Source organism: Dysidea avara, chromosome 4 (assembly GCF_963678975.1).
Source record: "Dysidea avara chromosome 4, odDysAvar1.4, whole genome shotgun sequence".
Taxonomy (NCBI): domain Eukaryota; kingdom Metazoa; phylum Porifera; class Demospongiae; order Dictyoceratida; family Dysideidae; genus Dysidea; species Dysidea avara.
Genome location: NC_089275.1, coordinates 17,492,536 through 17,600,976, shown reverse-complemented (window position 1 = coordinate 17,600,976; position 108,441 = coordinate 17,492,536). Strand labels below are relative to the sequence as shown.

The 108,441-nt window shown below is 38.3% G+C and overlaps 5 protein-coding genes across 17 annotated transcripts; 3 read left to right on the top strand and 2 right to left on the bottom strand.

The window, feature by feature from the left end:
• Window positions 1-1,937: 1,937 nt before the first annotated feature.
• Window positions 1,938-50,554, bottom strand: LOC136253414 (uncharacterized). The gene is made up of 4 exons (XM_066046088.1): window positions 50,413-50,554; window positions 49,575-49,704; window positions 48,251-48,514; window positions 1,938-2,097 (listed from the first exon to the last, which is right to left on the bottom strand). The coding sequence occupies exons 2-4, from the start codon at window positions 49,615-49,617 to the stop codon at window positions 1,961-1,963; spliced, it is 444 nt and encodes a 147-aa protein (XP_065902160.1). The 5' UTR covers window positions 49,618-49,704; window positions 50,413-50,554; the 3' UTR covers window positions 1,938-1,960.
• Window positions 50,555-54,104: 3,550 nt separating this feature from the next.
• Window positions 54,105-70,259, bottom strand: LOC136253412 (ankyrin repeat domain-containing protein 29-like). 12 transcript variants are annotated; one of them, XM_066046078.1, is made up of 15 exons: window positions 60,910-61,084; window positions 60,294-60,392; window positions 60,146-60,244; window positions 59,929-60,027; window positions 59,768-59,866; window positions 59,439-59,718; window positions 59,302-59,386; window positions 59,022-59,120; window positions 57,943-58,041; window positions 56,865-57,893; window positions 56,700-56,821; window positions 56,538-56,619; window positions 56,186-56,257; window positions 55,034-55,118; window positions 54,105-54,341 (listed from the first exon to the last, which is right to left on the bottom strand). In XM_066046078.1, the coding sequence occupies exons 1-6, from the start codon at window positions 60,937-60,939 to the stop codon at window positions 59,533-59,535; spliced, it is 612 nt and encodes a 203-aa protein (XP_065902150.1). In that variant the 5' UTR covers window positions 60,940-61,084; the 3' UTR covers window positions 54,105-54,341; window positions 55,034-55,118; window positions 56,186-56,257; window positions 56,538-56,619; window positions 56,700-56,821; window positions 56,865-57,893; window positions 57,943-58,041; window positions 59,022-59,120; window positions 59,302-59,386; window positions 59,439-59,532. The 12 variants fall into 12 exon arrangements, with proteins under 12 accessions (XP_065902150.1, XP_065902151.1, XP_065902158.1 ...); XM_066046079.1 differs by lacking the exon at window positions 55,034-55,118 and having other exon boundaries at window positions 56,865-56,954; window positions 57,808-57,893; XM_066046086.1 differs by lacking the exon at window positions 55,034-55,118 and having other exon boundaries at window positions 59,439-59,537; window positions 59,620-59,718.
• A 151-nt stretch (window positions 70,260-70,410) lies between these two features.
• On the top strand, window positions 70,411-87,531 carry LOC136253403 (aldehyde dehydrogenase, dimeric NADP-preferring-like). Of its 2 annotated transcripts, XM_066046064.1 has the most exons (13): window positions 70,411-70,548; window positions 72,249-72,392; window positions 74,927-75,158; window positions 79,532-79,617; window positions 79,801-79,964; window positions 80,105-80,282; window positions 82,249-82,301; window positions 83,735-83,864; window positions 84,341-84,411; window positions 85,318-85,433; window positions 86,640-86,772; window positions 86,822-86,963; window positions 87,314-87,531. In XM_066046064.1, exons 1-13 carry the CDS (start codon window positions 70,495-70,497, stop codon window positions 87,320-87,322), a joined length of 1,512 nt encoding a protein of 503 aa, XP_065902136.1. In that variant the 5' UTR covers window positions 70,411-70,494; the 3' UTR covers window positions 87,323-87,531. The 2 variants fall into 2 exon arrangements, with proteins under 2 accessions (XP_065902136.1, XP_065902137.1); XM_066046065.1 differs by lacking the exons at window positions 86,640-86,772; window positions 86,822-86,963; window positions 87,314-87,531 and adding an exon at window positions 86,417-86,619.
• A 2,208-nt stretch (window positions 87,532-89,739) lies between these two features.
• Window positions 89,740-102,058, top strand: LOC136253401 (aldehyde dehydrogenase, dimeric NADP-preferring-like). The gene is made up of 13 exons (XM_066046062.1): window positions 89,740-89,829; window positions 90,134-90,277; window positions 90,435-90,666; window positions 91,217-91,302; window positions 96,305-96,468; window positions 96,823-97,000; window positions 97,053-97,105; window positions 98,116-98,251; window positions 98,409-98,479; window positions 98,716-98,831; window positions 100,576-100,708; window positions 101,355-101,496; window positions 101,902-102,058. The coding sequence occupies exons 1-13, from the start codon at window positions 89,773-89,775 to the stop codon at window positions 101,908-101,910; spliced, it is 1,521 nt and encodes a 506-aa protein (XP_065902134.1). The 5' UTR covers window positions 89,740-89,772; the 3' UTR covers window positions 101,911-102,058.
• Window positions 102,059-102,102: 44 nt separating this feature from the next.
• LOC136253402 (3-oxoacyl-[acyl-carrier-protein] reductase FabG-like) lies at window positions 102,103-106,104 on the top strand. The gene is made up of 3 exons (XM_066046063.1): window positions 102,103-102,259; window positions 102,312-102,546; window positions 105,301-106,104. Exons 2-3 carry the CDS (start codon window positions 102,367-102,369, stop codon window positions 105,979-105,981), a joined length of 861 nt encoding a protein of 286 aa, XP_065902135.1. The 5' UTR covers window positions 102,103-102,259; window positions 102,312-102,366; the 3' UTR covers window positions 105,982-106,104.
• The last annotated feature ends 2,337 nt before the right edge of the window (window positions 106,105-108,441 follow it).

The window sequence follows — 108,441 nt, the reverse complement described above, 5'->3', positions numbered from 1 at the left end:
GAATGATCCATTCCAATACTATGGAGTTAAATGGTGATACTTTCCATAGAGTCAGAAGGTAGGGATATACTCCACACTGCTTTGAAACAAACTGAGTCAACTCATCGTACTCTTCTTTTGTGATAGTTGAGAATATTTTACCTTTTATTATAGCTACCATTTTATGGAATCCTTCAGGAAGGGTTGTATTTTCTTTTTCACAATGCTTAAAAATATCTTCAAGTTTCATTTTAGCATCTATTTTTTTCTCATACTGATCTATCAACCTCATACATACATCTGAATCTAAAGACTGCATAATCATTTTTAATGAGTCGATGTTATTCCATTTCCAGCAATAGCGTAAATTGTCTGTAAACAATTTCTTGATTTTTGTACATGCTTCTATTGCTTCACGTTGATTGTCATCAAACAGTAATATGTCTGAATCCTTGCTAATTGTAAAATAAACACAAATGCATTTTATGGTCTCCAAGTTGTCATCTTCATTTCGTTGCAGTTCACTGATAATTTTATTCATGAGTATACCAAACTCAGTACTAGCTTGAGTAGGTGTAGTGATCAATGGTGACACTTTGTTTGGTACTTGAGTGGTCATTGAACTGCCTGTATGTAAATATAACATAAACTCATGAAAACACAAGGATATAGTGCAGCAATGTAAATACAATTTAATAAGTTAAGGTGATGGTCTAGGTTACATATTAATCTCACCTCAAAAATGCATGTTCACATAATTAGCTTTTCATAACAAATTGATGGTTGGTCATTGTGCATCCTACATACTATGCATGGTTTTGTGTCATCATTGTTATGTGATATGACAACATTATTAATCATATAAGATTAAAAATATTGGGGTAATGAGGAGTAGTCACAAAAGTCACTAAGAAGGCCTGCCCATTTAATGCACCATGTAGAGCATTGTTCATAGTGCAGTATCAAAACACACAGTAGTGTGTTGTTCTATCAGTATATAGGGATGCAGAAATTACACCTGAATTATTTTGGAAATAACGATGGGGTAAAAGAATTGAGCATTATTCCAGCATTTTGATGCACTCTTAGAGCATAATTGGCATAAAAATAATTCAAGATACTGTAATAGAGCAGTCAATTACTCTAATAGAACAATCAGTGTGGAATAGTTTGCTTCTTACTATACTACTCACAAAGCATCAAAATAACTTTTCTGACAAATTGATACAGCAGTTATTAGTCTTGCTGTGCAATTTCATTACAAAACTGAAGAAAAAGTTTTAAAATGGGAATAATTTTGAGAATAATGAGTAAACTTTGGGAATAATAAAAGTATAATGATAACTTTTTGGGGAGATATTCAGAATAGCATAATGATGAAAATTTTGAGCGTAACTGCCACAAGCCTAAAAGTCAGCACATTGTACTGTGTGTATAGTGATAGGAAGAATGACAGGGACTAAGATTACCAGTCTGTAAAAGTAGCTCCATGAAGGATCGTATTTCAAACCTTGTACATTAAAGCAGTGCATGCATGATGTAATCTTTAAGTGGATATGCAATCTGTTGTATGTTCAGCCTGTTACACAGTACTACAAATGAAGAACACTAGGAGAAGGACCTCTCCGGTCACATCGGAAACATTGGACAATTCCCATCAAATGTAGGGAAACTATCCTGTGGTGCTACAGTACCATGAACCGACACCTTGTGCTGTCAGCAAAGATAATGGGAGAACACAGGCAAGTCCATGAAACATACATTGTATGCACTGCAATATGCCAAAAGGCACCTGTCATAGCTGTTATCTTCTCTGAAGGCATTAGCAGGCAGGCAGTCAGTCAGTAGAAAATTCCACTGAACAAAAAATTTGTAACAGTTTTTGGAATCATTTCATGTCACACTGAAGACTCTTTTGGGCCTGTAGTAAACAAATGCATTTATATACGTAAGAGATGTTTTGCTTTACTATGTCTCATAATTAGTCTGTAGAAATTGGTGCCTTATTGGTCTTGGTGATACATTTTATTAGAAGCTCACCTGGTGATGGCTCCAGTAGTACATCTATTTGACCACTACTACCCTGTTGGATGTGAGCATCATTTGGTACAGTTGGTACTGTGTAGAAATTAAAGGAATCACAATAAAATAAAATTTTACATGATATACCCTGTAATGACAACAAAATTACTGTAAACAATGAATTACCAACTGACATCTATTATCGGCCAACTCAACGTCTATTATCGTCACTATAGAATTTGCATTCACACAAGGGTTTTGCAACACTAAGCTACCTCATGCTGCTTTGTTTTGTTGTCCTAGCAATTTCTATCATGTTGTGCTATTGGTGAATGACAAGAGGTTTGTTTATGATTTAGTTTGTATATGCTAGTCTGTTATTCTTAGCATGAAAATGGTACTAGTGAACTTTATCCATGTTGTTTGTCATGTTGTAGTGTACACTGAGCCTTACACACGATGTTCAACCACCTAAGAAGAGACAGCTGCAGTTATTCAAAAGACTTTAGTGATTAAACAATCGCCCTTCCCAGTGGAATAATGTTTATTTACACATGTACACATCTGTTTATGAGAACGTCACCACTAATAGGACTTGTAATTCTTGTCATTTGTACCTTTTAAGGTGGTTTTAAATATGGTGGATCAAAGACAGCTGTTAATAATCATTATATGGATAAAAAAAGGTGGAAAGTCCTGCTGTGGTAGTTTGAAGTGATGAACAATGGAGATAACTAGGAGGATATAGCTTAGAAAGTAAGGTGAATCAAAGTAAAGTCTTATGAGGCTATCTGGAGAATTGACATATACAAAAGCAAGTTTGTAATTTAAAATGCCGTGTTTACTCGATTGTTGCCCGGTATATAATTTTTTTGCTCAAAAATAAGGATAAAACCCATCGAATAGTGTAACACTGCATTAATCTCCATCTCAATTAGCATTCTCCTGGTAAAACTTAATCGGCTGTCACATAATCGAAACTCCGGATATTAGTTAGTAAATTGACCACGTAGCACGAGGCATGACATGGTTGTGCTACAAGGACTTGAGTGAAAGAAAGGTCCTGTATAGAAGAAGTAAGTAGCAATGTGTTGTGATTGTTTTATAAAACTATAATGTAGAATAGCTATAGCAGTGGCAGATTTAAATTATTAGTGTCGAATAATACTACTAAACATATGACAGCACTAGTAAAGAGTAATTACAAAAGTATAGTGCAGTACTATTCAAGGGTGTGGTACAATTAAACTTATTTTCAGAAACAAGGATAAAGACTTTTGAATACTGCGATACTATTCAAGAGTGCGGCACATAATAAATACGGTACATACATTTTCAGGCACCATTAACTACAGTACACTTGAAATTTAGAGGAATATCACATGCTGTCAAGTGTTGAAGATATGCTACACTGCTCAGGAACAAGGTGTACACAGCTGTAGTGGATAAGAATCCCATACACAGTGGATAGAAGTTCGTGGTTATTATTTAAGGACAGAGAGCTTGTACACCATTGGTTACATTGCTGTAAGGCAGAAAGCAAAGTAACAACAACTCTTCTCAGGATTACTATGCTGACCTTTGGCCTTTGTAACATCCTTGATGAAATATTAGCGCTGTTCAATTTGTTTAAAATATGTTTAAAGCATTAAATACTGAAGTGTTTGTTTCATTAGAAAATGATTTGAGTGTATTTCGAAAATAGCACTTGAACTTTTACAATTAGTACTAGATTATTTTGTACTATTCACAAGATTTAGTTTTGAATTGTGAGGGAATGCCAAGCGAAATACCTCAAACCGTACGATAATTAATGTACTAATGAGTGGGCAATAAACAATGTTGACCGTTGATAATTGATGCTGTACACCACTGTCTTTGGCCAGGTTCTACTGAAGAATGCCACTGCCTGGGGAGCTGTACATTGTGGACACCTCAAGTATTAAATTACCTATTGCTGGGTATAAATGTTTGGGCATATTTTATTCTAAACAAGAATCCCATAGGCTGGCATACAGCAAGACTGATAATTGATTGATTACGTTAATCATTTAGTGTCAAGTTAAATTTTGAAGAAGTTAAACACTTTGTATCGTAATCCACAACTTGAACAGGCTATGAAGATGCATGGGGCTTACCTCAGTGTCTGTTCACTGTGAACAGACAAATTCCCAAAATATAGTGCTTTCTCCTATATTCCTCCGTGTACACAAAGAATGTCATTTCACAATGCAAACTTTTTCTACAGCATTATTAACAAGCTCCCTAACTCCTGTGTCCTTTAGTGTAAAGTCATGGTACAAAGATATTCTATGAACAAAGTTTCATTGATTTGCGCCTTGTTTCACTGCACAATTATAATGTGCACAGTTTTTTTTTTTACACTGTATACTACGTATGTGTATTTTTGCTCAGTATAATGATAGGTATTTCAATATATTTCAAAGGCAAATTAGAATGTGAACATGGCAGGTTTTCATTTTGCCTCTCACATATTGCATCTCTCTCGTTAATTACTTTGGGAATAGTAGGTGCTCATGGGAATAACAGGGGAATGAAAAGTGAGTATAATCTAAACCAAACCTGCCAGGCTGTGAAAAAGGTACAACCCAAATAATGCTAGAGTGAAAAAAGTTGCGAAATCAAAGGTGGCAGCCAAGAAATGGCTGCAATGATGTTAATGCCGATCATTTTATGATGAGTATAAAATGATTGGTACAAAATGATTGACATTAACATCATTGCAGCAATTTCGTGGTCTCTACCTTTTTTCACCACCCTTTTCACGGCTTGGCTGTTTTAGTTTAGATATTATACTTCGTTTTTCAATTGAATATATACACCACTAGCCAGCTTTGAAGCTTCCTTTTTACTTAATTGTCTTTTTCTTTACTACAGGAAGAAGATAAAGATGTGCATTTGACCATGTGTGCATCTTTAAACAGTTTTTTTTGTATGCATACACAAACATATGTGACCGGATTTACGAAAAGGTACCTTTTCCACACATTTGACACATCAGCAAACAAAATGATGTAACACTTGATTCCTTATACTGATTAACTTACTCTTAGTATCGAAATGTAGCCAGGTACTTTAGCTACATTCATTGAAAATTTCAAGCAATTCTATGCCATGATCAAAAAGTTATGAAGCTTTAAAGTTCAAAAAATGGGTCAAATTTTGTGTGCGAAAAAGGTACCTTTTCGCAAATCCGGTCACATATTGTTTTGCAACTCTCTACAGGGTGACTTGTAACATAGATGAATTTGTTAAAGGGTGACTTGTTTGTGGCTGAACTCTGTACATGGTGACTTGATTGCAGCTGATCTGTCTACATGATGACTTGTTTGTAAGTGAAATTTCTACAGGGTGACTTTTTGTGGCTGCACTTTCTACATGCTGACTTGATTGTAGCTGATATCTCTATGGGGCAGCTTGTAACATAGCTAAACTCCACAGGGTGAATGTTTGTAGATGAACTATCTACAGGGTGCAGCTGACTCTTTATAGGGTGACTTGATTGTAGCTGATCTCTTTACAAGGAGACTTGTTTGTAACTGAACTCTTTACATGGTGACCTGTAACATAACTGAACTCTACAAGTTGAATTTTTGTAGCTGAACTCTCTACAGGGTGATTTGTTGTGTTTGAATTCTCTACCAGGTAACTTGTTGTTACCTGAGCTACAGAGTTTGTTTAGTTTTTTGTTGTAGCATACCCAGACACAGTGTACCATATAGCCTAAATATTTACAGAGGAAAATTTTTTGGTGTTAGCAGCGAAAACTTTATCCTTGAAAAATTTAGACCTCCTTTACATATGGGATTGTAAATCCACGAAAATTTTATTTTTGCATTGCTCAACCTCAAAATATTGCTCCTTGAAATATCATTTTAGGCTATACGGTAACTTGTGACTGTTCTATTAGAATATCACAACTGACTGTAGTATTAGACCATCTCGAGTCAGCCAAGGAGTGTGCAGCTAGCTAGACCCATAACCAAGGTGAGGTCACCTTATTTACTGTTATGTAAATAGCCAGATTTGTCACAATGCCAGAACAATGAACCCATACTAGTGTGCTATAGCACTTATACCGTATAGAGGAAAACTTGGTGGGGGGAAACTTTGTGGCGAATTTGGCGATTCACTACAAATTTGCCACAAAGTTTAACCTGCCAATAACTTGTAGTGCCTAAAATTAACTATAGATTGAGCTTGAATTTGCCAAAGTTTATTTCGCCAAATGCAATTTAGCTTGCTATTCGCCAAAGTTTACCCCTGCCAAAAAAAGTTTCTCCCTATACAGTAGCTGTAATATTGCACGCATGATCAAATGTCATATAAGAGATTCGATTGTGGGTTCTTTGTGTGCGCATGGCTGATTTTTATCTCTCTCTCACCCCTTGATCCTGAGAGGAACCTGGTACTACTACGTGAATTCATGCGTCATTTTTGGAGCTGTGACCACAGGTACACCATACTCACTATATTGTCACAAGCACCAGTACATTTTTGGTGCTGTGAGCCATCATGGCAGAAGTCAAGTGGGCCATAATTTCTCAAAAAGGTCATTGTGCATACCTGATGAAACTACTACAGAGTGTCAATGAGCACCTCGCTACTACCACTCCCCTCACCGCAGATCAAGTAGCTACTCTAAGGGACCTGCACGAGCAACTTAGCCATAAGTACAGTTTCATGGACACCAAGATTCTTAAAGCACTGGACAATAATAAAAAAATAGAGGCTGAAATGTTACAAACAGAAGAGACTACATCATTGATATCTATTGCTAAGGCCAAGATCATACATCGCCTTACTCCCACTGTTGCTGAAATGGCTGGTAGAAACTTGACCTGAAGACACATCCCCAGCAACCCACCCCTTTCCTGTATCTCCAGAGCGTCACACTGGAGATCTATCTTACTCACTTGCCACCTGAAATTGGACTTGCCACAGTTCACTGATAACCCACTTTTTTGGCAAGCATTTTGGGACAGTTTTGAGGCAGCTGTACACAATAACACATCGTACAAAAACTGAGCTACATGCGTGTTCAAGGGGGAAGCATTCAAAGTCATTGCTGGATTTCAACTGACCAATGCTACAGTAAGTACACTCATTCAGTAGCTTTACAACAAGAATGCTTCGGACAATTCTCATTAACCTTCCCACCCCCAGTCAGTCATACTCCAGTTTACGTGAGTTCCATGATGCTATAGACAGTCACATTCGTAGTCTTGAATTACTCAGGAAGACAGAAGACTCCTATGACAGCTTGCTTTTCCCTGGAAAGCTCAAACAAAATTTAGTGAGAGCATATGAAAAGAGAGTTGACTGTAACTGAACTACCATCTGCTACTCTTAATGAGCAGTACTTCTTTGAGATGGGATCCCAAGTAGAAGACATGCTGTGAGCAACAGCTGCATTTGTTGCTGAAACTGGCAAGTTGATTGTTAAACTGAAAGTACAATGTCCCTTCTGTAAAGGGCCTCACTATCTCTCATTATACGGTACTGTCAGATCCTAAGCAGTGCACTGATACTGTACATCAAGACAGATTGTGCTTCAACTGTTCAGGACCCCACAAGATTTCCTCTTGTGACTCTAAGCACCATTGTCACCACTGCTGCCATAAACATCACAGTATTACGAGCTTTTGTGTCCTTGTACACCAGAGTAACCACAACCCACCTACCACTCCAGTCAACACTGTACAGCAGTAGAGCAATACCACAGCTCTCTCTGCATCCCCTGTTCAACTTTAACCAGCTGGTGTATATTCCGTGACCTCTCAATCTACTGGAGTACATCCTACAAGCTCTGTTCAACATCAACCCACTTTTCAGCTTAAACCTGCTGTTCAACCTACTGTGATCCTCTCTCCCAAGCACAACAATGTTTGCCTTCTCAAAATGGCTGTAGCAAGAGCGACAAGTTGAAACAGATGTGTTGAAGCTAATATACTACTGGATGAAGGGTCCCAGTGGTCATTCGTAACCGAAGAACTAGCCAACATGCATTCTAGATCTCCAACCTTACTCTAAGGAACTCATAACCATTTCACCATTTGGGACCAAGCACCCAATGAGTCACCATCTTAATGTTAGCAGGGTTACAATGCTCACTATGAGTGGAGAAGAATTATAACTATAATTATCTGTCCTTGCAGTGCCATACCACTTCAGAATGCATCCCTTAAGTTCAGACAGCGAGTTTGCAATTTCACTTTTAGTAGGAGCAGATTACTACTCGGACATAGTTGGAGATAAAGTTGTTCATGGCAGTGGACCAACTGCAGTAGAATCAAAGCTAGGATATCTCCTTTCAGGCTCAACCCAACAGGGGCACCCTTATTCCATGACAACTAATGTTTCAATGACTCAAAGTGACTTTGATTTAGAACGCTTTTGGTCTTTGGAATTGATTGGAGTTTCACAAGGTGATGATACAGTTGAAGTCAACATGACAGAGAATTACCTCACCTCCTGTGCCACACAAGCCACTGATGGGGCATACGTAGCCTGGAGAACACTTTATCCTCCATGTAAATACACTGTAGCAGAACATAGAACACAACAATTAGCAAAGAGATTAGTTATTCAACCTAAGCTACTACAATTGTAGCAGCACCAGATCATTACTGACCAAGAATCCAGGGTACTCATTGAACAAGTCAACACATCAAGTGAGTATACTGACACTCATTACATTCTACACCATGCAGTAGAGAAAGACTCACCAACTACATCCATTAGAATTGGTTTTGATTGCAGCTGCCAACAGTCAGTTAGCCACCCCTTACTTAGAGATCGGTTTACCATGTAGTAATGATTTGTATGCCACATCCTCATTCGTTTCAGGCTTCATCAGTTTGGGATCTTGAGAAAGCATTTTTTGAACATACACTTACACCCAGATGATACAGATTACACCCAGTGTTTTTGGCTATCAAACCTTGCAGATTCATCCAGTCAGTTTCATTTTATTGTCTCCCCTTTCATACTTAATGCAGTCCTTCAACATCATCTCAAGCAACATAATACAGCTGTATCTCGTCACATGCAAATTAATCTTTACGTTGATGATGTCATTGCTTGCTGTGATACAGAGGATGCAACTACAGACTATTACAAGGAAGCTTGAGCCATTATATCTAGTGGAATGTTCAACCTCTATAGCTGGTCCTCCAACAGTAACATTACTTATCAGAGTTGAATACTGTATTATTATTATTATTATTATTACTAGGACTGGGTCACACATAACCAAGTAAATTTGTTAATGTATATACTAAAGCAATCATTTCCAATTTCAGACAAACAAGGGTACGGATAAATGAGAGTCGGATAACTGAGGGTCTACAAGGGCGTAGGCAGGGGGGCAGGGCCGCCCAGAGAAATTAAGGGGCCCAGGGCAAAGAGTTAAAGTGGGGCCCTTGACCCAAGTTGTAAGGTGAAGACCAAAAAAAAAAAAAAAAAAAAAAAAAGGTCACAACCTGCTGGAAATGACAATAACTACCCATCACCAACCATATCTCCTTATCTATAAACTTGCTACACTGCTCCCAGAAGAATACTGTGACTACTCTATTAGAGTATTTAGATCTGACTGCTCTATTAGAGTATATCGATCTTTTAAACAGGTATTCAGGGGGCCCTTCATGGGGCCTCCTGGGGCCTCTTTCAGGCTGGGGCCCGGGGAAAAATGCCCCAGTTGTCCCCCCCTGTGGGCGGCCCTGCAGGGGGGGTTCGGATGGTTCGGACGAACCCCCCCTTTCAGAGGCAGATTTTTTTTTAAATTAAAAATCACACCAAATCTTACAGCCTTGGATCTCTCCGGTAGCTACTTGCCCACTGGCGCTCCTCTGTACTACTCCTGAGGGTCACATCACATTACTGCTGAACCATTGAAAAGCATATCTATTGCATCACGTGATCAATTGCGCACGTGATGCATAGTTGAAATGGCGCGAGTGAAATGGCGAAGGACTGTTCAATGGTCGGTTGAGACATATTACAAGGCAGCAGCTGCTAAATTTGAGTGGTTATGTTTATACATGTTTCAGGTTAGCACAAACTGTGAATTGTTGATGTATATTTACTTGAATGGTTTGTTTATTTGTTAAATGTTGTGGGCACATGACGTCTCGAACATATTGGAGTACAAGCCAAGTCTGAAGTTGCTGACCATCAACAGGAGGACCGGCCAAGAATAATGTATCTGGAAAGAAGTATTGCCAACTAAGGGACTCGAGTGGAGAGCTTCCGTGTGCTAGGAAATTGAAGTTGGCTGTCAGTATGCTGTCTGGAAGTGAAGATTAGTTAGTTTTACAATAGGTTTATAGTTTCTATAAACTGCATAAACAGCAGTGTGTAAGTTTTAGCTAGTTAGATGCACAAACAGCACCTTTTAATGTTGCTGCCTAAGGGCACTTTTTGTGTATGCATCATTTTCGTCCAAACGTGGTTTAGGGGAAGCACCCAGGCCTTCCCCTTAAGACATTCCGCTTTAAATCCGAACCCCCTTCAAAAATATCCTGGCTACGCCCCTGGGTCTACTGTACTTAAACATTATACAACAATAAGTAGCACAGCTTAATTCAATTTCACCGATATCATTTTCAGCTATATACTGAATGGACAGAAGTGGAGCTATTCTCTATGAATAACTTGACTGTGTATGAAAATTAGGAGGCAATAAATAGAAGCAAGATCATGTGATGCAGTGCATGATTACAAAAACTACTCAGTATTGTGGAACAAAGGATTGGAATTAACTCTTTCAGTAGTAGTGGGTTGGACAGTTTACATTTGGATTAAGTTCTGTAGTATTTGTTGTGGTCCAAACTCAGAACAACCTAGAATAGAGTAAGGTATTTTAGACATTAGCACTCATCTAGTAATGTGGATACTGCTTAGTGATAGCTCAAATGGTGTGGTATGCTTCTTCAATCAATAATTGTTCTTTATTTCTAGGCTAGCAACTCTAGTGGAAGTACATATTTATCATGTGAAAGAATATTTTAAAAATCACGTGCTTTTCAAGTTTCTTGTTATAGTTGGGTATAAACTATAAAGACACATGCATGCAGACATATAAATGGTTATAATTAAGCTGACCAATAGCCAGTCAGGGCTGTAAGGTGATATTAGTCATCTTACATGCGGTAGTGTAGGAAAAGTATTGTACATAATGCATAACACATACATTATTTTTTGAAATGTTGTATTGATGTCCATATGAAGATGGGCATGTGTCAGTATGTTGCATGGCTAAATATGACTTGCCCACCCAATGGCAAAGTCTGGCTACGGCCTGCACAGCAGTGTTAAAATGAAAAACAGATGTCAAAAATTCTTTAGATTCCACTCTTTGCATTCCCATAGAACAATCATTAATTCAGTCTAACTTGTGAGTACCTAAGAAAGAAGCACCAATAGTTTGGCTTAGAAATTTAGTACAGTTAATGTTACAGATGTTAATAGTGTTTCTATATAGTCTGGCAGTGCCTGCCTCTTCACATAGAGAGGAATAATTTGGTCACTCTAGAGTTGCAACAGTGGAATGTAATTAAACAGTGATGTCACAATGTCAGTAAGAATGGCACACCCAACATCCACACAAAGTGAGCAGTTCTGAAATAGATCAACGACCAAAGATATTTTTCCATATGGATTAACATAACCAAAGATTTCTTTCCATTACCAGTTTTACTACCTCCATCTTTTCTTTTAAAGAGCATCCTATTGACGGCTACAATCAGCTTCAGTTATACCACATCTTCACACAAACTCTTTGCGCATCAAGTGGTAACTCCAAAACAAACATAACAGATACTTTGTAATTACTGTACCAGCAATGCAATCTGATTGGTGTTATCTGTTTTCAGTAACATACTACAAATTTTGAATGTTAGTGTGACCAGACCGTTACTCTATACGAAGGCTGACTAGTTTCTACAGTCACTTAAAACTGTGTGAAGTACAAGTATACACAACACAATGACCAATAAAATGAAGAGTCAAATACTTTTATCAGGTTGAAATTCATTACAGACCTCTTCTGCCTTCGACGCTAGAGACACAGTCTAATGTGAAAGTCATCTTTACTGGAAATAAATGGGAAAATCCCATTTTTGTAGTAAAACAAGGAACAAATAAACAATGAATGGAGATCTTATGGCTGCTCTATTAAGATATATTATATCAAAACATCTATAGGGTGCTCTATTTTAATATCTGACATGTTTGACATCTCTCTTATGCTATCTCTTGGACCCTTTTCCTACTCAGGGGCGGATCCAGACTTATTAAAAGGGGGTTTCACTCTGGAATTGCAACTTCAACCTGGCTGTAAGTTTAAACATAGATAGTATATTATCTATGGGTATATATTATCTATGGTTTGAAGACCAAACAAACTAACACAAAAGGTCATCTGCTGACAATAGCTGCCCTTCACCATAGATACTCTCACCAACTATATTTCCTCCACACATAGCCTGCTACACTGCTCCCCTTAAAAATACTGTGACTGCTCTATTAGAGTATCTCGAGTAAGAGAGGCTTTTTCAAAAGGGGGGTTCCATGGAACCCTTTGAACCTCCCTGGATCCCCCCTGTTACTTAATCTAAGCAGCTTACAACACTTTTTGAGCTGTACATTTTCTTGCTTCGTTTTTCGTCGCGTTTCTCCCTGGCTCTTTCAGTCGTGAAACACGCGACCCAATCTCGATCTTAACTTGTATAGAGTATGTATGATAGCTGCTTGAGCCAGTTATGGCTTATCCACACCCAGCAAGTTCCCTCAAAGCGTCGGCTGAAAGTTTGAAGTAAGGTAAATGCGGGTATTTCCGGACAGCGTACAATTCCGGACACTTTGGTACCTTTATCAAGCTAGCCGAGGAACGAAACAACGGATTGCCTTGAAATTTCTGCTGTGAATAGCTATTCTTATAGGGATTATAAAAATCGAAAAGTGCGTTCTAGCTGATTCATTCTTGGGTGCTATACACGAAGTGTCCGGAATTGTGCGCTGTCCGGAAATACCCGCATTTACCTTACGTTTCTAACACCTAATTTAACGCGCAGCGCATATGTTCTGGTTACTATGGAACTACAATACAAACCCGGTTCTCGAACCGGTTATACGAGATCAATGTTTAGTTTTAGGCGCAGTGTATATAAAATGTTTTCCGAACACCCAAACAGGTTATGCAAGTGGCATTTCTCGTAACTAACGCGTCGTGTGTTGAAATTGGTTACTAGGAACTGAATAGCCAGATGGCGTTATTTGGAAAACCAAACTAATGAACGAAGACATTGTTTAACAAACTGTTTTATTGTTTTGACGTTCGGCTATTGTCTAACCCGATGCCGGTGAGTTTTCATGTGTGTGCTGCGTAGTTTTACCTGTACATTAAATATTTATGATGTCATTTCTTATTATTCTTATTACTTGGTTATGTAATTACTAAGACCGCATCACATACAACCAAGTACATACACCAATGTGACAGCCCCCTGGTGACGCTATTAGGTGGTGAAGGCATGATCCAGGGCCGCCCAGAGAAATTGAGGAGCCCAGGGCAGAGAGTTAAAGTGTGGCCCCAAGAGCAAGGAGGTTTCCATTCTGAATCACAACTTCACCCAAGCTGTAAGTCAAAGACCCCCCAAAAAAAGGTCATTACATGCTGACAATTACAATAGCTACCCCTCACAGACCATATCTCCTTATTTATAAGCTTACTACACTGCTCCTCTGAAGAATATTGTGACTGCTGTATTAGAGTATATCGATCTTTTAAACAGGTACTTAAGGGGCCTTTCATGGGGCCTCCTGGGGCCCTTTCAGGCTGGGGCCTGGGGCTAAATGCCCCAGTTGCCCCCCCTGTGGGCGGCCCTGGCACAATCCCCTCAATATGTCACAGTAGTGACAGATACAACACAATAGTGGCATCGTAACTAAAGGCCACCAGTAGCCAAGTGCCAGTACATCATTGGTGTGGTAATGGCACAGAAATGTGTACACAGTATAAAACATACAGGAAAGAACTATACATTATTGCAGTATTGTATGCAGCAATACATTATAGGCAACATCAACAGATAAAAATTATTAGGCAATATACAGTAAAGTACTGATCAACATTAACTAGATCTAAATAAGGTTCATCAGTGGTGTAGCAATGGCACAGCGACGGGTGACACACTATAATTATGCATACACAACTTGCAGGAGATAGCTATATACACAATACTGTAGGAGTATGCAAGCCAGATGAACCAGATAAAGGAAGACAGACAAGCCAGCCAGAACCTAGTAGCTAGCTAAGCCAGGTGAAGGCAAAAAAGATTAAGCATGGATTGAATTGCCTGATACCAACACAAAGGAAGTTCGCCATCCCAGCTGCACAAGACAAGATTGTTTACTTGTATTTCATATTGTAAAGAGCATGGTATGTGACTGGCAGCTGGTATGGAGACTTGAGATATTACAAACATAAAAACTTACTTGTAATCTTCTTGTTTATGTGAAAGTGGCCTCTCGCTCTCCTGCAGTCACTTCACGGACATTTGCTAATCTTCTCCTTCGCGCAATCTGTAATTAAGCAAGGGTGTGGTACTGGGAGTTATATAGAATTACACGTATGATCAAGTCATCAGCACGAATGGGCGCAACAATTATACGTTTGTGCCTCCGTTCACAGGCGAATCGATCCCCGGTTAGTTTATGTCTCTAGGCCTCATAGTTTTCTCAAATATTAATTATTAATTATTTATTTATTATTTTTTTATGACGTAATTTTAACTGCGTTTCATATTATTCTGAGTACTTAGTTGTATAATTATTATTAATTTTATTATGCACGAGCCTCAAAATAAGGGTGTGTGTGCATATAAAGTCCATCTGTAAAATATCTACAGTTTAATAGTATTAAGTTTGCTATATAATAAAAATGTTCAAGTCAGTTACTGAGTAGAAATCACACGGTAATAAGTTCCATAGTCTGATTGAGGTTGGGAGGAAAGAATGATAGTAACAATTCAATCTTGCAGGTAGACTGATAAATCTCTTTAGATGACTCCGTATACCTGATGTTATTGGATGGATATGTTGTGAGAAATTGATAGAAATTAGATTGTTAATAATTACCTGTGCCAAAAACAGCCCAGCTGTAAAAAAGGCAAGGCCAAGAATGCACAAATACATGTTCATGGAGTAACTACAACCAAAAGACGTGATATCAAAATCTGGCCAAGAAAGCATTTACAGTATTGGCACTTATATGCATTCGTTTTCTATATGCTTCACATTATCACATCCAGCTAGCTGTACATGTTTGCTTGCAATATAAACAATACTACTGAGACAATAAAAGATGATTACACTGCATTGTTACCAAAATTATTTTAACTAAAAATTTACAATTGGTTTCTACTTGGCCATCTTTTTAATGCAAACACTTACTATGCGGCAAGTTCATGCTTTTATCTAAAAGTGCACAAAAAAGGTCTTAGCACCCTAACTAACTGTTCGGGGTTTGGATTCAGTAACGATGACTGATAGAGTAGATTCAATAGATGACTTCGTGATCACTTAAACCAAGAGTAACCTCAACTCTGTGAATTAAACTAGGTCTATTAGTAGCAATAAATCCAAGGTATTACTACCTCTTGTTGGCGAGTCAACCATTTGAGTAAGTCCAAAAGTACTGAATGTTTCAATTAACATATTACATAAGTCTAAAGGGTATGAACTACCTACGGCAGTGTTTAAACTACATTTAGTATTTGGTAGATTAAAGTCACCTGTAACCCACAGAACAGCTTTCTCATACTTAATGCACAGATTTTCTATTATTTTACATACATTTTGCATATATAGTATATCTCCGCTGGGTGGTCTATTTACAGTCAATACAATTAAGATTTGGCCATCAGATAGATTGGCCCTGCTGTAGCCCCACAATAATGTCTTATTTATGTCACATAGTATCTTATAGTGGACATGGCAATACTCGCAATTATCACATGATCACCTCAGTGCAATAATTGCAAGTAGAAAATACCAGTACTGCCCAACCCTACTACAAGCCACATTAAGGATTTTCAATCCTTTGGCTTTTATCTCCCCAGTTGTAGTTTGAACCAGGATTCTCATACAGACCTTATGGCAACACAAGGTTGACTGGGATAAACCACTAAAATTAATGATAACATAGCTAAGGACCGGAGAGGTTGTTAATGATTTGAAGCAATCTTCAATGTTCTCTGTCAAGAGATGCTACTATCTTGCTCCTCCACACACCCTACTATCCACTGTTTTGCTGATGCAAGCAATTAGGCCTATGGAGCTATCATCTTCCTCACAGACAACAACCAAGTTTCATTTACACTAGCAAAGACTCATGTTGCACCACTGAAGCAACTCATGTTGCCTTGTCTTGAACTAATGGCTGCACTGATTGCCACAAGACTAACACATTTTGTAATAACGCATATCTCATTGCAAGACTCACCAATATTCATTGGTCCAACAGCCAGATTGTGCTGCACTGGATGGGCAGTACCAAGCAACTTCCAACCTTAATACGGAACCATGTCACAGAGATACAGACAACCTTCCAAGTGCCAAGTGGAGATACTGCCCCACACTAGTGAATACTGCAGACCTCTTGTCGAGAGGCACAACTACTCAAGCACTGATGTCTTCAAAGCTATGGCAGTATGGACCAGACTGGCTAACTACACCATTATTATGGCCATCCTGTGAACTTCCATGTCTATCTCCACTACTTGTAGCAGCAGCAGCAACTGCAACAGAGTTTGTCCCCACAATGCCAAATCAAACTGACATTGGACCTCATTGTTTATCTCAATCAACAGTGATGGGCAAGTTACTTTTTAAAAGTAACTAGCTACATATTACTTGCAACTGAACAATTTAGTTACAATTACATATTACCCATAAATAAAGTAACTATAATAATACTACATATTATATTACTTTGTGTCCACAGCCTTAAGCTGTCACGTGTGAAACTACCACCTTATCACGTGACATTATTACATTGTTGGACAATGTGCAAATCTTGGTTATACATAAGAAGCTGGTGAATAAGCTTCATTCAGTAGGCTTCATTACTTCGTCGTGGCTAGGCGTTACTCAGTGGATTACTAATGAGATTAGTAACTTCGTTACTTGTAGTAATAATATTACGTAATATTAGATTCGTTACAGTAACTACATTACTTAGGTAACGCGTTACATTTGTAAGTAAGTAACTTGAGTTTTATTACCTGTATTTATAGCGTATTTTGTTATATTACTTAGTTACCACAAAATAAATAATATTACATAATGCGTTACATAAGTAACACGTTACTCTCAACACTGTCAATCAACCGCCACAGTATACTTAGTAAATTACTTACTGTGACTGCAATCACTGCATAATGTTCTTCATTTTGAAGGAAATAAAGAACTTTCCCAGAGCAACGCCAGACTGGACCTGTTCGTGCTGAAGAACTTATCCCAGCAAAATTATGATGGATCAAGGATACCCAACAAACTGTGTACTGGAGAGAACTTGCTAGCCTTGATCAGATCACAAAACAACCCAGCACTAACCATACTATGCTTGTCAGACAACTTTGACTGTTCCTAAACTCCAAAAGATACCTATGATATGGTGGATGGATCCGCAATGTGCCACTTAATAAAACAATCAAGTTTCTATGCCTCCTACTGTCTAAGCATCCACTATTCTCACTAATTGTTCTGGACATACAAACAACACTATGCCACTCAGGCACAGGAGCAACACTGACTGCTCTTCGACAATCCTATTGGATCACAGTTGCTAGACTATTTATTAAGTCAATACTACGTAATTGTGTCATCTGCCATAAAGTCTCAGGTAACACTGTATGTGTGACATGGATGAGAGGAAATTAAGGTCTATTTGTGTTTATTTATGTGTACCACAACTCATGCATTTCATTAAGAGATTGTCCAAGATCTTAGTACAGAGACATTTCTCCTAAGTTTGCCACAAGAAGATCGCTCCCTACCACAATGGACTTAGATAATGCTCTCTGCCACAGATGAGCTACTTTTCCTGATGCAGTCACCAGAAGTAAAGAGAGAATGGAGTTACTTGGAAATTTATCCCGAAGAGAGCCCCATGGTGGGACGGTTTCTGGGAACAAATGGTTGGACTTACGAAAGCAGCACTGAAGAAGGTTCTTGGGAGACAACACAAGTCACTGATCACCTTAGAGATGGTCATTGTAGAAATTAAGGCAGCACTTAATGACCGACATAACGTATTGTCAGAGCATGGAGATTTAGAACCATTGATAACTGCCCACCTAAGATAGATAACATGCCTCCCTCATGAAATAGCAGATGATGAACTGATTGATCCTATTTATGGTGAGGTTTGTGGTAATGCCAAGCTACTTGCATACTGCAGAATTTCCAGAAATGTTGATGTCATGAGTACCTTACATCCTTGTAAGAGAAGTTCATTGAGCTACTAGTAACAATTGTCAACAGTTAGGACAGGAGATGTGGTACTTATCCATGATGATGCACCTCATGCCACGTGGAAAGATGGGAGTAGTGCAAGATTTGATCACAGGAGGAGATTGTATAACACTACGCACTGCTACTGGACTGACCAACCGACTGGTGACAAGGCTATATCCATTGGAGCTTAACGTGACAACTCACACCGAGACTGAAGCAAGACAGGCAGAAGATATTGCTACTACTGAGACATTGACAAGTACTGAGTCATCAATAAGTGCCCGACCACAACAATTGTCAGCCCATAGAGCTACTGTGAAGATTAAGGAGTGGGCTAGAGCTCTTGCTACCCCACCGGAGGATGTCAAAAGTGTTTCCAATCAGTTAAGTATCACAGAGCTACACATGTGTGAAAATTGCATTTTCTTTCTTCCTGTCATATACCCATGGTGTGGCATGCCAGCTTTCTTGGACAGCACAACACACTACCATGTATCTTGATCAGAAATTTCAAAAACAGCTAACAACCCCAAATGTATGAATTTTATTTCAATTACAATACCATCATTCATGAGCGTATTACTGCATACTAATATTCCATCTACATATGCTTCAACCTATGAATATTATACAATGAAAGCATCTTCATGAAAGACTGTTAGTGTGCCCAACATCAAATCTAGCATTAAAAATAAGAAAATATTTGTGTGTAGATGCACTAATATTTATGATTTTAAATTGCCAAATGTAGTTTTTGGTCTGCCTGCCAGTAGTGATGCAATGGTATTCTGCAGTATTGGTCTTGCATGGGTATGTCATGTATAATCACTATGAGACTAGGAGGTTACCATATAGTCTCATAGTGATAATACCAGATTACCAGATTTCGCGGTTGCATTGCTTTCCACAAAATTTTCATCCTCATAAACAATCATTATCAGGGTTAGGTCTATGCTTTCTATTAAATAAACACAGTGAAAAACAACTGATCCTCGAAAATAAAACCGCACAAATCCTGAAATTTGTCGATCTGCAAAAATTACATACCTCAAAAATTTGTACGTATACGGCAAATGAAGATATGACTTGAACTGAATGCACACACATTATGATTTCCTTTTATAGCTAATGTACTGTGTTCAACTTCCCATTGTAGCTTTGTTTGTTGATTGTAGATTTTTTCTTTTTAGAGGGGAGGAAGTGTTATGTATTGTCACTACTTTAGGTACATTATATATGGCACACATACGTGCAATTTTGTGAGTCATTAATTAGAATTCTAACATGAGTCTTCAAGGTCACTACAGGGTATAGCTATCATGCAAAGCCAAATGCCAACATACTTGGTGTTTTATTTGATTTTCAAGATGGCAGGATATATTATAGTGTATTGCATGCAGCTAAACATGGGCAGATATATATACAGATAGACAAATAAGAGGTGAGGTCACTGTGCTTCAGTAAATGGATTGTTAAGAAGTATACTGTGCAGTTTCCATGCTTAGTAGTGATCTTGAACCTATCGTGAAGTAACTGATAGGTATCTACTGGGTCCTCTTTTAGTTGTAGTGTGGTGCTTTAAAATTTTGTGGTATCTAAATATGTGACCTGGTTTTACAAAACCGATCCTAATCGCACATCAGGAAAAATCAAACTAACACCTCCAGTGGTTAGCTACACTATTGCACTAGTAGTTTTGACACTAAGTACCACTCAAACTACTTGAGGCTGGTTTCAACAGACATCTTTTCTGGGTGGTGTGTAGAGCTCGAGTGGCAGTTTTAGGCCTTTGTGAAGGACCTGGCTTGCCAAGTACAAGTGGTTTACTGGTGGACAGCCTGATAATGTTGGCAAGACATTTTTCTGTGGATTTTGCTACATATCAGCCACTAAGGAGCCAGCACAGCCCTGTAATTTGTCTCTGGACTCCAATCGTGATCTGTCTCCATTTTGAGGTCTAACCCTTGCCCACCTGCCACCCCCCACCCCTTTGTGAGCACTCGTGATACTACTCTGCTCGTCTAACTGCTCAGATTTTCTATCTTATTTGACAGGAAACTCTACAAGCAGCTACAAGTACTGGAAGTGGCCTGAAAGGTAATAGATTGATACATCTTTTATGTAAATTTCATACGCGTACTGGCTATCCTTGGAGAGTTATGCTGGCTTGAATTCTTTAAAACTGTTTATCTCGAAACTTCTAATGTGTGATTTGGATCGTTTTTCCAAAATCCAGTCACATATGCTGCTCAAGTAAAGGAATGCCTTGATATGGTCTTGTTGTGTAATGAAGATGATGACCAGCCTGCTGATAAAGGAAAGACAAAACTCAGATGGTACACACTCAATGGAACCCCAAAAAGCACATTCCACAGGTGAGTTTGTTATTGTGGCATAAAATGGTTGCCGTGTGCTACTTCGTTTGTCTTCCAGCTTTTCAACTGTAGTCAGGCAGCCTGACCAAAATTCTATTTTCAGCAAAAAATTACATATTAGCCAGCTGTGTTTTCTATTTTGATGTTGATGGACCAATATTATAAAGGTGATTTCATCGAATAAGATGTCTCTAGAAGGATTTTAAAGGACACATTTTGGGCAGCACTCATCGGTAATCCCTACTTAAGTAACATTACTGTACACTTTGATTATGATACATTGCAATTTTTAAACCAAGCGCGCCAGTCGGCCAAAGGCCGGCTGTGGGCGCGCGCCTAGTTTACTGAAATTGTTTTCGTAAATGTGTGTGTGTGTGTGTGTGTGCGTGTGTGTGTGTGTGTGTGTGTGTGTGTGTGTGTGTGTGTGTGTGAATGTGTTTGTGTGTGTGTGTGAATGTGTTTGTGTGTGTGTGTGTGTGTGTGTGTGTGTGTGTATGTGTGTGTGTGTGTGTGCGTGTGTGTGTGTGTGTGTGTGTGTGTGTGTGTGTGTGTGTGAATGTGTTTGTGTGGGTGTGTGAATGTGTTTGTGTGTGTGTATGTGTGTGTGTGTGTGTGTGCGTGTGTGTGTGTGTGTGTGTGTGTGTGTGTGTGTGTGTGAATGTGTTTGTGTGTGTGTGTGTGCGTGCGCGCGCGCGTGTGTGTGTGTGTGTACCTACCTATCAACCTATCTACCTATGTTTGTCCGTATGCACCCACGTGAGCAAAATCGTTAAATAATGGTAAAAGCAGTTTTTATGTAAAAAGTAAAATAAAGTCTGTATTAAACTTCTGTACAGGTGAACTTTAATCTGAGGTGGTTTCTTTTCGGCAGACTGAAATATGGGTGTGGCGACTTTCCTCAGACTACCGGTAAAAGCAGTTTTTATGTAAAAAGTAAAATGAAGTCTGTATTAAACTTCTGTACAGGTGAACTTTAATCTGAAGTGGTTTCTTTTCGGCAGATTGAAATATGGGTGTGGCGACTTTCCTCAGACTACCTTCCCCTTGAGGTTTTTAGGCGTTTAACAACTGAAAAACAACGGTGCAGGCCTCGTACACTACCAGGAATAGCCTATCGTTTCGAATTTAAAGGGGGCGTATCCCTTACGTATGCGAACGAAAATGAAGAGCAGCTTTGAGGCTTTGTCAAGAGAATTTGTGGGAAAAAACACATTATTATTATTAAGTTTAATATGCAAAACCTCCATTAAGGAGTATGACACATATATCTTATATCTTACAAAATTATTCAAGAGTTTCTGATCAAGTTCATCACAATACTTGCTTGAGACACTGCATTGCTAAAATCTGTTCTGTAGCTACTTTGATCTTGATATTATATGGCTTGATATGATGGAGTTGATCTAAATTAGGAAACTTCTCTTAGAACTATTTTACCATTCTTAATCCAATACAATTTATCCTGCTTGTTGAGCTGAGCTCACTTAGCCTGGCACGTAGTTGTTTGTTCTGTATTTGTTCTTGTGGGGTTAAGTCAGGTGTTATAAATACTTTAGTGACATGAGTCGGGTGCTCCTTCTTACGCAAGTTCAACCTGTTGCGGAGAATTTTAAACTTTTCCTCTCTTGTTGACAAAGTAACTTTCGTGAGTCTGGGCCTTCCAGTCTGTTTACCAATTCGTGTTACATCACTGATGTGAGCATTAACTCCAATGTATTTATTAATCAAGGATGTGACATTCTGAGTATCTTCGTTCTTCCGAATACTGGCTTCTGTTGATGTGGATTCTGGAAGGTTGTGCACAATCAAATTCAGTTTCCGTTTCTCCGTTCCTTTTCTTCAGATATGATCGCTGCAGTCATTGATGCTATTGATTCAACAGTTACCTCCTTGCTATGAATCACTTGTTCAGATGGCTCAGTGTTTTCTACTACCATAGCAGTATCAGGCTCTTGTTCACTGTAACTAACTAAATTATTTACTTTCTCTGTCAAGTCCTCAAATCTGTTTAATAGATCCATTTGCACAGAGTTCAGCTTAGTTTCTATTACATCACAAACTTCCTTAGTGTTGTCATAAGCCATTAGGGCATTGGGCAATTTATAAAAACAATGAGAACAGAAAAATACAATATTGTTTGGTAAATCAGAAAAAGCGCCATATTGCCCAACACTTAAATTAATGCAAACTCTGTGCTGCCACTTTCTGCACCAAACACACTCAAAAGCATCACCAGTTATTAACTTGTTACAGGTGATACATGTGTCACTCTCCTCTTTATCCAATGAGAACGCTGGTGAAGTCGAATTTCCACTAGACGGCTTGATTCCCCTGATTTCTGGCATGGTAAATAGTTTCTCTATATGTTACAATGAACAACAATACTTGTACGCCTGTAGAACCAAGAGAAAAGGCGTTTCAGCGGAGACAAATATTCAGTCAAGGTCAGTACTCCAACTCCCATGTCTCACATGATGCACATTAGTCACACTATAAAACAGTTTAGAAGATACTTCTGTGTGTAATATGTTGGTAAAAGCGGATTGTTTAACCATAGATAATATACCCTAATGGATTAGTGACGAACTTAACAACGCATACTGACGTCACGGCAATCCTCGTTACGGGTGAACGCAGACCCGCCCACAAATTTAAGCACCTTTTTGGTTGCTAATTGTCCACTACCAGAGATAATATAGTACAGGGATTCGCAACAGTGACGTCATTTCCGTAGGAACTAATAGTTTTATGTACGGACAATCCTCGTTACGGGTTTGATGGGTCTTGGTTACGCTAGGTTACAGGCTCAGAATCAGCCTCGCTTCACAAAATATAACTTTTATACAACTCTTCAGTCATTGGGGACATAGTTGATGCTTAAAAAATTCTCGTACCTTGTCACAATCCTTAGTAATAGCACCACAAAAACTATTGGTGCCACGCCTGAGCAACCAAAGCAAAAAAGTTCCGAGACAAACTGGCTGCAAACCGCCGTGATTTGATAACACTCACTTAATCTAATAGTGAATAGGAAAGTGTCAAGGTAAATTCAAGAAGAAATAAAGTATAGTTAGTGAGATATAGCCACTCAAAGTCCCTACCTGTAACGAGGATTGTCCATAGTGACGTCACTGTTGTGAATCCCTATACTATATTACCTCTGCCACTACTATAGCAAGGACAGTGTTAAGTCCGTGCTACTCCATAAGTCGTTCGTAATATCGTATTATACTTACTCTCACTTGTAAAAGATTCTCACGTAAGTATTCTTCCTTATGCCCACATGGAAAGCTGCATGAATTATGTAACATATCAAAAAATGCTGTCAAACTAATAATACAAAAGCAAAAAATGCAATTACTTTTATGGCTTCCAGTGTAACATAAATAATGCGTCTAAACAATTAAAATTGCGAAAAATATGCTTGTATACAACTATTTAATATCTTACAGGTAGAGTTACCTTCTAGTTCGGGTGGAATATGATTCTCCAGCCTCTAAAGTTTCAGAAGAACTAAGGGTCATGTCAGCAGCGTATGGAAGTCGCGAGACAAAGTCCCAGATGCTCAACCGCATAGCTCAATATTAATCATTGTTTCATACTGTATGATGTCATTATCTATTTTTAAAGAATATGTAATTTCCTCGTCATGTCACATAAAGGTTTCGTTCGAGCGGCAAACTAAAGCGCAGAGCAGCTGCTTCCTTTTTGTGAATAGCTTGTAATACAAATTGTTGTGGATAAGACCCCATAATGAATACTATTAAAATTAACAAGTGAGTTAATTATAATTATCAGTATGCTCGCGCCGCTGTAGTACAGGCTCAAAAAATTACGCTGTGCATGCGGTTTACTTGTATCTTTGTTATCTGTGGCTTGTATCATCGATGTTCTCTTGTAATGCTTTTGTGTTCTATACTTATCAGAAACCATAGCAGCAGGTTATAATAAACAGCTGTAAGACCTATATAGTCAGCTTATACTGTTAAACATTGAAACACTTTCTTCTATAGTTTTTATTTGTATTCAATTAGTCAACCTAATAAACATGGAGAGCCTTCATACGATTTATCATCTGATCCCAGAGCTACAGTGCAGAATAACCACCAGCTAACAGAACTGCAGCTTAAACACTGTCGCGTTTTGATGAGACTATATTCTGAATATGGCATTACTTACCCGATCACTAAACAACTATCTGATACATTGAGGTGCAAACTCTGGCGAATGGGTCAAAGAATGAGTGAAGTGGGTGCAAGCAAGAAGAAGAAGATTCTAGAAGAATGGAAAACCTCGGTCTGGGATAAGCCTATTGATTCCATCCAGACAAATAAAGAATTAAGCAAACAAGTGTCATCAAATGAAAAGAAGATTGAACATTTATTTTAAAAACAGCATATACTACAAGCTGAACTCGATGGGGCCAAACAAAAACTGAAAGAACTAGAGAAATCTAATACACAATTGCAGAAGTCCAACAAAAGAATGTCATCTACCATAGCCAATGAAAGGTCTAAACCAAAACGGAAAAGGCAGAAAATATCACAGTTGTCTCGTCAGCAAATATGGAACAGAAAGAAGGAACTACATGTTAACGTGAGTCAGGAACTTCAGTTTTTAGATGATGATGGCGTACATGCCTCAACTGTAACTTTAGTGCGCAATAGTACTACAAATGCAGAAGTTTTAGATTTAACAACTGGCTCATATAGCAAGCAAGACAACACCACACCAACAAATGACATGGCTGAGCTAGCCTTATTTGTTAAAGATCGCTTTGGGTTGTCAGATGTAGCATACCATCAACTATGCAGGATATGTGATCGGTTGCCACGACTTTGCCAGCTCAAAAAATTATCTAGCCAGTTAAATTCACAATGGGAAATTCAACTATGTCCTGGAAACAATGGTATACAGCAATCTTTTGCTTCGCGACTTGAAAAAAGGGTCAAACATCTTCAGCAGCAAAACTTGCTTAAGTCCAACGATACCCTAAAAGTAAAAATATCAGGAGACGGTACAAAGGTTTGCAGAAAACTAAATTTGATAAACATCACTTTTACTTTACTGAACGAAGGAACCATTGCTATGCCGCCCGGCGGAAACCACACAATTGCAATTATTAAAGGGACTGAAGATTATGACACTTTGAAGACAGCATTATCAGACTTAAGCAAAGAAATAGAAGAATTAACAACTATGACAATCAATCATGTTACATATACAATTGAATACCATCAGTGTGCTGATCTGAAATTTCTAGCTATGGTTTGTGGAGTGTATTCTGCTACAGCAACATACTCTTGTATGTGGTGCAAGTGCCCTTCTACTGAACGCCACAACATGGACAAACAATGGTCAATTTCAGACCAAACACGTGGTGCAAGAACTATAGAGGACATAATCTCCTGCCATAAAAAGTCAAGAGGTGAACGGTATGGATGTAAATTTGCTCCTATATTTAAAGCAATCAGTATTGATCATGTGATTCCTGACATGTTACACCTTTTCCTGAGAATTACTGATGTTTTCTTCAATTTATTGATAGTTGACATTCGACGTCATGATGCACTAGAGTCAATTTCGTCTTCCCAATCAAATTCACCCTCACCAACCTATCTTCATCAGCTTGAATTCTTCATAAATACAACATGTAAAATACCGTTTAAGTTCTCGTATGGTGGTGACAAGAAAAATGAGCTTCAATATCGAGACTTGATGGGACCTGAAAAACACATTGTTTTCAAAAAGTCTCCATTACAGGAACTTTTTCCAAACTTGCCTAACATTAAAGACATTCAGCAATTATGGGATGACTTTTACAAAGCATACTCTATACTTCAACAGGAACATGTTTCAATCGAAAAGACCAGGGAATTTGAAATGGATGCACAGAAATGGATTAAAAGTTTTACAGCAATTTATCAATCAAAAATGTCACACCCTACATGCTCGTTTTTCAAAGCATCTCGCTGAGTTTTTGGAGAAATATAACACTCTTGTTTTGTTTACACAGCAGGGGTTGGAAAAATTGAATGACCAAACAACGATTGACTTCACAAAAAACACCAATCACAATTTTCAAAATATGGAGGCCCTTACACAACTAATGGAGAAACATAACAGGATAGAACACTTACAGGACAAAAACTGTCATATACCACCCAGAAAGTACACATGTTCTATATGTAAAAAAACAGGCCATAGCAGCCGAACCTGTAATACAAATAATAGTTGAGTATGTCACAAACCATGATGTATTTATTGTATTATACTACAATGAATTCAACTCGACTTGTTAGCCAGTCCTGCTGTCAGTGCATCCAGTAGCTACAGTTATCATCTCCGTGTGTTTGCATGGCAAATCAAATAGCGTCCGAGACAATATCGTCGCAATCAAATCCATGGGTTAAGACAACGATAAACATATTGGGTTAGTAATGGACTGGCATCCATGGAGTGCACTGCATGGGCCATGTGCACTGTCATAGATTCGAGCATAGATCAAGACACACGGTAGTGTGTCGTGCGGCCCAAGAAGCCGGCGCGCCACACCCGTGAGTATATTGACAGGAAGAACGAAAACGTCATTTTCACACCTTTGTATCTCGGTGATCACTTATCTGATTGGAACCAAATTTTCTACACAGTTTCCCGCCAGCCAAGGGAGTCTACATTCCAAATTTGAAGGAAATCGCTCAAGCCATTTCCGAGATACGAGCTGTCAAAGTTTCGTTTTTTTTTCTTCGTTTGTTTTTTCTTCTTCGTCTTTTCGCACACTTGCAAAAATTGCTATAACAAGCAAACGCGTACTCCGATCGCCTTGAAATTTGGCACACAGAAAGGGAGTCCAACGGCGAATCCTAGCATCAAATTTGGTACAAATCCGATGAATGGTTCAGGAGTTATGACCGATTATTCGCGTAAAACAAGATCGATTTGTTGTCACGCCTACAGGGTAAACCGCTTCATGGAATGAGTTGAAAATTGCTATGTAGATGGAGTAACCATCATAGGAGTGCCTTTTGGTAGTTTGAAAGGAATCGAGATAAAGACCACGGAGATATGACACAAAACCCAACCTGTGTCACAACATAGATAATGTATGCGTTCCTACTGGATTGGAAACGCCAGTTAAATTATTTTCCTATCCTAGTTACGGTGCGCCAAACATTGGGAAATTTGTTGAGTGGCTGTTTGGCTTTCTCTTGCATGTTTGAAGGCCGGTTCGAAGGCGTGGACATTCCTTTTACATTGTTTATTGTGTTGCGTTGTGTACTGAACAAGAACACAGCGTGTCTGTGGGCACTGGGAGAAATATTGTTTGCGACAGGTGACAATGGCAGGTACGCACCAGCTAATAATTCAACAGCAGTACTATTAGCCAACTTATTGTCACCGCATTTACACAACCAAAGAAATGTGTGATACATTGAAATAAATTTTATGCTTCAGTACTGCTCAGCTTGAGCTAAACAATAGCACAAAGTAGTGCTTGTTTTCTGAAGTTTTATCGAGGCAGTGGAAATATACAGTGAAGCAGTGAATATCTAGCTAGCCTACTACACTCTACCTGCTACAAGTGGTGTAAACAGCAGCAAAGAAACAATGCTACACTTTCTGTTTCTTCAGGAAATTTGCACAACCATTTTGAAACACCATATTTCACCTTTGAACCTGAATTTTCTTACGCTGTTGTTTACTGCCCTCCAGCGTCCCTACCCAGTCCAGCCTCCAATTAGTGTAGGTGATAACTAACCCAGCTGTAAACAACAAACACTAATTTGCTGGTTACAAGAACAGCGAAATCTTCCACCTGTCGAGGCCATAAAGTTTACGCGCAGCGAAACGAGGATGGCCTATGACGTCGCTACGTAAATAATACGGACGTTTCCAATCCAGTAGGAACGCATACATTATCTATGGTCACAATTACGCGATCGATTTTTATGAATAAAAAAGTATTAGTTTTCACGCCTAGTAGGCAAACCGCTTAGAGCAATGAGCTGAAAATCGGTGTATAGCTGGAATAATCTTCATAGAAAGTCCTTGCAGTAGTACAGAAGAATCGGATTACAAACCACTGAGTTATGATTCGAAAGCCAACTCCGTGTAGCAAATGCGAGATCGAGATACTCTAATAGAACAGTCACCCTAATCTAATCCAAAACAGCCAAGCTGTAAAAAAAGAGTGCGGCCCTGAGAAAGGCTATGGTGAAAAAAGATGTGAAATCCAAGGTGGCGGCCAAGAAATGGCTGTGATGGTAGGTTAATGGTAAAAATTTTAATAACGACAATTCAGGTGAATTTTGTGCCAATTGACCAAGCGGCACCAAATTCACCTGAATTGTTGTTATTAAAATTTTTACCATTAACCTACCATCACAGCCATTTCTTGGCCGCCACCTTGGATTTCACATCTTTTTTCACCATAGCCTTTCTCAGGGCCGCACTCTTTTTTTACAGCTTGGCTGTTTTGGATTAGATTTCACTTCTTTTTGTATTTGTATACCCCAAAGCCGGCCTATGGCTGGCTTTAGGGCTTTTTAACCTGTCATTTTTTCTTTACTACAGGAAGAAGGAAAGATGAAGCAGGATGATTTCTTAGTAGAGGAGCTCACCTAATATCGGACGGGCTCCAATATCGGACGCTATTTCTCCTAAACTACAATGAATATTCAAACATTCTGCACATCTCCAGGTAGGCCAATGTTTCATAAACTTGTGTACCAAGTTTCAGATCTCTCGGGTTCTTGGTCTCGGTACAGCAACCTTTTCAAGACCAGTCCGAATTATACGTAAAATCGGAAAAAACGCTCAATTCAAGGACAGCCATTGTTTGCAGATCACACTTGCATTAAATCAAAAATTGCATACCTTCAGATTGTAGGGCTACTCATTTACTTTCTAAATATGTATGGTTTATTCCATTTAAAGTATTGTACTGATGAGTTATAGACCAAAGAAAAGAGGCTGTCACTGGAGCAATAATCGCCCTAGCTATTTTTGCTCAAAATCAGAAAAAATGGTTTGAAAATACATACAAGGTGGATGATTGCTTTCGATTGTGTACTGAAAGTTGTGAAACACTAGTTCCTGCAAATCCAACACTATAAAGACATAAAATACTGCAGATTTGACTGCAGAAATAGCAAAATCTTTAATATGGCTGTCAAACACTCTAACATAAAAAGTCAATCATTTCAGCTGAAAGCCTAAAACTCTAAAACAAAAAGTACTTAGAACCACATTTTAAACATATCAGCATTATGTAGAATTGATTTACACCACCTTTTTGCAAAAAATTGGTGACTGTTATATTAGGGTATTTGACTGCTCTATTAGAGGGTTTTGGTATTCCTGTAATACTTTAAGTCTGGAAGATAGTGAATTTATTGGAAAAGTTGCTTGACAACTTGTAAATGATTAATTGTATGCAATTATCCACTTTAAAATATTTTCAAAGCATTGATTACAATTTTGAGTTAGGGCGATTATTGCTCCAGTGACAGCCTCTTTTCTTTAGTCTATAACTCATCAGTACAATACTTTAAATGAAATAAACCATACATATTTAGAAAGTAAATGAGTAGCCCTACAATCTGAAGGTATGCAATTTTTGATTTAATGCAAGTGTGATCTGCAAACAATGGCTGTCCTTGAATTGAGCGTTTTTTCCGATTTTACGTATAATTCGGACTTGTCTTCAAAAGACTGCTGTACCGAGACCAAGAACCCGAGAGATCTGAAACTTTGTACACAAGTTGATGAAACATTGGCCTACTTGGAGATGTGCAGAATGTTTGAATGTTCATTGTAGTTTAGGAGAAATGGCGTCCGATATTGGAGCCCGTCCGATATTAGGTGAGCTACTCTAGCTGACCTCTCAGCAAGGTGATCCTTCTAGCTGATCTCTCTACCGGATGACTTGCTTGTAGCTGAACTCTCTACAGGGTGATTTGTTTGTAGCTGAACTCTCTACAAGGTAACTTCTTCTAGCTGATCTTTCTACAGGGTGATTTGTTTGTCTCTACAGGGCCATTTGTTTGTAGCTGAACTCTCTACATGGTAGTTTCTTTGTAGCTGAAGTCTCTACAATGTAACTTCTTCTAGCTGAACTCTCTACAGGGTAACTTGTTTCTAGCTGAACTCTCTACAGGGTGATTTGTTTGTCAGGGGCGGATCCAAAGTCTGGAAAGAGGGGGGCACCTTGCTGAAAAAAAGTTGAAGAGCAAAAAAAAAAAAAAAAGGTCACAACAATAATAGCTAGTTATCCTTTACCAAATATATTATATCACGTATGTTATGTAAAATAAAATTCTATTTATAGCTTCCTAAGTAAGCTACACTTCCCCATGAACACTGTGACTGCTTTATTAGAGTGATTGGTGATTGACTCCTCTATTAGAGTATCTCGATCTTATATACATTTTTTTAAGGGAGGGGGGGGGGGGGGGGGGGAATGTGCCCCCTGTGCCCCCCCCCTGGATCCGCCCCTGTTTGTAGCTGAACTCTCTACAAGGTAACTTCTTCTAGCTGATCTTTCTACAGGGTGATTTGTTTGTCTCTACAGGGCAATTTGTTTGCAGCTGAACTCTCTACATGGTAGTTTCTTTGTAGCTGAACTCTCTACAATGTAACTTCTTCTAGCTGAACTCTCTACAGGGTGACTGTTTCTAGCTGATCTCTCTACAGTGTAACTTGTTTCTAGCTGAACTCTCTACAGGTTGATTTATTTGTAGCTGAATTCTCTACAAGGTAACTTCTTCTAGCTGATCTTTCTACAGGGTGATTTGTTTGTAGCTGAACTCTCTACAGGGTGATTTGTTTGCAGCTGAACTCTCTACATGGTAGTTTCTTTGTAGCTGAACTCTCTACAATGTAACTTCTTCTAGCTGAACTCTCTACAGGGTAACTTGTTTCTAGCTGAACTCTCTACAGGGTGGTTTGTTTGTAGGTGAACTCTCTACAAGGTAACTTCTTCTAGATTATCTTTCTACAGGGTGATTTGTTTGTAGCTGAATTCTCTACAGGGCAATTTGTTTGCAGCTGAACTCTCTACATGGTAGTTTCTTTGTAGCTGAACTCTCTACAATGTAACTTCTTCTAGCTGAACTCTCTACAGGGTAACTGCTGAACTCTCTACAGGGTGATTTGTTTGTAGCTGAATTCTGTACAGGTGATTTGTTTGCAGCTGAGCTCTTTACAGAATGGTTTCTGTGTAGCTGAACTCTCTACAAGGTAACTTCTTCTAAATGATCTTTCTACAGGGCAATTTGTTTGTGGCTGAATTTTCTACAGGGTGATTTCCTTGCAGCTGAACTCTCTACATGGTGATTTCTTTGTAGCTGACCTCTCTGCAAGGTGATCCTTCTAGCTGATCTCTCTACCGGATGACTTGTTTGTAGCTGAACTCTCTAGAGGCTGATTTATTTGTAGCTGAACTCTCTACAAGGTAACTTCTTCTAGCTGATCTTTCTACAGGGTGATTTGTTTGTAGCTGAATTCTCTACAGGGCGATTTGTTTGCAGCTAAACTGCTGAACTCTCTACAATGTAACTTCTTCTAGCTGAACTCTCTACGGGTGGCTTGTTTCTAGCTGATCTCTCTACAGGGTGACTTGTTTGTAGCTGAACTCTCTACAGGGTGATTTGTTTGTAGCTGAATTCTCTACAGGGCGATTTATTTGCAGCTAAACTGCTGAACTCTCTACAAGGTAACTTCTTCTAGCTGAACTCTCTACAGGGTAATTTGTTTGTAGCTGAATTCTCTACTGGGCGATTTGTTTGCAGCTGAACTCTCTACATTGTAGTTTCTTTGTAGCTGAACTCTCTACAATGTAACTTCTTCTAGCTGAACTCTCTACGGGTGGCTTGTTTCTAGCTGATCTCTGTACAGGGTGACTTGTTTCTAGCTGAACTCTCTACAAGGTGATTTGTTTGTAGCTGAACTCTCTACAAGGTAACTTCTTCTAACTGATCTTTCTGCAGGGTAATTTGTTTGTAGCTGAATTCTCTACAGGGTGATTTGTTTGCAGCTGAACTCTCTACATGGTAGTTTCTTTGTAGCTAAACTTTCTACAATGTAATTTCTTCTAGCTGAACTCTCTACAGGATGACTTGTTTCTAGCTGATCTCTGTACAGGGTGACTTGTTCCTAGCTGAACTCTCTACAGGTGATTTGTTTGCAGCTGAACTCTCTTACATGGTGGTTTCTTTGTAGCTAAACTTTCTACAATGTAATTTCTTCTAGCTGAACTCTCTACAGGATGACTTGTTTCTAGCTGATCTCTGTACAGGGTGACTTGTTCCTAGCTGAACTCTCTACAGGTGATTTGTTTGCAGCTGAACTCTCTTACATGGTGGTTTCTTTGTAGCTGAACTCTCTACAAGGTAACTTCTTCTAGCTGATCTCTGTACAGGGTGACTTGTTCCTAGCTGATCTCTCTACAAGGTGATTTGTTTGTAGCTGAACTCTCTACAAGGTAACTTCTTCTAGCTGATCTTTCTGCAGGGTAATTTGTTTGTAGCTGAATTCTCTACAGGGTGATTTGTTTGCAGCTGAACTCTCTACATGGTAGTTTCTTTGTAGCTAAACTTTCTACAATGTAATTTCTTCTAGCTGAACTCTCTACAGGATGACTTGTTTCTAGCTGATCTCTGTACAGGGTGACTTGTTCCTAGCTGAACTCTCTACAGGTGATTTGTTTGCAGCTGAACTCTCTTACATGGTGGTTTCTTTGTAGCTGAACTCTCTACAGGATGACTTGTTTCTAGCTGATCTCTGTACAGGGTGACTTGTTCCTAGCTGATCTCTCTACAGGGAGATTTGTTTGTAGCTGATCTCTCTACATGATGGTTTCTTTGTAGCTGAACTCTCTGCAAGGTAACTTCTTCTATTGATATCTCTACAGGGCGATTTGTTTGTAGCTGAATTCTCTACATGGTGGTTTCTTTGTAACTGAACTCTCTACAAGGTAACTTCTTCTAGCTGATCTTTCTACAGGGTGATTTGTTTGTAGCTGAACTCTCTACAAGGTGACTTCTTCTAGCTGATCTATCTACAGGATGAATTGTTTCTAACTGAACTCTCTACAGTGTGATCTGTTCATAGCGGAACTTTCTACTGGGTGATTTGTTTGCAGCTAAACTCTTTGCATGATTGTTTCTTTGTAACTGAACTCTCTACAAGGTAACTTCTTCTAGCTGATCTCTCTACAGGGTAATTTGTTTGTAGCTGAATTCTCTACAGGGTGATTTATTTGAGCTGAACTCTCTACATGGTAGTTTCTTTGTAGCTAAACTTTCTACAATGTAATTTCTTCTAGCTGAACTCTCTACAGGATGACTTGTTTCTAGCTGATCTCTGTACAGGGTGACTTGTTCCTAGCTGAACTCTCTACAGGTGATTTGTTTGCAGCTGAACTCTCTTACATGGTGGTTTCTTTGTAGCTGAACTCTCTACAAAGTGACTTCTTCTAGCTGATCTATCTACAGGATGACTTGTTTCTAACTGAACTCTCTACACTGTTATCTGTTCATAGCGGAACTTTCTACTGGGTGATTTGTTTGCAGCTAAACTCTTTGCATGATTGTTTCTTTGTAACTGAACTCTCTACAAGGTAACTTCTTCTAGCTGATCTCTCTACAGGGTAATTTGTTTGTAGCTGAATTCTCTACAGGGTGATTTATTTGAGCTGAACTCTCTACATGATGGCTTCTTTGTAGATGAACCCTCTATAAGGTACCTTCTTCTAGCCGATCTGACTACAGGGTGACTTGTTTGTAGCTGAATTCTCTACAGAATAACTTGCAATGTAAGATTACTGAGTAAATTATAAATGCAGCTGAATGCTTTATTAGGGTGACTGTTCTATTAGAGTATCTCGATCTCGCATTTGCTGCACGTAGTTGCCTTTCGAATCATAACTCAGTGATTTGTAATCCGATTCTTCTGTACTACTGCAAGGACTTTCTATGATGATTATTCCAGCTACATACTGATTTTCAGCTCGTTGGTCTAAGCGGTTTGCCTGGTAGACACGAAAACTAATAGTTTTTTTATTCATAAAAATCGATCGCGTAATTTTGACACAGGTTGGGTTTTGTGTCATATCTCCATGGTCTTTATCCCGATTCCTTTCAAACCACAAAAAGGCACTCCTACGATGGTTGCTCCATCTACATATCAATTTTCAACTGATTCCTCCAAGGGGTTTACCCTGTAGGCGTGACAGACCTTCGACCTTATTTTACGCAAATAATCGGTCATAACTCCGTGAATGTTCATCGGATTCCTACCAAAGTTGATACGGAGATCCGCCTTAACGAGCCCTTTAAGTGTGCCAAATTTCAGCCCGATCCGAGCACGCATTCGTGTTTTATGGCGGATTTTGCGAAGTGTGCGAAATGAAGAAGTAGAAGAAGAAAAAAAACGAAGAAATTAAAACGAAATTTGGTTCGCTCGTATCTCGGAAATGGCTGGAGCGATTTTCTTCAAATTTGGTGTGTAGATTCCCCTAGCTGGCCGGCACCTGTCTACCAAGTTTGGTTCCAATCGGATTAGGGATCACAGAGCTACACAGGTGTGAAAATTGCCTTTTCTTTCTTCCTGTTAATATACTCACGGGTGGCACGCCGGCTTCTTGGGCCGCACGACACACTACCGTGTGTCTTGATAGAGCATTCAGCTAATTTATTTATTCCATTATGGAATTTTATTACATCACAAGTTATTCTGTAGGGAGTTCAGCTGCAAACAGTTAATCTTATAGACAGTTCAGCAAGAAGACAGTCACCATGTGGAGAGTTAAGCAAATATATCACTATAGAGATTCAGAACATTACAAGTCACACTGAAGAAAGTTCAGCTATAAACAAGTCATGCACTGTGTAGAGAATTCAGCTACAATTAAGTCACTCTCTAGAGAATTCAGTTACACAGAATTCTGCTACACACAAGTCACTGTGGAGAGAGTTCAGCTACAAACAAATTACCTTTTAGAGTGATCAGCTACAAACAAAACACTCTGCAGGGTGTTCAGCTGCAACAAATCAACCTTTAGAGCGATCAGCAATGAACAAATCAACACAAATCTACCTGTAGAGAGATAAGCTAGAAACAAATCACCCTGTAGAGAGTTCAGCTACAAAAAAATCACCCTGTAGAGACATCAGCTAGAAACTAGACACAATGTAAGGAGTTCAGCTACAAGCAATCACCCTGTAGAGAGTTCAGCTAAAACAAATCAACCTGCAGAGAGATCAGCTACAAACAAATCACGTTATAGAGAGTTCAGCTACAAACAGATTACCTGTAGAGAGATCGGCTACAAACAAATCAACCTGCAGAGAGATCAGCTACACACAAATCAACTTGTAGAGAGATCAGCTACAAACAAATCACCCTGTAGAGAGATCAGCTAGAAACTACACACAATGAAAGGAGTTCAGCTACAAACAAATCACCCTGTAGGGAGTTCAGCTAAAACAAATCAACCTGCAGAGAGATCAGCTACAAACAAATCACCTTATAGACAGTTCAGCTACAAACAAATTACCTTGTAGAGAGATCGGCTACAAACAAATCAACTTGCAGAGAGATCAGCTACACACAATTCAACTTGTAGAGAGATTAGCTACAAACAAATCACCCTGTAGAAAGATCAGCTACAAACTAGACACAATGTGAGGAGTTCAGCTACAAGCAAATCACCCTGTAGAGAGTTCAGCTACAAACAAACCAACCTGTAGAGCGATCAGCTAGAAACAAATCACCCTGAAGAGAGGTCAGCTACAAAAAATCACCCTGTAGAGATATCAGCTAGAAACAAATCACCCTGAAGAGAGGTCAGCTACAAAAAATCACCTTGTAGAGAAATCAACTACAAACAAAACAGTTTGCAGAGAGTCCAGCTACAAACAAATCAACCTTTAGAGCGATCAGCAACAAACAAATCAACCTGTAGAGAGATCATCTAGAAGCAAATCACCCTGTAGAGAGTTCAGCTAAAACAAATCAATCTGCAGAAAGATCAGCTACGTACAAATCACCTTATAGATAGTTCAGCTACAAACAAATTACCTTGTAGAGAGATCGGCTACAAACAAATCACCCTGCAGAGAGAACAGCTACACACATATCAACTTGTATAGAGATCAGCTACAAACAAATCACCCTGTAGAGAGATCAGCTACAAACTAGACACAAAGTAAGGAGTTCAGCTACAAGCAAATTACCCTGTAGAGAGTTCATCTACAAACAAATCAACCTTTAGAGCAATCAGCTAGAAACAAATCACCCTGAAGAGAAGTCAGCTACAAAAAATCACCCTGTAGAGAGATCGGCTACAAACAAATCAACCTGCAGAGAGATCAGCTACACACAAATCATCTTGTAGAGAGTTCAGCTACAAACAAATTACCCTGAGGAGAGATCGGCTACAAACAAATCAGCCTGTAGAGAGTTCAGCTAAAACAAATCAACCTGCAGAGAGATCAACTACAAACAAATCACCTTATAGAGAGTTCAGCTACAAACAAATTACCCTATAGAGAGATCGGCTACAAACAAATCAACCTGCAGAGAGATCAGCTACACACAAATCAACTTGTAGAGAGATCAGCTACAAACAAATCACCCTGTAGAGAGATCAGCTAGAAACTACACACAATGTAAGGAGTTCAGCTACAAACAAATCACCCTGTAGAGAGTTCCGCTAAAACAAATCAACCTGCAGAGAGATCAGCTAAAACAAATCACCTTTTAGACAGTTCAGCTACAAACAAATTACCTTGTAGAGAGATCGGCTACAAACAAATCAACCTGCAGAGAGATCAGCTACACACAATTCAACTTGTAGAGAGATCAGCTACAAACAAATCATCCTGTAGAGAGATCAGCTACAAACTAGACACAATGTAAGGTGTTCAGCTACAAGCAAATCACCCTGTAGAGAGTTCAGCTACAAACAAACCAAACTGTAGAGCGATCAGCTAGAAACAAATCACGCTGAAGAGAGGTCAGCTACAAAAAATCACCTTGTAGAGATATCAGCTAGAAACAAATCACCCTGAAGAGAGGTCAGCTACAAAAAATCACCTTGTAGAGAGATCAACTACAAACAAAACATTTTGCAGAGAGTTCAGCTACAAACAAATCAAACTTTAGAGCGATCAGCAACAAACAAATCAACCTGTAGAGAGATCATCTAGAAACAAATCAACCTGCAGAGTGATCAGCTACAAACAAATCAGCTTGTAGAGAGATCAGTTACACACAAATCAACCTGTACAGAGATAAGCTAAAAACAAATCAGAGTTCAGCTAAAACAAATCAATCTGCAGAGAGATTAGCTACATACAAATCACCTTATAGATAGTTCAGCTACAAACAAATTACCTTGTAGAGAGATCGGCTACAAACACATCACCCTGCAGAGAGATTAGCTACACACAAATCAACTTGTATAGAGATCAGCTACAAACAAATCACCCTGTAGAGAGATCAGCTAGAAACTACACACAATGTAAGGAGTTCAGCTACAAACAAATCACCCTGTAGAGAGATCAGCTACAAACTAGACACAAAGTAAGGAGTTCAGCTACAAGCAAGTTACCCTGTAGAGAGTTCATCTACAAGCAAATCAACCTGCAGAGCAATCAGCTAGAAACAAATCACCCTGAAGAGAGGTCAGCTACAAAAAATCACCCTGTAGAGAGATCAGCTAGAAACAAATCACCCTGAAGAGAGGTCAGCTACAAAAAAATCACCCTGTAGAGAGATCAGCTAGAAACAAATCACCTTGAAGAGAGGTCAGCTACAAACAAAACACTTTGCAGAGAATTCAGCTACAAACAAATCAGCTTGTAGAGAGATCAGTTACACACAAATCAACCTGTAGAGAGATAAGCTAGAAACAAATCACCCTGTAGAGAGTTCAGCTACAAGCAAAACACCCTGTAGAGAGTTCAGCAACAAAGAAACCACCATGTAGAGAGTTCAGCTGCAAACAAATCACCTTATAGAGAGTTCAGCTACAAACAAATCACCCTGTAGAGAGATCAGCTAGAAACTAGACACAATGTAAGGAGTTCAGCTACAAGCAAATCACCCTTTAGTGAGTTCAGCTACAAACAAATCAACCTGCAGTGAGATCACCTACAAAAAAGTACCTTGTACAGAGTTCAGCTACAAACAAATTACCCTGTAGAGAGATCAGCTACAAACAAATCAACCTGTAGAAAGATCAGCTACACACAAATCAACTTGTACAGAGATCAGCTGCAAACAAATCACCCTGTAGAGAGATCAGCTAGAAACTAGACACAATGTAAGGAGTTCAGCTACAAGTAAATCACCCTGTAGAGAGTTCAGCTAAAACAAATCAACCTGCAGAGAGATCAGCTACAAATAAATCACTTTATAGACAGTTCAGCTACAAACAAATTACCTTGTAGAGAGATCGGCTGCAAATTAATCAACCTGCAGAGAGATCAGCTACACACAAATCAACTTGTAGAGAGATCAGCTACAAACAATTCACCCTGTAGAGAGATCAGCTAGAAACTAGATACAATGCAAGGAGTTCAGCTACAAGCAAAATCACCCTTTGGTGAGTTCAGCTACAAACAAATCAACCTGCAGTGAGATCACCCACAAAAACGCACTTGTACAGATTTCAGTTACAAACAAATTACCCTGTATAGAGATCAGGTAGAAGAATTCACCTTGTAGAGAGTTCAGCAACAAAGAAACCACCATGTAGAGAGTTCAGCTGCAAACAAATCACCCAGTAGAAAGATCAGCTAGAAGAAGTTACCTTGTAGAGAGTTCAGTTACAAAGAAACCATCATATAGAGAGTTCAGCTACAAAGAAATTGCCCCGTAGAGAGTTCAGCTAGAAGAAGTCACCTTGTAAAGAGTTCAGCTACAAAGAAACCATCATGTACAGAGTTCAGCTACAAAGAAACCATCATGTACAGAGTTCAGCTACAAAGAAACCACCTGTACAGAATTCAACTACAAACAAATCACCCTGTATAGAGGTCAGCTAGAAGAAGTTACCTTGTAGATAGTTCAGCTACAACAATTCACCCTGTAGAAAGATCAGCTAGAAGAAGTCACCTTGTAGAGTGTTCAGTTACAAAGAAACCATCATGTAGAGAGTTCAGCTGCAAACAAATCACTCTGTAGAGAGTTCAACTACAAAGAAACCGCCATGTAGAGAGTTCAGCCTCATACAAACCACATTGTAGAGAATTCAACTACAACAAATCACCCTGTAGAGAAGAAGTTACCTTGTAGAGAGTTCAGCTACAAAGAAACCTTCATGTAGGGAGTTCAGCTACAAAGAAACCACCATGTAGAGAGTTTAGCTGCAAACAAATCACCTGTAGAGAGTTCAGCTAGAAACAAATCACCCCGTAGAGAGATCAGCTAGACGAAGTCACCTTGTAGAGAGTTCAGCTACAAAGAAACCATCATGTAGACGGTTCAGCTGCAAACAAATTACCCTGCAGAGAGTTCAGCTACAAAATAATCACCCTGTAGAGAGTTCAGCTAGACGAAGTCACCTTATAGAGAGTTCAGCTACAAAGAAACCATCATGTAGAGAGTTCGGCTACAAAGACACCACCATGTAGAGAGTTTAGCTGCAAACAAATCACCTGTAGAGAGTTCAGCTAGAAACAAAATACCCTGTAGAGAGACCAGCTAGAAGAGGTTACCTTGTAGAGAGTTCAGCTACAAAGAAACCATCCTGTATATAGTTCAGCTACATTTCAAGTCACCCAGTAGAGAGATCAGCTGCAAAAAATATCCTGTGGGGAATAATGGGCATGTAATAAATATATGTATATAATTTGTATAATTACTAATAAAATCAAAAATAATTGAAGTACTAAAATTCTTCTTTAAGTTCTTTTCTTCTTCCTGTAGTAAAGAAAAAAACACATGGGTTAAAAAAGCCCCAAAGCCAGCCATAGGCCGGCTTTGCAGTATACAAATACAAAAAGAAGTGATATCTAATCAAAACAGCCAAGCTGTAAAAAAAGGTGCGGCCCCCAAAAAGGCCATGGTGAAAAAAGATGTGAAATCCAAGGTGGCGGCCAAGAAATGGCTGTGATGGTAGGTTAATGGTTAAATTTTAATAACGACAATTCAGGTGAATTTTGTGCCGCTTTTCACCATGGCCTTTTTGGGGGCCGCACCTTTTTTTACAGCTTGGCTGTTTTTGATTAGATTATATAACCAGCTCATCATTAGATCTTCGTTGGCCAGAAAGGTTGGGATTTCCTTTAAGATTCAAATTTGCTTCTGCCTCTGAAATTCTGTTGGTTACTCCTCGTCGCCGTTCAGCTAGTCGTTCAGCTTGATCGCCTATCATGCTAAAATATAAGAATACAACAGGAGTTTGTATTGAGGCAGGTCCTCGGACAGGTGTAAGCAAGATTACAGTACTTCTATTTACCTTGACAGAATTAAATGATGATTAGGCGTGATCCATGTAGATCTGGACACTCGTGTTAAGCAAGGTTCGCTAATTATTTTGTTATTGTTACTAGTGCTTTGCAATGACCAGCACTGAAGGTCTGACAGCAACATGTGCTGCAGCCTTTGGATTACCTAACTTAATTGCAAGGACTTAGACTTAGTGACTTATAGCTGAAAAGGTGTAACAGAAAAGGGGCCAAAGTAAGGAAAAAAACCCTCCAACCCCAGGATTCGAACTGCAGGTCACCCAATGTCTAGTCGGGGCCATGCACACTCAGTCTCCTCCAGGAGTGATGGATTTTCTTCCTTAAACCTGAAGTATTTATTGTTATTAGCGCTTTACAGTGACCAGCACTGAAGGTCTGATAGCAACATGTGCTGCAGCCTTAGGATTACCTAACCTAGTTGCAAATTTAATGATACAGTGTTTACGTGGATGTTATACCCTACCAGTTAAGCTGAACAGCCATTGTAATGAGTGGATAGAAATGAAGGAGGTAAAATGTTAAAGGTTAATAGTGAATTTGAAGTTATGAAGATGTATACTGTGAGGCAGTACCGATTGTAATTACCTTAACACAACTTTAACTCAGTTTTGCAGATTTAGGAAGAAAGATTCACAACGTATTAAGTGGTGATTATATAAGTTGGCCACAAAACTGGTTGGATGATATGATTTAGCTATCATTATTGGAGCAGTTTTGCCGATAGTTTGGACTATAACAGTGTGGAAGTTGCTTGGCAGCTGTTTATCATCTTTGTAGTTGATAAGCAGCCATTGCAATAATGAAAGACTTATGGTGTGACATAGGTGAAGTTGTTTGTTGTGTCTGAACTTCTATGCTCATGGTACACACCTCTAACACATTTAATCTTTTCAAACGACAATACTGCACAATGAGTCACTGATGTATCCTTGCATATACTTAATCTGTGTATATGTACAAGTAACCAAAATCATACTTTGCACTCTTTTCCTGTTCCAAATGTTCCAGCCTGTTCTAAAATAGTAGTTTACTGTGCTTTGGTAGGTGATAGTCAACTCCCCCTTTTGTTTTCTCGCTTTTGTTTTTTCTTAAGCAAAGACTTACTATACAAAAATGCTTGCAACTTAACATTTGTATCACAGACTGGCTGCTAGTTTCTTCTGCCTTTGTTGCTTCATTCACTATTTCATCCTTAAGTCACTGCTCTATCTTATGAAATGACAACACTGCAAACAGTCACCGTTGTATCCTTGCTACGTATTACATACAGATGACTGTACTCAAACTGTCTATATGTACATGTATAACTAAAATCATCTTCGCACTGTTTTAGCATGCCATTCCATTGTGACACACTCCCGTCACCATGGACTACCAATTGGAAACCTGTGGCCATTTCTAGCATTAATTTCTTCATCACTTGATCCTCATTAAAATCACTGCTCTATCTTATGAAATGACAACACTGCAGACAGTCACCGTTGTATCCTTGCCACGTATTACATACAGATGACTACTTAAACTGTCTAAATGTACATGTATCATCTTCGCACTGTTTTAGCATGCCATTCCATTGTGACACACTCCCGTCACCATGGACTACCAATTGGGAACTTGTGGCCATTTCTAGCATTAATTTCTTCGTCACTTGATCATTAAAATCACTGCTCTATCTTATGAAATGACAACACTGCAAACAGTCACCATTGTATCCTTGCCACATATAAACTGTCTATATGTACATGTATAACTAAAATCATACTTTGCACTGTTTTAGCATGCCATTCCATTGTAACACATTCCCGTCACCATGGACAACCTATTGGATACCTGTGGCCATTTCTAGCATTAGTTTCTTCGTCACTTGATCCTCATTAAAACCACTGCTCTATGACAATACTGCACTCAGTGACTTGTTAACAGTGACATCATATTATACAGGCTGTGACTGGTCTTTGCAAGCATTGCATGGTCATCAGTACTTGAGTCTCTGATCATGATGTATCCTTTGCAGCACACAAAAGCTTTCTACTTCTTCCTCTAACATAACCTAATAACATTAATGTAATATAATCCATTACAATAAAAACTCTTGCATTGTTTGAAACGAAAGAATGTGTGCTCAGAATTGTTGTAATCATATTTATTGTGTGCATGGTATTGTTGTAATCATATTGTGTGCGTGGTATTGTTGTAACTATGTATAAATTTATTATATTTTTGTAACCATTTTATGTGCATGGTATTGTTGCAACCATAAGAATTGTAATCGTATCAGTTGTACGCATAGTCATGGCTTGATACTTATAATAAAGTCAGTATTAAATTCCTGTGTGACGTACTAATACAGTAGAACGGCCACATCAACACAAACTGGCCTGCCTGTCTATGGCGCGTGAAAAGGCCTAGGCTCCTCATCTATATTACAAACACCACCAACAACAAAAATCACCACAGAGAATGCATTAAGTTCATAATAACGTGATCGGCAGAGTCCCGCCTTCACTACAAAACTGCAGCTGTTTCTCAATCCAGGCATGGCTGATGCTAGAAGAACGCGAGGTGTATCTATTGATTTTAAAAAGCTTTCTGACGTGCAGCTTCCAAGGTAAGCTATATTATAAACATTCTAAGCCTGTTTCAGTAGCTTGTGATTCTTGCCGTCATCATGTATTGCGGTAAACCACACTACAAACAAACACTTTGAGAAAAATGAAACCATATACGTACACCTTTTCAATTACAGGCAATCAACAAAGGGAAAATCCTTGGGAAGATCCAAGTGTACACCTGATGCTACTCTGTACCCAGTGTCTGTGGTTGAACAGAATGCACAAGGACGGGTGAAGGTGCACTACATCGGCTTTGGTACAGAATTTGACGAGTGGAGAGATCCAACTGGATTATTCAACATTGAATCCCCTTGTGCTTTGTCTGAAAAGTATGATTTTCGCCAAGATTTGGCTCTACGCATAATGTCATCACTGGTAACATCAGGTACTAAGAGATCCAACCCTATTGTCAAAATAACCATGCCATTTGACAAGGAAACCTTTGCGAAAGGGTTGGCATCTGTAGGGTATAAACATCAGAGGGCAAAACAGATTCCACGATATCGCATATCCAACTTCAGTGATCTCAACAAACTCCTTGGTGAAGGCTGGCACTTCCGGGGATTAAACTCTGTAGGAGACTATTGTTATGTTTGTCCTAGCACAGTTGAATATTATTTACGTCAAAGGAGGCCATTAAGTCATTTCATCCCTGGTGAAAGTGGCATTCCCTTGAAGATCTGCACTCCACAAGGGTACATGCTGTACTTCAGCTTTGTCAGAGGTGATGGAAATCCATCCGATTTTGTAAAAAACAATTCAATATTTACTTGAGTTAGCACTGTAAAAGACATAAAGATTCAACATTAGTACATTACCAATAACAGTTGCACATAATTCGTACACAAATTTATGCTATTGTTTATATATTGCTTATATAAATATTAGCAATCAATCAGTCTATAATCACACAATCTAGTGTTAATTAATCATTTGAAAACAAGTTTGAAATACATTGAGTGTTCCACTGTGGATTACTTTACAATGCCGGTTTAAAAATGTTCTCCAACAATTCAATTTTAACTGTCACTCAAAACTATTCAAGCATGAGCTACACACATGGGAAATCTACACACATGCACGTACTACACACATTGTATAAGCATGAGATACAGACACTCACAACAAAGAAAACAGCAAAGCCTTCGGCTACTGCTAGCATGGTCACACATCCATAGCACTGACATGCCTACCCACTAAACCAACACTGGGACACCTATGTGTCACTGGATGAAATTGAAGATTGTGTTCAGAATTTCTATATACTGGTATTTTAGTTTCATTTTCACTGTGACAAAAATATATTTTTTAATTTTTCAATCTATGAAAAAGGTGGGTTGTGAAACAACTAATCAAGTTGGCATGGCCTTTACTTTACATGTGTCATCATTTACAGTTAAGAAAAAGTTTGTTTTATTTCTATAAGAAAAATGTACATCTTGAAAACCATTACATATTCATAAACCACCTGCTCAGGTTTGCTGGGAAGTAAAACTTCAATAATACAGTAGGCATTCAAGTACAATAATGACTGCCCGCCCAGAGCAAATTTAAGGAAAAGGCTATGTCAAACACTAAAGGAGTCTGGAGTTTAATAGTATAAGACTGCACTAATGTAACTTATAGCTTAAGTTAATGTAGCTAGCTCATAGCTTAATGTAGCTCATACTAGGCTAGCCGACTAGCATGATGCATTCTGACAGAGTAAATATGTCCTGGCAGTCAGCTCTGTCAGCGGCAGTATCACTCAGTACTCATAAAGGGGATCAATTGCTAGCAGCTTGAAGTCGACCATAGGTCAGTACGTAGCGTCTGTGAGAGCGAGTCGCTTTCACCAGTTCGCGTCAGTTATCTCACTCCCAGCATCTTAGTAACAAGATACTCGACGTGATATTACTCAGCTATCCATCTCTTTTGCTGTCTTCATGGATACAACCAGAGACCATCTGACCATGCGGGGTGAAAGTTTATAAGCCAACTTCCCGATAATTTACATCAAATTTTTATACCGACAGTCGCATACTTTTTTATTTGACATGCGTCAATTGAATTATTTGATATGATTATGACATAATGCACGGGGTCTGCCCACAAGCACTTTTGTAGTTTTTTCAAAGCAACAAGTGATATTTATAAAAAGAGAATTGTTTCAGTGCAAGCATATAACTCCAAGAAGTATAATTGTCACTTTAATTTTTCAAAATTTCCTTATTTTGGTAAAGTATTTTGAGGGAACTGAAAATGGGTTTCGTAGTTTTCACTCCCCCATAGTAGAAATTTATTAAACATGCTTGTGAACATGTGAATAACTTTGTTTGATGAGTGTAATTAACACAATGATTAATTAACATTGTACTCATAAAGTTGTTTTAAAGGTTACCTGGTAAAAGGTAGCCATTGGGCATATTCCTGGTGACTACAGTGATAATACACATGGCTACTGTACATGCAGGTACCAGTACTTACAGGCATAGCTATTTGCATCTGCACTGATGGGATAAAGGAAGGTGTTAATGAAAGACAACACAAGAACTGGGAAAAGAAACCACATGCAGGCTTTAATGATGAAGCACCACTACCACAACAAAGAAAGCGTGGTAAACCATAGAAGCAATATTATTATTACTGCTATAATAATTATACTGCATTATATAATATCACAATGTATATTACAATATAGGATATTGCTTCATAATTTCTTTATTCCTTTGCGATGTCCTTTCTTTTTCTTACTATTGACACACGACAAGTATTTGTACTGTCTATCCATAGTGATGTTATACTATATCCACAGATAGTTAACCATGTGCTTATGATGGCAGTTAATAATTCAACCTTCTACTCATCATTTTGTATGCTATTGCTTACAACATCCCAGTAAAACAAAACATTAACATAACTCTTCACAACTTCCAGTGTTTCTCTCCCGACTGATTGTACAGTGGCATTTACTCCCTGCATTCAAGATGAGTTTTTAATCTCACTTGCATAGCTTTTTCAATTTCTTTAAACTGCAAAACAAAAATTCATAATTTACTTCATATAGTCCACCTCTGTTAATAATCTTAACCCACTGGGACTGTATACTATGTCACTGGATGCAGAGTCTTTGTTGTTTGGTTTCATTCTATTCAAGCATTCCACAAATGTTGTGTACTTCTCCCCATGCTGCTTCCAAAAACGATTTGGTACAGTTTCTTTGCTACATCGCAAGCATACCTCAATACATTCTCTTTACCCACCGTTAACTCGGTTGGTGTTTCAGCTGGTTGTTCCACGTGTGTCTTGAACATAGATGTCAGTATTTCTTCAAAAATTTGCTGCTTCGTTAGTTGTATCGGTTCTGTTATTCCTTCCAATATTTTGGCAATTTATTAGCTCGTAACTGTCTGCAAATTCCATCCATACCACTTACGTGTAGCACTGACTGCATTGTAGATAGTCTTTTCGGGCTTCGGAAAAAGACTCAAAGTATTCCTGACTGTCTTCTTTCTTTAAGACATGAAGCAACTCCAGGACGTATTCCTTTAATAATTCTGCCAGTCCTAGCCATCAGTTCACTCCTAGCACAGACCTTCTCGAGTGAACTGCACACCTGACTTCATTAGCTCCCTCTACAGTACACACAATGTCTCTTCTACGTTCATGGTACTCGAGCTCTTAATACGGTTACTATTGTTACATCATGTTTACTTCAGCGCACTACGTAATACTTTCACGTGACCGTAACGAGGATTGCCTAACGATTAAGCGCGTCACTAATCCCTGTTAGGGTATATTATCTATGGTTTAACAAACGCTTCCTTAGCAGTGCATAGCAACGTAATTGAACGAATTACGAATATTTCATGAATTACAAAATTCGAGAATTAGCTAATAGCATTATTGCACAACCCAAAACTACCCTATTGTAGAATAGTAATACATAGTTGGTTAATTCAAAGTAGCATATACTGTCTATAGTTAATTCCAGATGAGTTAGCTAGCTGCATGGCGCCTGGTTTTTAGAAGTAGCACAACATCAACTTGTTTTATGTACACTTAAATGTTTGATACATACTTTTGTATTGTTATATGAATTACTTCATCTAATCTGTAGGTGTATAGAAAGTGTTGCGTTACTAAAGCTGTAGCTAGCTATACTGCATGCTCATGAATTGTTAATTAACAAAACATAACTGTCCTTAGAAATTAGCATTAGTGAAACACAATATTTTACAGTATGTACACAACTTACACTTTGGAAGAGATTTAAGCCCAAGATCTTCTCGATTTGCATTGGTAATTGCAAGTTCTAATGCACCCCAAGTTGCATTACTTCCAGCTAGTCTCTGCCAAGCATTCAGTGTTTTCTCAAAACGATCCCTTTGGTCAGTACCATCTCTTTTAAAATTTTCAAGGACAGTTGAATTCAAGCCTAATTTTAGACCAATTTGCCTCCATAATCGTGAGTATTCAGTTAGAATCTCAGTAACACTGTTGGCATCAACAATCTGGCTAGCTATACAAAGAGAAAGAAAGTACATCATTCATATATATATATATATATACACTTACATACATGTACAATACCACTGTTGCGCACACAAGAAACCTTCTATGTTTGACTTATATAAAACTAGATCACTCGTTCATGTGTGGGGGAGGGGAAAAGGTTGTCAAAATGAAAGAGAAATGCGTAGCGATGACATAGGCCGAGTTATGGTATTCAGACAAAAAGGAATTTTGCAACACAAGTCTTTTTCAACAGCACAAAGCTGTACCTTAGTTGACTGGTGGTCCATTAAGGCCCCAGATTGCCTGAACAGCTTGCAAATAGGCTTGGGAAATTACAGCAGCCAGGCAAAGTAGATCATGATCACTGAATAATTTTGGCTCTAGATTTCCTGAACAGCTTGCAATAGGCTTGGGAAATTAAAGCAGCCAGCAAATCAGATCACTGAATAATTTAGACTGAAGTTTGATAGTGTATTCATGTAACTTCGTGTTCACGGTGAAAATTCAATTAACTTCCACCATAGGAGATAAGACCAGTTTACCAGACCCAGTCACATACACAGTTTATTATAAATCATGGCAGCAATAATTTCTAAAGGTGTATAAAAAGATTTGCGATATTTCATGAATGCTATAATATTGGTTGAGGCCATATTAAATATTATTTATCAGAGGGTTTAGCTATCCTCTAGGATTATTAGTGACATTTAGGTATACCAAGTCTGAAGAACACAATTGCATAGCCACAAACACCATTTGACAGATAGTTTTAATAGTGCTTTACAGGCTTTAATAGGACGGAGAGAAAACGAGACCATAATGTATTAGCAAATTGTCTATATCATGTGAATTAGCATAGAATGAGCACTCCTGTGTATACGTACAGAGTAGTAACATGCAATAATTTAACCCCACTAGTCATTGCACGTTCAAATATAGCTAACAATTACTATACAAGAGCTCTGAATATGTGCCATTTATTCATGGACAAACACAAATTGTATAATTATACGTACATGAGTCTCCCTTCTGAGACTATTACAGTAATAGCTATATGTACTTACCAGGTTTTCTGAGTTTGACAATGCCTTGGCAGCCTTGGTTCATTATCACTTGACCAAATTGTATTAACACATTAAGATCAGTAACTGAAAGTAGCTAGTTTAAAATGGTTTGATCCAGACTACTACTATCCTACATATATACAGTATAGATTTTGATCAATATTTGCATAATAAATTATTATACAGTATGCAATGATAATAGCTACCCTGTGGCAAATGGTCATCATAGCCTCTGTCTAGTTTACACTTCTGACACAAGTCACACAGCATTTCCCTGACACCTACACTACATGTCTTTACAACTTAATGATGTTCTATATTATTACTGCAGGTGGACATACATCTGGCCATGAGCTGCACTGTAGGCAAGTACCTGTTTGCTTTTCAATAAGCTATATTCCTTTGTGTGCATGTGTGTGCCTGTCTACATTACAAAACACATTCCTGGCCCAATTGTCATAGTAGCTCACGAATGAGAAGAAATGGCACCCAGCTGCAGCAAGCACAACAAAAGCCTGATCAGTGCACAATGAAACCAAACCATTTTCGTGTTGTATAGCTAACTTATATGTTATTTCCAGGTAACACTTGGAATACTACACCCTTAATGTATCTCAAAACTTTATTGTAGGCAGTGATTCATATAGGCCACGCCCTTCAGCGGCCAGTATTCACCCGGCACGTTATAGCTAGCTACTCAAGCTTAAACCTTGTGTCACTGTGCATGATAGCAATAGCTGGATCTAGGCCATCGGCAAGCCATTTAGCTGTCGCCGTTCGTGCATGCTGTCAGTGTACTGCATGCACAGGTTACAGGTTATAACCTATATCATCTTACCTGAACTGTTATCTTAACATCAGGTCTGCTACAAACGAGGCTACAAAGTAAAGTAACGATTATGGATCTTTAGAAATTGTTACAGCTCCAGCGAAGGGGGGAGAGTTTCTTGCCTAAGATGGCGGCGCTTTTTAATTTTTTGTATAGGAGGCGGGACCAAAGCTGGCACGCCTGAGCCGGACTCAGTGTACCGTAATTTTCCGGTCTGTTGCCAATATATATATAACGCGCATGCCCATACGAACTCTACTGTAGCTCGTGGGAAAGCGCAAGTACTCTACGTATTAGGTAGCATGCAATAAGCATGAGCACAATTCGGCGCTAGGTAAACACACTAGAGACAGCCAGCCATACGAAATTGCTATGAAATGTAGTTACTCATTAATAAAGTAGCTACTCATTACTCTTTTAGGCCACTCCAAATAAGACTGTAGTTTCCCGTCCTGAGGTTTTCATTTTTCGGTGCGGGCGGGAGGCTTATTATCATTATTCATTATTAAAGATTCGACTGTTCTATTAGAGTATCTCGATCTTGAGAAGATTTCAAGGTCATGAAAATGGCTTTTTTGCAAGCTAGCAACCATTAGAACCGTTTATTTTAGGTTTCATCGTGCTTTTTAGCAACGCAAAATAAAAGGCTCCATGAGAAGTTTCCAGAAAGCATCACAGGAAGTGGTTTTGGAAAAATAATGACAATAATGACCATTTAGTGCGGGTGCTCAGACGTGATGCGGGCGGAGGACGGGAAACTACACTCTCATTTGGAGTGGCCTTATGCTGACCCGCTTCCTAGTATACGTGCAAGTGGCTCTCCATAGGCAACAATCCCTCCTTCTCTCCTGATTACCTCATATCGCCCAAATATTGTTTTTTACAATGAAAGCACTGAGCAACTCAGTGGCCTTGTTAGAACTGACGTGTCCTTTAGATTCAGTTGAACACCTCAAATCTCCCAGGAATCGAAAACAAGGGAAGAGAGAGTACCAGGAGTTACAGTCAGAATTTTATCGTCAAAGAATTCCTTGTTTTTTTATGATACCATTGAAATAAGTGTTTTAGGCCACTACTTGCCGGCGTCTTTGTCATTTATGAACTGTCGGTGTTAATTAACTTTCAGATTCAAAATGAGATTTCTGACAACCTCTCCTGGGAGAATCATTACAAACATATAACTTCCAAGGCTTATAGATATCTCGGCCTCCTAAGGCGTGCTTTTAGTAACTGTCACTCTGTTAAAGCCAAAAAAACTCTATACATAACTCTTGTTCGATCTCAGTTAACTTATTGCTCTCAGCTGTGGAATCCATACTTGATCAAGGACACTATTACCCTAGAAAAGATTCAGCGACAAGCAACTAAATTCATCCTTAAAGACTATGAATCTAGCTATCATACTCGTCTCCTCAAACTAGATCTATTGCCTTTAATGTATACACTGGATTTCTATGACATCATGTTTTTCATGCCCCCACGAAACACTCAAAATCATTCAGGATTGCAAAAAAGGCTAATGACCCAATGGTGGGTTAGCCAACATACGATGTTGTATTATTACAGCTTAAACAACTAGCTACGTAACTATTTCAGTACTGACTGCTTCCAATCGAGGTAGCTATATTCGTCGAGCATCATCGCACGTGCCACAACTGTACTCCAACATATTCATCCACAGTCCGGTAGAGCTAATACTTTAGTGCAAATACAAGTTACTTTACGTTAGCCACAGCCTGTGCTGCAGTCCTAGCACACTACTGACGGGATGACGTATTCACTCACTTCACTCGGCGAAATTGAAATGCCATGTATTGCACGAAATCCCACCTGTCTTGCTAGCAGAACTTGTAAGCTTGACTGATCCACCTGACTGACTGACAAAGTAAAAACAGACTGCAATGCCGTACGTACAAAGGTTCAGTGTGATCGACTCGATAAAATAAACTTGGTACATTTATTTAGCTAACACTTTATCACCTCATAGGTAGTAGGTTCGTAGCGTCATCCGGTCTCCTTTGTCACTTGTGAGTTGTGACTCCTGCCACGGAGAAACGGGTCACTCTTTTTAGATTCAAATTAATGTTCTATCACGCGGGTAATCTAGGCTAAATATAGAAGTATGTCTCTAATATTTTAGTTCGATGGATTCACGAACGAGTTGAATGTTGTGTGTGCGCGCTCACTAGCAACCCCTGGTGATACCGCGTAGTACTGTACATAATTTACAGTCATTTCAGTTTAATACTGGTAAACTTGTGACGAAGGTTTTTAAAAATCATTAAATTTTAGTGATGGGGGGGCAAATGCCCCCCTTAGCTACGCCTCTGTCCCTGAATAGTCTGAAGATGCTTGAATGTTGTCAACTCTATTATTTATTATAATTACATTTGTGTGTGTGTTGCTGTAACTAGTTTTTTTACCCCTTTCCACATCCACTTGTGGGCATTCTATTGCCTTCTCTGTGGTAATGTGTATCTGGGGGCTCACTCACTCACTTAATTAGCTATAGTTATTTTTGCCCTCATGTAACTCAGTGTAGCCTCATTTAACCCTGTGTATTGCCTCATGTAACTCTGTATAGTCTCATGTAACCCTGTGTATTACCTTGTGTAACCTCATGTAACTCTGTGTAGCCTTGTGTAACACTTTTGTAGCCTCATGCCTCATGTAACCCAATGTAGCCTCATGTAACTTACATGAGGTTGCAGAGTTACATGAGGCTACAAAGGGCTACACAGAGTTACATGCATATGAGGCTACAAAATATTATGTGGATCCTTTGTAGAACAGTTGCAATTAAATTATCAAATATGCAATTATGGTAGATTATTTGTGACCTGATCTTGGAAAACCTACCTTTTTGGCACATTGGTCAATTTTCTGTTTTATAGCTTAAATAAGGTACTGGGTGCTTATCTTTCTTGTGTCAAAATTTCAACTTAATATCTTTAAGCATTCCTGAGATATGGCCAATTTTCTCTCCTATACATTACAAACTAACTTTTATGGTAATGTATTGAGTTCTGTGAGTGATTAAGGGTGACAAATGGTGACAAATCACTTTGTTTACCAATAATTCCGTTTTTACTATCTAGAATACTTTAAAAGACATTTCTGATAGTTTAATGAAGTATTCTTGGTACATTTATGCAATTAAATGCCATGTATTATTGTCTAAGACTAAGTTTTAGCCATTCCAGCACCTGAACAAATCACCTAATTTGTAAGTTAATTGTTGTCCCACGCATGTGAAATTACTACATGGTCAGATATAATCATCCATATCTCCTAAGAAAAAGAAGCTATGGGTGTGAAACTTCACAGCAAGAAGGTTTAATAGTTGCTTTATCCAAATGTGCAAAAAAAATTAATATTGAAAAAAATGTTGAAATTTTCAATTGAGTTTTCCCAAAAAGTTTGCTTGTGCCCAAAAGGTAGGTTTTCCAAGATCCGGTCACATTTATTTATCCAAATACAAAGGTATGTAAATAGCACTTTGGCTTACAGAATACGTTATGCATGGTGATGTGATCGAGGTCATGAGCACAATAAAAAATGCTTAAAATCTACAGTATATGGTGCTCTATGTTTTTCACCTGATGTTTGTATACACAGATTCAGTCTGAAAGATATTAAAAACTTTCTGGACCACTACCAAGGGGGAAGATGTGGGGACCACCCCTCTCTGTGACTTTTCATTGCACAAAACACAAACTTAATTATGTAATACAAAGGAAATACTTACACTTATCCACACAATTATGGGGGTATGAAACATGCATGTACATTGGTAAAAATAATTTGTAAATACAAAACAACAAAAGTTACAAATTACAAAATTGTTGTGAGCTCAGGTATCTTCCTGTACATTTACTTTCTACTTTAAAGGTAAGTTCCATATAATGTCAAAGTAGCTACACAAGTCAGCTATCCTTCTGAAACAGTAGCAAAACATACATACTTACAGTGTACGTATGCAACAGTATCATACAGTAGGATGGTACACAAAAACAATGGTACCCTGAAGTTGCTGCCAATTAAAAAGTATCATACTGAATTGATATAACATCTTTATGGAAGAGGCACAGTATACCTAAAGTCAAGTCCAGCATTAGTAAACAATGTAATGGCCACAGAAGTGTTCAAATTTAAAATAGCCAAACTGAATTTTTGGTCTACATGCCTCCTCCATGACCACAGTCCCAAACTAGAGGCTAAACTATATAGGCAAAAGCAATTTATGCACTAGAGCAAATACATGTTTTTTTTGAGTTTGAATAATGCCAGTCTTCTGTGCCTATAGCCATCTTTTGTACTCATCATTTTCCTTATAAAGGAAACTATACTGAGGCATTAATTTATTTTTCCATAATGTCACTTCCTTACAGGTGTGTGTATATGTAAACATCATAAAATTATTTGAAGTATTCACACTACTATCATATGAAAGGGAGAGGATAGTTTGACTGATAACAATCAGTTTTGTAGCTATAGATATAACAGTACTTGTATTAGTTGTGACTGTTCAATTACCATAATATTTAACACTGTGACCACACATGTTAGCAATTGATCATGTGAGATAATTTTAATGACTTAGTTGTTTTAAATAACAAGATCAACGTACTCAAATAAAGCAATCATCCTAATACTACAGTCAACTAGTCAAAAACTAGCATATTGTACTTTAAAAGGAAGTAGAAATCCATCAGCTATATAGTAGTGATATTATGTGAGAAAACCCTATAGGTTTTGGCATAAAAAATAGTAACACACAATTAACACACAAAAGCAGACAAGCTGTGAAAAATGATGCTGCTTTCAAAAGCCTGGGTGAAAATGTTGTGAAATCAAAGGTGGCGGCCAAGAAATGGTTGCAATGGTGTTAATGCTAATTAGTTTTGATAACGGCCATAATTAAAATTTATCAATATTAATATCCTTGCAGAATGCAGTCAACCCCTTTTACCACTAGTATGCATTTAAATGCATTGTAATAGCCACAATATTGATTCAAGGGCAGCATTTACACTACACATCTCACTAGAGTGCAACCACCACTTATCAAATACAGATACACTTTGAGGTGGACATTTCACTAAGTATCATATGTGACTGGATCTACGAAAACCGTTCTTATCGCCCAAGACAGGAAGTTTGATTTTTTCACACAAACACAAAGCTTAATGAATGCACTATCAAGTTTCATTGCCACAGTCGACCAGAGTGAAGTGGTCTGTTTTTGCTGGCTGCTTTTTCAGAGCACAGTGGCGAGTCGTACAAGTGGTCTGGGGTATTGATGGAGCCCTGGCCAACCAGGTGATGGCTGTGTGTGGCTGTACAGCTCCGTGGTGTTGGACAATGACCTGTGCTGTAAATTTCCTTTCATTTTAGCCAGTTCTGAGCCCTGAATGGCCTATAACTTGGCCCAGTTCATCCCAGCATGTTTCTTTTCAATTTTGGAACACCATCTTGCCCACCTTCCAGGGCCCCCGCCTCCCACCCTTCTGGAGCTCGTCTGATACAGACAACCTCGGTTTAAAAACTATCTAAAATGGCGGGAAACTTAGCTGCTGACTACTTCTTCAGTGGATGATCAGAAAGGTAAGAAATTGCTGTGAAACGTGTGAAAATTTGGTATGCGTACCTACCACCATTGGCCAGCTACAACACACTGAATGTTTAAAACCAACGTTTCTCGATACTTTTAAATGGGCGATAAGACCGGTTTTCCCAGAGACAGTCACATATGGTATTATTGTTGGACAACACATCTCACCATCTGTACCACTTGATTCATGACCAGAACTTGTACTAGAATGAGTGTCTGATGACTGGTCAGAATCCATACCTATATGACATACAAGATAGCATGTACTTGATTAACCTGAATAACGTTACCGAATTTACAAAAAGAGGTCTTTTCCACACACATCCAATTTTCCAACTTTGGCAATTCATAATATGCCAGCAGTGTGTACCAATTGAGCTTATAATTGATGTAGAAAAATACAGATTATAGAGTATGCCACTTAAACGCTGAGCTTCTGTCTACTAAGTTCATAGAATTGAATGTGTGTGGAAGACCTCTTTTCACAAATCCGGTCACATATGTGTACAGACATACATACTGTAACAATCTGCTAGCTGGCCAAATGATCTAGGCACCATTCTCAGCTCCCTTAGCATTTTTCTAATTTGTTGTCGTGTAACCTATGTACACATACAGTATAAGAATAGTGCATAGCAATGCAATGTATAGAATGTAAACATGATTAGCCAAGATTACATACTAGTTTAGAACTCATCTTCAAAGAAACTGATTTAATTGGATGTTTAACTTCAGAAAATATGTACAAATCATGGCAAGCCTGAGCGAGTTCCAGACTTGCAAGAGAGCAGTGTAATCATCAAACTAAGATACAAATCAGATACGTTAATTGTATTTGTTTGCTTACTTTTTTGTAACATTATGACTGATGAATCTGCACATCTACCACATCAAAAGAAAGAATAGCACCAGAATTACTATCATGTGATAGCATTCCCTAAATAGCAATAATATTAATTACCTGCTGAAAAGTGAGCTGTCAGCAAAGATAAATAGACACAAAGGAGGACACAAGTAAGTCCATGATATGCACATTGTACATTCTGTGGTATGCCAAAAACGACCTTTCAGGCTGAAGCGACATCGATCAAACAGTAACAGTAAAAAAGTCAAGTCTGTAGTCTTAGCTGTTATTGAGTTATGGTTGTTTGAAGGCGTCAGATAGATGGTCAAGCAGAAGAAAATTCCTCTAAACAAAAATAAAATTTGTAGCAACCTATTGGAAGCATTTTGGGTCATACTGCAACTTTTTGGCTTGCTTATATCTAAGCAATACTACCAAAGTGCCACTAAGGCTGGTTTCTGGACAATACTTTTTGTGAGAAAGTGCATAACCATTGTGGTCCCTAATATACAGTTACTACTGTACTGTATGATACACTCCAATGCAACTCCAAAATAGGACATCAACACTATAATTATGGCTGGTCTAATAACTGACTATTTTTGTATACCTGAATGGTAAACCCCTTACAATGTCAGGATTCACAATTTAAAATAAACTTTACATTAATGAACATAATGTCTGTTGTGCCTTGTATTACTATTGAGTATGATGGATACAATGCAGCTAGTGCAGGTGGTAACATGTAAACTCATTCATCACCTAGCCATGCATATGTAATAATGTGTGACTGCTCTTAGTGGTGGGTAATAAGGAACTATACAATGCTAAAGAAAAATATTTTGGTGTGCAATATTACTATTACAAATATATGTATAAAGGTGATTATATACACCAATTACAGTTTTGTAATTTTGCATGCATCCATTACCTAGTCTAACTCAACTCTATGCATTTTCAATTCCCCATCAAGTAGTAAACTATATCACTGTGTCCACAACATACTGCTTCTTGTATTGGTAGCTTGTTAGCCTGTGTATTACACAAAAGTTAGAAGCTTTAATGCGATATTGAAAATTACTTTGTTAGTGCAAGTAACATCAGCTTCAGTTTGTACTAAAACTTCAACTACCTCAACATGACCTCTCCTTGCAGCAATATGTAATGGAATATCACCAGCCTACAGTGAAAAAATGTAAAGTTTATTGTGGACATCTACTGATTACAAACACTTTGCCATACAGTTACAATAACAGGTTGATTGAGTGCTTGAACTTACAAGCTACTTTGGATGAAGTATTTGGATAAATTAGTAGGTTTTAAAATGTGAACAATTTTTGTATAATTGCAGATTTTTAGTTAACCTAAAATTAAGACAAAAGTATAATTATACTGTCTGAGTATGTAGTATTTAAATTGTGTTAGTAGGGGGCATCATAGTAAGCATATGAGTGCCTACATTAACAGTTACAGAAATATGCTACATTAATACCCAACTATATAAACAGTATAGCTGTATTGTAATAAACAGCACATTTGAGTTGCTGCTGTCCTTGTACAAATCAAGTGTTTACAGTTTGTATATATTTGAGTCACAATGCAACTTTTGCTGGCACTGTTACATTTTTACTGCATGAAAATCACACATAAAAGTACGTATGTAGTCATGTGCATGTACGTGTGACAATCATAGTAATAATTATATTGTACAGTATTTACTTGGTCAAATGCCACAGTATTTATTCATTGCCTTAGTTCCAAAAATCTATGCGGCAACTATTCAAAATCAGCCATCACTAGATGCTAGAAGATGATGTTTAAGCCTTCATTTTCAAAATCGATTGTGGCACTGCTCAAGTGCAGCTACTGTTGAAGGTGCAGGACTAAATCAAGGAAAGATAGCATGTATAAAGAATCTAAGGGTCTTGTCCAATGACAGTAAGAAAGTAAGAAATAACGCACTCAAATAAACTGCTATTCGTATGTACACATACATATCTACAGTATCACATAGCATGTGCACACAGCTAGCTTTTAAAAGAAACTCAACTACTAACATCCGGTGTAGATAGACACAATATACACAGTATACACATATTATGTATGTATATGTAATATCCATGACACCTTACTGATGTATGGAGATATATATATACTTACTCTTCCCACAGCATTTACGTGTGCTCCACACTTGATCAACATCTCTACAACTTGAATATGACTGTTGTACGTAGCAACATGTGGTGGAACCACATCCTTCTATAAAATTAATGAATACAAACACAACATCATCACAGAGTTCATGATTCTGTAGATAGAGATATGGCAAAGCATCTTCAAGGTTTAAATACGGAACCATTAATGCTGTGAATATCATTTAGAGTGTATACTTCCACTTTACACTATGTATATATTTGGTAGCTCACTTTCTCAGTGTTACTTGCAATTGTCTCATCTTTCATCAGTTGCTCTTGCACATGAATGTGGCACTTGTATGCAGCAATATGTAGTGGCGTCCATTCGTTCTATAATAAACACAAGTTCACAAGACTATACAGAATAACCAGTTTACATTACTTTAGTGATAGCATCGATATCTGCTTCTGACTTTATTAATACATCCACTACTTTAACATGACCGTGTTCAGCAGCAACATGTAGAGGTGTTCAGTTATCCTACATATATACAGGAACAAAAAGCAAACAAGAAATGTACCGATTTCCATACAAATGAAATAATATGTATATTAATGCTAACTTTATTAACTGCCTTAACGTCTGCACCAAACTTAATCAATTTATCCACTACATGAACATGTCCATTCTTTGCAGCTACATGCAAACAACTCCACTCATCCTACATATACAGAGACTTATTCATAACAAAGCATTACAAAGCCACTTGCTTTGTATGTAGCATTGATATTCGCTGTTGACATTATCAATTTCTCTACCACTCCAACATGACCAAAATCAGCAGCAACATGTAATGGAGTCACTCCTCTCTACATTTGCAGATAAAATGGAGCCATGCTTCTACAACAAGATAGTGTAAATATTTACTCACTCCAGTAGTAATGTTAACATTTGCTCCAGATTTGATCAACATCTCCACTACTTGAACATGATCATTTGCGGAAGCAACATGAAGAGGTGTCCATTCATCCTATGATGCCAACAACAGACAAAACAAATTCAAATTTATAATCCCAGTAGGGACCTATCTACTGAATCCGTGGTTACTAAATTTTAGTGAATATGCTAAATAAATGTATATTTCTCACTTTGTTTGGAGCATTAACATTTGCTTGTGAACGGATCAACATCTCTATGATTTTAACATGTCCATGTTCTGCAGCAACATGTAGAGGAGTCCATCCATCCTACAAAAAAATATAATTATTATGTAGTCATAATTAGTTCTCCTCCCACTTTATATGCAGCATTGATATTTGCTCCAGATTTAATCAAACTGTCCACTAGTTTGACTTGACCATTTTTAACAGCAAGACACAGGCGAGTCACTCCATACTACATGTATCACAACAGAATGTATATAAAATATTAATACGTACGTAATACAACATATAATTGTACTCCACAATATAAGCACAGCACAGCACACAGTCAAAAGGATTATACGTAAATCAGATGATGAATAATGAATAAAGTGAAAAAGGCGGATATGTGCAATTTAAAGTTTCTATTTTCTAAAATTAAAATTGTCTCTTTTAGGCAGGTGAATAATCTTATCACTAAGTAAAAACAACATAATTTAAAAGTTCATGGCGGTCTATAATTCAATCATGTCCCTAAATCCGTTTAATGTCCACTATGTGGTCACCTAAATTTTCAAATGGCACTTGTCCCCTTTTGTCACTGGCCCTTCAATTTTATATACATATAAAAGTGGAATAACATACATTGCCATTGCATGAGTAATCCCTGTATTTATGAAACAAAACAACTGGTACAGTAAGTAAGCTGTAATTCAGGCTGTATGTAATACAAAATTAACAACAAGTATGGCAATTATACAGTAACTTACAATTTCTCTTCTATCAGTTATCTTATACATTGATATTTTCAAATACACAAATCCCTCAGTGATAAACACTTAAGTATTCTTAGTAGCAATGTCCACCATGTGTTTGACAGCAGTTGACGGAATGTACCACTCCAGTATCAATGAGTGTGAACCTGCCTTGCAGAATGGACATAGTACATAGGACTCTACTCCACAGTGTTTAGAAATGAACTCTTTCAATTCTTCGTACTCTTTCAAAGTGATATCTGAATAGGTTTTGGTCTTTATAATCGCGACCATTTTAGAGTATCCATCAGGTACGTCACAACCTTCTTGTCTACACTGCTCATAAATGTGACACAGCTTAAGGTTACTGCACAATTTTTTCTTATACATTTGTATCATTTCAATACAGGTCATGCCTTCCTTTAATTTTGAAACAACAATAGTTAAAAATGTGCAATCATCCCACCTCCAGTAGTATCTAAACTGCTGTCGGAATAAAGCTACAATGTCACTATAAGCCTCTATTGTCTTCAATTGTTCAGCATTGAAATATAACATGTCAGTGTCGTCTTTGATAGTCAAGTTTGAACAAATACTCTTGACAATGTCCAAATTTGTTCTTTCATTCTTTTTAAGTAGTTCAAGGATTTCCCCCAATAGAACACCAAATTCAACACTAGCTTCACAAGGAATCTTGATTACACTGCATGTACTCTTGGTAGATTGAGACACAAAGATATCTACGAAGTGTAAAATAACAGTCTAATTGGCTGATCCATGATGGAAACAAATTCATTATCAGTAACAGTATAGTAGCTAAACAAACTACTTATAACATATGTACTACATATCAAGACACACGGTAGTGTGTCGTGCGGCCCAAGAAGCCGGCGCGCAACACCCGTGAGTATAATGACAGGAAGAAAGAAAACACAATTTTCGCACCTCAGTAGCTCTGTGCTACCTTGATGAAACAAGACGATTTTTGCTGTGGACACTTCCTCCAACTTCAGCACTCCACATTCCAAATTTGAGCGAAATCGCTTCAAGCATTTCCGAGATATGCGACTTCACAAAATGGGCTTAGTTTCTTCGTTTTTTTTCTTATTTTCTTCCTCTTTTCACACACTTACAAAAACTGCTATAAAACGCGGACGCCTTATCCGATTGCCTTGCAATTTGGCACACAGAAGGGGGGTATAAAGGCGCATCTCGGTACCAACTGTGGCTGTACTACGATAAACAGGCAAAGAGTTATGAGCAATTATTCACGAAAAATAACACCAATATGTTGTCACGTCTACAGGGTAAACCGCGTATGGGAAGAAGCTGAAAATCGGTGGGTGAATAGGTTAACTATTGAACCTCAAACCTTTTGTGGTTTGAAAGAAATTGAGCTAAAAACCAGGAAGATACAACGAAAAAACCAACAGCGTGTAGCAATTACGCAATCGAGATTAGCTAATAAAAAACGACTGCTTGTCACGCCTACCAGATAAACCGCTTGGGGTAATGCTTTGAAAATCGCTGTATAGATGGAGTAATCATCTTAGAAAGGCTCTTCAATGGTGTAGAAGTATCAGACATAAAGCCACGGAGTTATAACACGAAATCGAACTTGGTGTAGCAAGTGCGAGATCGAGATACTCTAATAGAGCAGTCACTCTGAAGAGAATTCAAGAGATCAGCTAGAAACAAGTAACCTGTATAGAGATCAGCTACAAGGAAACCACCATGTAGAGAGTTCAGCTACAAACAAATCGCCCTGTAGAGAGATCAGCTAGAAGAAGTTACCTTGCAGAGAGTTCAGCTACAAAGAAATCATCATGTAGAGAGTTCAGCTACAAACAAATCGCCCTGTAGAGAGATCAGCTAGAAGAAGTTACCTTGTAGAGAGTTCAGCTACAAATAAACCATCATGTAGAGAGTTCAGCTGCAAACAAACCACATGTAGAGAGTTCAGCTACAAACAAATCACCGTGTAGAAAGATCACCTAGAAGAAGTCACCATGTAGACAGTTCAGCTACAAACTAGTGACCCTGTAGAGACATCAGCTTGAAGAAGTTACCTTGTAGAGAGTTCAGCTACAAAGAAACCATTCTGTAAAGAGCTCAGCTGCAAACAAATCACCAAAATACAGAATTCAGCTACAAACAAATCACCCTGTAGAGAGATCGGCTAGAAGAAGTTACCTTGTAGAGAGTTCAGCTATAAACAAACCACCCTGTAGAGAGACTAGCAGCTAGAAGATGCTAGTTCAGCTACAAACAAATCACCCTGTAGAAAGATCAGCTAGAAGAAGTTACCTTGTAGAGAGTTCAGCTATAAACAAACCACCCTGTAGAGAGATCAGCTAGAAGATGCTAGTTCAGCTACAATAAAAATCACCCTGTAGAGAGATCAGCTAGAAGAAGTTACTTGTAGATCGTTCAGCTACAAACAATTCACCCTGTAGAGAGAGAAGCTAGAAAAGTCACCTTGTAGAGTGTTCAGTTACAAAGAAACCACCATGGAGAGTTCTGTAATAAATATATGTATTATATATAATTTGTACATTTACTGATAAAATCAGAAATATTTAAAGTACATCTGCTTTATCTTTTCTTCTTCCTGTTGTAAAGAAAAAAAAGATATGTTAAAACAGTCCCAAAGTAGGCCGGCTTTTGGGTATACAAATACAAAAAAGAAGTGAAATCTAATCCAAAACAAACAAGCTGTAAAAACAGAGTGCGGCCCTCAAAAAGGCTATGGTGAAAAAAGATGTGAAATCCAAGGTAGCAGCCAAGAAACGGCTGTGATGGTAGGTTAATGGTAAAAATTTTAATAACGACAATTCAGGTGAATTTTGTGCCAATTGACCAAGCGGCACCAAAATTTATCTGAATTGTCGTTATTAAAATTTTACCATTAACTTACCATCACAGCCATTTCTTGGCCGCCACCTTGGATTTCACATCTTTTTTCACCATAGCCTTTTTGAGGGCCGCACTCTGTTTTTACAGCTTGGCTGTATTGGATTAGATAGTAACTACAGTAAATAAATGAACAGTCATTACATTTTTTATGATATTTTTTTGCTCAGATTTTGAGTATACTAGAAGTGTATATGCTTTTGGGTTCAAAACCAAATATTCATTATGTAAACAGAGCACCTAAGCAATTGAGGCCGCTGACTTCGTATAATGTAATAATAATAAGAAAACTGAGAAGAATTTAGACCACAAAAGATCAAGATATTTTAATAGAGCAGTCACACCCTTACTTCATCAGGTGAGCATTGTCTACTAAATTAAACATTTTTCCTGGTTGTGAACAATGGTGTAGGGGGTGGCCTAACATGAACAAAGTATTTAAAGGCATAGTTATGTAGGTGTGAAAGTGTGTTGTACAGTACAAACGTATATAGCAAATCACAAACATGCATATTCATACTCAATGAACACACTTTGTTTCAGGGTAGTTCTGACTTTATCTGCTAATGTTTTCATACCAATGTCAATCAACACTTGTATTAGTTGACTCCAGCTAGCATCAGGTTGCCTCTCTAGCCATTCCTTGAACATCTCCCTACAACAAGTACTGATATCCGTGGGATAGTTCCCTTTGATCACATCCAGTGTGCCAGAGTCAGTATCCAACAACTGTACACCAATATCATACCATCGCTTTGCTACTCCACTAGTAACAGGTTGTAATATATTAATCAACTGCTTTAACTCAGGATGGTGATGTTCTGCAAATCATGATAGAACAATCAACACATACCACTATAATTCCTGAAGAAAACTACAATTCAGACAAATCATGTAAGTAATGTAACTATTCATTGTACCAAGAGCCACTGGAACAACATAGCACACAGATTATTGGTCTACACTAAGGATAGGCAAGAAGCCACTCATAATTTTGTAGCACAATGATCAAACATTATAGTACAAATTAAAAAATATTATTCACAGTAATAAAGGAATGATAATGGAAGAGGCAGGGAGCATGGTGATTCCACATTTGGTTTTATATGCATGCCTGCTAATCAGTAAAATAGTTCTTCATAGAACACAATTAAAAACAACTTTTTAACACTTGCTGGGTACATGTGTCAGAATAATTTTAGTTTTCTGTCCATGTAAAAACTGGCACAATCTGGAATATTTGTTGTGGTTAAGAATCACTATGCGTATATACCAGGGTTGGAACTGGGTTGGGTCACCAGGACAACCAGGTTGCATTTTGTACAGGTCAGAAAGAATATTGGATTACATCAAATGAATTAATTAGCTTGACAATGTGGATTTAATATATATGAGTGATAAACTAGCCTTGCCAGTTTCTTTTGTGAGTCATGCCCATTTATTGGGAATGTGTGATACTGTCTGTAAAGGCATACATGTAGCCAATCAGTGAGGTATGTTGAAGTCCACAAAGACACACCCACTTACAGGAAATGTGATTACTGTCTGTAGTATTGATGCACCGATTAATCGGTTAATAATCGGAAATCGGTTTATTGGCCACACTTTTGCAATATCAGTATCGGTAATATTAGCTGATTAATCCGCCAATTAATTTTACAGACCCTGATGATATTGTTTTCATAAAAGTAAGACCAAAATAGTGTTTTAAAAATGACAATTTTACCAAATACATGTGAAATTTTGGTTAACAGAAACATCGGATCTGTTATCGGTATCGGCCAATATGTGAATTTCAATATCGGCTAATCGGATAATCGGCTAATTAAAATCTCTTATCGGTACATCACTAGTCTGTAGGCTTACGTGATTGATCATTAATTTAAAAGTAGCTGTTTACTTAATTGCTAGCTGACAGTGTTGGGCAAGTTACTTTGTAAAAGTAACTAGTTACACATAACATATTCCTTGCAACTGAATTATTTAGTTACAGTTACATATTACCCACAAAATAAAGTAACGTTAAATATTATATTACTTTGTGTCCACAGCCTTAAGCTGTCACGTGTGAAACAACCCACTATCACGTGACATGATTGCGTTGTTGGACAATGTGTAAATCTTGGTTATAAGAAGAAGCTGGTGAATAAACTTCATTCAGTAGGCTTCGTTACTTCGTTGTGGCTAGGCATTACTCAGAGGATAAATACTGAGATTAGTAACTTCGTTACTTGTAGTAATAATATTACTTAATATTAGACTCGTTACAGTAACTATATTACTTAGGTAACGTGTTACATTTGTAAGTAAACTAACTTGAGTTTATTACTTGTTTTTATAGTGTATTTCGTTATATTACTTTGTTACCACAAAAGTAATAATATTATGTAACGCTTTACATAAGTAATGCGTTACTCCCAACACTGCTAGCTGAATACCTTTGACGTATGCCCCAGTTTTAATTAAGATTAAAATCACTATCTGGCAGTGGGTCATCATACCGACCTGGTTTGAATCCTGACATACATCCCAGGTCACTGAGAGTATTGGTCATATACAAAGTCATCCCTAGGTAGGTATATACGTTATTAATGTTCTCAGGGGTACGAAATTTGTCATGTGTCTGATGCAAGTACCAAACACTACCTCTGCTTGACCTGTGCTATATATGTACAGTTGTAGACATGCCCATATAGATCAAGACACGCGGTAGTGTGTTGTGCGGCCCAAGAAGCCGGCGCACAACACCCGTGAGTATATTGACAGGAAGAATGAAAGCTCAATTTTCGCACCTCCGTAGCTCTGTGTTGCCTTGACGAAACAAGACGATTTGTGCTATGGACACTCCCTCCACCTTCAGTACTCCACATTCCAAATTTGAGCACAATCGCTTCAAGCGTTCCCGAGATATGTGACTTCAAAAATTGGCTTAGTTTCTTCGTTTTTTCTTCTTATTTTTCTTCCTTTTCGCACACTTACAAAAACTGCTATAAAACGCGAACACCTTATCCGATTTCCGTGCAATTTGGCACACAGAAGGGGGGGCTATAAAGGCGCACCTCGGTACCAACTTTGGCTGGACTAACAGGCAAAGAGTTATGAGCGATTATTCACGAACAATAACACCAATATGTTGTCACACCTTCAGGATAAACTGCTTATGGGAAGAAGCTGAAAATCGGTGGGTGAATAGGTTTACTATTGAACCTCAAACCTTTTGTGGTTTGAAAGAAATCGAGCTAAAAACCAGGAAGATACAACAAAAAAACCAACAGTGTGTAACAATTATGCAATCGAGATTAGCTAATAAAAAAACTACTTTCACGCCTACCAGAAAAACAGCTTGGGCAATGCTTTGAAATTCGCTGTACAGATGGAGTAATCATCTTAGAAAGACTCTGCAATGGTGTAGAAGAATCAGACTTAAGGCCACGGAGTTATAACACAAAATCCAACTTGGTGTAGCAAGTGCGAGATCGAGATACTCTAATAGAGCAGTCATCCTAATAGAGCAGTCACCCTGAAAAAAATTCAAGAGATCAGCTAGGAACTAGTAACCTGTAAAGAGATCAGCTACAAACAAATCGTCCTGTAGAGAGTTCAGCTACAAACAATTCACTCTGTAGAGAGATCAGCTAGAAGAAGTTACCTTGTAAGGAGTTCAACTACATAGTTCAGCTAGAAGAAGTCAACTTGTAGAGAGTTCAGCTACAAAGAAACCAGAGTTCAGCTACAAACAAATCACCCTGTAGAGGGATCAGCTAAAAGAAGTTACCTTGTAGAACGTTCAGTTACAAAGAAATCATCATGTAGAGAGTTCAGCTGCAAACAAATCACCTGTAGAGAGTTCAGCTACAAACAAATCACCCTGTAGAAAGATCAGCTCACCTTATAGAGAGTTCAGCTACTAACTAGTGACCCTGTAGAGACATCAGCTAGAAGAAGTTACCTTGTAGAGAGTCAGCTTGAGAGTTCAACTACAAACAAGTGACCCTGTAGAGAGATCAGCTAGAAGAAGTTACCTTGTAGATAGTTCAGCTACAAACAAATCATCCTGTAGAGAGATCAGCTTGAAGAAGTTACCTTGTAGATAGTTCAGCTACAAATAATTCACCCTGTAGAGAGATCAGCTAGAAGGACTCAACTTGTAGAGTGTTCAGTTACAAAGAAACCACTATGTAGAGTTCTGTAACAAATATATGTATTGTATATATAATTTGTACATTTACTGATAAAATCAGAAATATTTAAAGTATTTAACATTTGCTTCATCTTTTCTTCTTCCTGTGGTAAAGAAAAAAAGACAGGTTAAAAAGCCCCAAAGCCGGCCACAGGCCGACTTTGGGGTATACAAATACAAAAAGAAGCAAAATCTAATCCAAAACAGCCAAGCTGTAAAAAAAAGAGTGCAGCCCTCAAAAAGGATATGGTGAAAAAAGATGTGAAATTTAAGGTGGCGGCCAAGAAATGGCTGTGATGGTAGGTTAATGGTAAAATTTTTAATAACAACAATTCAGGTGAATTTTGTGTCAAGACGAAGCAGTACCAAAATTCACCTGAACTGTTATTAAAATTTTTACCATTAACCTACCATCACAGCTATTTTCTTGGCTGCTACCTTGGATTTCACATCTTTTTTCACCATAGCCTTTTTGAGCGCCGCACTCCTTTTTATAGCTTGGCTGTTTTGGATTAGATAATGTTTATCTTTCAAGATTTTACACACTGACTGTTCTATTAGAGTATCTCAATCATTTTGCACCAATTACAAATAAAATTCTAGGTGTCATGTGATCTTAATTCTAATAAAATCTATGCAAAATTGGATCAGTCGGGTCCAAGCAGCAACTTTTTTCAAATAGGTATGGCATTAATGATCACTATTTTGAAGAAGTTGAAGGATTAAAGCCCACTGAGGTGGGTCTCAGCCCTTCTAGCTTACCTTCCTCTATTCCTAGCTATGTAAACAAGTTAGTTTAAACAAGTGGTCCAGCTCATCGTTTTCAGGATACAACTTAGATGTCTATGATAGCTTATTGATGATGCCATGCACTTAAGTGATTCCACATACGTCACTTGTTTTGTGCCATGGCTATCAATGGTGTTCTATCCCACAATAGACAGTGGCGTAGCTACCACTGAGGCAACCGAGGAAGCTGCCTCGGTAAAAATGCTCAACAACAGGCTGAGCAGGCCTGAGTTTTGGCACCCCAGATTTTCTACTCAAAATCTTACTAGGCAGCATTACTGTACCACACATAATAGAAAGCAGGGCTAGAACCCATGGTGACACGGTGCTGGACCACTTTACAGCTACTTGAATTTGCAAAAAGATCGAGATACTCTAATAAAGCAGTTATCGTAATATACTCTAATAGAGCATTCACTATAGAGCATTTAGTATACAGATTATAGCCACTGTTCTCATTACAATGCTTGGTCTAAATCAATGTTAATTGTTTTTTCTAAAGTTCCAATGAGTCAACTGCATGGCAATGAACTGAGCTAATTGATCATGCATATCATGCATTAATAGCAGTTACAATCAAAAAATGGTCTCCACATGCCATTTCAAAGCATGGCCATGTTTTTGAAACTTTCATTGATGGAGCATGCCCCCAGACTCCCTAGCTTGACATGCTTAGCACATGCAGTTGAGCATCATATGAAAGAGATAATCTTTCACTTATTACACATCACATCATATCATATCGATAAAAGTATAGTGTGCATGACTATGACCTCCGTTGCAGTCCTGACCACTCAAAATATCTCCAGAGTAAGTTAATTGTGTTGAGTACAATTAAACTAGTCTAAAATAATTGTAGCATGGTAAACTGTAGCATTAACTAAGCTGGAGCATTACTTATGACAGGTAGAAAAGCTATAAGTCTTCTGAAACACTTTCCACCCAATCAGATAGTCAACCTCCAAATGCTGCACCACCCATACTTGAAAGTATTTGTGTATCAGTTGAGTCAGAAGCAGACCTTCTCAATTATACGTTAGGTCAAAGTATAAACTTTGCCTCGGTAAAATTTTTTTCCTGGCTACGCCACTGATAGAGATGTCTGGACTACTGTACCTGTTTACTTAGCTACTACAAAAGCAAATGTGGCAAACCTATATATCAAACTGCAGCATTTACAAAGTGCTGTAGCTAAAAGTCGTGTTTCTTCTACTTGTAAAATCATTTGACTTTGCTAGTATAAGCTTGAGTATAAGCGCCCTTACCGCACTGGCGCTGAGTAGTGAATGAGATGAACACTCAGTACAAAATTAATAGCCACATATTACGAGACATCTACAATGTTGTGATAATCTTACCAATACTATGGGACATGACTACACTGCGTGACCAACAAGAACAGCCTTGCTTGCTGAAGGTGAGCTGAATGAAAATCCCCTTCGATTTGACTAACGCGTATGAAAACAAATTAAGTTATTCATTGAGGTATCACGATCCCGGTCGTGATGTAATCGTGGAGATCAGATAATGATCACTGAACATGTGGCGATAACCACAGCATAATTACAGCAACTAGACTGCATGTTTATAAGATACCAGTAATGCGTTTAACCACGCAATCTCTCAACAAGCGCCTTTAAAATATCTATTCAGGGTCACGTGGCAACTCCAAACCTTACAGCATTTAGCGTCCTCGATCAGCGTTCACCATAGCCAATATGGCAGAGATACCAGCCGTACTGAGAGAAGTTGACGAGGATGATATTCCTGAAGTGAGTGAGGAATAATGATGAAGTTGTACTCGTGTGAGTGATGGTTAACCAACGTCATGCGTAACATGACGTTATGAGCTATCTTCCTATGGCATCCAGAGGTCGAGGGTATCAGTCCATCAGTATATGGTCAAACACTGTAGGTAGTTAAAGCTAAACAGCTATAGCTAGCTACACAATAAAATGATGGGGAGTGTTAGCCATCCTCTCAAAGCTTTAGTGCTGATGACTGATGATAGTGGCTACCTGAAAATTGATTACAGTTTTATCAATAATAGAAAGAATCCATTACATATTGGCTAGCAAACACAACAGCAAATTAACTCTACTACTACAATTACAGTACTACTAGTACTAACTAAGGGTCAAGGGGATTGTCATCAGCCCTTGCAGAGCGCCCAATATCAGAGGATCATTCTAGCATTGTTAGTCCATATAATTTGAAGTGTTACATAACTTATCTGGCCAAAAAGCATTTGGTATGTGATACCATGTAGCTACTAGCTACCACAACAGTATTACTACATCTCATTGTGTGTGGTGACCACTACACACCACACTTGTATGATATCACCACAGGAAATGCTGGTGCCTATTATGGTAACATGATCCTGTCTGCCATAAGTACCTAATAAATAGCCAGCCAGAAACTATTGTTTATGTATGTACACATATTGCACCGTAGACATTAGTAGTGAATCTCACTCTAAATTCAGTGACCTTAGTCACTACAAAATTAATAGTGAACTCCACTACAGAATAATGATGAGCAGACATCAGTAGTGTATACCAATTATGGCTCTATTTAGTCCATCACTGGGAACAAAATGAAAGCCTTTATTATCTGAGGTACTAAAACAATTATTCAACCAACTCCTAAGAATAAAGTAGCAGAAATTTATGTTGAGATAATTGCTATCCCATGTGAGAAATCTAAAGCAATAATTATTATCATACACACTGTTAATGATGAAACTACATACTCTGACTTATAGCAATAAAAGGCTTTTAGCACCCTAAACCTACCTTCCTCCTTTTTCACTTGCATGCAATGATGGGAAATCTAACGTTGCTGTTCCACCTAATAACTACACAGTTTGTTTTTGCTAAAATAGAACAGCTCTCAACTAGAACTCTTAATATAGAAAGATGGAAGTTTTGAACTCTAGTAAATCACAAAAGCTCAGTAATGATAATGATACAAAGGAATGTTACTAACTTACTAGCAGGCATACATACCTACAGTAGTTACATTGCTAAAGTAAATGTTTTAACCTATACTTAACTTATATACTCTTGACTCAAGTATAGAACAGATTCCTTATAGCTACCATGTAGTAGATCACAAATGCTGCCATACATTACTTATGGGTTTCTATTCATAAACACTAGTCACACTGTAGCAGTACTGTTTATAATACTGTGATCTTGTAACTATATGTAATTTCCTGCTCTGTGACTATATGCTGAATTATTTTAATTTAAAATTTTGCTACTGTAGTAAGTGAATTGCTGTAATTATTATGGATAAATATTGCTCCACCCTCGTTACAATGTTTTGCTGTTTGTGTAATATAATCATAAATTTTCCATACAATGTCATTAAACCAAGAGCTAATAATAGTAGGGACTCTTGGTAGTACTTGTAGGCTACATGGCCATTGTACAGTGCATCTTTACTAGGTCACATTGTTTTGCAGATGGTGGAACAGCTCTTGGATAGCTTTAATGCTGGAAGGACTCGAGAAAAATCATTTAGGATACAACAGTTAAAAAATTTGTTGAGAATGTTAGATGAGAAAGAGGATGAGATAACAGAGGCTGGTTTCCGGGATTTAGGAAGGGTAAGTGGAACATGTAGCTGTTAGTGTGTAGTGTATGTACATCACGTTCAAGTGGTAGAGATAATCATAAAATTTCATATTTTGATGCCCACTGATATGGTTGTTGTTTCCTTGTGTAAGAAACTTTACTCACAATATTCGATCTAAATGAAAATCTAGTAATAACTAGGAAAAGCAGATAATGCATGGGTACCTGTTTTTAATTTACACTGGGAGGATTTTCCTGCATTAGCACATGAACAGTACACAAGTGTCCCATGTAGTGTTTATAAGTACGTTGACGTAATTGCAGACAACCCTCTAATTAATTGCATGTGTACATGATCTGCGTGTGCGTATGTGTGTATGTGCATGTGCAATACCAAAGAGAAGTTTAACTTTAATGTTGATGTAGCCAAGTTAAGGAAAGAGTCAAGTTTACTACCTTAATGCCAGTAATTATTTTTATTATTTGCATGTGCATAATAAATATTCAAATAATTATATAGTCCATTTTTGTGCTAAATTTTGGACATGTCTAAATTGTTTGGACACTTTTCCTATAACTGACAACAGTAGTGGCTGGCAATGCATCACCACCTGAGAAATAGTAATAAACTTGCAAAAGAAGTTACGGGTCATGTGCAGCTAATGGGCTCGTTTCTGTTACCAGCAGCTGTCAAGGTACAACAACCATCCAGTGAGGCAGTTGGAAACAGTGGAAATTGAAAACTCAAAACTTGTTTGTACTGACCTGTTTACACAGACCACCTCTATGATAAGACCACCTTGTTAAAGCTCAGTTAGGTCATAAAATGGTATGCTTCATGATCATGTCAAGTGTACGTCCTAGATAAGACTGACATGACTTGATATTCTTATCATAACACAACCACTTTGTTATAATGACCATTTCAGAATCTAATGTGTGTGGTACAGTGTAACCTGATTAATCGAGATGCCAGTATAACTATGAATTGATGAATCCTAACTTGATGTATAATGTATAAAACTTTTGGGGCCAAAGTCTATATAATGAAGTTGTCTTATTAACAAGGTTAGCTAGCTTCCTTGTCATGGTAATTAATACATAGTCTCACATGACCAGATTGCTTTCTTATCACTGAGCAAAGGAATGACTTGCGTAATCTGCCAAACCCTACCCCTGACAAGAAAGCCATTTAAGTGTATGTACATTATGTAGTAACCATGTAGTACGCCAGCTAACATGGTCCCAAAAATGCTATTATGGTGCACTTCATTATTTGGTAAATTGATACTATGATGCCATTTCCATTGTTATTTTTGAAATGTGCAAATCAATTGAGGGATTTATTTTGAGGTCATGAATTATGGGACTGAGATTTTTTGTTAATGAGTTTTATTACTGTGCTTTAAGTAATCATATTACACAATAAGATTACTTTCTGGTAAGTGGTAACTGATTATGGCTTCTTCAAAAGAAAAAGGTAATGACTATTACATAACAGTTACTATAGTAACATAATGGGTCATTCAAAAACTACATAGTGTCTGGGTTTGAGACCATAATAGTACTATGTAATTCAGTAACCCTCAGCTCCTTAACTTCACTTAGGCACCGAAAATTTTTAAATCATCTGAAATTTAACTATTTTATATGTTTTAATAATACCAAGAATAAATAATAAAAGAGAGAGTATCCAGTATGGATCATCAAAAATGACAGCCACAAGTCCACAGGCTTCCCTTGAATTTACAGGCAGTGTTTTAATACTCTTTGGCTTGCATACACTAACTTTCAAGGGGCTACTCAAAGTAACCACCTACTAAGTATTAACTCACTCAATCAGCACTTATACCATAAGCGTGAATTTACCACAATATCCAGAAAGACTTATGGCTGTCATTTTTGATTGCCCATATTGGAGTTAGGCACTCTCTCATCTTTTATTATTTACTCTGGATAATACATATTGTTGTAGTGCTTGATTGGTTGATATAATTTCAGTGAACGGATCACATGTTTATGCAAGCATAATTTTACGGTAGAATGTATTAAACACAGTGGGGTGAAATAGTTTTTTAAAGCATTTTGTAGTTTTCTGAACTCTTGTTTTTGTAATGAAGAAAGATGTCAAAGTAAATACCTGTGGTATCATCATATTCCCCACAGGATGGATGGATCTACTAGAGTCCCATGAGACTTGCTGTATAATGTAAACTAACATGTTTAGTGCTCAAACCACTCACCTTTGTTACAAAACTAGTTCCTTCAAATGTATTCATGCCAAAAAAGTGATTTTTTATTATCATGTACCATGGCTGGTTGTATCTAACTAGACTATGTATATCCGGGCGCAAGAGATATAGGTACACATACGTAGTAAAGATTCCAGTGTACAAAACAAAGTCCAAAGGCGCAGCATACAGTGTGCACATGCATACATAGTTGACTTACAATAGAAAAGCAAACAATACACTATCATTTATATTTACCTGATATTATTTGTGTATGTACATGTGCTGAGGCTTACCTATAGGTACACCTGTACATGTACATATTTATCTTGTAGAATAGGCAGGAGACAATCTTCTTTGAGCTCTTCAGCATCAAAGGAGAGATCATTGATGCTATCAACAATCTTGCTGAGTGGATGAAACCAGAACATGTCAAGAAAGATCTGGCTAATGTGATCAATACGTTGTGTATAGTGCCAGAGCCATTTGGAGTAGTGTGTGTGTTCAGTGCCTGGAACTATCCTGTTTTGGAGCTATTGCAACCACTAGCCGGTGCCATTGCTGCAGGTACGTATTGTGTGTACGTGTGTACACATGTAGTGTCATGTGTGGTACTGTTTATTGGGCAACGCTGTTTACCCTTCTACCAAGCATACACCTGATTTTCTGAAAACGTTTTCCGATAATCATGTCTGTTTGTATCCATGTTTGTCTTTTCTCACTCATGTAAGGAAACTGTTTTTCACTAACAACAGTGTGTACTGTATGTGAGAAATGAAGGTTGTATATGTGGAGCATGTATTATCCTTCCATACAGTTAAGAGTTAGGATTTCAAACAAATGAAAAATAGTGCAGCCACATACATAAGCTACCAGGAATAACAAATTGCATCTAGTTGAAGGACAGGCTCGAGGCTTTCTCTGACAAACTATAAAGTAGTTGAGAAGATATTTCTGTATGTATTTTGTTGTTAAAGAGGTTTGTTTTAATTATTACACTTCCTTAGCAGTGTATACAATGTATTACCAACTACAACATAATTGTGATGATGAATTACATTAACTACACTGATGTTGTATTAATTTCATTATTACAAGCAAAACTAAACTATTGTATAATTAAAATGAATAACAGCATAGCATGTGTTATTTATACTATATGTGACCGGATCTGCGAAAACCCGACATAATGGAGCAAGCCTAAATTTTCAGTATAAGCCATTGATTTGCAATGGGTAAAATATTTGCATAATTGAAAAAAATTTGTAAATTTTTTAAACGCTTTGTTCTTTGTGAAGGAAGGGTCCTATGATAAACACCTGGATATCACCTAATTCGCCTACTCAAGAGGAGTTCAAAATTCTTTGTTTTGTTGCAGTAGACTAAAGGATACATAAGTTATGGGCATTTGTTTACGTCACATCAAAACGATCGTACACGATCGATTTTTCTTCATTGATTTCGTCTCTGTATGCAGTGAAGAATGGTAATAGAAGACACAACTTACCCAGTAATGGACTCCCCTATTCATGGAAAATACAATGGTGCAAGTTACAACTCTGTACTGCATTGTATTTGTAAGTTACAGCCGTTTTTGTAAGTGCATGTAATTTACTTTCCCAATACTTGCTGTACAAATCGATCTTTCTGTTGTTGCTACTTTGTATGGCTGTAACTCCAAAAGTTGTTGCCATATGAGGCTGATACTTGGCCAGAGTATACACTTGACTAAGTAAATTATACATACTCAATAATAAAGAATTTGAAAAATGTGCCATTATGTCAGGTTTTCGCAGATCTGGTCACATATATTAATTGTCTATTTAGCTTTTAGCTGGGTGCCTTTTTGTGGTGGTAGTACATCAACTTGATTAATAAACAGTTTTTTAGAAGAATATCTCAGCAGTGAGTTTGTGGTCCTGAAAGTAAAAAGTGCGTGACTCAAATAAGTGCAAGGCACTACTGTGCATTTTTTCATGTAGCTACAGTTTTGCAATCTCTCACCATAGTGTTTACCATTTTTAACACCTTGGCTCGTGGATGTGTGACAAATTTCAACTTGATGTCACAAATACTTCTAAATCACAAATACTTTTATATCCATGTTGTTTTCAGACCTTCAGTGCTGGTCACTGTAAAGTGTTAACAATGAATACTTTAGGTTTAAGGAAGAAAATCCATCCCTCCTGGAGGAAGACTGAGTGTGGCCCCGACTAGACATTGGGTGACCTGCAGTTTGAATCCTGGGGCTGGAGGGATTTGTTTCCTTACTTTGGCCCCTTTTCTGTTACACCCTATCAGTCAGTAAGTCAGTCAGTAAGTGAAAGTCCTTGAAATCAGGCTAGGTAATCCTAAGGCTGCAGCACATGTTGCTGTCAGACCTTCAGTGCTAGTCACTGTAAAGTGTTAATGATCCATGCTTAGTCACAAACCCATTTTGAGGCAAATCAGGTCAGTCGGGAGATTCTTTTCTGCCAGGCGATTAGCTTCACTGAATTTGGATTATGAAGCCATATGATTACAGCCCTTATTTCTTGCTTCCTCCTGTCATGATCAACATACAGTATTACTGTGATAATTATTTATTTACGTATATTGATAAATACTAGTATAAGTAGTACAAAGCATTTTGGCAGATGTCTGTGAAGTTGGTGATTTGAAATCCAATCACAAATTGTTTTCAAGACTACCTGGACATGTTTAGCATTGTCATATCAATACACTGTAAAGAATTATGACAATTGTACTGCTACAAATTCTTCTCAACATGGGTACTCTAATAGAGCAGTCAACTACTGAAAAGGTGTTCACAAATATTAGCAATTATGCAGTTGCCCTCTATTTGCGTTGAACCACCAACTCTGCTTCAGAAACTCCAACTTGGGAACTTCATTGCTTGTTATCAACTTGAAAGTGCCTAATGATGGTAATGAAAATAAGTCTTTCAGCTGCAAGTAAGTGAATTATAATCATATTATATGTGACCGGATTTGCGAAAAGGTACCTTTTTCACACACAAAATTTGACCCATTTTTTTGAACTTTAAGGCTTCATAACTTTTTGATCATGGCATATAATTGCTTGAAATTTTCAATGAATGTAGCTACAGTATCTGGCTACATTTTGATACTAAGAGCAAGTTAATCAGTATAAGGAGTCAATTGTTACATGACTTTGTTTGCTGATATGTCAAATGTGTGGAAAAGGTACCTTTTCGCAAATCCGGTCACATATTATAATTGGCACTCCAAAATTCCATGACATTCTTGTACCACATACAATTACATCACTGACTATAGATATGCATCACTTATAATTATTAGCTACTGTAAGTATACAAATTTAATAATTGCAACTTCTGTGTGCAAACTGTTCGCTATAAAATTATGTAGAAGTTGTTTTTTTGCATAAAGAATTTCACTTGTTTTTGTGAATCTTACATCACGGTTATGTTATCCACATTCTGTTCTTGCACCATACAACTTGTGTGGCTATGCAAGCAGCCAGATAATCAGCTGACAAACATCTCACAGCTGTAATAATGCACTGGCAACATTTCAAGATGTTTCAGTCAAAAGATTGAGAACTTCAAACTTATAATTATTGGCTGTAATAAGGGCATGTAAAAGTAACTGGCAGCTGAAAGAGCTGATATCTGGAGTAAATGGTAATACCACTATAGTACACCCTCAGTTATCCAATCTTCATTTATCTGTACCCTCTTTTATCCGAAAGTATAAATGACTGTTCTATTAGAGTATTTCAACATAGCTCTATGTATAATTGTATGGGCTTCAGTTATCCAAACAATTCACTTATCTGAACACCTTTACCATTGCCTGAGACACATCGGAGCTCAGACAATTGAGATACAGCCTGTACACAACGCTGTGCTACAAAAGCAATTGTGGGTTTTACTGGTTTTAGTGGTACCATTTCTAGCCATATAGGACACTTAAAGTAAGCTAAGGTGCTAAGTTAAGAATAGGTTACTGACTTTGATAAATGGGAACCAATTTACGACATGTACCATGTAGATACATGTGTTCGGTTTAACCGGCCATTTTTACAAAATTCTATTTGCTATAAAGACATATTGAAATGTAAAAATACATGTACCACACCCAGATTTTATGCACATTTTAATCACTTCCATATGCAGTGAAACGAAACTCAAATCAAATCAAAGCCTATACACTTTCAGATTAGCCTGATTGTAGGAGTAAGAAAATCTTTATTTTGTGTTTGTACAGTAAAGGGCATGTGAGTTATGGACACTTACTTGCAATGAGGTAGAAATAGAGTTTACCATCATCATTTCTTTGTTGAAATGACTTTTTCTTTTGTCCACATGGAGAATTATAATATACCTTGATGGATTTACAAATTCATGGTGAAATGGACTACCCACATGATATTGCACTGTGGTTAGGGTTATTATCATGATAGCCTTGATCACAAATGCCTTTGGATGCTGAGGCATTACAAAGCATTAGTCTTAGCTGCTTAATGCACATTGTGGGTTTGAGTTTTTAGCATAGGCTCTAATATGTGATTGGCTGAGCAAAAACTGGTCATTTTTGTACATTCCTTGAATTCTATTTTCTTGCTTCTCACTTATCAAAAATGTGGACAGCTATAGTTTCAGTTTTTTTATGATGAGTAGTCCTGGAGTTATAGTAATGGACACAATGGACTTGATTTGTAAAGCAACAGCAATGCAAATAAATTACAGGTGTTCCATTCATCGATCATAACTCATGACTAAGACAAGCTACAAAGACAGGACTTGGCTCAACTGGAGTCCAGGCCAATATGTATGTGGAATATAACCCTGTGACTTCGTCTGAGATGCCAAAGTGGTATATATCCGAAATATGTATGGTTAAATATCACATGAAAAAGTACACATGATATAATATGCACCTAATCCACTACAGGTAACACAGTACTACTAAAGCCCAGTGATTTGGCCATACACACCTCCAACTTGATGATGGATTTGATACCTCAATATTTGGATACGGTACACATACACACATTTATGTATTGTGTACGTATACATGATAGAATGCTGCAGTGTACTGTTCACACATGAATATGTACCGAGTACTATGTAGTTTAACATTGTTAGAAACTTTGCATTAAATACATATTGTACTTATGTGTACATCAATCGTGATTTCTAATTGTGGTCTCTGTTATCTAGGACTGTTATAAGGTGGCAGCAGGAGGTATACCATTATGCCAAGCAGTACTCAAGGAGAGGTTTGATTACATAATGTTTACCGGTAGTCCCGGAATAGGCAAGATCATCATGAGGGCTGCTGCTGAGAACCTGACCCCAGTAACCTTGGAATTGGGAGGGAAAAAGTGAGTAAATATGTACGTACAGCCTGTATATACAATACATACAGTACACACATTTGTACATGCACATCATGTACATACACTGTACTTGTATGTATGGATAGCCTGTATGCAGTTCTGTACTTTTTGTTTGTTTCTACCAGTCCATGTATAGTGGATAGTTCTGCTAACATAAAGGTTGCTGGGAAACGTATTGCTTGGGGCAAGTACACTAATGCTGGTCAATCCTGTTTGGCACCAAACTACATCCTGTGTCACCAGTCAATCAGGGATGACTTGGTAGCCAGTATTACAGCAGCTGTGAGGCAGTTCTATGGAGAGGTAAACTTACTTACTTAATATTAATTAATTTTGTACATATATTGCACTTACATACTCGCTTGCGAGGTTTTGCAATTATTATTATAATAAAAATAATAAAGTTCTGGTGTATTGTGCTTGTACGTATGTCTGTCTACATAATTATGTGTTTGTACCAAAACTACCTACACACATGACACTGATTTAATGCAACATTGCACTCATGAGGTAACCATTCACAAGTGTGGCAGTCCTCAACTGTACATATCTGATTTTATGCTGTACTGTTCAATGCTGAAGAGATTCATTGAATCAAGCTTTTGTGTCCATCATTTTAAGACTCGAAACACTTTACCCACCCTTCAATAGAGTGGTAACACCTGACATCAGTCATGGTAGTTGCATAACGGTGTTGAAACCGGGTCGGGTCAACCGGGTCACATTTTCTCCGGGTCATCCAGGTCTGACCCGGTTTACAAATCATCCAGGTCTGACCCGGATTGGATCACGTGAGAAACGAAATTGTTCGTTTGACGACATGGAAACTTATAAACGCTATTGCGTAGCGCTTTCGTGAGCCACGCCTACTTATCGCATTACAAACATACGCTCAGCCACGCTCATTTATTAGTAAGTGCAGTGTGTAGCACGAAACTGAGGGTATCTATGGTGAGGGGTAGCTATTGTAGTAGGTGATGACTTTTTTTTTTGGTCTTCAACCTACAGCTAGGCTGAAGTTGCAATTCTAAAAGTCTGGATCCGCCCCTGTTTACTCAACACGAATCGAACGCTCAAAACATAGCTCTTATCGCACGCCTCGGCTTTAATTAATCCGGGTCAAATCCGGGTCTGACCCAGATTGCTATCCGGGTCAGTGGGTCATCCGGGTCAGCAGTAGTGACCCGGTTTCAACGCTGTTGCATAATAACTTCAGCAGGACAAAAAAAGAGTACAAATTTACATTGCCTTAAGGTGACTTACTAACTGTGAACATGTTAACAGAGATAAATAGAGATTAGTAAAAGAAATATTGACGTTTGATTTGATTCATGCATGGCTGCACGTACAAGCACATAGCAAAAAATTTGTTCAGACACAAAGGTATTGACACTTTGTTAAGAACAATAGAAGGGTATCATAACAGCAGTACATATAACAGTTCACTATTGTTCATTCTTCCTTACTGAAGTGTTGGTTGGTGAGCACTGCTCTCTTGAGTTGGACCATAAACAGTTGTTTTATTTTTGTTACCATTTTAAAATCAACCCTATGCTTGAATAGAATTCTCTGTAGTCTCCCCAACTACTGTTCTATATCATTCATGAGGCCAGCAGCTAAACTGTAGTCATTTATAGGGGACACACTATTTAATTTGCCGCATTTTGTGGCCTACAGAAGTTGCGCTTATGCATTTTTAAACTTAATTTTGTTATGTGAAAGTTGATGCTCTATTTTGTAGTGCCTCAGCGGTACACCTACTGTATGTGACTATATATATACTTACTCCCATCCATGCAATAAATTCATGTGAAATACATAACATTGGTGGCATGGACAAAGATAATGAAATACACCCTGTAAAAAGATTTGTTGATGTTACTATCTTGTATGTTACGATGTTTCATTTACAGCTTTTTCCTTGGCTTTGTCCTTGTCTTCAACAGACTTGTTAATATTTTTGATACCACTATAAGTCTATCTATTCAACAGATATACATGTCAACATCTATGTATGTAGTTACACTCTTACTGCATATTTTGCAGTGAGTTTGTTGTTAACTAATCAGTCAGCCATAAACCATCAGTAGAATATGAGGTGCCTGTAACAAAATTAAAAATATTTCAGTAATAACAACTTATCCAATTCAGGCTTTTTTGTATCAATATTTCAGTAGGTGTTCATAAGCAATGGTGTTTGTCAAGTACAATGTTACATTAAATCTCTACTGTACGTGTATCATAAACATTGCATCTTGTTTATGTTTAGAATCCCAGAGAATCAAACAACTATGGTCGTATAATCAATACACGTCATTTTGAGTGAGTATATGTACACTATATGTAGCTACATAATATACTTTATTTCATATTATGGTGTGTACGTTGATTGAGTCAGTATAGAGTGTATATGATAAACTGTTGAAGAAATCAGTGTGAGGGTTCTTAGATGACTTCCTAATACATGCTGTGTATGGCCACTTTCAGTTATTCAGGTAGTCACATATGAGAGCATGAAGAATTAAAAGTTTGTAGGCAGAATATGTATGTTAACAGAAATCAGCACAAAATAAGTGCAGAAATTGAAATAATGATTTAAAATACCAATTATGGGTATGGTCTTGTACAATATGGCTTGTTGCAGTCATAGATGATAGTACACATGTTTTGGTAAGGTATTTTTTCAGGTGAATGATATAACAAGATGAACAATATAAGAGTGTACTCTTGAGGGTGTTACTATTCAGTGGACTGGAACACTGGACTGGACTACTAGACTGACATGTTTTTGGTTTTGCACATTCTGTGGTTGGATTTACGGAGTCTTGCTAGTAAGCTAGCACCCTTAGGGAACCTGCAGCCCACTCAAATACTGAAGATGAGCAGTGAAATATGCGAAAACTGTATTTCACCGCTCATTTAATATGCCACTATTACTAATTCCTTACCCTGTAAAGCTGCAGGCAGTGCAGGGAATGTGACAGCAATAGTTAACCAGTAATCAACTTGCCAGTAGACAATATCCTTTGAGCAAGCCGGCTTAAGCAGCTAGCTGGTCTCGTGTGGCCAGACCTCTAGTTCGGTGCAGGGGCTTACTAATCATTAGATATTTTTCAGCACGAGCGTCGAGGACAGGCGCTTATAGTCTTTAATTGATAAGCTCCTGCACTGAAACAGAAGTCTGGCAGCAAGACTAGCTTGCTCCTCAAGCTTGCTCTAAGGATACCTCAAAAGATATTGTCTACTGGCAAGTTGATCACTGGTTAACTATCGCTGTCATATTCCCTGCACTTCCTGCAGCATTACAGGGTAAGGAATAAGTGCTGTATAATGGCATAATGAATGGTAAAATACGGTTTTCGTATATTCCACTCCTCATCTTCAGCATTTGAGTGGGCTGCAGGTGCCCTAAGGGTGCTAGCTTACTAGCAAGACTCCGAAAATCCAACCATAGATGTGCAAAAGCTACAAATATGTCAGTCCAGTAGTCCAGTCCACTGAATAGTAACGCCCGTACTCTTGATGACAGTTAAAGGGTATAAAATAATGCAGTGCGGGTCTAATTTTCAAGTAGTTTATAATGTTTTGGCTCGAGCTCTTTTCAGGTAGGAGAAACATAGTTTAATGTTTCGGTCTGCATAAAGGTGGTTCAATTGGGCCCATATAACTACTAATTAGGTATAATCCGTTTGTATGTGTAATATAGCTAGACAAGTCATTTTGCTCACTTAAACATTTTATGTATCCATTTCTAGTCGTGTTCACGCACTACTCGATGGTAGTGGTAATGTGGTACTAAAAGGGGAATCAGACAGGAATGATCTCTATATAGCACCCACCATCATCACTGATGTGAAACCTGATGACACAATAATGCAAGATGAGGTATGATTGTCATCAGTTACATACAAACTTTGTCAACTATACACCTTATATACAGACAACATTTGCAAGCATGTTTATATGGACATGTTCAGTAGCTACATAATACAGTAGACCCTTAGTTCTTCTAACCCAATGTGTCTCAGACAATGGTAAAAGTGTTCATAAAGCCAAGTGGATTGTTTTGATAACTGAAGCCCATGCATAAACATTTACGTATATACAGAGCTCTGTTGAAATACTCTAATAGAACATACACTTGTACTCAAAATGCTCTAATAGAACAGTCAGATAAATGAGGATCTACTACACATACGGTAGTTGTACATCACATACATTCAACTGTATTCATGCAAGTATGACTATGCAACCACCCATGTACAGTATTATGGTCCTTACACCTAAAATGCACACACATGTAATAATTGTATAAACACATTAGCATATGGCTAGTCAATTGCTTTGTTATTTTGTGACAGATATTTGGTCCCATTCTACCAATCATTTGTATTGACGATATTGATGATGCTATTGATCTGATCAATGATGGGTAGGTTCATATACCAGTAGCACAGTTTACCCTTAATAATATGCATTGTAAAAAAGCATATAACTCCACCGTAGTTAATGCTACTTGGCTTGATTTCTTCACCATTCAATGTTGCTATGGTCCATTACATGTTTTCACCTACTGAAATACCCCCACACGTAGTGTTCTTACCTTCATCCTCTTTGTCCTCCTTTGTATCCCATATTCTTTCTCTGTCACCACATAAGTGTTGATTCATGGGAAGTGTGTCATTGGTTTTTAACACGCCTTATGTAAGTCTTTGAGCAGTCTGTAGACCTTCAGCACTTGTGCTGTTAAGCATTAATAAATAAACATAAAAAATTGGCTTCTATTGGCTATAATGGTTATTAAAGATATTCTTTGTAGTGAGTTGGAGAGCTTGAGGTACTTCTTGTACAGTTCTAAATTTTGTAATCCTGTGAAACAGGCAAAACATCCGGTTGTTGAAAACAAAGAAAGATGACTGTTGCTTTTCAGTAATTGGCACACATCAGTTCAGACATACAATTAATTTTATGATAATTTCCCATTCTTTCAGTATGTGTTGGCTCACCATTCATAAGCCATGTTTACTTGTTTACTTACCAAAAAGCAAACAAGTAAAAGAAAAAAATTATTTGGATAAGAATCACTGAATAAGAGGTGATGAAACAAGGTAGGTCATCTACCTGCTGCAATACTAGTGGACATTAAACCTTACTTTGGTCATGGCTATACTACTGACAAGCTGTGTATGAAAGTACAGTAGGAATTAAATGCATGTGACTATTACTGTAGCCACAGGTATAGGCAAACTTCTTTAATTTTATTTATGTGATCTGTACTAGTACACCCTACAATACAAGAGTACATGGCTATTAATTTTGACTTATTTTATCCCAATAGGGAAAAGCCATTGGCATTGTATGCATTTACCAGTGACAAGTCAGTGAAGGAAAAACTAACAACCCGTACCTCTTCTGGAGCAATTAGTTTCAATGATGTATTAGTTCATTTTAGTGGTAAGAACAATTACTGTGTATTGCGTGAATATGTAATGAAGTATTATTTGAGTTTGTATGTAGAGCATTTAATCAGTCTAGCTGTGTAGAAAGTCAATCGCCCATTTAAAATACTTTGTTTAACTTCAAAACTTAAAACCCTTGACAATATCAATGGTGATCTAGAAATTTTTCAGAGGGGGTTTCGAGTTTATAAATTATCTTGGGTGGGGAGACTAGTGAAAATTAACTCAACAAGTGTGAAAACTCAGCATGCAAAGCATGCTTCATCTAGGAGGGGTCTGGGGCATGTCACCACAGAAAAGTTTTGAAAACTTAAGCTTCTAAGATTGAATTAGGGATTGCAATTTAAATATTGCAAATCACTGCATGTAGAAGAAAGGCATCATTAATGATAAAAGTGGCAGTTCTAATACTGACACGCAGAGTACAAAGTATAGGTTTTTAAAAAAACACATTGCTTAAATAGCCTATAAATAGCTACAACTAGCAAGGTCGATCACAACTGTTTTCAAAGACTTTCAACTTTTTTTTATTTGTTAATGTTGATTAAAAATTCTGAGCGTTATCTCTCAGATGCATTTAATTGTTTTATTAGAGTACGTGATTTCAGTATAACTGACTTTTATATTTGAGCAGTGGATTGCTATATTGCAGTTATCTCAATCTTGACAAGTGGATCCCTTCTAAAATATAAGTCAAAAGGCTATGGCTTACTCCTATTTTGCTGATTTGTGCATACAAAGCAATGTATAGCTCAATAATGATAGTTTTATGCTGCCAGTACAACTTTGATAGTGCAGTGCCACATCACTAAAGGTGGTTATAATATAGTTGACGTTTTGCTTAGGCACTTTAATATTTCTACTATAGTATAATTATGCAATGGTATCACCCTGTCTGTCTGCTCCATAACTGATTTTGAGAGCAAGCACTCTCTTTCAAAAGTGGTTTCAGTTAAATGCATATAAATTAATCCTTAGAGCATTGAATAGAGGAAGCTGCTAAAGTGCTAATGGAATAGCGAAAGGAGTTTGAAAACCCTTTCCAGTGGTCCTACGGTGACACAAGGTAAGCCCGTTATCCATGTGACCACCACCTTATTAGTGCTTCACATTTCTAAAAGTGTACTGTAGTGTGCATGTTTTATCAAGTGACAGCAACCACTGCATTAGCTAGTGGTTATAATATACTTGTTTCCAACAGTACGTACTCTGCCATTTGGAGGTGTTGGTCACAGTGGACAGGGAGCCTATCATGGCAAGTTCACATTTGACACATTCTCCCACAAGAAGGCTTACTACTCAACCTTCACCGGAATAGCAGAACCACTGATGAAGTATGTACTATAGCTGTTGATCTCTTCTACTGTTTCATTTTTTTTACAGAATTCGGTATCCACCTTTCACTGATCAAAATATTCAAAGGGGTAAAAAGCTGTTAGTTCCTACAATTAAGAATGGATCAAGTTACTTTACATACATCATACTAACCTGTGTGATAGTAGCAGTGATCAGTATCATCTTAAATGTGAGTGACCATTATAATAATTGTGTGTGTGCACACTGTATGCATGTAGCCTAAATATTTCGTGGGACAAATTTTTCAAGGTTGAGCATTTATTGCTAAAAATAAATGCTCCCAAAATGTATTAGACTATATAGAGGCCTAAATATTTCAAGGATAAAATTTTTGCTGGTAACACCCAAAATTGCAAAATCAGCGAAAAATTTCCCCCTCGAAATATTAGGCTATACGATATATACAGTATATGAATAATGTTTAAGGAATATTTTTGTTTACTCACATTCACATAATATGTGTGAGAGATTACTAATGTGTACACATGTTTATAGTACTGTCTTCGTTTTGTTTTTTAGATCCTTTAATACAGACAGTTCAATTCAACTTCACCCAAAGATTATCTAATTGACTTAATTCATTGCATTGCTATAGTAATTTAACTTCCTGTAGTTATACAATGCTCAGCTGCTGTATATAGTTATGTATATTCAGAATTCACATCAGTTTGCTATAGTGTCATTAACTAATGGCTAAGCAAAGAATTTCTGCATGTACACTTGTATTTATTGGTGGTATACACAAAAGGCTACTGTATGTGTGATCACTAGAAGACATCAAAGTGACTGTGTGGATCGATGACCCATGGGATGCGTATAAAATAGTATGTGGCCATGTACTAAGGTGTTTGTAGTTCACATCACAGCCCACATGGACAGAACCATACGTATTACACAACAGTAGAAGAATATGTGAGGACACAACTTGGTTTAAATATTGTAAGTAAAATTTTTAATTAGTTTCACGGGATTTGGTTATGACAAGTCCTTAACTCTTCAACATTGTAAGCATTAACCCTGAAACTTATCTAAATCATTTTGTATTGTTTATCAGAAAGTACCACAAATGACATAATACAATCATAAAGCCTATGGCTGCTCTGTTAGAATATACTGTACTGCATTGTCAACTGTTTGCATGACTGCTCTATTAGAGTAAATTGTGACCGGATCTGCAAAAAAGGGTCTTGTAATAACCTTTCCAAATTTTTAAGTTTGACGAGTCATAACTCATCATATGTTTAACCCATTGTCTTAAAATTACATCCAGGAATAGTGCTATGTTAGGAGTGTAAAGTGACCAATTATCAGGCTGGTACCATACACATAAGGATTAATGCAATTAGAAAGGCTATAAGATCCCCTTCACAGATCTGGCATGATCACAATTGATCTAGAACAAGGTATTCCACTGCTACATAATTATACTTGTAGATAATGAGATATTTAGAAGTAGTTATGTACCTTTTAATTCTTTTTCTCACTGTTTAGCTTGTGTTATCTTCTACGTACAAAAAAATTTGTTTCTGAATTTTTCATTACATGCAACACAGTAAACAACCAAACATGTACAGTAAACAACAATTACTATATATATTTTTAGCAAAACCTGAGCTTCATATGCTCCATATACTCTCATTTCAAGCCTTGATACATATGAGATAAATTGTTAGCATGCATCTGAAGATCGATCATGTGAATTATGGTCAGAGTTAACCTTTGGTTTCCCAAAAGTTCACTACTACAATATTTGCTTGAAATCTTATAACTCAGATCTCATCCTCTTGCTCTAGAATCTTGATTTACGTTAATTCATCATCTTTCTTTTTATACAATATTGAAGCATTTACCTGTTTTGTGTGTGAATTGTCCCATAATATGTATAGCCTAAATATATCTAGGGGCATTTTTTTGAGGTTGAGAAATGTTGCTAAAAATAAAATTTTTGTGGATTTGTAAACACTCCCAAAATATATGGAGGTCTAAATATTTTAAGGATAAAATTTTCCCCAAACCACGAAATTAACAAAATAAATTCTCCTTTGAAATATGTAGGCTACATGGTAGTGCGTGCTTTTACAATTACCTCTCACTGAAAAACTTCTGTCACTTTGTCAACCTTTACACTCAACACAATAACTTACCCTCATCTGTGGCAATCATTTCCTAACTTTTTACAACAAACTAAGGAAAAAATTCTTCAGTATGTCTTTGTTAATGAATATCACATAGACATGGGTCATGTTGTAGATGGTTCAAAGACTATCCACATCAACAATAAATTGAAAAGTGGCACATTGTTAATACTGAACAAATTACTTCATGTAATTGGACATACAAAGCTGAGTCTAGCAGCACTCTACTAATGATATAAGACATGAATGCTCAATAATTATGACATTTAACTCCCACAAGAAAGTTTCCAACTCATGCCAATGATAAGGTTATCACACTTGTGCCAACTTGGTAAATTGATCTAGACATTCAATTGTGTGAGACAAAATTACAAGCTATGTAGCACAGCTTGTAGCTGGCCAAACTACATACAAGATGTCAACAGGATGCTATCATCATCATCTCGTACCAATGTGACACAATAGTATAGTAGGCCCATATTATATATTCAATATTGTGATGATTCTGCTGAACAAGGTGGGATAATCTACTTTTCATAAACTACTATGTTGTCATTTGCCTTGAACACTTCATATAATTATTGAGTAGATCAAGCTTAACTTACTAGTACGTACTTTTACTGTAGGCACAATACTATAACTAGCTACTGGAATATACTCATGTGATACTGACATTAGTCAGCAAGAAGAATTAGCTAGCTGATCATGTTTACTGAGCCTTTCCACATTTTCTGCTTGAGGCATATAAAAACTAATAACTGGGCGCCTAAACATTTCGTATGTGTGCAGAATTCTGGTAAGCGCCTTTTAAAAGTAATTCGTTCACGTGACTGCTTGCTGACAATGGCAGAAACGAAGGCAGAGATGTTGGAAGAAGTTAGCGAGAGCGCTATTCCTGGGGTAAGTCACCGAACTAGTAGTGATGTTTATCGCACGACTTTTACCCGCTATTCTCTACTCCCCGTCTCTCTGCTGTATTATGTCGACGTCCAAATAACGTCCCGGCCGTGCTTCAGCTCATTGCGAGCACTGGTACCGGGTATTGTCTTAGCCTGACCCAAGTACAGTGGTCAGTGTCGCCAGTCGTCTGGTTCAGAAGTGTATCCATGCTGTGATCAAAGAGAACCCCATTTGTGTTGGCAGTGTACAGGCCTACATGGGATCTTTTCATACATATATTAAATTTGGTCACATTGTTTTGCAGATGGTGAAAAAGCTCAGGGAGAGCTTCAGATCAGGAAAGACTAGGGAGAAATCATTTAGGATACAGCAATTGAAGAATCTGTTGAGAATGTTGGATGAGAAGGAAGATGAGATAACAGAAGCTGGTCATCGTGACTTGAGAAAGGTGAGCACAGTAGGTTTATTGTGCATGCATACATCTAATAGTCAGACAACCCTCTTTCATAGAAGGGGAACTGGCTATGTCTTCTGTAGTTATGCCTCCATGTGTGATGTACTTTTGCACAAATGACAATTGAAAATATTGAATATTTTTATTGTAGAAAAAACAAGACATGGTCTTTAATGAATTTCTCAATACCAAAGGAGAGATCATTGATGCCATTAACAATCTTGATGAGTGGATGAAACCAGAACATGTCAAGAAGGATCTGGCTAATATAATCAATACATTGTGTATACAACGAGACCCATTAGGAGTAGTGTGTGTGTTCAGTGCCTGGAACTATCCTGTGGTATTGCTACTACAGCCACTGGCTGGTGCCATTGCTGCAGGTAGAGAGGAATATATTTATTGTGTGTGTTAGTGCATACATATTGTGTACATGTATGCATGTGCATGCACGCTTGTGTGAGCATGTGACCCCAATTACATTGTACTTGAACACTTACTCTGTCATGCTCTATGTCCCAGCTATTGGATGTCTATAATGTAATGTTTTTTGTTAAGAGTCGTTGCCGCCGGCATTGTGGTTATGCTCCTATTGGAGGTGGCCTTGTAAACAAACAGTTTTTGTGATTTCAAATGGAAGATGGAGCTTGAGGAGATAGAACAAGTTATTTGTTAGGTGTTCAAAACCATCTAGAACAAGAGGCAGGGTTTCTTATTCAACTGCATGGATCAGAGCTGCATAAATATGAAATATTATGTCCAGGGCTCCTCATATCACTAGCTTGATTACAGAGTCTTCCTATAAAAGCATACAACTTAACTGTGCTTATTTGATACGGAAATCTATGAAGCAAAGGTTAAAATTTTAATTCCAATCCTATAACCAGTTTCCCCCAGACTCAGTCACATGTGTATAATGCACATCCACTACAGGTAACACAGTACTACTAAAGCCCAGTGATTTGGCCATACACACTTCCAATGTGATGATGAAGTTGATACCTCAATATTTGGACAAGGTACATGTGTAGCAATTGACACTATACATAGCTACTTCTAATACCATACTCACCTACCCCTGTACATTATGACACCACTTGCAGTAGGGAGGTCATGTTTGTATGCTTTTCAACTAGGCCAAACTTTAAAGTGATAACACCAGTGTTAATATAACCGTTTTCTGGTCTTTCAGAAATGCAAAGTGATTTTTTTGTGGCTAATTTCCAAATGGCTCAGATCATGCAATGATTGCATGCTATTTGGAATTATATGAAGAAGGTGAAGTTGAGCATATCAATGGTGTTTGGCCTTATTCCTAAATATTTACAGCTTGTTGATAGTACAATTCTATAAAGCGCATGCCGGAAATGGATTGCACGTGCGTAAAACCACCGTATAAGTACCCAACCGCATGGTCACACTTCAACCTTTGAAAGCGAACCCAGAATGGGTGGGACCATCGAAATGCTCGACTTCACCTTCTTCGTATAATTCTAAATGGCATGCAATCATTGCATGATCTGAGCCATTTGGAAATAATATTTCAGAAGGCTCAGTCTCACATATCAATGGTGTTTGTAGCTTCCAAGCTACTTATAAGTGAAGTCGAGCTGCTAACCACAGCTAGAACCTATGTTTCAGTGGTGCCAGAGGCTAGTACTGATCTTCCAAAGGTTGGATCATTTACCGGACGGTAGTAAAATCTCCTGAAGACAGAGTCTGAGCTCCAGTCTGCTGCCTTAAGGATATCATTGGTAGTAACGCCAGCTGCAGCTGAAGTTGAGGCACCTCGGACTGAGTGAGCTGAAAAAATGCTCACATCAACGCCAGCTAACCTAAGCACTTCTCGTAACCAGCGGGCTATGGTTGCTGAAGACACAGGTTTGTGAGGTTTCACTAGAGAAATGAACAAGTTGCTAACATTGTGTGGTCTAAGTGCGGAGGTTACCGACTCGTGCAGCTAGATCATCAACGTTTTACACCTGAAGGAGTAGTGTTCTTTCCAGCAACACTGGCAAAACAATCAAGGCAGGGAAAGCCACTCAGGGAATTTTTTTCCCATCTTTCCCACATAATTCAGATCTCTGTCCAGTAGAGACCCTCAAGGCAGCTAAATCTGCAGAGCGGGATGGCCTGGTCAATGCTAAAAGTATTGCCAGCTTGAAGGTGACAAACTTTAGTGATAGGGTCCCATGCCCTCTAAATACTGTAGGACTGTCTGCACATTTCAGGTGACTGTATAACATAATAGAGGTGGCCTGGCATTAAATGCTCCTTTGAGCACCCGGCAAATCAAGGGATGCTTGCCTAAAGTAACTCCGTCTACTTGATCATGAGCCGAGGAGATGGCCGACCTGAAGGAATTCAGCAAGCTTGACTGGTAGCCCTGCCTGTGTAGTTCTGCCAGAAAGTTTGCTACATCAGAGGCGGCTCCTGAAACGGGATTGCCAGCACACCAGCCAGCCCACTTTCGGAAGTGCGAGTCATAAGACTGGTCTGACTTGGCTTTCCATGATTGTAGCAGGAACTTAGTAGCTTCTTCCGAAAGGAAGCTACCAGAGAATCTTTCCTGGAGACAGGCCACACAGCTAGTTGAGGAATTATCTCCATCCGGGAGCCTGTTGGTCTCTGGATTAGGCATGGGATAGGTGCAATCAGCCTGGGGAAATGCCACAACATCTCTAGAAGTACTGGGTACCAGGTCTGACCCTGCCACACTGGTGCTACTAGCACCAGTTGAGCTTGCTGTTGACGAGCTTGGCTCAGGATTCTGCCTATCAAGCACCAAGGCGGATTGGCAAATCCCCTCAGTGGGCTCCAATCCTGCTGGAATGCATCTACTGCCTCTGCCAGAGGATCTGGTCTCCAACTGAAGAAGCGAGGTAACTGGTATGTTAGTCTGGATGCAAATAGATCCACCTCCAGAGGGCCGAATGCTTCCTCGATGACTCAGAAAATGCGTGGGCAGAGCATCCAGTCTGATCTGTCCCTGACTGTTCGGGATTCTATGTCCGCTATGGTGTTGGACACTCCTGGGCTGACAGGGCTATCTCCCTGTCTAGAGCCCACATCCACAATTCCTTGGCCAGTTCTGTCAACTGGCTCGACACTGTGCCCCCGTAAGCCACCGCCGTGGTATTGTCCAACTGAAGAAGTACTGAGATGCCCGAAGCATCCTTCAGGAACGTCTTCACTGCAAGTGTGGCTGCTAGCAGCTCCAAGCAGTTGATGTGCATGGCTTGTTCCTGTGCAGACCAGGCATCCCCTATGCGTGTCTCTGCACAAGCTACTCCCCAGCCCAGCTGGGAAGCATCGGAGCTGATAGCCACTTGCTCTGGTTTCTGCCTGAGAGGTTTCCCATTCCATCTGGATAGATGTTCTCTCCACCAGTAGAGCTCTTCTAGGGAGGCTTGCGAGAGGGATAGGAGAGCCTCGTAGTTCTGATTGTTGTCTGCTAGGGCTGTTTGTAAGTCTCTCTGTAAGCAACGGTAGAACAGTGGGGCTGGTGGAATAGCTTGAGTAGCTGCGCTGAGTTTCCCCAGAAAATGAGACAGGAGTCGGGCTGACAAGGAGGTCATGTTGGCTATTCTGACCATCTCCTCCCGAATCTGTTTCACCTTGTCTGCTGGGAGGCTGACTAGCAGGGTATTGGTGTTCACCCTCATGCCCAGGAATTCTATCTCCTGAGTTGGAGTCATTACCGATTTCTCGGTGTTGATGATGAACCCTAGACATTGTAATATGTGAATTAACACCTCTAAGTACTGTGCTGCTGACACTGCAGACTCTGACATGATCAAGATGTCGTCTATGTAGATTATTATCCTTGTCCCCCATGATCTGAGCAAGGTCACCACAGCTTTCATTACCTTGGTGAAGGCCCACGGGGCACATGCCAGCCCGAATGGGAGACAGGTAAACTCCCTCTACGCTGAAACGAAGGTAGCATTGATGGTCCGGATGCACTGGTACTGTGAGGTATGCATCTTTTAAGTCTACTTTTACTAACCAATCTCCCTGCCTCAAAAGGTCTCGGAGGGTGGTTAGACCTTCCATTTTGAAATGAGGGATTTCTACCCACTGGTTGAGGGCTTTGAGGTTGATAACTGGTCTCATTTGCCCATTCTTCCAGGAACAGAACAGAGTAGAACCCTGTCTGAGGGGTGTGACTGTCTACCACAATTATTGCCCCTTTCTCCAACAGGGAAGAGACTTCTTCCTGCATTTGAGCTAGTTGCTCTGATGGGAAGGAAGCCACTCCTGGTTTCCTTTCCTGAACAGGTTGCCCAACAAAGGGAATTTGAAATCTTTTGACAGTCTGTAAAACCCAATAGTCCTTCGTAAACACCTTCCAGGTGTTGATAAAGAGAGCTAATCTGCCTGCCACCTGCAACAAACTCTCTGTTTGAGCTGGCAAGATGAACCCCATGCCCTTTGCTTTGACCAACATAGGATTCAAAACAACAATTGAATTTGACAGCATCAAAACATTGTGCTTACAAATTGTTGAGTCTAGTCATTTCTTCTTCTGGAAGGTCCTCCTTCCTGAGGGGTGAACCTTCTGATTGGCTGGGCGAGAGTATGGGGTTTGTTTCCATGACTGTGAGGCTTTGCCCCCCCCCCTTGCTGACTCCAGGGGGGGGGGGGTGCCGAAAACCCTGGGGTGGCTGCTTTACTTTCCGGATCAGCTGGAGATTCTGCAGATAGTCCGCAGCTTCTTTTAGGAAATTTGGCCCAAAAAGGCAAAGGGCTGCACTTGCCCAATCTCTCTCCTGGGCAGCAGCAAAGGACACCAGTTCCTTATTGTATTCCTCCAGGATTTTAGTCCTCCTCATCAGTGATGTCTTGTTGGAGGCGTTAGCAAGAAGGGTGATGGCTGTCTCGACAGCATCCCATATCTGATCCATTGTCAGTTGAGGGTTAGGATTGTTCACTGCCTCTAGGAGCTGGCTGAGCGGTCCGATGGCTTCTAGGATAAGTCCTTGTAGCATGTATAATGAGCGGTCCGTCGATTTGGAAGCTCTGGAACACTCGGACGCCATCATCGTGTCAAGGAATGGGTTCTTGTTAGCTGGTTTTGCGGCAGCGTGTAGAGACTACGTAGAAATCGCCTGTCAGCTCCCGTCATCTTGAGAGTGAATGCTTCATTTAGGAACTTATCAATCCGTTCGGTCACTGGAACAACATTGATGGGAACTGCTCCCTTAGTTGGCAAGTCATCATCCAACAGTGGGTCACGGACATCCATCTCCTCGGCCCACAAGGAGCCCTGGTTGAGGGCAGTAGTATCCTGGGCCGCTAGGCCACCACTGCTGTTAGCAAGTGGCTGGCCAGAGGGTTGGACAGAATCGTCTGTCGTATCATCCCCTCCTCTATCGTCGACAACCTCCTCAGAGGTGCAAGGCTGAAACGAGCTCTCACGTTTCAGCGCGTCGACGTCTTGGCGTATCAACGCCATTCCATCAGATAACTTCTTTAGCTGTGCTAAAATTTCACTACCCATATCGAAGACGATATTAAAAACAACCAACAAACTACGGTGAGCTTGAAAAAGGGTCGTAGTGTGACCATGCAGTTGGGTACTTACATGGTGGTTTTACACATGTGCAATTAGTTTCCGGTATACGCTTTATAGAATTGTACTACCAACAAGCTGTAAATATTTGGAATACGGCCAAGCACCATTGATATGTGAGACTGAGCCTTCTGAAATATAAATTTGCAACATGATATAATTTTTTCACACACAAAATTTCTTTAAATTTAACCCATTTTTTGAACTTTGAAACTCATAACCTTTTATCACTGCATTTAATTATCATAAATAAAGCTACAGTATTTGCTGCATGAAAAATCTAAATCCTAGATTGTAATAACAATTGTTTGTTGGCATGTAAAAGGTATCTTTTTGCCAATCCGGTCTCATTTTAGGTGGACTGTTATGCCAATGTACTTACACCTACTTGTGTCTATAGCACACACTTCACCATATACTGTACTGTCAACTGTGCTACGAACTAGGACTGTTACATGGTCGCTGGTGGAGGTGTACCATTATGCCAGGCAGTACTTAAGGAGAGGTTTGATCACATCATTTATACTGGTAGTAGTGGAGTGGGAAAGATCATCATGAGGGCTGCTGCTGAACACCTGACACCAGTAACCTTGGAATTGGGAGGAAAGAAGTGAGATTACTGTTTATTGATATTCATCAATGTTTAATTCCGATGAATTGTAGATTTGTAAACTTATCCTTCCATCAAAATTTGCTGTCTAACAGTACATAATTTAGCACTAAAGATAGTTTTTTTATTTTTTTTACTTTGTAGTCCTATGGCAAGTTTATACAAACTTTGTAGTGTCAGTGCCACATGTGTTGATTGTTGGGTGACTGATGGTACATACTTAACTCAAGATGTGCTTATTGTATTCCCCTGAAGTACTGTTATTGAGTCTCAGCCTGAGATTTATAGATATATGTAAAGTACTTACGCATAAAATACCTGTATATGGTCGTTTCAATTTTGCTGTTTTTCCAGTCCATGTGTAGTGGATAGTTCAGCTAACATCAAAGTTGCCGGCAAGCGTATTGCCTGGGGAAAGTATGTGAATTGTGGTCAAACCTGTTTGGCACCGGACTATATCCTGTGTAACCAGTCAATCAGGGATGAGCTGGTCACTAGCATAAAGACAGCTGTGAAACAGTTTTATGGAGAGGTGAGTAACTATTGTCTTTCTGTTTGTATTGTTGCATATGTTAATGGTTTAGAATCCCAAAGAGTCAAAGGATTATAGTCGGATGATTAATGCACGACAGTTTGAGTAAGTCTCGTATCTGTCTTTGTGCAAGTGTAGTGTGTGTGTGTTTTATCTGCACTGACATACAGTACTGATGTTAAGAGCTTGGATGGGTGGGTACATTTCCCCCGGCAGCTGGCCAAAATCCGGCTGCGGGGCGTGCACCTGGTTACTGTAATTGTTTTGGAAAAATTGTATGTTTGTCCTTCCACCCACGTGAGCAAAATACAATTGTGTTAAAATCAGCCTGTATTTGAGAAATTAAGGCATTGTACAGCACCAGTATTAACCTTCCAAGTAGGCAGCAGGTTGTTACGAAATACAGGTGAAACAAATTGCTGAAGATGTTACGAATGCCTTTCACAATGGGCTGTATGAGTGAGCAAAAAAAATGAATTTGTCTAGGCGATTACAAGGATTTTTGTAGAAAATAAATTCAGGGGGGGGGGGGGGGGGCAATCCGAGTTTTTCAGAAATTGAGGGGCGGCAGAACTTAAATTAGGCTAAATTTGTTTTATTGTAGCTAGCTAGCCATCGACTAAATTTTATGATTTCAAATCAATTTATCATTGTTTCATCATTGGGCTGGTTGAGGCAGAGTTCAGGGGGGGGGGGGGGGGCAAATTCCCCCTTTGACCCCTAGAAAAATCCATTATAAGATGTGATAGACACACCGTAACACAGTTGAAAAGATACTTCTTTAAGGTGGTTTGTTGGAGTTACACTTCCTTAGTAGTGCATAGCAATGTAATTACTGAATAGCAAAATAATTCATGAATGCACTAAATTGCCATTTCTCTTGCAAGAAATTAAATACTTTTAAATGGTCCGAATTGTATCATTTTATTTTCGACTCATGTTCTACACTCAGTCTTCCGTAAATCCTGACATTATTCCCTTTTTCAAAGCTCAAAGTTGGTGGTTATTTGGCCACCTTGACGATTTATCGTCTTCAAATAGCCTATACATGTACTACACACATAGTGAGCTAACTGCAGTTGTAGTTCATGTACATGTTGTGTTACTATTTCTAGTCGTGTTCACGCACTACTCGATGGTAGTGGTAATGTAGTACTAGGAGGGAAATCAGAATCAGACAGGGACGATCTCTATATAGCGCCCACCATCATCACTGATGTGAAACCTGATGACACAATAATGCAAGATGAGGTGTGTAAGTATGTTATATCCATTACCTTTAGTGTGTACAACAGAATTGAGCACATGTAGAAAACAAATTGTTTACATAGTACACTTTACATGTGTGATGTACCTGGTTGTACTGTAATCTATTTTTTTCTACGTTTTTTGTGTTATTTTGCAACAGATATTTGGTCCCATTCTACCGATCATTTGTATTGACAATATTGATGATGCTATTGATCTGATCAATGATGGGTAGGTACAATAGTACAAGTGGACTTATAGTAGAACTGTAGAGATGTGAAAAAGTATCAGCCAAATCTGCTAGTAGCCAAAACTTTACTGTTATACACATACATTGATTTGTTGTTTACAAAGAGATAGCTTACTGTTACCACATGTGCAGTAAACCTTATTGTATACAATACACCTGTACTGTCCTGTGTGTCATACTTGAGTATTTAATCCATGTGTTGGTAATGTTCCATTAGGGAAAAACCGTTGTCACTGTGTGCATTTACCAGTGACAAGTCAGTGAAGGAGAAACTAACTACTCGTACCTCATCTGGAGCTATCAGTTTCAATGATGTTATAGTTCATTTTGCTGGTAAAAATACTCACACACACACACACACACACACACACACACACACACATACTGGTATTCCACCAATAGTCAGATGTGTTTTAAGAGTAACCAGTATGGCCTATTGATCTACTCTGGTGCTGATCAGTAATCACTCAAAGCTATTTGTTATCATTGCTGTGTATGATAGCTAACTGGGATTTAGTAGGCTCACAGCATATGTTGAGCATAATCAAATGTAACGGGTGCAGGTTATACAGTATGCTGAATGACAGAAAGCTGGCAAGTTTGCACGAAAATATACAGTTGCCTGAAATACTCTAATATGACTGAAATACTCTAATATGGCAATCATACATATCTAGCTTTGGAAAACAGATTAATTTGCTTGTATACAGTTACTGTATTTCACTGCTGGGTACTTATTTACATACTACAACACATTTACTTCTAGGCATGTATGATGGAGGCATGAGAGCAGTATGTTGCTTATGTACTTGCATGCGAAGTTCTCCTAACTTTTAAGATAACTGTTGCCGTAGTGTTCTATGTCAAAACACGTGATGGTATAAAGACATTATCAATATCAACAAGAGTATATAATGGGGAGGGAGAGTGTTGAACTTCGCTGTAGAGTGTGAAAATTGAGCCCATAAAATAGCCTGTATACCCTTGTTTCTTGGAAATTAGTAAAACACGGAATTGCGGAATAACGAAATAAGCAAAACTTATTTTGCAGATTGTACAAATAGTTACATGCTCTATAGTAATCATACTTTATACAGCTTTGCATGGCACACCACGGCGATGGATAGAACAGCAGCTGGCGAGCATTAAATGGGACAAGCACACAACCAATCATCCTAGAACGATCTACCTTCGCTAACTTACTCTTGATTCAAACCTAGAGTTTTGAAATCCATTTAAAGACACACAACCACTGGACTTCCCTACTGAACTCTAGTGTGACTCTAATAAATTCGGTCGTATGGACAGGAAGGGCAGCTGGTTTAACCTAAGAATAGATCTAGGTCTTGGCGTTTTGTAGCTATATCAACTAAGGAGTATAGATAAGTAAGTTTAGAAGGTAGATCGTTGGTGTTGTGTGCTCGTTCGTCCCTTTTAATGCTTGCCCAGCTGCTGTTTAGCAATCCATCACCATGGCGTGTCATGCAGAGCTGTTGCAAGGTGTAAATAAAGTATGATTGCTATAGAGTATGTAACTATATGTACAATCTGTAAAAGATGAGTTTTGCTTATCATTATTCCGTATTCCGCGTTTTACTAATTCCCTTGTTTAACCTGACCACTGTTGATTGCTCAAATTTAACACCTTGTCAGGTGGTCCATAATGGCTGAAATTCCATTTAGACGTGTCACTTTTGCTAGTACAGGGGATGGCAACCATGATGAAATCTTGAATAATGAAATCTCGACCATGATGAAACCTAGCTTGGTGTTCACCATTTTTTCACTCAGTAGTCACATATACAAAGTGCACCCACTTCACTTATAACTAGTCACCAATCAACACAAATCACCAAGTCGTTTGAATAATGCCATAGCACTTTACGGGCTCATTATTCATAGCGTATAGTGCAGTTCGACACTCTCCCTCCCCATCATATACTCCTGATATCAAACCAGCATTTTGTTGTATTGATGGAACATCCAAGTTACATAAAGCACTCACACCTCTTTGTGAACACACCAACAAGATTGTTGATTTGTTAATAATACTTACGTTATGTGTTTTTTCTAACAGTACGCACTCTGCCATTTGGAGGTGTTGGTCACAGTGGACAGGGAGCCTATCACGGCAAGTTCACATTTGACACATTCTCCCACAAGAAGGCTTACTACTCAACCTTCACTGGAATAACAGAACCACTGATGAAGTACATATGTGTGTTAAGCTGTATAAGATGGGACTGTCTCAACAAAAAAAAAGTCACATAGTTCGCTCAAATGATTTTTTATCAAGCATCATCTTTTAAAAATTGCATACTAAAGAAATGCCATAATATATAGGTTTTAATCAAGCGATTACTCAGAGAAACAAGTCTCACATCAAACCTATGCACCACCTTATTCACCTGCTCATGGAGAGTTCAGGTACTTTTGTAAGTTGGTTTTGCTCCTGTAACCTCTAGGATAAGCATGTTACATGCATTTGTTTATGATTGGGTAGATGTTTGTCATTTCTTTATTTAAAATACCTTCATACTTGTATGTACAAGTGTGTAATGAGGCTAAAACTATACCTTGGGTTTTGCCAATCCATGGTGAATAATTTAAGTAAATCCCAACTGTGTATACCAATGTGCACATAAAGTTATGGTTGCAATTTAATCATATGTAGTTTATTGTAAGTATAGTTGTTTTACAAAGTTTATTTCCAAGCTCTTCCTACTGCCTAGCACTGTAATTCCACAATATTGTACTTTGTGTATGTGCGTGCGTGTGAAGATCTCACAGGTCTGTAGATACATTTTACTGTTATCGCTTATCTGTTTGTCCATGTGTACATTTTTATCTTGACAGAATTCGATACCCACCATTCACTGATGGAAATATTAAGACGGGTAAAAAGCTATTAGTTCCCAAAGTAAAGGAGGGATCAAGTTTCTTAACATACATCCTATTGACTTGTTTAGCAGTAGCAGTGATCGCTATTGTGCTACAAGTAAGTGATCGGTGTTCTCTGTATTTGCATGTGCCTAACTGGTAAAGTAGATAATAACAACAACATTTCCCTACTTAGGTGGCCTCCCCAAAGTTGGCTCCAAGCGTGGTGCTTGGCCGGAATCTGGGTGGCCTGCGGATCAAGTCACGATGGGGTTGCCTTTTTTTCAGCCCTTCTAGGTATTTGTCCCGTTTCACTTCAGGATATTTAGCTCAAAGATTTTCGCTTAGGCTCCTAGGCTATGGGTAAACACCTTGAACAGGCTCTGCCTTCTGTGTGCACCCTCCAGTGCCTAACTGGTAAAGTAGATAATAATAATAATAATAATGTGTGTGCCTGCGTGCGTGTAATGTGCATGTGTGGTAATATAAATGCTAGCATTATTTTTTGGTTTTCTTTTTGTAGTTCCAGTGATCCTCACAGTGATTATCAGAGAGCTTGGGATCTCACTAAAGCACATTATGAAATTTGTAACATTTTGTGTAAAACAGTTTTACGATTTATGTGTGTAGAACGTTTTATAAATGTGTGAGGAGTACATAAATTACATATCTCTAGAAAATTGTAATGACTCGGTCCTCACGAAGTATTGGTGGTGCTGAAATGGGAACACCTGTTACTTGAATAGTTATTGTGCGTTGGTGGTGACGCCACAGCGAAGCTAATACAGTGGCAGACGGTAGATTGCACGTGCTAGTAAGCCACGCCCCTCAAGTGACCGAATATTTTAGAACCGGTCATACTGAACTGCATCGTAGAGCTGGTACGTGAAAACAAGCTAACGTTTCTGTGTTGTAGTGTTATAATCCGTGTAGTTCGAACGCATCAGTACTCGTACACATCTGGATAGAGTGTGCATGTAACAAGAAAATGTCTGCAAGTCCTGAGCCAAAGAGGAAACGGACAGACCAAACTACGCAGAGGTTTGATGGCAAGGTGGCCATAGTTACTGGAGGAGCTTCAGGGATTGGTCTAGCGACTGTAGAACGACTGGCACAGGAAGGAGCTAATGTTAGCATCTTTGATATCAACCAGTCAGCTGGAGAGAAAGTAAGTGAATCATATAGTCTGGAGGGAAATTCGTCCCCCACTCAAAAAGAAAAATAATAAAAAGGTCTGGGCACGAGACTAGGTTATCTATACTATCCTATGGTAGTGTAACTACGTGACTAATTTTGTTATGCAAGACGGAAAATTAAAATTTTAATACATATAGCTACATCATGCTGAAAGCTATGCCATGGAATGTATGATCATAGAATGCTTTATAGCGTGACTGGCAATGATATTCCATTGAATTTTTGTGTAATATTTGAGTCAAAAGTTCATAATGCACCTGTATGGGGAGGTTGTGACAGTTTGAAAGTCAAATTCTCCAACCTGGGGATAAATTGTTATGTCAAATACCCACACCTGACACAAGGATAAGAAGGGATTTGACACGGGGCTTAACATGTCTCAAGTAGGAACTTTTAACCACTTGTTCAAATTCTCCACATTTTAAACTTCAAAGCCTGACGTTGCCCGTACTGGGGTAGTGGAGCTTAACATTGATAGATGCATAACAGGGGCGTAGCAAAGCAAAAAACTATAGGGGGGCCACTATTGGTAACTAAAGCAGTGGCGGAGGAGGGTGTAGCTACTTGTGGGTACATGCACAGTGCGTGAAGCGCATTCAGAGCATGCTCTCCTTCTAGGGGGGTCTGGGGGCATGCCCCCCCCAGGGAAATTTTGAAAAATAGGTGCTATGAGGTTGAATCTGGAGGCAATTTTAGCCAATAATCATAATCACAGTTATGCTAGATAAGTAATCTTATAGCAACCTTGTATAGCTACCATGCATGTTAATGACGTGACAGGACTGATGATATGATCATCACAAAACACAATTAATAAGAGGCTGTTACTTGAACTAATTTCATGTTGTTATATATACCCCCCAGAAGTTATAAATTACTTGTAGCTATGCGGGATGAATTAATGAATTAACGTCTTCCCCCCTGAGTATTAGCTACATTCTGCGTTACTTCGCAGATCCGTAGTCTTCTGGGAAGTGGGATGCTCTGATTCAGCTTCCTCCATCAAAGGTTCATTATTAGGGAGCCAGGGCTAGAACAAACTACCCGCTCCGCTAGAACCGCTCTGGAACTGCTAGAAGCTCCTTCACTAACTGGACTCTTTGAAATAGGTCTACCACGACTACGAATTAATTCTGACAGAGTTTTCTGGTAGTGAGACTGAGACATAAGTTAACTCTCTGCAGCTGCACAGTTCTTTAATTATTTTCTAACACGAATTACACGTGAGGTGACATAGCTTATTATCACTTTAAGCGCCTCTAATATTATTTCAAATAAACCAGGATCAACATTTTAATCGGTGAGAAAGGAACATAGGTTATCAACGTCCAGGTAGGCCAATGATCTATAATTATTACGTTTCACATGGTGCATTACTGTAAAAATGATTCCTGCTGCAAACTGGAGGGGCCCTGGCCTGTTCTATCTATCCATGGCCACAGACTAGGGGGGCCCTGGCCCCTGTGGCCCCCCCTGTTCCTACACCCATGCATAATAAAATGTGACTCGCTGAGCAAAAACTGGTTGTTTTTGCACATTCCTTGAATTCTATTTTATTGCATCTCTGTAATCTATAGTAACAAAAGAGTGGACAGCCAAAGTTTCAGTCTTTTATGATGAATGGTCTTGGAGTTATAGAGCTTGACAGTTGGAACAGTGATAAACTCAATTTGTGCAGTAACAGTACGGGAAATAAATTACATGCGCTTAGATAATCAATCATAAACTCATGATTGAAACAAGCTATGAAGATGGGACTTGGCTCAATATAATGCTTTCCCTGTACTGCTCCATGTTGACAAAGAAGAAGGCCAAGAAATGACAACGGTGAACGTTGTTTTAAATAAACACCCATAACTCTGTAAACTCTGCTATGCGATCACGAAACATTTTCTTACTCCATAAACAGGCAAATCCAGTAGTATATAGGTTTATTAATATGAGCAGTGCATACGAAAACGATTAAAGTGTGTGTAAAGTTTTCATATAGCATGCGTATTTTTACCCAGTGTATATTATGTACAGTATTTCAATACAGTTTTTTGGCAAAATATAATTTTGCGAAAACAGCCGGTCTTTGCTCAGTGGTCACAAATTATGACTGAACTATTGACATTATAGTAAACTATTCAAAGTGTCGTGCATGTACAGTGGATGTGTTGGCATTGGAGTTAGACAGTTACACATGAATACCACATAGCACACAATGTTAACACACAACTGGAAAACTGTGATAGATATAGTAGCTGTATATGTGTTTGCACATAACTTTCTCGTAATGTATGTAGACAAGATCACTATGCTGTCTGATTGGTAATGCTGCTGGAGATTTCATAGCCCTTGAATTATAGCCAGAGAATGAGTACTTAGTGTCCTGTCATTGGCTGTCAAAAGTACCTTTTTATATCACAGACACCCATCATTCCCACTTGTAATGGAAGCTGTGCTGTTGCTACACAGAGTATACTCACTTGTAAAAGTTTTTAAGTACTATGATGGAAACTTAGTTAAATGATGAACCACTGGTGTTCAGATAACTGGAATGTGCGTAACCATAAAAATTAATTATGTGCAAAATCATTTTTAAAAACCACATATTTACAAAATACCAACTTTAGCTGTGTACTCTCTAATACAACATACTTTAGTAGAGCGATTATTTTGGTCAATGTTCAGTTTAACAAAAGTTGACATTTGAATACGTAGCTAATACTTATTTTTGTAGGTTACTAAAGACTTGACCTCACAGGGATTTCAGGTCACTTTTTATCAAGTAGATGTTTCAGACAAGGAGAAGTGTGTGGCAGCAGTGAAGAAGGTAACAGATGTTAACAATGGCCTTGTACACTTCCTGGTCAACTGTGCAGTTTATTTTGGCTCTAAGGGACTTACAGCAGAGAAAGAAGACTGGCACAAAACTTTTAGTGTCAATGTAGTTGGTTATGCTAACATGGTACAGGCTTGTTATCCATACATGAAAGAGATGAAAGGAGTTGATAAGTCGGTGGTGAATATTGCTAGTATCTCAGGCCATCGAGCGCAGCCAAATCGCTGGACATATTCTGCTGGTAAGGGTGCCATCCTGACAATGACGAAGTGTATGGCTTTGGATCTATCTATTGATGGAATAAGAGTGAATTCCATCAGCCCTGCCTGGGTGTGGTCTCCAGAAGTCGCTAAAGCTGCTGGGGAAGGAGGTAGAGAGAAATGGGAGCCAATCTGGGGGAATTTTCATATGCTGAGAAGACTATGTGAGACAAGTGAAGTAGCCAGTGCCATCTGCTTCCTACTCAGTCAAGATGCGTCTTACATCACGGGTACAGATTTGCCAGTTGATGGTGGCTACATGACAATGAGTCCTGAAGGATTTGGGGAGAAGTCCAGCTTTGCTGGATCTAACTACTGAGCAATAGCTATACTGTAGGTTTTTTGCGTTTATATTTTTTTAGCATGTACATGTGCATACTTGTAATGTTTCTTATCTGTGACATTGTTATTTTAATTTTGGAATGATAATGTAGTACCTTAATTTGTAATCGATAATTAAATCAATTGCTTGTGTTCTGCGTGTAAGAGCACTTAACACCAGTACATTTTCATAGAAATGTAAATTTATATGCATGGCCATTAAACTTTGCAATATTTTTTATTCTTGGTATATGCAGTACACCAGCAGTATAGTTTTTCTGAAACAAATAAGTTTAGTTTGCAATAGTGCAAGCACTCCAGTATGTGCTTGCCCCCTTACCAGTTAGATTGCTGCTTTGATCAGCTGCAATCAAGAAAAAGGAGATAATGCTCATATATTATAATTACGTAGGTATAGTTGTGTAAATTACCTATAGATGTGTGCACAAGCACATCCTATGCACACTCAGCTAGATGATATCACAATATGCTCAAATTTTCACATGCACTTATCATCCACACTGGCTGTGGCCATCCCATGGGTGTGGTGCACCTATATACAAAATCATGCATTGGCAAAGCATTAATTATAAACTCAGCATAATTATGCTGAATTTCTAGGGGGATTCTAATCTGTAAACTTTACACTATTATAATATCTTAACTTGTACTACATAGCACAAATCCAATCCCATGAAAGTATTTCCTGTGACTATAAATTTAGTACATATAAATGTGGGAGGGTAGTCATGATTAAGCACTATAGAGAATAAAATTATTGGTGGTGGAATAAAATTAGCTTTTCCTTAGCTCTCTAACTAGATACAGTATGCATTGATCCACAGCATCACCATGTTAACATTAACCACACACTCTAGTCTAGTTGTCTAGCATTTGGTTAACAAAGGCAAAGTTTACCATTTTATAGGCAGCGACTTTTGATTTTTAATGACTCAGATTGATGTTGTTAACAAGCCTCAAACACAACAATTGATAAGCAAACTTACAGGTCAACATTTAGTAGCAAATGTTAAAGCTTATCAATTGATAGGTAAATGCATAGGTAAGATTATAGCCATACAAGCACTACATATGTAGCTACATGGTACCCACAGTTTACATACATTTTGTACGTATGCCTTACAATATAGTGTGACTGCACTTTAAAGTTGATATATTATAATCCTACAGTTATAGGTGGGAAGTTATTCTTACGTACATTCAATTTTTAGGCAATGGCTGACAATCTTGGCATGCCTATACTAGGCATAACAGTAGCCAATCTGATTGTGCACTTCATTTACGAAATCAAGTGATAATTCTATTCCGTCTTCCATCCGATTGGCAGGAGGAATACAGCATAACTAAAGGTTTGTGGTACAAAACTATAAAGCGCCAACCGAAAAACGTGATCCATCAACTTTTAAATGCGTCACCACAACTTTGATAGGTCACATTTCTAGTGACTTCCTGTACTTCCAAGATTCCACAATCCTTTGTACCAGCATATATCATGTTATAGTTGTATATGTAGCTATATAGTACTTGTGGAAGCAAAATGTTTAGTTTTCCATATTTCTGTACAATGCTTCATTCTTACTGAGAAATTTTAGTGAATCCCATTAAATACTTTAAACACTGTATACAGGATATATATTTATGATTCTAATCTTTGACTTAGAGCTAGCTACAGATGGTTGTTAACATTGTAAATAAGTCACTAGAACAAGGTAACATGTAACTTTAGCAGTTAGGCCAGGCAAACTTGATTACTTGTTCTCATCCACAAAAATTTGGATTTCCATGCAGGAGGGAGGTAATTTTTCATTATTAAAATGCTTCAAATCAGGCTGTCTGTTACTACAAAGGTTAACTAAAGCTTTTTTTAAAGCTAATACCTATGTTTTGCTACTGTTTTAAAGCTGCAACAGATGTTTGCTGGGCTGTAAAATGATATCCAGCCTTCTTAACATCACAATACATGTGCACATGATTGATATATTATAAAACTTGATTAATTGTTTCTCACATCCCGTTCTACCCCACAACCTCTAATTTCATTATTGCTATTACATTACTTTTGAAGAAACAGGAAAATAATAAATATTGTACTTATGCTTACACCAAAACAGCCAAGCTATAAAAAGGTGGTCCTTCAGGGTTGAGAACACTGTGAAAAATCAAAATTAGTGTTTAAGAAATCAGTGACTGCATGCATACAATAAAAAATAAAACATTGACAATATCAATAATTTTTCCTCCATCAGTGACCTGCCCTTTCTCATTAACATTCGGTATATAGATGAATAAGTCTGCTATAGCACAGAGATGTTAGCTACGTTAAGTGGTTGAGGCTTGTATCCTTATAAGCAGGTAACTGATCAATTAGTAGTAGTAGTAGTAGTAGTAGTAGTAGTAGTAGTAGTAGTAGTAGTAGTAGCAGTAGTAGTTGTAGTAG

What these genes read in the sequence shown, in the direction of transcription:
- LOC136253414 (XM_066046088.1), bottom strand. Translation starts at nt 49,617, where the DNA reads ATGAACCAAGGCTGCCAAGGCATTGTCAAACTCAGAAAACCTG. An exon ending in TGTCAAACTCAGAAAACCTG is followed by an intron (nt 48,515 to 49,574) that starts GTAAGTACATAT and finishes CTCTTTGTATAG; the next exon opens with CTAGCCAGATTGTTGATGCC. An exon ending in GCTTAAATCTCTTCCAAAGT is followed by an intron (nt 2,098 to 48,250) that starts GTAAGTTGTGTA and finishes ATTTCTACACAG; the next exon opens with TACCAACTGTACCAAATGAT.
- LOC136253403 (XM_066046064.1), top strand. Translation starts at nt 70,495, where the DNA reads ATGGCAGAGATACCAGCCGTACTGAGAGAAGTTGACGAGGATGATATT. An exon ending in ACGAGGATGATATTCCTGAA is followed by an intron (nt 70,549 to 72,248) that starts GTGAGTGAGGAA and finishes ATTGTTTTGCAG; the next exon opens with ATGGTGGAACAGCTCTTGGA. An exon ending in ATTGATCTGATCAATGATGG is followed by an intron (nt 84,412 to 85,317) that starts GTAGGTTCATAT and finishes TTATCCCAATAG; the next exon opens with GGAAAAGCCATTGGCATTGT.
- LOC136253402 (XM_066046063.1), top strand. Translation starts at nt 102,367, where the DNA reads ATGTCTGCAAGTCCTGAGCCAAAGAGGAAACGGACAGACCAAACTACG. An exon ending in ACCAGTCAGCTGGAGAGAAA is followed by an intron (nt 102,547 to 105,300) that starts GTAAGTGAATCA and finishes TTATTTTTGTAG; the next exon opens with GTTACTAAAGACTTGACCTC.
- LOC136253412 (XM_066046075.1), bottom strand. An exon ending in CAGAACTACCCTGAAACAAA is followed by an intron (nt 61,635 to 64,340) that starts GTGTGTTCATTG and finishes TACACTTCGTAG; the next exon opens with ATATCTTTGTGTCTCAATCT.
- LOC136253401 (XM_066046062.1), top strand. Translation starts at nt 89,773, where the DNA reads ATGGCAGAAACGAAGGCAGAGATGTTGGAAGAAGTTAGCGAGAGCGCT. An exon ending in GCGAGAGCGCTATTCCTGGG is followed by an intron (nt 89,830 to 90,133) that starts GTAAGTCACCGA and finishes ATTGTTTTGCAG; the next exon opens with ATGGTGAAAAAGCTCAGGGA. An exon ending in TGTTATAGTTCATTTTGCTG is followed by an intron (nt 98,832 to 100,575) that starts GTAAAAATACTC and finishes TTTTTCTAACAG; the next exon opens with TACGCACTCTGCCATTTGGA.